At 38.2% G+C, this 144,179-nt stretch overlaps 2 protein-coding genes across 4 annotated transcripts; one reads left to right on the top strand and one right to left on the bottom strand.

Moving 5' to 3' along the window:
* Positions 1-24,032: 24,032 nt before the first annotated feature.
* PFKP (phosphofructokinase, platelet) lies at positions 24,033-66,420 on the top strand. 3 transcript variants are annotated; one of them, XM_058830637.1, is made up of 23 exons: positions 24,033-24,398; positions 32,161-32,234; positions 39,017-39,094; positions 41,353-41,542; positions 44,001-44,166; positions 44,822-44,866; positions 44,961-45,069; positions 45,544-45,639; positions 46,389-46,481; positions 46,847-46,972; positions 47,545-47,609; positions 48,294-48,363; positions 50,601-50,747; positions 51,535-51,605; positions 52,020-52,107; positions 53,024-53,176; positions 58,301-58,453; positions 61,988-62,152; positions 63,159-63,220; positions 63,714-63,825; positions 64,572-64,671; positions 65,301-65,406; positions 65,885-66,420. In XM_058830637.1, the coding sequence occupies exons 1-23, from the start codon at positions 24,314-24,316 to the stop codon at positions 66,033-66,035; spliced, it is 2,505 nt and encodes an 834-aa protein (XP_058686620.1). In that variant the 5' UTR covers positions 24,033-24,313; the 3' UTR covers positions 66,036-66,420. The 3 variants fall into 3 exon arrangements, with proteins under 3 accessions (XP_058686620.1, XP_058686617.1, XP_058686619.1); XM_058830634.1 differs by lacking the exon at positions 58,301-58,453; XM_058830636.1 differs by lacking the exon at positions 53,024-53,176.
* Positions 66,421-67,040: 620 nt separating this feature from the next.
* On the bottom strand, positions 67,041-94,424 carry PITRM1 (pitrilysin metallopeptidase 1). The gene is made up of 27 exons (XM_058830633.1): positions 94,300-94,424; positions 94,007-94,109; positions 93,065-93,171; positions 92,396-92,547; positions 91,865-91,979; positions 91,664-91,760; positions 91,115-91,275; positions 89,757-89,883; positions 88,983-89,071; positions 88,296-88,424; positions 86,441-86,554; positions 85,951-86,047; positions 81,878-82,012; positions 79,767-79,905; positions 78,247-78,363; positions 77,004-77,136; positions 76,173-76,293; positions 75,322-75,398; positions 74,856-75,021; positions 74,632-74,732; positions 73,525-73,645; positions 72,674-72,745; positions 71,514-71,626; positions 70,927-71,052; positions 69,681-69,826; positions 68,005-68,107; positions 67,041-67,522 (listed from the first exon to the last, which is right to left on the bottom strand). The coding sequence occupies exons 1-27, from the start codon at positions 94,335-94,337 to the stop codon at positions 67,429-67,431; spliced, it is 3,093 nt and encodes a 1,030-aa protein (XP_058686616.1). The 5' UTR covers positions 94,338-94,424; the 3' UTR covers positions 67,041-67,428.
* Between the last annotated feature and the right edge of the window lie 49,755 nt (positions 94,425-144,179).

The following is a 144,179-nucleotide window of genomic DNA, read 5'->3' on the forward strand; positions in this document are numbered from 1 at the left end:
GTTTCCTTTGTGCCTAGCTCAGGAACCCAGAGTCCACATTATTAAATTTGTAAAGACAAAGAATGTGATAAGGCTTAAGAAGTTTCTAGAGAGTTGAAAATTGGTAGAGTTTTGCTATAATTAGGTTTCCTGTTTGTTTCACTTTCCTTTCAGTTATTGGCTTTTTTACTCCTTCATTAATTCTTTCCCAAAATAGGAATTTCATCTGCCAATCAAAAAGCATAAGGTTTTCTGATGAGAATTTAGTGAGTTTCCACCATTTTTATACTCAGTACAGGGTTTTGTGCATCTTTTCATAAATATTCTTCTGTGTTAAAAGCATAAATGACTGCTTTTAATTTATACTTTTAACACAGGAGTACATTTTTAAAATTGCATTGACTTTTAAGTAACTGAGAAATCCTATGGAATTTAATGGAAATTAAACAGTGAATTTTGAGGTTTTTAATTTTAAATTTTGAATGAGAAACTGTCACACTTCAGGGAACAGCTGGACTATATAGTTAATTAACAGACTTTTTAGAAATATTTTTGCATTATTTTCTGACAGAATTGGGTTAATTAATAAAAATTAAATGCCAGCAAGTCCTACATTCATGCACACAAAACCAGGGTAAATTTAGAGAGAGTTTTAACAAAAGACAACCTTTAAAAGATTAATGCAAGGTTAAAAGATGAGTGGCCATGATTTTGAAAATAATTGATGATTTTTTTATGTCACAATTATTAAAAGTATGATTTTCAGGGAGTGGATGATCATTACTTCCAGTAAGCCTTTGGATAGTGCCTTGGTCTGGATGCCAAAAAAATGACATCTATAATGCTTCATATTACAATACTGGTGAAAGAGATTATAAAAACCACAAAGTACTTCCAAGCATGAGCTCAGGAATATCTGTCACATAGAGCTCAGTCGTTGCATGAGAAATTGTACACAGAAAGAAATTAATGAGAATTTTAAAACAGATGCAAAAACCTCAGGAATAGAAAGCAGGGATTATTAAATCCTATGGAAGGAAATGATACCAAAAGTAGTAAGGATTAATCATTTTCAAATTAATTCAGGCCTTACCACATGTTTAAACAATCTGATCATTATTACAATTATTTTAATTAGGCAGTGATGTGGTTGTAAGAACTTCTGAAAATGATGCAGCTCCTTTTTACTGTAATTTTCTGGCTTTCAAACCAGAAGTCAATCTGGTGGAGTTAAAACTTTCTGAAGAATGTTTACTCTAGCTCACAAAAGTGTGGAAAAAAATATGCAGGAATTTCTACCAGCTTCCAGCTCTGGCACACATTGGATTTCATTGTACTTTTCATCAATTTATAAAGGTCATATGTAATGCAAAGTATAATTTACCACTACTCCAATTAGAAAATTGTTTCAGAATTCAAGAGGTTGTAAAATAACAATTAAATATTGATATGTTTAAAATTGTCCCTATATAGTATAGTGTTTTCAGTGTCTCTCAAAACAGCTGTGCTAAATACTTGGTTTTTTTAAGCAATTTCAATTTCTTATCCATGAAGCTCGGGTACCTATGGCAGTGAAAAAACACTAGCATTCTCTCCCCTTCCTGGTAAATATTTTAGTTTTAGGATTCTTCATTCTAAGCTATGATGAATTTGTAAGACAACTGCCTTGTGAAAACCAAAAATGGAAATGAATATTGTATAAATATGGTTTAGATCATGCTAAATCATTCTCCACTAGGAAGGTTAGGAATGATTACAGGTTGATATAATAGGAAAGATATGATTATGGTAGGAAAGAGTCTGTCCATGCTCACATTGAGGAGTCTCCAGAGACTTTGCTGCTCCTGGCTCTGCTAACACAAGTCCTCACTTAGGCTTTTCTGTTTTGCTCTCTAACAGTATTTAGGTTGCTCTCTGCAGACAGAAAGCCTTCTGTTGAATTTCACAGTGGACACTCTCCTAGAGATAAGAATTAAAGTAATAAAGAAAAAGTGATTGCATGAAGGTTACCAAAACACACAGTCTGAACGTCCAGATCTTCCAAGTTCCACTTCGGTGCCTTAAAGACAATTTAAAACCTACATTTTTATGAGGCCTCATTATCCATCTTCTTGAACTAGTGAAAGTAAATTTTTTTCTTGAGAGCTGTGATGCTATCGTTTCAGTTGCAGGTCTTTACTTTGAAGTTTCAAGTGGTAAAGTCAGATGGGTAATTTCCAAGCTGGGGCTACTTTTTCAGAAGAGCAGGAAACTACTTTCTTTCAGATGTCACTTTCACTTTCTGCAGTCATGTTTCACACAGCAAGGTGTGCCTTTTCAAAAAAAGCTAAAAATATAAAAAAAAAGGTGGGGCACAGTAGGAACACCCCTCCCACACACATTAATCCCAAACAGAATGGGATCTCCCAGCATAAGAAATTTCTATACTTCCATAGTGACACTGACACTATTCCATTACCTGGTTTTTGGAAAACTATTGAGCTGTTGTTTCTTCATCAAACCAGCAGAAAGGGGCCAAAACACAATAAAGACCTTGGTTCTTATCAATAAATTTTCTATGAAATATTTTTCGTTATTTAATTATTTTACAAGTCTTTTGTTTGTTTTCAAATGTTTTAAAGAGAAACACAGCAAAGCAAAATTTTACCACATCAGTGCTGAGAACATTATAAAAGGAAAACCACAATACAGGAACAAAATATTAAAGTAAAAAAGCTACAAGTATCTCAGGTGCCAGCCCCAGCCACTAATGGAGTTCCAGTGCACAAAAGGAAATTATATTATACTGAAATGTGAAACCTAATGCTGAAAGTCAAGCTGGGTGGAAAAAATGAAGTAGCAAACTTTCAAACATTTTCAAACATTTGTCAGTCATCTTTCAGACCAAGCAAAGTCTGTCATTTTAGCAACACACAAGTAGTATTTATGCTGTTAAGATAGTCTAATTTTAAAGGTAAATATATTTTAAAAAAAATCTTACTGAAAGATTTGTAGGTTCAAATGAGGTTATTTACATTGCTACAAAATATATATTGTCTCCTCTCTTCATTTTTTGTGCTTTTTATCCTTCAAGAGAACATATTTGAATCCCAGCATTAACAGATGATTACAGACACTCACCAAGGTGAACTGGAGGCTCACAATATGGTTATTTCATCAGTTGCCTGAAAAAGAACCTCTACTAGCACACACAGCATAAAGAAAAACCTTTTGAAAGTTGATGTGTTTTAGCTGCAGCCCCACCACACTCCTTTCCTGAACACATTCTCCAAAGTGGTTGAACCAAATTTTATTGGAGGTACAATAAAATTCTAGAAAGAACAGTTATGATTTTGTCACAAGATACTACACAACAATCCTGACTATAAATGAATCCCTATAAATGAATGCCTGCACATCTGCAGCATCGAGTTAGGCAGTCAGGGGGCTCACACTGAAAGGTGAGATCACATTGAAGTGGCAGTCAAGTCTGAAAATGTTCCAGGCTCCAGCACTGATGCCCACTTTGCCCTGTTACCACTGCTCTACATTCAACATGGCACTATGCTAAGACAGCAGAATCCTCAATTTTACCCTTACCTGGTGGCTTGCAGGTGTCTTATGGAAAATATTCAAGTCCTGTATCCAGAATCTACTCCTGAAAAGATGTTCATGAGACATCTCCAAGACAAGATAAAATGAGGCCTGTTTTACCACACACATTAGCTACTTGTTCACAGGAAAGTAGCAGAAGTTGCCCTTTATTCCAGCTGTTAGGTTCGTTACAGTTCCTGATGATTTATGAATGGCATATAGAGAACTGACATCCACTAACATTATTATAGTAAAATTTTTAAAGATGGACAGATATTCTGTAAAGGGGAAAACTGACAAAATATTACAGGTGGATGTAATAAATATGATCTTTATGCGATTTCCAGAAGCTGGATATTAGGTATCTAAGGACATGAAAAACACAAGCAAATCCATCCAGAAGGGGCTTCAAAAACCTGATGCAATCCCCTTTCTGTCAGCAAGTGATGCCAAACTGTCACAGAGAAAAATCAGGCAATAAGATGAAGGAGCTCAGACAGGTATGAAATCACAAGAACTCTCCAGTTGGATGCTACACCTGCTTTGAGTGTTAATGGGATTTCAAACCCCCAGGGAGAAAATGTAATGAAATTTTATTGTTCATACTATTATTCTTACTACTACTACTACTACTACTACATTTTCTGATTTTGTAGGGATTAGTTCTCTTGGAAGTTACTTTTCTTCAGTATCTCCAATCTACAGTAAAACAAAAACTTCTGCAGATAACTTGATAGTACTTGGTGCAACTTCTGGAATTAACATGTCTATATATACATACATGTGACATGTAATATGTGTATGTATATGAGTTTGTATTTTATATTTGAAGATAAATGTAAGAGTTATAGAACTATAAACTAAGAAGTTCACAAAGAAAGACTACAGATAAACTTTTTTACTGTCCAATTACTACAAGTATAAACCATAAGGAGTAATTTATATGAAATTCTACATTCATACTGTACATACAGAAGACAACACTATTCATATAAAATAACAGTGAGCTCTGTATTTTATCACTTGCATGTAAATATTTACAGACTATTAACAATAAAGTTGTAAAATCAAGTAAGATAAAAATTAACGTTTCACTCTACAGACTTCAGGTTTTTTTCTGTTTAAATAAAACCTTCAGTACATGCCACCCACATACAGCCTCACTGTTACCTGGAAATCAACACACCTGAAAGGATGGAATACTGAAAGAAGATAGTTTCACTCTGCATCATCTACTGAGAGTAGGTGGTCAGAAATTATTAGGAGTGGAAGAAGACTATTTAAAAGGGACTCAGCTGACAGAATGGTACCCCAGGGGCCCTACGGAAGTGCACAATCAGGAGCTGAGTATTATCCACAAGGTAGGCTTCTTTGATTTTATTACTGCTTTTTCTAGATGAGATTTATTTATTGATTTCATTTCTTCCTTTTTACTTAACTACTGTAATGCAAAATGAGTTTATGAAAAAAGTCTGATTAAAATACAACTTTATATTTAGAAGAAACTGCTCTAAATCATGTTATGAGTTACAGGTAGCAAAGTTACAGGTTAATATGAATTACAGTAAACTGCTGGAAAACTGGAAAAAGTAATTTTTAATTCATTGATTAGAGGAAATAGTTTCTATTTAGTTGAATTTACTAGAGCAAATAATGCCAGTTTTCTAGATACTGTTTGTTTTTATGAAAATGAGTATTTCAGAGAAACAGAAATGGATTAAAAAAAAAAAAACCCACACATGCAACCCTTAACATACTACATAAATATAATTATATATAATATATATAATTAGAAATAAATATAGATAATTATACATGTAGTATTTAAAAAAAGGTTTCCTCATACAATTTTTTTCTATTTATTCATTGGATAAGTGTATTTAACTTTCAAATGTCCCACCATAAGATCTGAGCTCATTAGGTCTTTCACAGAACATCTGTAAATACAGAGCACCATGAACAAGCAGGAGCTATCAATGACGTTTGTGTGAATTAAAACTGCAAAACCTTCCCGATTTTACTAAGCCTTCTGTGTTCTTCTCCTAGTTCCAGAACTTGACAATGCATTGCCCTGGGAGCTGCATCTTCCTCTCAGCTGCCTGCCTTATTGCTGCATCCCTTGGTAACCCCCAACGCGGCAGCCACCAGTGCTTCCAAGGCGTGCCGTGGAGTGAGCTTTTGCAGGAGATTGAGCAACTGGTAAGTCAAAGTGTAAAACACTGCCACAATCTATAGATGTCATTTTCCACCTTTTTTCAGTTTAGGTGCAAGGAATTCTCCAATGTGTAACTGACAGATTATGACTTTTTTTATTTTTCCCACATAATTAAAAAGCTATGAGTCAGATGTTCCTTCTCTACAAAACTAAAAATCTTAAATTTAGATGTTTTGGTTCGCACTCATCCTGTTGAATATATGACATTTGTGTGCCTTCCCAAGAAGAGTACAGTCATCTGGGAGTCCTTCTAGTTGGCAACAGCTGAAACTGTAACAACATAATGTACTTTACCCTGACATAATCTCACTGAAAGAAAAAGACATCCACAGTCACAAAGTTTTTCATACAAATGCTCTCTGGAGCTGTTTTTTAAATCAGCTCTATGGAGAGTTTCCTTTCCCACTTTGGCTTCTTTTGTGGCCTGCCCTTGCCTCAACTCTATACATGTTGATATTCCCGGAAAATTTGAAAAAATTTGAAACAAGCAGCTATTTTTCCCACTTCAGACAGGCTTGGGAAGCAAATGAATCTTCTTCAAACTCACGAGATATAACGCCAGTGTTGTCACTTCTACACTTCATTGTTAAAAAACCAACTGAGAAGTGACTTCCATTAACTTTTTACACAATAAACTTGGTTTAGCACATGCTTATAGCTTCTACATTATGTTTTCTTTAAGAACAAAAGAGGCTTTTCCTTGGAGTGTGAGGAAGTGAGAAGTGAAGATTTGTGTTTCCCTGAGCAGATGCTGAAAGCAGTAAGTAGAAAAATACATGTACTTGACATTATCTCACTGTAGCAGCTCTACCTCACACAGCCTGTGCATCTTGTCATGAGATTTCTACACCAGAACTGTGCCACGCTATATTACAGGCTTAAATGATAACTCTGACTGTTGACTTTTCAGTCTAAATTATTTCCTGGAGAGCCTATTTACGGAAATCACCATTTTCTTCCTTCTCCTACCATTTAAGTCACGATGCCACTTTTACAAGAAAAGGGCTAGATTTTTCTTGTTAGTCCTGCTGTTTAAAGGGGAAAAATTAGTTGGAATCAATCTGGTATCCTGGAAACTACCAGACCAGCATGCTGGCCTCAGTTTCAGTCAGAAGCAGATCCCATAAAGGCAGTGCAGGGGTAATTCCAAGCACTGCTCAGCACATTCACCACTTCACGTGCACAGCTCACTTTCCATCCAGATCTGCAATGCCACACGAAAAGGTACTGGTTGAGAACGTGGTACTGCACCCCAGCAATTCATTCTGCCTGTTTCCAGCTCATCTCTTCAAGGAATCTTCTAAAATGTACCCAGGGAACAAAAAGGATGGGTGGCAATGCTGGCCTCTCCTGCATTTCATCTTCTCCGAGGTAGAGGGAGCTGCCCTTCATCAGAGAGGGACTGTGCTTGGGAGGAAAGCCCTGCACAGTCTGATGTCTTGGGCCTGAATTCAAAAGATCTGCTTTTGCCTCTTGCCCTTATATTGACTATTGCTTATGCATTGTAACTGTCAAAACATATAAATGCAGCCCAAAAAAAAGCAAGATATACTAATTTTAAAAAATAGGGGTCCTCCTTATGAAAGGAACTTATGAATTGCAACTGGAAGTTGAACATACAATTCCTGATTTTCAAATAAATGCCATCTTTGCAATGTGTATTTCTAGCAAGAATTTTTGTACTAAGAAATTTAGAAAAGCACAGGAAAGTGGTGAAAATTGCTTAACAATTTATGATAATTGGACTCAGTTGAAAAATTAATGATATTTAAGTGCAGACTTCAGAAACCAAATTTTTCCTCTTTTTTTTTTTTTTGTCATCACAGGTAAAATATGATAATGCAGCCATTGTTAATATAGTGCACGAAATTGCCGAGTTTTTCAAGAGAGCAGACACTCCTTTTCAAAATAAGAGCACTTTTCTAAGAGGAATGTATGAGGCCCACGCTCAGCTCAAGACATGTGTAAGTACAATTTATTCATTTATATGGCATGATGTTCAAGTCAGGTATTCATGGTGAATAAAACTGATAATTTGAATGCTGAAAATGCAAGAGAAAACTGAAAAGACTACGTTTTCAAATAATTATACCTAAATCGTATGTCTGAAAGTAAGGACAGGCATCTTTCAACTTTTTCACTGGCCTGTATGATACAGGCAATTTTAAATTCACACATTTTATTTATCAGCTTATTTGAAGATATGAAACCTAAAAACCAGTATTTCTTCTCCTTAAAGACTGCATTAGTTCTAAACAGAAATACTTACTATTTTAACTAAATATCAATTTCATGTGTTTTTCTTCAAGTACTTATGACTTCTGTCAAGACAAGCTAACATAAAGAATTACATGCAGGTTGTAGGCAAAAAAAATCTTAGGTCTGCATTCAGCCTGTTTCGGCTGAGTGAACTACTTAAACATATGCACAAATAGTTAACTCAGTTGGGGTCAGCTTAAGAACTATTTACAGAGGACAAAGCCTCAGATTTACTGTAGCTTCACTTGCAACTAATGCCTGTGCCAGGCACCAGATTTGCCAGCAAACCTGCAGGAGAGCCAAGGTGGGCATTTGAGCACACAGCCTGCCCATCTGTGCTGCAGGGGAGGGATGGCACTGCACAGCACACGGGGCACAGAGCTTCCCATGGATGGACATTGGCCTGAGCAGGGGCACAGGAGCACTGAGCTCCAAACCCACACTGCTGCTCCTGAGCAGGCCCCAGGAATAAGTGTGTACAGCTATGGACAATAACTGACTAATGAATATATATATACACACATACACATCAATAATTATTTTGTGTTACTGATCGAACATAATCACATTTGTACATCTGTAACACTGAATGCCAATTCACCGGTTACTCTAAAATGTTTCCTTCAGACACACACACCGACAAGACCAGTATTGTCGCAAAACAAAAAGATTACAGACCCTTGGCTTGCCCTGAACACTGATATATTCATTTCCTCATCTGTCTGCAGACACAGTGTGTACTGCACTACCTTTAGCATTAACCCGTGCAGCAGGCTCGCACATGGCAGCAGAATTACAGAATTACAGAGCTCACAGTCGATGACCATGTCCATCAGAGGGCACTGTTTGAACTTTTATTTACTAGTCATTGCTCAAACTAACAGTTTCCTTTATTTTCCTTTAAAAACAACAGCTAAAGCCCAGACGTAACATCAGCCATGAGTCTATAGTGAAAGACTGCTTCAAAAAAATGGATGAATTTGTGGCCAGGGTAAGTAGGCTGTTTCTTTCCAGCTTAATTTAAGGAAGTCTAAAGTTAAAATGCAGCTTCTTAAACAGTAAGTCCCGCTGCTGATCAAAGCATACCTGTGAAATTGTGCTCCACTTCCATGCACAATGGATTTTCACTCACTGAAAATATTTTGGTCCACACTCATGTCAAGGCCAATGTATTGTCATGGGCTTTTAAAAAACATTTAATTTTAATTCAGCACCAAAACCCATGGCAGTCTGTGCCTTCTTAGAAAAACATTACATCTCATGCATCAAGATTGGCCATGTGTTTGTTGGTGGAAAAGAATTGGTCATCAGATATACTGAAGAATATTTGTACTTTAGATAACTTCCTAAAATTAACTTTTTCTTAAATTTCTTTTAAATCATTATATGTTTCATCTCCACTCACATTTTGCTTGCCATAATATTGGATGTAATTTTTTACAAACTGGCTAATAGACACTTCTTAATAACCTTCTTTTTCACAGTCAAGTGACCACTGCATTTGGCAAGAGATCCATGCAAATTCCAGAGAGATACTCCAAAGAATTGAAAACTACTCCTTCAAGAGAAGAGCAACACATTAGCAAAGTCACTTTCCATCACATACTTCAGGGATCTACTATCATGTCAAGATGTAAAAATTAAAGGAAGAAGAAAACTGTGTTTGCATTTAAGACTATAAACAGATTAACTTATTTTTGTCAAGATATTTTTCTAAACTACTATAAAACTTAAGCCTTAATAAAAAGGATGCAAAAACCCCTATGTAAATATCTTTGTATTTATTTGTTTTACAAAAACAAAGGTGACATTTTCCATAAAATAGGTATCACAGATAAGGCCCTCCAAAACTTGTTTTAGAGCTAAAAAGTGAGCGTATCAGTTACACTATTTGATTTCACAGTACATCCATCAAGCTATGGAAGTACAAACCTCTGACAGCCTAATGCTTTTCCAATGCACATCTCACATTTGCACTCTTGCACTTTTACCACTGCAGTCACAAGGCTCCCTAACCATTCATGTATGAAAAGATCAGCCTCTTTCCACAGCACTGTGCTGCCAGGCTTCCACAGCCACTCAGGAATTATGAGATTGCAGTTTGATCATCCAGATGTAAATTTTATATATGTATAGATAGTTTAAAAAACAAATACAATGAAACAAACAAAATCTCTATGTCCTATTGTAAAGACTAGGCCCCTCAGCAGCAAAACACCTTTAAATACTCACATGGTATCTAATAGGCACTGGCAGCACTGCAGACTGGCACATATTTCCAAACAGCTCACTGATTATTTGAGAGCCTGTAGAACATAACATCTATGAAACTGACAGTTTTGAAGGAGAGAAAGGAGGGGTATAGTGAATGAACAGTGTTTCATAACATCTTTTAGCAGTGAGATATCCTTATTCCTGTGGTTTTTGATTTCTAGAACTGTTTGTCTCTTCAGACAAACAAAGATGTTAAAACAAATCAGGAGTCTGCAAAAGATTCTAATATTTACACTTAGATTGCACAAAGATGAAAAGAGCAAAAATATTTGTAATACCCAATATGTGTAATTTTCTTATCATTCTTGGATATTGGTTTTGTTGGTTGGTTGGTTGGTTTTAAATCTGGTTCGAGTCTTTACAGTCAGCCTAGCACCTCACTTCAGTGTGACTTTCCAAATTCATAAGACCACTTCATCTCTCCTTTCAAAAAATGGCTTCAGAAAAAAAGCTCAGAACTCCAAGATTTTATGTTTTACAAAGAAATATAAGAGTAGCCAGTTAATCAACCCCGTTAGACCATCACTTTGCCACCAAGTTTAACACCAAACACGGCTGTGTTCTTTCATGACATATGCATTATACTATCCTCTTCATCCATCACCTGAATTGGAAAGCGTTTACTCAGCTGAGACTTGATCAGTGTGCAGATACTGTTCCAGCTGAAAAAAAACCCCAAAACCCTGAAGTCACACAGAAATCAGTACAGGAATAAAAATTCTTCAATTAATAAATTCCACCAAGCCAAATAATACATTAAAATAATGAACAGAATTTCCACTTCTTTGAACTGAGGGAGTGTTTTGCATTCATTACCTTCTAAGGCAGATATTAATATATATTAGTGTTGTTTTGATACAAATCTGGTCTTTCCATCATAAATGGTACAGTGCCAGTGTAAGTATATTATATATACTGATAGCATTAAATACTTACAAAGAAAATTACAGTAATATAATAAAAAATCTTACTGTCACATTCCAATGTGTTCCCTTGATTATAGATCAGTTTGAAAAAAATACATATTCCTTAACATTTGTAAACTGGGTATGCTTATTATTCTAATGCATATGTGTAAATGTTTATTTTGATAATGGTCATAACCTGTTTTAATCAGATTGGACAAAAAGTGTTTAAAATATTTAAATATTTTAAATATTTAATGCAGAAAGAAAAAGGAGACAAAAATAACTTTGGAAAAATAAAGGAGTGAAGAGATGCACTGGGCTTTCAAGTTTCTCAAGTTTCAGCTAATGAATTATTTGCTGAATGCATCATTTTTACACTCTCTATCCCAATCTTCTGCCACAGAGTGACTAGTATTTGGAAATGTTTAGGCATCTGGCACTGTGCATTTCAAATAGTCAAAGGCAGACACTTTTGTTTCTGGTGGAAAAGTTGGCAATTTCTAACTTTCTTTGGTCTTCAGTGAATAAACCGACCCATACTCTCTTCATAGGAACACATTTTTTCTGTGTATTCGCAGATTTGCCTGCAAGTTAGAGCAATACATGAAACTAAGATATCTGTTATCTTCTGTCTGGGGACATCAATCACAAGTCATGGCCACAAGCTGCTCTGAATGCCAGTGACAGAAAGTTTGGAGCAGGAGGATAAGGCCTCCATTAGGGACAATTCTGAGGAAAACTCTCTACAGCACAAGGAAGTCCAGAAATACTTGAGCTAACTTTAAAACACTTGGCCCCAGCATGATCAAAACACAGGCTAGAGCTCATAGCATCAGTACTTCACTTAGGCTGTGAAGAGCAGAACAGCAATCTTGGGTTTATACAACGAAAATTTAACATGACTCAAAAAATACCAATGCATAACTCACTATTCATGAGTGGTTTATTCAAATTTTTATTTTTCCTGAAAAGCAGCATTAGAATTGCTAAAGGTTTTTGTGCTTTGGGAAAAAAAAATAAAAAAGACAGAAGCTGTTTAGCATCTTCTAAAACACTAATTTTGTAGTGAGAGAGAAAAGGGAAGGCTGGAGGAAAAAAAAAACTTAAAAGGAAGAGAAATAAAAATGTGCAAGAATAATATTAAACAGCCTACATTTTTTCCTGGAGAGATGTAGACACAGGATTAAATATATGCTATCTTATTTAGCATATGTTTATGAAGTATTTCAACATGAAAGTATTTCAGAATATAAATAAAGCAGATTGCACACGCTATGAAACATCTTTAGAATAAACTAGATTTATTTTTTTTCTTCTATTTGAAGTCACTAGCATGCACAAATTTAAAAGTACTCTTTTCTATCACAATTACTTATATCCAGCAAATATGATTTTATCTGCCTAGAGGAATTTGTAACATCAAAATTTAACCATAGTTTGTTTTACCAGTTGAGTATTTACACTAAAAATTTCATCTTAAAAGCATCTTTGGAAAACCTTATTCTTCAGTAGCAGCCTTGATAATTACAAGTGTGTATATCCTCAGATGTAGCAAGTACAATCTTCTAAGTAAAGAACATATTTTAAGGTACAATACTAGAAACTGACCAGCAACACTGTATTACATTAAACACCATTTTTTACAGAGATCAAGCTAATGACTCTCTAATTCCAACCTGTGAAAGCCATGATAGTGGTCAATCTTTCCAGCACACATGCAGATCCAGGGAAAAAATTCCATAAGTAAAAAAGAAAGAAACCCAAACCCCCAACAATTCATGATGACTTTGAAGGTTTTCACACCTGCATTCTTATTTCCATAGGTTTTTCCCAATATCATGCAATATAATTTGATTTTAAACGCTTCCCTTATCTGTATCAGATAGCCAACATCATTAAAAGTCTAATGGTACCCTCCTCATAGTCTGAACTAATTAATTTAATGAAGAACGTAACACAGTTTGATTTGTCACACAGATTCAGCGTGAATATTTTAGTGTACCAGATATGGTAAGCGCCTGTAGCTGTCCTTGACCCAGCTATCACTCAGGAGAAATGAACCTGGTGGCATACAGGAATGGCAAGAATAGCAAGAACGAGCTCAAATGGACATATTTATGCTATTAGCATATGACAACCCAAATATACACTAGTTATTTGATGTTTGAAGTTTGAATCCACTCCATTTGCATCTCTTGAGGCATCTCAAGAGGGACAAGGAAGAGCAGCACGAGGCAAAGCCACAAATGGGAAAATTCTGCTTACTAGTGATTTTACTCAGTTACAGCAACTGAGCTGTTTGGGCAACAACAGTGGTGTATCAGCATTTTAACATGAACTCACAGCTGAAACAAGAAGAAATGAGTGCCATAAACCAGCTTCTAGAACTTAATGAGAATACATGGCTTTCAGTTTAATCCAGGCTAACCACAACATCAGAAGAAAGTAGCCCCACATTGCCTTTTTATGTGATCTTCACTCAGACATCCCAGAGGAAAAAACCCTGCTCCAGCAAGTCCTGTCACAGGCTTGGGAAGCTATCTGTAGTTAATAAGAAAAAAATAGCTGCTCTGAATTGTACTCCAGAGAGCTCTCCTTCGTCCCTGATCATAGCAGAGAGTTCCCATTTAGCTTAAGCTTGTATGAGTCAGAGTCCACACTGCATATCAAAACACTAATTGTTTATGGTGCTTTGTTGAAGGGATAATTTTATATTGTTTTACTGGACTTTGTTAGCAACACACTCTTCACATGCTAACCTTATTTCTGTAATGATGTAATCATACTAAGTCTAATTGGCTTTAGATAATTCTGAAATACTTAGAGAAAAAGATGTTAAGGACTTTATAATAACCATGTTGTTCTTTCCAATTTACTTTTACTGTGATACTACAGCATTACTAATTTCCACTTCTTGAAACCATTCAAGTCCAGTACAAGTTAATAGTCCCATTGTCTCTAGCTAGCTTGGAATACCAAAATGGTTTTATCTAATGGAAATTGTTCACAGACAACAGTCTTTCTGACAAATGGAACAGCAGCTCTGCAATAAAGCAGCCATACTTTATAGCTAGAACTCTTTCATTTCCCTGTTTTTATATTCTCACCCCATCTTTTTTACTGCTTCACTTGCATTTTGCCTGAATATACCCCAACTGCACATCAGAAAAACCTAGCAAAGCCTAGCTGAGATACCAAGCTGCTTTCCAGGTAAGGCTTTTCTTGCAGCATGGAGTCCTGAAAATAATTCTGAGTTGGTAAGACAGTGTCACCAGAAATACAGAGTTTACCTAGAACCCCAGCTTCCCCTCTAGAAGGGCAGGTCTAGCACAGAACAAGTCTAGCCTTTGTCCAGCTCAGCAGATTCACAATTCTTTCCAGACCCAGCCTTGACACTTCAGTGGACCCATGGCTCCCAATGTCTATACTGCTAAACTTGCATAGGGGAAACTTCAAAATCCATCTAGATGCAAAATCCTGTGCAACATTTTCTAGGATGACCCTGCTTGAGCAGAGAGATTGGAGCAGATAACCTTGAAGCCTTACCCATTCTGTGATCTGTGACTTTCCTCTCTTTTGTCACAGAACTGTTAATGTTGTTGGCTAGAGTGAACTAATGCTCTTGTTGACGACAATGAACATTCTGCTCCTGCTGTTTAACCACTGTCCATCTTTTTGTTTTGTGGATAACTTCTGCCTCTTAAGAAATATGGATAATATAGTAAAATTGTTAGTGAATATTAAACATTACAGAAAAAATAATGAAAATACTAATTGTCGTATGGTACTCATATCTGAATTCTTTATTTCTGGTCAAATATTTTTTTTATTAAACTGTCATGTCCTGAAAGATGTAACTAGATTCAGTCTTCATTTTTAAGTACAATATCTAGGTGGCAAAATTATTTAAAATTAATTTGGAAACTACTTCATGACTGTTATCTCATGTTATCTCATGAGGTGTAACCCAGAGCAGAGAGGATACTGTGCTGCAAACCTGATGATGTGAACTCATTACAGGCTGAAAAGGTTGTAAAACTGAATTAGCTCCATGATAAGGGAAAAGGGTACAAATCTCCCATTTGCCTTCCTCGTGTGATCTGTGTGTTGGACCCGTGCTCAGCAGCCTGCTCCTCCAACACCCACACTACACCTTTCCTTTTAAGGGTGGTTGTTGCTCTTTGTCCAAGTGTTTGCTGACTGGCATTGCACCAGGGTGCCATGGAAGTGATTGCTGCTCCAGAGTTGGCTGCCAGACCTACTCCACAAGTTGTGCTCACCTTCATTTTCAGTACTGGCCTAACCCTGGAGCAAAATCCCATCCTGTAATGACATCATCTACAGCAGCACACACTGTGGCTGGCCTCGTGGCAGGGTGCGTGGCTTTTGGGACATTGTGGCCCTAACTCCTGCAAAGAAAATGCCTGTAATTTCAGTAATTTTGGCATCCTCATGCTTCTAACAATTATTTTTCCTGAACAAGGAGGTACCCCTTGGGTATGAATCTGCCAGCTATGAAATCCTTCCTCTTTTCTCATTAATCACAATCCTGCACTGACTCACCCAGACAGCTTCACACTAAGAATTTCCTCACAGGAGCCCAAGTTTCTAAAACTACACTGATTCTTTCTTAAAACAAAATTATTTTCAGGCCAGCTGCAACTCGCTTGGCAGTGGAACCATGCAGTGCCTGATGTTTTTAGCCTGTAATTGACATTCTTCCCTTCCGTGGGAGATGCTATACCATACTCCAAAGTACTCCTATCTGGACACAGGGGATGAGATAAGTCACATGGACCTTCTGATTCCCTGGATGAAAAATGTTGAAGAGAACTACACCATAACACTTGTGATAGCAATGGGATACCTGTGCCAACCTTCCTACAACTCCAAGATTCAAAAGACAAGATGCTGCGTGAGGCATTTGGCCTCAGCAGCAAATGGAGACACTCAATGTCAAAGAAATTCTGCCTTCCTGGAAGGGAAATGATCAGCCTAAGAAAACTGACTGTAAACATTAAACATTAAATGTGCTTCTTCTGTGCCTGGTCCAAACAATCACCATTCAATTTACTCACAATATGCAGCCTACTTTCACATAATGATACTAATGGTATTACTCAGATGTATTTTAAAAGAACTTTGGTCATTTGCAAAAACAATCAAATAAATCAATTTTTCTTCATTAAAATTCTAAGGGGATTCAAGAAAATGTTATGCAAGTAAAGAAAGAAGAAAAACAAAAAGGCAAGAAACCAGATATTTAATGTGTTTGTATATGGATATTTAATATGTTTGAGCATGGGCTCAAACTCTAAAATTCTTCAATTCTACACTCCACAGAAGTTTACAACATTAATTCTGTAAATAAAAGCAAAACCAGTCTGGTTTGTTCTTTTTACTCAGCTCTGTTCCATAGTTTAAATATGTCACTTAAATTCTCAGTTATTCCTGTCAAACTATTTCTAAACTGTGGGTTCTGGCATAAGCAATATGTTTGGGTTTTTTGGTTTGTTTTTTGGGTGTTTTTTTGGTGTTTGTTTGCTTGTTAGTTTTGTTTGTTATTTTTTGCAGGGGGAGGGTGGGGGTTGTGCTACAGCATGTGAGATTAGACTTTTTCTGGTGTTGCTCTGTGCAAAGGATGCATACAAATGCATTTTCCAAGGAATTCAATATTAAATACATCTTTGCTAATTTTTTAATTTTCACAGACAAAGATAAATGAGATGTTATTAATTCCCCTCAGAGGATGAAAACAAATTATGTTGCATAAAGTATTCAGATTGGCTCCTTGCAAATCAAGAAATTGAAATTGAAATCAAAAAATTGATATTGGCTCTGCCAGTTATTAAAGGCTATTTTTTTTTTAATTCTGTAAGGAAGGCTTTACATATTTTTCATCAACTGTTATGATGCTGAATCAATGTCATAAAATATTTAGAAGCAAGAGTATGAAAATTGTAGCAATTAACTACTATACTCAAACCAAGTATGGGAGTGAAAAAAACTCCTGTCATTCTTATCTTCAATTTAAGAAGGAAGAAGGAAAGAGGTGGGAAGAAAGTTGAAAATAGTGAAAGCAAAGAGAAAAGGAAAATGGATAATAAGAAGGAAGGCAAAGACTGCTCTTGAAATGCTAATTATTTGGATGGAATCCCTTACTTGATTGCATTCTCTAGGTTCTTGTAATCTCTCTCAGAATTTACCAGCTGCTAACACACATGTAATGATGATCCCACTCTCAGCTCTGGTACCAAAACTGCTTTTCTTGTCTCCTCAGTCCTGCAGACACAACTCTGTGGCACCATACTCCCCAGACAGTTTTTGGAAGAGACAAAAATATTCTGTACACTCTGGAACACATTCCATTTAGAGCAGTTATGCTCTCCCTCCACCTCACTGCCACCCAAATCAATGTCTCCATTAGGCTCAGGCAATTTTTAATCCTCTTTATCCAAAGACACCACACTGAACAAGAGCCTTTGAAGGACCAGGGTCACAGCACGTACACTAAAATCTGCAGCCATGTAGCATCCTGTCCATCTGAGCAGTCCATCACTAATGGCTGCCTGAGGTCTCCACAACCATCTAAGTTATTTTAAGCATCGCTGGAGCTGTCATTTTCAGGCAAGGCACAAAACTGCAAAGAAAACATGCACAGTCTCTATTGCAAAGAGTGAAATCTATCCTCAAAGGTAAAATAATCCAACGAGAAATATATATCAAATCCATTGCTTAACAGTACAAATAAAAGCAATATAAATTCCTAAAATTCAGCAATTCAGCAAAACCATTCGGTAAGTAGGAAGCTGAGTATTTACACTGCAATGGACAATAAGGTCATCTATTTAACTCTCATGTATTACAAAACTCAAAGACTGCAAATTATAAACCACAATCAGTTTAATTTTAGATAAACCAAAATTCACCAGTATCATGGGAACTGTTGAATATTTGGGGGAACTGCTGCACAAGCAAGTATTTGAGCAGACTGCATTCTTAATTCATCATATCAGCAACCATGTAACTATATTTATATTACTTCAACTATACTGCCACGTTAACTATGCAAAATTCTATTCTTTGTGGAAGGGAACAACCAATGTGATGTTTATAAAACATCAGAGCTTACATTTAGGAATGAAGTTACCCTCACCCACCAAATTAACTAGGTCAGATCAATACTAATGGTAGCATTTCTTGAAATATAGTTATAAGTACATAATTCTAGGTAAAAAAAAAAAAATTCTGTGATTTTTTTGTTTGTTTTTCTTTTACGCATAAAAATGATCCCCAAGGTCATAAAAAAGTGGAAGAGACTACTGTCTCCTTGAGCAGCCCTAAACTGCATAAATCATCTATAGTTCTTTCAGACTTTTCCCCTTGCAGTTATTTCCATCAATTTGACAAAGGAAAGAAACAGAGAAAGCTTCAAGCCAAATTATCCATTTGGCCCCAATCCACATGAGCACTTAGTTGATGTATTCATGTCTTTTTCGAAACAAGTGGCTAAACCAAGCTCTGTCAAGGAATACAGTATAAGATACCTTCAGAGAACTCCAATATCCTTCACTCTTCAATGGAAGTGACCTCCATGTAAAATTCCACAGTGCATACCACACACACATACACACACACACACACATATATATATATATATATATATATATAGCCTAACAATTCAGCGCATGACAAGAAAGCAATGCTTAATGAGATAAGTCTTGCCCAAGTACATTGAAAGCCTTCCCCCACAATCTACCCATCAATCAGGAGGACGTTTTCTGGACGGGCACACTCCAACACTCCCGGTGAAGCTGTTCCAAGGATTCACTAATTCAGAAGTACTGTACAAAAAGATAATATCACCTATAATCAATTAGGACATTCATCTAAAATCAAGTTCTGCATTTTAGACAATGTTCTAAGGTTATTGTTCACAATTTTGCACTGAGCATCACAGTAAACAGACACAATTTGAGAATTATCTCACAAATAGTAAGAATTCTCGTTGATATTTCCAATTCTTTTGTAATACTTAAGAGAAAGCTGCAGAACTACCACATTCTGAGACTACACGAGTAGTCTATATCCTTTTAATGCAGACTGTGAACGTGCATATATGGCTTTACCCATTTCCCAATGAGACATACACCTTTTGTGCTTATAGCAGAGCAAGTTTGCAAATTACCCTGTGGCACCAAATGATGCCTCACTGTGGAATTTTTCTAGGTGAGAAAGGCTTTCATATTCTTCTCCCCAAACTGGAGAAATAGCTTAGTCAATTGTATGACTGATTAATTGCCTAATTAGCACAATGTTTCCTTTTATTGAAGTGTTAGGCAGGTTTTTTCCTGTTTCTGATGATTTTTTAAACCTCTGAGCAATTATGATACATGTGACTAGCATGTCTATCTATCTAGAGTCTATCTTACACAATATATCTTTCACAGTAACACAGATCCTCTTTGGTGTGCAATAATTTTGGGTGGTACTTAGCTCAGTTGTGAATTTTCCTACCCAATAAAACACAAAGAAGAATGCACTTTTCAATTAAGAAGTGGAGTCCAGGTCACATCAAACCACAGACATATGAGTTTTTTAGGGGTTTAGAACTTGGCTTGTTTTTTTCTCAATAGTCAAAGTTGGAAAGTTAGATAACCTAGACATTCATAGCATGTTGTTTGATGGTAATTCTAAGCAGTAAATTTAGGAGCTGGCAGCAGGAGGAAGGAAAAACAGTGACACATAATGAACCTGTTGAGCACAAATTAATAATTTGTATGTGTCATTTAAGAAATCATACATGAATTTACCAGAGAAGAAATAATATCAAGCCTGAAGACCACACTGACATATTTTCCATATAACTACTTATAGAACATTTTCCATAAAACCCTGAGGGCTTCAAAACTACTACAGCTGAACAATAGTTTTTGGTTTTAAAGCTATGTAACAACATTCCCATTCAAAATGTTTTGGCTATGAATTAATTTGCAACTGATTTATCATGTTTTACATTTAGATTCCAATATAAAAACTAAGTAGAAGAAATGACTTCTACAAAATATTGTTCAATCATTGTCTTTTTTACTTTAATTAGGAACAATTTTAATTAAGTAAACATAGGAACAAAATTTGTGTTTTTCAACTAAAGAAGGCCAGATTCAAGTACCATTTAAAACTCTTGTAGTTTTATTACAGGTGGAATTTACTCAATGCCCTAAAGTTGTACCTAATCTTTCAACTGAAGAATCAGTTACAGCAAATTCAAAACAGCCATTTGACACTCAGGAAAAGGTTATAGCTCATGCACAATCCATGATTTTCCTTCATGATGAATATATGGTGATGGTTTACCATTCCTCACTGAAAACAGTAAAAAATCCTCTAAAGTTGACATGTAGGACCAGGAAATATTGTAGTATGGGAAATAGGGGAGTCTTATGAAAGAAAGTAGTCAGCTCTCTTGAAGAAATCACTGACACCATCTGCTCAGAAATGATATCTAAATGATTTATTAGTTCTTTCTTTTCATGCTTATCTGTGCATTCCATGACTAGCCTGCATAATTTTAAAATGCCAGAATTTCTGTAAATCCTTTCATCTGTTCTCTGCCTGGTTTTTAATAATACTAAAAGGTATTATTAAAAGGTTATTTTTAAGTTTTAAAAATAATTTTAATAATATTAATATTATTAATATTTTTAATAATATTAAAATGTATTATTAAGGTATAAATCCAGAATTTGTATTTATGATTCATAAGTCTCATGAAAAAAGACAGTAGAGAAGAAGAGATGACTCCTCCAAGCGCCTCAGACAAACTTGGAAGTGTGGGCTCCTGTATCATAGATGCCAGAGAATCCACACCCAAGAAAGGTCTAGCTGTAGAAAACTGTTTCAGTTGGCTGGAAATCCATTTGTTCAGTTCTGGTATTCATGCTGTTATCTCGTTCTCTTTGGGCATAACTTGTTCTTCCCAGCTGAACCTGATTTCAATGGAAAATGCTGTGCCAAATGTAGTACTGGATCCATCTGTGGTATTACACCAGGAGATGAACTGCTGCATATTCTGATACCTGTAATGATGCAGGTGTAGTAGGGGAGGTTTGGTGGCAATCCAAAGTATCTCAAAAGGTCAATCACGACTTTTTAGGTAGTGATAAGATTCAAAGATGGGCAGATAGGCTTGACCTATATGGCACAAGGGAAAAACAGGCAATGTGAAAAGGATGCACCAGACCACCTGCAGTGGTCAGTATCAACGAAAAGTCAAACCCACCTGTCCTCTCCCTATTCCATGTAAACTGGTTCAATTTAGTATTACAGTAATGGGACAATTATAGCACCTAATGTAGTGTGCAAATGATCTGCTGAGGCTTTATTCAGATAACCAGCTTCTGTTTATCAGTTTGCATATCTTAAAAGAGCCTATTCTCTTAGTGTCAGTATGATTTATACATGTGTACCTAGCTGCATTAACAATATCCCACAAGGCTAACACTGTTTTCCCCAACAATATTCAACACTTAAGACAGGCAGACACTCACTCCTTTTAAGATTATAGGCAATTGTTTTGCTGGAAGATATTTTACTATATCAAGACAGACTCAAGAACAAACAGTTCCACATCCTTTCCTCTCCTCCCATTTCTAAAAACATGACACAGCCAAAACACAATTCTTCCTGGACAGCTCTGCTGAAGGACAAGGAGTAGTTATAATGATGAAAAAAGTGAAATCATTGACATAGTCCTAGTTACATGAGGGGGGAAAAATTAATCACTTATATGTTTATGGTGTACAATAGAGCAATTGAAGAAAATAATACTTTCAGAAAATAGGAGCTCCTTGGCATTGAGGTTGTATCAGGAAGCAAGAGAGACAAGTCTACTTCCAGACAAAGTGAGAATGCTTTAGCTACAGCAAATAGCTATTTTTAAGAAATGTCTGCACCAAACCAAACACAAGCAACAAGAAGTTGTTGTCATTCTCAAAGTTCTCCTGAGATGACAATGGTCCTTGATCCATGATGCTAGAATAGTCATATTTTCTACTAGTAAAAGATCTTCCCGATTTTACAGGTTTTGGATCAAGCCCCGAATCACTCAAAGACTTTAATTTAGCTTTTACAGAGCTATTCTCAAATAAGCTAATGTGATTTCAAAGCAAACCAGAACCTTTTGAACACAGTGTGACTTTATTGACGTTTACATATTTCTGTTATAGAAGTTTGCCTTCATTATAATCTGTGACTCAAGACTTCTCTTCAGATTCAGGAAAAAAAAATACTAAATTCCCTGCAGAGTCATTAATGCTCATTGTATACAATCTATTTGTCAATGGATCGCTTTTGATATCAAATCACACTCATTTTAGTCTCAGTGTAAATTTGCAAATGTGAGCTGCCCACATGCTAGGTATAAATATCCATTTTCAGGTATGGCTTCAAACACTTATCTATGAGTAATTTTGACTGAACTACTCGAATGACTGTACTTCCACATGTGTCTGTGCGAAAGCTGACAGGATGAGCACGTGTATTTTTACGATGTGAGTTGTCTGTGATGAAGACGTTGAATAAAACCAGTAATTAATACAGCAATTAAAATGTAAAACTCGAGTCAGCATTTTGATGCTGTTCCTGACTCTCTCCCTGACTTGCATTATTATTTTGTGCAATAAGTTGGCACGATTCCGCAAATACTTTTACTTATGCAAACTACCACAAACAACTGTGTACAGGGTAATACAGCTTTATTTGCTTAAATTACTAAAACCCGACGCTTTTACTGTTTCTGTGACTACACACGCTGCTATGACCAACAGAATTACTCTGCCAGCGTGCTGTTACAATACAGGCGTTTAAGAGCGCACTTAGCGCTAACCACTCCCCAAGCAAAAGCATCTGTGCGTTAACAGGGGAACGAAAAGGAAGGCAGAGAGACTGCGATTCCTGCCCAGAGCAATTCCTCCCAACTGCTTTGCCTCTGCGGCTCTCCTTGACTCAAACTCTGTCTCTCAGCCGCTAATACTCACACAACAACCTCCTTTTCCTACCCGCGCCTGACCACCCACTGCGGTGGGTGACCACCCTCAGCGGGAAGACACACCTGAGGAAGGATGAGAGGCAAGAAGGGAAAGAACAGAGCTCGGGGCCTCTGGGTGGCCCTGCCCGCGCCCATGACAGACGCCGGCAGGAGCCGACTGTCCGTCTGTTCTGCATTCCCAGCGGGAGCCGCGCTCTCCGCTCCCTGCCGGAGCCTTCCGAGCAGCAGCCGGGCGGGACGGCGAGCCCGAGCCGCCCCAGAAGCACCGGCCTGCGAGGAACCGACACGCTGGAGGCGGATTCCCCCGTCGGGCCTCCGGCAGAGCCGGGAGGGCGCCGGGAAGCCGCGGGAGAGCCCCCGCTAAAGGGGCTGCCCAGGGAAGCCGCAGGCGCGACGGAGACACGTGGCGCTCCTCAGCCGCTACTGCGGGGAGGATGAGCCAGCTCTAGCCGACACAACTCCCTCCCCCGCGCTGCCGCCGCGCCAAGGCGCCAGCCATGTTCCCGCATCGCCCCCACCTCAGGCGGCAGGGCAGGCGAGGGGGAAGGGGAGGGCAGGCGGGGGGCGGTGCCGGGACTCCCGCCCCGCCGGCACCGCGCCGCCGCCCCCTCCCACCTGCCCGCGCCCCGCGAGCGCCCCCGCCCCGCCCGCAGCGCTCGCGGCGCCAGCTCGGCCGCTCATTGGCCGCGCCGCCCGCCCGTCACCGCCGCTCCCGCAGGGCTGAGGGGGCGGGGCCGCGCCGCGCTCTTAGCGGCGCGCGGGGAGGGCGCGGCGGCGGGGCAGAGCGGGGGGTGGCGGGGTACGGGAGCGTCGGTGCTGCTGGTTTTTCTTACTCCGTTTTTTTTCCCGGGCTTTTTGCACACAGTCGCTCCCTTTCCTCAGGTTTTCTGCAGAGATTTACCTGTCGGTAGCCACACTCCTGCACCGGGCTGCTTGGGCTCTTTTCCCGCAGAGGCCGAGCGCTCGGTCCAGCGGAGCGGGGGCAGACCCCGGCGGCCAGGGGCTCCCTCAGCCACCGCGCTCCGCCTCGCCCGCCGGTGCCGCTCCCGCAGAGCCATGGATCACCAGCCCAAGTTCTTCGAGAACCTCTCGGGTGCCGGGAAGGCCATCGCGGTGCTGACCAGCGGCGGCGATGCCCAAGGTAGCGGCTCACACCGTTTACTCCGGGAGCGCGGGGACGACGAGGGAAGGAGCCGAGGGGAAAGGAAAACGTGGGGGAGCTGCGGACACTGTGGGGAGTGGGGCAGCAGCAGGAGAGGGCGAGGAGCCCCTCGAGGGCGGTGTGAGGGGCAGGAAAGAAGGGCCTCCCCGCCTGGCTGGGCGCCCATGCGGGAGGCCGGGGAAACAGCGTGGGCTGCTTCAGGGCTGGTGTTGGGAAGCCACGGTGCGGCACATGGAGGGAGTGGAGAGAGGGCTCTGGGAGCGATTCACAGGGGATTGCAGTGGTGCTCGGGTTCCTCTTTCTGTGCTGGCCTTCGACCCGGCTTTCCTACTAAGCGCATTTAAAAGATAAATAATTTCTGTGCAGCTTGGGCGCTTGAGGTTCAAACATCCCCTCACCCCTTCCTTCCCCTCTCCTTTCCTTGCCACGTTTGCTGTGCCCCAGGCTGAGCAAGGGAGAGGGTAGAAACACTGCAGTAACTTTTACTACCAAGATGTCTCGTTCCCTCGAGAGATGGTGGGGTGAGGAGGGATGGCTGATGCGGGAGGGGGAGGAGGAGGTCGTGCTGCCCGGCACGGCGGGCGGGAGGCTTGGCTGCACTGCTGGGGCTCTGCCAGCCCTCGCCTCATCTGCTTTTCACTTCGTTTTGGCACCAGCAACACGTTTACGCTCCTACCCGTGGTTTAGAACGCTCAGATGGTGGTTTACTCTTCCCCCGTAGGAGTATATTAAAAACGTGTCTTGCCTTCTTAAATCTCTTCAGTGTAGAGGAAGTCGTAGCTGCTACAGGACAGGGCGAACAAAAGACCTAGAGACATTAAGAGGGATGGCAAAGAAAAGAAGCTTGATCACAATATACCTAGTCAAGAATCCATTTTTTTCTACATTTTAGTTTCCCCTTTCCTTCCAGAAAATCATGATGGGTCCTTTCCAACTCGGCATGTTCTGTGATTCTATGGTGATAGTTTGAAGTTTCAGTTAATTAAGATTTCAAACCCGCAATGCTCCCTGCAGTTCGGGAGGACTCTTGCTCTGCTTATACCAGGAGAGTTATTCAGTGATAATTGCTTTTAGCACCTTCTCTTAATTTACGATTATTTTTTTATTTTTCCCCGTGAGTGTCTCCAGAGTACTTTCATTTAAAGAAGCAGCGGCACTCATTCGCGTTTGTGAGCAGAATGGGAGGTGGGAGCCTCTCCTTCCTTTCTGCGTGCGCTCTGTGGTTTAGGGACCAGTCTCTCCCCAGATTTTACACGGGGAGCTGCCAGGACAGCCTCCCCTTTTCCTGCCCGGGTTCCCCGGTGCGTCCATGCGGTGGTAGCTTGCATGGACCAGTGTCTTCGCTCTGCCTCCCTCCCTCCGCCGGTGTGTACGTGATCCGCTGCGAGTCGCTGCAGATTCCGCCTCTTTGCGTCATATGGGCTGGGAGAAGCATCCTCCCTCCCCCTACCCGCAGGAATAACGGGGAGCCCCCGGGTTTACCTAGGATTATCCGAAACTCTAATCGGGATGAAAGGGATTTGTTGCCATCGAGGAGAAAAATGTTGCAGTTCTTAAGAAAAAAAAAAAAAAAAAAAAATCGATGCGTTTAAATGTCTTCTCTTTTACCCCTCGGTGGGGCTACACTTCAAGTTTTATCCAGTTTGCCCTCAGTGACATCAATTCCACTGCTATATGATTCTAGGAGGAACTGAGAATCAGAACATCTGTCTTAATGGTCTGGTGGCGAGATCGCCATTTTAATTTAAAAGTGTGGCAGGGCACTGCCTGAAGCAGCAGTAGCGTGCTCAGCAAGAGGCTGAGCCCTGCAACTTGCTTCCGTGTGGCTGGAGATTATATAATGCAGCAGCAGATGCATCTCCTTTTATAAAGTATTAATCTGCACTTGCCAGTGTGTGAATTAAGGCATTTGAAGGACTTGTAGAATCCATGGGTAACATCTAGACTTTGCATCTGGCAGATTGCCACAGAAGCACGGAGGGTTCCAAAGTAACAGCCTGTGAAAGTTGCTGTCTAAGGAGTGGGGCTGTCACAAAGACCAAAAAAAGTAAACTGGATGCCTTCCAAGCTGTTTCATTGGCAGCATTGTTGTCCCAGCTTTGAAGAACAAGGAAATAAAACCCCCAGCATTTTAAACTTGATCATTTCATCTGAATCACACAACACAGTGTGTGACCATATCCCCTTACTATCTTGGTAAGAGCAGAGATGTTTAAAATAATCTGCCTCAAGTCAGTTTGAAGGTTAGGAGTTAAACAAGGGACAGAATGAGTCATGCCCTGTCAAGGTCATTTGCCCTTTGGAGGACAAAGTGCAAATGTGTGAGAGAAGTGAAGTCCTGAAGTAACGCAGAAGGAAATAACGCTGCTGTTACTACTATTTAAAAACAAGCTATTCAAGCAAAGTGTAGGTGAAGCAAAGCTGCTGACTCAGAAGTAGGCAAAAAAATTGTAGCATTAGGAAAAAAATTCCAGTCTTCTGTTTTGTTTTGTTTTACATTTGTCAGACACTAAAAGTCTTCAAAGTATCTGTAATCCAAACTGAACTCACAAACAACTGAGTAGAAAAAACACCTGTTAAACATAAAATCTTAATAGGTGCCAGTATTTAGATTGGTCTGTAAGTCTGAGCATAGAATGAAATATATGTGAAATTATTTTAAAGTGGAGTTACTCCCTTTGCTGTTATTTTTACTTCTAATAATTTAAAAGTAGTTTTATGTAAATTACACAAGGCTTTCTATTTATAGGGAATGTTAACTTTTCAGTTACTTCCCTGCATTGGTGCTACTTCCTTGGAAGTTTCATTTTTCTTTTTTGTTTTTCTACCTGTGGAATTTCAGAAACTATAGAATATATATGTGTCATACTGAACTTTTTTTTTTTTTGTGGAGTTAAAAGAATTTATCAGTGATCTGTTTCACAGGAAAAAAAGTTCTCTATTTAGTACACTTAATATGTATTAGTACTGAATTTGACAGTCTATCATTTCAGCTAGCCAGGTGTTAAATTGTGAACTAAAAATGTACTTTCCATCACAAGTACCTTGAGAGGCAAAAGAAGTTCTGACAATCAATTCTCAATATTTATGGGTTGGTTCAGTTTCTGGACTATTTCTAAATTGTACTGGTTGGTGTACTCAGGAAGGTGGTTTAATAAATGGCGTTTAATAAGTCACTCGTCTCACTTTGTGGCATTCTCTTGCCATTCTGCTTCAGGTCATGAAGTACACTGGTTGAATTTTCTGTGGGTTGCCAGTGGCTGCCACAGACAGTTTTGGCCACCATAGGTCACTGACGTTCACACAGCCTCCAAACAACCTATTCCGAGAGTGTGGTAGGTACGGCTCCGCGGCAGGAAGAGTCATCGGGAAGCCTCTGACAGGTGGTTGTGCGCTCCTGGGGAAGGATGTGTTTGTGGCTACAGAGCCACTGCCCAGACGACTGACTCAAGATCGTTGACTTTGAATAGGACCATGTTGTTTTTCAGATAAACTCAAAGATCTGGTGTTGAGGAGGACAGCATAAGTAAGGGATGTAATGGCCTGGAATATCATAGCCCATCCTGCTTAAGTTAGCGGCTTCAAAGCATTCTAGGCTTCGCAAAGTTCCAAGGCTTAGTTAGTAGTATAGATATACCACTCTTGTCCCGGTGACATGGATTGGAAGAAGAAATTTTGGTGCTGAACAAATGAAAAAGCTCAACTCCTTCAGCAAATGCTGGGTTTAAAAACAGCTTGAAAAGAACCCTAAAGAAACCTTTTGGATTCCAGTGTTTTGGAATATCACAGACCATGACTGTGGAAGCAAAGATTTACATATTTATCCTCCTGAAGCAATAATGGCTGAGGAACATCATAAGGCATATTTAATATAGTACTGCGAGTGTATGTGATCTTGTCCTGGTATCAAAGTTTCTTTTTCCACCATAAGCTTCTAAACTAATACAGTAAATAAAATAAATATTTTTTTTAAAAAAAGTCACAAAATAAAACAACCACACTCTTATGTCATCCGCAATGGAGTTTACTTGTTAACACTCAGGTAATTTGAACATAGTCACAAGGAATTTTTGAGTTCTAGCCTCCTGCAAAGGGCACCTTTTCTAGCTAAGAACAGTGACTGCAAATAGACATGTATAAGAAATACATTTGTGTGTGTCTATAGATACAATGTTATAAGTACTATTTGTATGTAAAATTAAGGAATGTAGTTATTAATGGATTAGTGTGACTATTTCAATGCATTAAATATTTTTGAGACACTGCTTCTATAATTATTCAATCATTGAAACTGGTCTCTTAAGATTTTTATTTTAATTTTTAAGAAGGAGGTATGTTTACCATCTAGGTGTTCTGCTACTGAATATATTTGTGCAGTAGAATGTTCTGATCTAATACAGTTAGTGTTTAGAAAAATTGTGTAATGTTTTCTTCAGGTATCTAGAATAATTACTGTGATTATATGCAATAAAATGTGATGTAATTAAAAGTAAATGGAACAAATTCAAGTTGTATTTTTAATTACTTGTTCAGTTCTTGTATTTGACTGCTTCTCTTTTGATGATTATAGGCTCTCACTGACATAACCATTTACATGTTTGAATAAAGTCTTCCTGTTTGGTGATGTTTAGACATTTCCCTTACTGATGTTTGCTATATAGTCTTTTAAGTCTGAATCTTTATTCAGTGTAGCACTGAAACATATGTGCTAAGTCATTATGCCTGTGTTAAAGCCAATGTTTATCTTTAAAATTGGTGGTACTTAAGTATTTCTTGATGCTTGTCCAAGATGCATAGTTTTGATTTTGCTTTTGAATGGTTTATGTTACAGTTATTTATTTAAAGGCATGTCTAGCTGGCTAAAGCAAGGCAAACTTGGCTTAAACCCAAACTCATGTAGAACCTCCTCTATTGTAGTGGTACATAAGTATGTGGACCAGGATGTAGGCACAAGAGAGGGCTACTCTTTCAGAGGCAGAGTCTCTGAAATAATTGAAAGATCTCTGCAGTATTGTTTGTAACCCTGTTACGAAAACCAAGTGATTCTTTTAAGGACAATTGAATAAACAAGATCAAGGACAATAAATTATCAGCTTTTAAGTTAATTCAGATGTTATGTAAAGCCCTAAAAGTAGTTGTATTTCCCTTAATCTTTGCTGACTCCGAAAGAGCAAAATAAATATTTCCGTCTTTCCAAGTCTTTAATGCAAAAACAACTTGTAATTCAGAAACATTTTAAGTAATTCTTAAATTATTTTTTTAAAAATACTGGTTTTACTTGTGGCTTTCTTTTGAAGCTGTTATTCTAATCCTGTATGTTTATCAAACTGCATTTATTATTCAGGCCTAAATCTGCAGTTGACCTGGTAAATCTCTTTTAAAGCAATAAGCACGAGTAATAGCATTTCATGGTTATTGTGGTAATTCACAAATACTTCTGTAAGACTCCACAAATAATGAAATTTTATTAGACAGTCCTACAGAGGCTTAGTGAAATTTTTGTGTGTTTTTTCTTGAATTACTGCAGTTTAGACAGCCACATTGTAGAAGTCTAAAGCTGCAAAGTGCTAGTTGTATTTTTTAAGTGTCAAATTCTAACATCCTTTTGTCCTCAGCCCTTCTGAAACGTAAACCAGGAGCCTGGCAGTAGTCCTTTTTCTGTATAAGGACATAAAATATACAGCACAAAATAACAATAAAATGTAGGTTATGCAAACTTACAAAGCTGCAGTGGTAGTATTGGGAAGATGCTGTCTGTCTGTACTCCGTTGGACTTTTTTTCCTGGGTTTTTGCCTTTTCATGGAGCAGGCAAATAGTGAATTTTACCTATTTTTCATGCAAGAAACATGGAAACTGGAAGGTATTCACTAAGAAAGTATGTGGCTGTCTTAAGAATATATATTCAAACTTTCCTCAAACAAACCAAACCAGACAACAGCAGCTCCCCTCCAAAAAAACCCCAAAAGCCAGGACAGAACTGCCAAAAAACCTCCGTACCAAGCAACAACAACAAAAAAGCCTCCCACACAGCATGTGCTTTAATAGAAGCAAGCTGTGGGCTTTGGTGAAAGGAGTACCTTGTTCTGAGTGTTCCTGTTTGTGGAAAATGGCAGTGCTGTGATGAACTGTCAGCTTGGTAAAATTAAAGGTCTTTGTCTCTGAGGGTGTTAATTTTTGTTATGAAAACTGTTTCACTGGGGAGATAACTTTGCTCTGTTTATTCTGAGATTTATCATGCTAACTTTCTTTTCATTACAGGCTGTCAGATGAGATTCTCTGTTTTTCTTTGGCATCACCCAGTTCTTTGTATAAAGCTGTGCCTTTAGCTGTTTTGGCATTTGAAAACTTTTCCCAGCTATGCCACAAGGCTGACTCTGGCTGAAAGAATTATTGCTACAATTTCCTAAAACAGAACTTGGGTGAAAACACTGTTACCTGTGTTTCTTGTTTTTTAAGTGTAAGTGACATTGACACAAACACCAAAAGCAACTTCTTAATTTTGGCAAACTTAATTTTTTTTGTTTCATGTTAAGCAACATCAGGGACTTTCTGGTGTGTTCATAAGTAATGCATCTTTGAGAAAACCTCAGCCTGATTCTTCAGAGAGGCTGACCTTTACAGCTCAGTATTTTTTGCAGTTAAGGTAGATACTGTAGGATTACATCTTTGTGACTTGCTGTGTTGTTTATATATCCTAGTTATCAGCTTTTTATATCTGCAGAGAGGTGAACACTTAACACCCATGTCAAGCAGCAGAGCTTACCTACTACTTGTCTGTTTTGATACTAAATGCACCAGATTTGGAGAATTTGTGCATAGTACTTGGACTTGTCCATCCTTCTTGCATCCAGTTTTTACTGATGTGCCAAGATTATCAGTGTAGCCTAACTGCTTCTCTCATCATGCTTTGTGTGATCTCTTATGTTTGTTTTAGTGGTATGGAAGCAATTAGTTGATTAGTTTTGGAAAGTTCCTGAATAATGGGTAAGGTAATGCAGTATCTGAAAGGATGAGTTATAACAAATTCCTTTGCCCTGTGTAGAAGGACCAGTGGAACTTCCACTGTGGCTCAGGAGGTTAAGTGTTTGTGGGATTTAAATGGAAGATTTTACAGCAGTATAATTTGTCAGAGGTCTGTGAGCAGGGAATTCCAATCAGAGCTTGCATTTTTGGGACTAAAGTGGTGTTCAGATGTTTTTCTGTCAAATGAGTCAATGTAGCATTATTTATGTTCATTTACTGCTACTTTTGTCTTTTTAAATAAGCATCTGTCTAGGTCAACTTCAGCTCTTGCTCCCCTCAAAATTCTGTATATACCTGTGTTACTCTGGAAATCCCAGAAAAACTGTTATAATTTCTCATCTGAAGAAGCTACATTTTAACTTTCTGAATGTTTTGCATTTCAGACTGAAAGCTAACCATTACTGCAAAATTAATTTACTTTGTTGTTCAGTAGCTGTAACTTCTACAATGTTATTTTGCAGTCAGCAGCAATTTAATCTCTGATTAACACACACACTGGCATTCACATAATTATTGTAACAAAGAATAGTTCTGAACCCTTCATGCTCATGGGCTCTTCTCACTGTCATTAAGCAAATTTCTGTTTTAATGGATGCTGGTCATTGTCTTTCTTTAGGAATGAATTAATGTTCCCTTTATTTTCAAGACACTGAAAATTTTTGGTATACATAAAATGCTGGATGACTATAACAATGTGATTTTGCTTTTTCTTCCCAGGTATGAATGCTGCTGTGCGCGCAGTAGTACGCATGGGAATCTATGTAAATGCCAAAGTCTATTTTATTTATGAGGTTAGTTTTTGTTTCATTCATTCTGTATTTTGTCTTCTAACTAAACTTGAGTTTTTGTGGAAACACCATGGAGAGTAAATAGTATGAATTAAAAAATGCTGTAGGTGCCATCCCTTTTCATTGTGTTTTATTTAGTACTTTTCATTTTTATGGAAATTTGCATGTTACAAGTATATTCTAAAACTATGTAATTTAAAAGTAATTTCTTAAATATATGGAATTCTTTATGTGCCACCAAAGACTTGAAAGCAGAGAAAACCAGAGGTGGTTGTCACCCTACAGTGAGCTACAGATCTGTGCACTTATTGGATGTTTGGCCCCACTTATTGTACTTCTTAAATGTTTTCCTAAACCTGGTAACTACTGATTCTTAATCCTTTACTCCATTTTCCTAGAGTATGATAAGGATGTATCCTCACTCTCATTTCACAGCTTGATTTTGATCAAGAGTGCAGTGGCACTGCTGCCATCTTGCCTTGGCTTATAGGTAGAAAGTTGCAACTGAAGAAACTCAACCAACAAAGAAAAGAAAAGCCACATCAAAAACTTGACCATCGTTGGTCTGTCCTGACATCAGAATTTTGTGGCTGAAATTTGTAACTGTATGTGCAGAAAGATTGTAAGCTTCTGTAGCAGTTATACAATAAGAAAAAATGATGGGACAAGTTTAATGTCAATGCTGTGGTGATGCTCCATGTACTTGACTTCCTTCAAGAAGCAGTTTGACGTCCTTATAAAGGATGCTTTCAGTTTTTATACAGTTTCTGTACATTGAACAATACAGTAAATATATTGATTCCATTCCCACTGGAACTCCTGTACAGCTCATTAGTAGTTTGAGACTATTACAAATCATAATAAAAAATTGATGTGGGGGAAAGCTTGGTAGGTACCAAGTAAAGTCTAACTTTAATATAAAAATATGGAGTACTAGAATTCATAGCGGTGCTCAGAAAATACTTTAGTTTTGTGCAAGGCAAATACAGAATTTATCTTTAAAAAGTGGCTGTTTATCCATTTTTTTTCCCTGTCTGCTTGTTCCGATAGCTCATTTACTAATGAGATGCAGAGTATATTGAAATGCAAATAAGCAGAGGACTGTGCTCCAAAATTCTTTCCTACTACTGTGCTAACAGCAAGTTGTTCTGAATACTTAGTGTGTGCTAATTACATGGCCAATCTCTGGAATTCCTTCAGTGTTCAGCTGTTTTGCAGGCTCACTGAAATGGGTCAGACACTTCTCTGGAAGTAAGAAGGGAGCCTTGGACATCTTTAAGGCCAAAAATTTGATTTGAATTTATTTTTTAATTAAGCTTAAGTCAAAAATTGCCATATTTTTTCACCTTTTAAACATATTTGGTATCACAGAGTGATAAATTTTGAAAGAAATTTGAATATTTTATTTTTCTGAACTTATGAAAATAGCACTATTTAAGTTAGCATGTGTTCCTGTGTTTGGTAGAGCTGGCCAGTGTGAAGTCACAGGTATTTCTGAAAGAAAAGTGATTGTAAAAAATAAGTCAATGTTGGGAATTTTGAGTTTACCCATATATATTGTCCTTCTGTCTTCAATGTAACAGTAGGGTGTGGGGAGAAATGCACATTTCACTGCAAGTATGGGCTCTGAAAAAGATCTTTGCTTCTAGATTAGGCCGTTCAGTTCTGTGTTTTGTAAAGGATCGAACGCTTAGCTTCTTCTTTGACTGGTGATAATTGAAATAAGGAGTCACTTTTCTTTCACAATGCCTACAAGTACTTTAGAGAAACAGGGTTGCAAGCATTGAAATGAAACAGCTGTTTAATTTTACCCCTTTGAAATGGGAAACAGATGAAGGTGACAAGTGTAATTAAGGTAAAATCTTCTTCTGAGACTCGTCACTAGTGTTCCCTGTTAAAAACCTTTGCGTGATGTATAAAGATGTGTAAGGAGGAGATGTATTTTTGGGTATAGCTTGAGTTATTTAATAAGGTGTTCCTTCTGAGTTACAGTTTATTGAATGTAACTTGAGTGTGTTAAGCAAAGAGAAGAGTGTATCTTAAGCCTACTTTTTGAGCATTTTAACATGTAGGTCAGGATAAAATTATATTTGTATTGAAGTTGCTCTGAAAAAGTGAAGGAAAAACCTGAAGTGACAATATCCAAAAGAGGAAAAAAAACTGTTCTTGTTTGGTTCCAAAAAATCGAGTTAAAGGTCTCAGCCTTTTCAAGCTTGCTTTTCTGAAGTCATCATACGCTCTGTTTCTCCTGTAGCTATGTCTGTCGTATGAACTTTTTTGCACTGCAAAACCATCTGTCTTCTACAACTGTGGCCAGCACTAGTTTCATATTCTAAGATAGTGACTCTGTTTTCTTAACTCCATTTTTCTTCATCTTGTGATGAGAGATTATCAAGATAAATGAATTAAAATTGATAATGAATTAGATCCAAGTAATTTTCTAGCCTTTTTTAAATTGGTTTTGTGAAAACCCAAAGGAAGAAACAGTTAGATACTGGAATTCATGGCCTGTTTACACTTCAAGTCCCAAAAAAAAAAAGAGTAAACTCATGTAAAAATGAAAACTAGAAGATATTTTATATAAAAGGTATAATTAGTTATATATCTTTTTTTATAGTTTATATAAAACCTGTGAATTTATAGCTATAAATTGAAAATCCTATAAAATTAATACCCCTTGTGTATCTTAATTCACTAAAGTCAGCGCATTTCAAAATTTTACTATTAATTGCTAATCTATACAGTTGTGCTAGCTTCACAGTTTTATATTTTATATTTTATTTTAGTCTGTAATTACCCTTCTTGGCTATCATCTCATTCCTCAAATGTAGTCTAGTCTGAATTAAAATTTAAATACCCATGGATTAATTTCACTCATGGTATGAAAATGTAGGGGCTGGAAGTATGTGTAGAGTATCAGGCTGCTCTAGGGGGTTAGTTAAATTTTTTTTCACTAATCAGAAGCTATTAAAGTCAGGTTGATTTTTGTTTTGTCTTTTTCCTTTTTAATTGAGAGTGGGAAGAAAAAGTGATGACTCTCATATTTGGCAACTCATTTTAGAAACTTGGTCTTAAATATTTATACAAATAACGTGTGGTTTTTCCAGGATTGAAGGATATAGTTCCCAGTGAATGCGTGCTCTTGCTACTAAGCTATGGAGCTTTTAGATTCTTCATCTTGATTAAGAGTCTTTCTCAAGAGGCCATCATTGGGAATGCAATGGTATGGCAGTCATGGATTTCTGTGAGGAAAACTTCGTGTCTTTTCTGTAGTGGTTTGTGCTCTCAGTGGCAATAGTATTTTATATTGTTGAGCAATGGCTAAGACATCTCAGTAAGTAAATTCATGTAACTGTTAAAGCCCCAAATGTCTCGCATGTAACACATCAGAAGTTGGCTTGTTCTTTTTCCAAGGCTTTTGTCTTCAGAGTTCAGGCTGGAAGCCACATTTGCTCCTGGAGTTGCAGTGTCTGTGAATGTATCCTGTGAGCATTGGACCCACAGATATTTATTCTTATTCTTTGGATATTTAGATTTTTGGGTGCATGAGGACTAAACATAAAATGGAGCTGATCTTAACAAACTGTGCTTGCTGTTTTTTTGACAGCTTATTTTTTCCATTCTTGCCCCACATTTACAGTATCTCAGTACCCAAGCTCCTATATTTCTAGGATCTAAGTAAGAATTTACTTTTTTAATTAACAGATTCCCACTCTCATATTGAGGTCAGTAGTCACATCTGCCAGTGATTTTCAGTAACCATACAGTTGGAACAGTGGTGAACCTTCAAACATACATTGTCCAGTCCTCATCAGTGTTTACAAAACTAAAGCAATAAATGGAAATCATTGTCATTAATACTTCAGTTGTAATTAGTAATTCATTTTTTTCCCCAACAGTTTTTCTAGAAAGCTGTTTTAATTCTATAGCTTGTATCTTTTAATGGTGTGGAAAACAACGTGACAATTCTACCTTATTCAGAGATAGCGTACGCATACTTGGCAGACAACTGAATTAGGAAAGGTTAATATAATAGTTCAGACAGATCATGATTCCAAAGGTTCCCTGCACTTACCTTGTAGTGGAAGGAATTGTTAATACATCCCCTGTTCTTGCTTGTCTGCACAGGTACAGAATCCTGACCAAAATGCACAAGTTCTTTCTACTTCACAGAAACATGGTGAAGGAATGGGTCATAGCTTATCCTTAGCCTAGCTGTGAGATGTTTCATGTCTTACAGACAACTTAAGCTAATCTTTTACTTATTTGGTTTTTTCTGTGTTTTAGATTTGTTAATCTGGTAATTGGGAATTTTATTCCATCAGTCTTATTTATGTATATATTTCCTATATATAATACTTCTTTGGATGCACTTTTGGTTTTCCTCTGAAGTTAAAATGGAAGGTGAATGACTTGAGCACACATGAACTGTATATATTGTATATATTTTTGTCAGCTCTCAGTGCAGCTTACTGTAGTTACAAACTGAATTAAGATGCAACATTACACTGCTTTCAGGATTTAGTGCCAGTGGATCTCTTGAGTTATTATAGTTGTCAATAGAAATACTTTCAGGAAAAGCTATCGCTCCATTACTGACTAATATAAGGGACATAGAATTCTATGTTTAAAAAAAATCAAACCAGCAAAGCTGGTGATGAATGAATTTAGTAATTTATTAGCCATCATCAAGCTTAGTTGTATCCTCTGTAATGTTTCTTTCTGAGGATCTTTGCAATTTATCTGAGGGAGAAATTTTTCCTAAAGTTGCTATGTGGATTTAACGTTATTCCTTTTCCACTTTGCTCTAATTGTGAGCAAACGGTGTAAATAATGGCATAACTCTTGAAGTCATTGTGTGTATACATTAGCATACAAAGAGTGTATCCTATATGTAGGGGCCCACAAGGGAACTGGGAAGATAGTTCACCAGGAGCTGTAGTGATGGGACAAGGAGTAATGGGGTCAAACTGAAAGAGTGGAAATGTAGGTTAAATATAGAGGAAATTCTTTACTGTGAGAATGGTGAGTCACTGGAACAGGTTTCCCAGAGAAGATGTGGATGCCCCAACCCTGGCAGTGTTCCAGGCCAGGTTGGATGGGGCATTGAGCAACCTGTTCTAGTGGGAGATGTCCCTGCTGATGGCTGGGGAGTCAGAAGTTGATGATCTTTTAAGGTCCCATTGAACCCACGCCATTCTATGTCTATACATTAGATACATGTCAAAGTTATTTAGAGAGTATATAAAGTATTGAAAAGGTCTGTTGGATGGCAGAAATTAGAGATGTAAGTAGTTTTCCATATGGATGTTTTTTGCTGTTGCTTGATCATATTATCTCTAAATTAATCAGTCAAGTCTCACTGAGCAGAAATTTTCATGCTTTCCCCTTGGAATCCTAAAACACCTAATTGAGTAACTTGTACTTTTGCTGTGTCCAGGTTATCTTTACATTCGTATTTTCTCATGCTGGTGGGGACTCAAAGTTTGACATAAAAAACCCCATATGTATTATATGAATAGCAAACCACTTTAGGCTTTGTATATTTCCAGTTTACTGCTTATTGAGTAAATTCTGCAATGTACTGTGAATCATGCCAAATTAAATTTCTCCAATTTATAATGTCAGTTTTGCTGTTCTCTGAACTCCCTTCTTTTTCTAGTTCCTGACTTATTCTTGAAAAAATTGCACAGAGAAAAATGTTAACTAATTGTTCCTTGGCATGGGGAATATGTACACATAATCTAAAAATGGAGACATAAACATTGTCATGGTTATTCTTTAGTAGTTTTTTTTTTTTAATTTTCTTTAACATGTTATGATTTTCCCTGTGGATTTAAATAAATGTCAAAAAGTTGAATGGTAGTTCTAGTTTTATTCTGGTGTGTCAGTTAGGGTTTTCCAAACTTAGGACTCGACTGCTTTTCCTTTTCTTTTCTTCTTGTTTCTTTTCATTTATTTGTTTCCTTGTTTATTTTTAATCAATGCTGACAATATCACCTAATGGAAAAGAATCTAATTGCCATTCAGATAGTATTTTTGTAGAGAGGTAATAAAGCAAAGCCAGGTGGGTTTTTTTTTTGTTTTTTAGATGCTTGCAGAATAGTTTTCCTTCTTTCAGATAAGTGTAGTTCTTACATTACAGCATGCAGTGGTTTTAGAAGACCATTTAAGTTAAGCTATTAGGAATTTCTTAAATTCATAACTAAACATATTTTTTCTTATTAAATACCTTTTATTTATTGTGTGACTGCTTAAAAAAAAAAAGGTTGTGTCGCCTGATTTCTTGTACTTTCATGAAAAAATTTTGGTTATTACTCTTTATCTTGGTTTGCTTATTACCAGCACAGGTAGGGGGGACGTACAATGTGCTGTAAAGATTTCCTAAGTTCATGGCCCCAGGCTGAGGTTATGTTTTTAAGGAACATATTTTATAATGTCTTTCAAAGTTCTTTGTAGTCTTTAAAAAAAAAAAAACAACTTGACTATTTATTCTTAAAGAAAAAGCACATTACCGTTCTAGTTTAGTAGCTCTGTAATCTTAATTATTGTCTTATCTTGAAGTTGTTTTTGCAATTGATCCTTTTGGAGGAGGGTTTGTTTTGCTTTATTCCCCCCTTAAAAGAAGCAGTGATACCTGCTTGAATATTGTTTCATTTGAGTAGTTTTTTTTATTCAGTGTTTATAATTAAAGTTGCATTAAAGTGCACAAGGTAACTACTATTGTAGTGGAAATTTGATGTAGTTTTTAAAATCAGACTTATGAAATACCTTCCCTTTTACAGGGGTACCAGGGAATGGTTGATGGAGGTGACAATATTGTAGAAGTTTCATGGGAAAGTGTTTCAAGTATCCTGCAAGTGGTAAGTGCTAAGGGGTGAGAGTGGGACCGAAAACCTTTTTATTCAAACAAAAGAAACGAAATTCTAAATCCAGGCAACCGCTGTAATTATGTATTTGAACTGTGTGATGACTGAGTGACCAGCATGTACCACTTCCAGCAGACAGTGATTTCTACAGTGTGGATGGCTGACACTTGCTAAAGATCTTGCTGTGGTCTTGAATTTGGAACCCAGAAGTAATCTTGAAAACCTTTGTTCTAGATTTGCAACATCACATGTCATTAGCTTCCTAAAGCCATATTGACAAGTCTATATTTAATAAAAAAGGCATTATAGGGCCAAAACATGAACCAGCTCTGTTTTGTAAGGCAAATAATTTCTTACGAAACCCTGTTGGCTTTCTGTGTAAGTGGATGTAGAATTACAGTAACGGGTGTAATTACAGTGCAGTTCTGCAGAGCTCAGATACTGCCAGTGACTTAGTACATTTTATTACAACATTCTGCAGTGTGGCCATTTGGATCTCCTCAGCTTTTGCTCAGCATGGTAATGTTGTTACCTCTTCCAGAGCAGGTGCTATGTTTGGTGAAGAGGCCTTACTGCTTGCCAAGCTTTCTGAAAACTACCTCCAGGTGAAGCATGGGTTTCTTTGGAGTTTTTTGTAAAGTTAATGAACATAAAGCAGTTAGCAGAGACAATTTTTTTTTTTTTTTAACCAATGCCCTGGAGTATTGTGAGGTATTATGTCGCCTGTGTTTGGTTGTTTTTATTTTCTTCTTTTTTCCCCCATGTCTATCTTGAAGAATCTGTAAATAGAGTCATAGAATATATCAAGTTGACAGGGACTCGTAGGGTTCCTTGAGTCCTAAAAATAAGCAATATGACTAAGAGCATCATCCAGATGCACCTTACGATGATGAGAAGATGGAGTTCTCTTGGCCAAGCCACACAAGAGCATAGGCTGGAGCAGGATGTAGGGTTCTATGTGTGTGCAGTGTAAAAGAAAAACATCTTTCTGAGCTTAATAGCTGGTAATTCAACAGACCAACAGTGAACCTCAGCATGTATCTTACAGAATGTGTTTAGTTGATTTGATGAGAAAGGTTTTTCAGCTCATTGTATAGTTTTCTTTATTCAGAACAAGTAGCACTTTGTTTCAAATACAGTTTCTTTTCCTCTTACAGCTGTTCTTTCTAAGTATGAAAATACCTAGTTTTAGGGACATTTTTTAGTCCTGATTTTTGTTCTTTTGAGCATCTCTGTGGGTACACATCTACCTTTTTGTCTGGAGACAACTGAATTCTGTTCCATTTTCTTTTTCCTTTCCACTAGCAACTATGCAACACAGATAACAAACTGGCCCAAGAGCTGAAACATCTATTGACAGGATAAATCATGTCAGTACAGCCACTGCAGATTTGAAATTCAAATTTAGATGGAAGTCACAGATTTACTACAAGTTGAAGTGAGGGGAATGTTTATGCAAAAGTAATGATGTAATCATCTCCAGATTTGTTTGCAGGGAAAAAAAATAATTTTTTTCAGTCTTAATTAATACTATTTTTTACTGTGACAATAAATAAGGGAAAAATTAAACTTCTTGAGTGAATGAACAACATAAACACAGAACACGTGTAAATTATATGTGTCCAGCAAGACACCCAGCAGTTCTCAGTGATGGGGAAGTTCAATTATTTATAAAAATGACCACCACCATTTCCAAAAGAAGCTTTTTAATTCATATTAATAAATGCAACAGATAATAAAACAGAAAGTGTTGCATTAATCTGATCTGTAAGAAATTAAAGGCAGTTATTTCCATAATTCTGTGGAATGACAATGCTAATTTTGAATTTCAGGGATGCATTTTTTCTCTTATTGTTTATGTATGTCTTGATAATCGGGGGAAAAATACCACACAGAGGCAAATAATTCAAAATGCTTTAGTAGCTATTACATCACTTTTCCTTTTGCCATTAAAGTAACAATGTGTTTATTGTAATACTGCTAAAATTAATCCCATGTAATTTAACATTTTCCTTCCAGAGTGGCTCTTTATCAGTCATTTCTCAGTGTTTTTTTTGTTTTTCCCTTGTGTGTGTATCTGCTCTCGAATATAAATACCCACGGGTTTGATAATATTTTGTTTATCATTACTTTATCTCACTCTAAAATTAAAATACAGAGGTTATGCTACAAAATTCATCGTTAATCCATCTCAGAAATACACAGTATTGTATCAGATCATTAACTAAAAGTGCTGTTCTTGCCTTTCCTAGGGAGGCACGGTGATCGGCAGCGCGCGCTGCAAATCCTTCCGCACGCGCGAGGGCCGGCTGCAGGCCGCCTTCAACCTGGTGCAGAGAGGGATCACCAACCTGTGCGTGATCGGCGGTGACGGCAGCCTGACCGGCGCCAACCTCTTCAGGGAGGAGTGGAGCGGGCTGCTGGAAGAGCTGGCACAGAAAGGTGAGTGTGCCTTCAGGGCCCCTAGACTTCACCTCCAGTGTGCAGGGAAGTTATGAACCCTAACTGTAGCTGTGCAGACTGTATCCAGAGGGTATCTCTGAAGTTTAAAAATCAATTGCGTTCATTCTAGGAAATCCTGTGGTTCTTCATCAAATAATAGCTTTTGGTTTCTGTACATCTGCTCATGCGTATCATAAAGGTCCAAAAAAGGCCAAATAAGTTGGGGGCAACAGTCTGTGTGATTTTTTTCTCTATTGTGAATAATTTTCAGGATCTGAACTTTTTACCTTTTGCTTGAAAAGCCCAATGCCCTCATATCCAATCTGAGGTGGTAATTCCTTTCCTACAACAAGCTACACATGTGTATGTTATTAAGTCATGATGCTTTCCTGCCTGTGTCACTCTTTGTTTAAGATCAGAACATTATGTGGATATTGATAGAAGTACAGCCAGCCCAGTAGTTGTCTTTGATAGCATCCAGGAGAATGTACAGGGGAGAGTAAAGAGTAATATAATGCTGTGCTGATGCTATGTGTTACTCATAATACATAAATGCTCTGATAGCTTCCATCCATTTCTGTCTTCGGGGCTTCGTGAACCAGATGCTGTTAGCAGTCCTTAATGAATTTCTCTTCCATGAATGTATACAGTCTACTTGAAAGCATACAGAGTTTTGCTGAAAACATTGTGTAGCAAGGAGTTCTGCAGCTTCATTGAATATTGAAGATTGTGAAGAATCTTCTGTTTGTTTTGATCCTGCTGGCTTCTAGATCATTTGATGTCCATAGTTTCTGTGTTAGAGTAAACCATGATCAGTCCTGCTTCCTCTCTGCATGCCACTTGAGATTTTACAGCTGTCTTATTTTCCCTTCATCATCTCTTTTTCTAGATGGATGAATCCTAGTTTGCTTAGTTGTTCCTTATATGTAAGTTCTATATCTTTGATCATCTTTGTTGCCCTTCTCTGAACCTTTTCCAGTTCTGCCCTGTTTTGAGGTGGGGAGGACCACAACTGCACCCAGTATTCAAGATGAGGGCAAACCATGGATCTACACAGTAGTATAATGATCTTTGTTTTGTTCTCTATTCCTAATATTTTCTAATATTTTTTTTTTACTGCTGTTGGGCATTGAAGCTGATTTATTAATGAAAACAGCATTATTATATTATGCTGGAAATAGTGTTATTTTGTTTGTGGTATTAGGGTACATTTTTTTTCATGTGTCTTAGTTTACATTTATCTGCAATGAATTCCATCTGATACTTTACTGCTCACTGTGTCTTGTTAGTCTTCATTTCTTCTCAGACACTCCATGCGTTTAGATCCCAAATCAGTTTGATCAGTAAACTTTGGCACTTTGCTGCTCATTCCCTTTTCTAGGTTATTACTGAGTGTGTTGAACAGCGCAGATCCCTGTAGAACTCCATTGGTTACCTTCCTAATACACAAGAATTTGTGTTTACCACTGCCCTCTGCCTTGTATTTTTTACCCTCTGTTTCACATAATTTATTCTATGAAAAGACTTCTGTCTTATACGGTGACTGCTTAGTTTCCTCAAAATCCTTTGGCAAAAGACTTTGTCAATGGCTTTTTAGAAATCTAAGTAGATTATGTCAACCAGATATTAAGTTACATTTGGAGCTCTAGAAGAGGTTTGTAATGCATGGTATACATTCATAGAAAACATTTTGATTCTTCTTCACAATGTTATATATATCTTCATGGACATTAGTTATATTTTTCATTATGGTTTCTGCTGCTTTTCTGTAACGTAGACATTAAACACACTGATACATAGTTCTTGAATCTCATATTAAAAATTTGACATTATATTTACTACCATCCCATCCACAGATACTAAGGTAGTTTTAAGTGCTTAAGCAGCTGAGTTATTCCATCCTTGAGGTCCTTTGGAACTCTTGGATGATGCAGCATTTTCATTGCTGTCTTGGGAGACTCTGCTAAGACTTAGAATAGGAGCTTTTCTGTTCTGTTTGCTTATTAATCATGAAATCAGAGCCTTTCAGTGTTGCAAAAGAGAAGTCTTCAAAAGTTGAATGTTGGTTTCTAAGCGTTTACATATGCCCATAATCGCATCCAGTTTGCATCCTTTTGCTTCTTCATTGCACGTTATACACTGAGACTACAATTTGAATGATACTGTTTTAATTTGAAACCATCAATTTTAAGGTTGGTTACAAAACTTGGTAATTATTTGACACTTTGAGATGGACTGAAAAGCTCTTATTTCCTTCCTTACTCTAAGGAGTTCCGTGCAGGATTCTTTTGTTTGGATGTTTGATTGGCTTTTGTTTGTAGTTTTGACTAACCTTGTTACCTAAAATATCTAAACATAATTTAATGTTTGGATATGTTTAGTAGAGCACCCAAGCAGTATGTCTATTTTATTTTTTTTTAATAGTCTTACAGTTCTTTCTCCAAATACTTCTTTACAGGAAAGATTGATGCAGAGGCTGTTAAGAAATATGCTTACCTTAACATTGTGGGAATGGTTGGATCCATAGACAATGACTTCTGTGGCACTGATATGACCATAGGTACTGACTCAGCTCTGCACAGGATAATTGAAGTTGTGGATGCCATCATGACCACTGCTCAGAGGTAAATTGAGTATATTATAGAGACTGATAACAAATGCACAGATGTTTATGCTTTTGTTTAAGGTGATTTTAAATAGAGGTTAGGTAGATGGGGAAATAAAAGTTCTTTTTGACTGCATCTTTCAAGTGTCTTTGTTCCTTTTTTTCTTAGTAACTGCTTTTTCATCATTCCTGTGGTGGCAGCACTTCCAGTGTGTGATTATAGAGACTGCATCAGCCTTAGGGGCAGACTTGGTTTTTAATGTTTTTAGTCTTTCTCAGACATAGTCTGTTAGAGGAGATCCAGACACACTGTGAATAGTACAAAAATAGCATCTGTCTTATATAAGCTTTATGTCAGTAAAAATTAGGCAATTATTTTTTTTTTAAATACAGCTATATCATTACAGTTCTTAACTATGGGTCTACATCATTTACATTTCCAGTAAAGGTTCACTTCTTGTCTCATAGCTGCCCATACGTGTTTTGCAAGAAAGTGGTGAAAATTAATTATGTATTGGAAGATACTTGATTTTAAATATGTTGCTTAATGTGATAATAATTTTGTTTTCTTAATGTTTCCTGTTTTGCTAAGGAATTGTGAGTTTAGTAACCATAGTAAACACAAGCTGTTTTTTGATACTAGGTTCAGTTAATTTGCATTCTTGTTTTTACAGCCATCAGAGGACATTTGTTCTGGAGGTTATGGGGCGACACTGTGGGTATGTATTGTTTTCAGCATTTTGTGTCTTGTACAGGTATAATTATGAAAGAAATCTGAACCATAAAAGTTTAATGATTTGTTCTGTTTATTAGGTATCTAGCTCTGGTTAGTGCCTTAGCCTGTGGTGCAGACTGGGTGTTTATTCCTGAATACCCACCAGAGGAAGGCTGGGAAGATTCAATGTGTGTTAAGCTTTCAGAGGTAATTTATCAATATGTTTGACTTTCTCTGATGTTTTTGTGGATGTTTATTTGAAAGCAGTGGTTAAAAAGTGTTGATCAGGACTTTAAGCAAGTCTTTGGTTTTGGTGTCACAAAGTTCTCTGTGATCTTGAACATTTCTTTTCTTGCACTCTGTGATTGTTTTGAGGAAACATATGACCCACGCTGGGAATTGCATAAAATTATACCTATATAAACAATATGTTCATTTCCTCAGTAATTTGATCTTAGACATTTTACTTCAGCGATGAAAAGATTTGTATCAAGATAAAAGGTGTGCGAATGCGTCACATATGAGTGATCAAGTACAAGAAATGTTTCCTCAAATCCTATCATTTTTTAAATGTTTCCTATAATCCTATCCTTAATGTAGACCAAATGATTATAAAATTAGGCTGTAGATTCCTTGGGGTTTTTTTTTAACTACACAAGTGTGCTTTTATTTTTATTACAGAACCGTGCACGAAAGAAAAGGCTGAATATTATTATTGTAGCTGAAGGAGCTATTGACTGTCACAACAAACCTATAACCTCAGAGAAGGTTAAGGATGTGAGTATCAGCATCCCTATGATACAAGATTTCTGTTCATAAGATGGGGCTTATTGTTAACAGTAACATTCCTGTAGAGTAAATCTGTTCCTGTAAGGTAGCTTATCACACAGTTGTATTTTATGCTTGTGCTTTATTATCTGAAATTCCATAGTCAAATTAAAGGGCCATGTTTTCAGTGGCAATTAATTAGAACCTTTCCTCTTTGTGATATAACACAGCGGTTCAGAAGCATCTGCTTCATGGGTGTCTTAATTGATAAACTGATAGTTTGAAATCAGCTCAAATCTGTATAATCTTATTTTACTTTGTATGTCTTGTAAAATTTTTAATACTGGTCTGTCTCACAGTGAAGTAATACTGTGTGCTTTGGACAAAATCTTGTCCAACTGGTTGCTTTGCCAAAAATTTCATTGGTGTCTAAGATTAAGAAAACTTTTAAGCTTAATTGTTCTGCTCTTTTTTCTTTTTTTTTTTTTTTTTTTTTTTAAGGGGTCATTAAGAAAACGAATTGGGAAATAGTCATTGCTAGAAAGGAGCTATTAAACTTTGCCTTTACCTGGGGTTTATCTGTCCTGTGACTGTGAGGTTCTCTTTTCCATAGCTGTCAGTTTTAGAGAAACCTTTGACTTCATTCAGAATTGCAGTTTTATGAAGTAACATTTAGCACTAAGTGGTGTTAAGTGTACATGATGCTACCATATATATATAATAATAATAATGATTCTGTATTCTGAAATTCTATGCAGCTTGTGGTTCAGCGGCTTGGTTTTGACACCCGAGTAACCATCCTGGGTCATGTGCAAAGAGGTGGAACCCCTTCAGCTTTTGACAGAATTCTTGTGAGTATTCCCAAAATAACTGCTCATGGCACCACATAGAACAACTGCTTTCTGATTATTTATTTGGGGGTGGGATTGTTTTCTACCTGATGAACTTGACAATCAAACTGTTATATCACATTAATTGTCTGAATAGCTCAAATTCAGAGTAATGAAGCAATTTGTGTGAAGGAACCTATGTTTAAGATCAAAATGCGAAGCTTAATTGTCCATACTTACAGGTAGAAGCAGCCCACAATTTTTGCACCTTACCAAGGAGTGATTTGTGTCAGCTTGAGTTACAGAGAAATCAGGACCATTTCTGTGATTGGAAGCCTTGTGCTTTAAAGGGCTTGCTTGAGCACTCAAACATTCTCTACTTGCAGGCGAGTCGCATGGGTGTGGAAGCCGTGCTTGCCCTTTTAGAAGCCACTCCAGATACCCCTGCCTGTGTTGTGTCCCTGTCTGGAAACCAGGCTGTCCGTCTGCCTCTGATGGAGTGTGTGCAGATGGTGAGGCTCTGGCAAAAAGCCAATTTATGTTATTTATTTACTACAAAGGACTACTATGTATTGCCTGTTCTCATTAGGATATTGATGGAATGTGTACAGCACTTTTCCATATATGGGAATGAATAATGAAGTTCATGTATGTTCTCTATGTGTTAAATATTCATTTGCAAACTATCCAGGAATAAGAAATACACATCTTCTTAATTTGTTCTAAAATTTCATTTCAGATCTTCATTTTTTGTTACAACAAATTCTTCAGATGCTTGCATCCATTTATGTGTCATAGACAAATCAGGTTTCTGCATTAAAACTGCTCAGATTAAACTGAAAAAAAGAAAATGCATAATAGATACATTGATTTATTTGTCCCATGAGGGCTTTAGGTATTTGTTTCTACTTCATTCTTCTTCCGTACCCTGAAATTTGTGCTGTGAGAGGAGGTAGCTCATAAACTGAGGAATTGTCAGTATTTCTTTTTTCACTGTGGAAATATATTAATACATGGAATATATTAAATAATCCACCTCCTGCATTTTTTTAAACATATTGAATAATCAACTTGTTTTTTCAAGACTCAAGAAGTTCAGAAAGCCATGGATGAGGGAAGATTCCTTGAGGCTGTGAGGCTTCGTGGAAGGTATGGCCAATAGCTCATATCAGTTTACTTGCTGTAGAAAAGCTGAGTTGCCTTGTTGTTATGCTGGCACATGACATTTTATTTGAAATATTTAACTAACAGTATGTTCTTATGGGTTTGAGAATGAGAGGAGACAAAAGATTTGCCTAAACAGAATAATTTATGCACCAAAACATGCAAAACAAAGCAAACTGTAATTCACTGCTGTGTCAGACTAGTGACTGTTCCTAAGCTAACCGGTCACAAAGCAAAAAGCTTCTGTGCTGTATGACCTGACTGGTAGCAGCCATAAGTTTGTTTGTTCTTGAATTTGAGGCCAGTCCTGTGAGCTTGTTTGTAAGTTGGTAGTTTTCCAGCAGTAATGTAGGAGAAGGTATTCTTTTCCTGTCAGGAGAGTGATTTCTGTTTCAAGTCATTTGAGAATAAAATACTTTCTCCCCAGTCCAGAAAACTAATTTGTTAGCTACATAGTTGTTTTATATTTTATGACTCTTAGCTTAAAGAATTGAATGTTTTTCATTCTTCTTGCATTTCCAGTTTTTGCCATGTTTTGCATTTGCAATAACAGTGGTGATGATATTACATACCAGTTTTTTAAAGTTTCTGAAAAATTCAAATGTTCCTTTAAAATGAGTTTAAAATTTTACTATTTTATTTGCTTATCTTACTTACTCGTTTGTTTAGGAGCTTTGAAAACAATCTTAACACGTACAAATTACTGTCGCACAAAAAGCCAGATGCCGAGCTCCCAAAGGTAAGGGGGTTTGTTCAGTGTGCAGTGCATGTCTGCTTTTGGGATCTATTAATAACGCCCTTCAAACCTCTATTACATTATAATTTATAAATTAAATATTATAAAGATGTTTGAAGAACCCTAGTTTATTCTAATAAATAACATTTTTTAAAGTGAAATACCATTGTAACTAGAAAATTGCTGTACACCATTTCTTTCTGTCTTCGATGGATGTACATCTGGTCTCAGTTGTTATCATGTTGTCTGGTCCTAATAGTTGCTGTTTTGCCCCTCTGTTTCTTACCATGGAGAGAAGGAGGGGTGATGTTTAAGATAAGACTCTGAAAATCTTGAGATAAAGGAAGAGTCTATATTAAAAGAATTCTAAACCTCCTTTTGAAGGGTAAGACCACTCAAGAGCAATGGCAAATCCAGGAATTCATGGGAAGCAGTACTGAGGATAGATGCATCACCTTTATGTGAAGTAATAACTTGCTGTGCATAGTACAGTAACAGACATTTAGTTTCTTTGTAGTTCCTAAGATTTGTATGGGAGGAAATTTGGATTTATACAGGAAGCAGACACTAAATTTTGTGTGCAAATAAATCTTAGACAGTATTTTTTTTTTGTTGTTTTTATTAGAAGTTTACTGAACAGGTCTGTGTTTGATCATAGTTGGTGACTATGTCATCTTGTTCCTCCCTCTTGATTTTGTTTTGTGACCATTTGTTACCTTATTTTTGCATAATGATGTTACTGTTGCACTTTCTAGAAATCTTTTTCCCAAATAAGTATTTGCGTAATGATTACTGGTGTTAGCTTCTCAATATTATTAAGGAGCAAAATTTCATTGAAAATACAGTAAGGTCCTAAGACTGACCTTCAAGAGATCAAGGAATTCAGGATTTTTTAGGTGGTTATTTAATATTTTCTTTGGTGGATCAGGTTTTTGGGTGGTGGGGTTTTTTAATACAGTAATGCAAATTCAGGACTGTTAGCAGTGGGCTTTTTTTATTTTTTTTTTTAATATTTTTTCATATCTCCTGTGACAAATGGCATTAGAAGGAAATGTCCACATGTAATTACTAACTACTCGGATTTGACCATACTAACAAAATCTGTGCCTTCAGTAAAAGAGGTTGAATAGGAGTTAAAAAGTAGATGAAATATGCATGTCACAGGAACTGAGGAAAAAGCTAAGCTGATCAGATCAGGAGAGCCAGCTGAATGCTCTGCTTCAGCAGTGCTTCTGCACACATTATATTTTGCTGTTTGTGATTACATTGCATTTTTCTACAATCCTTTGATTGTACCAGAACCAAAGAAAAAAAAAACAAAACGAACTACATATACTTTGGTTCATGTCTCTTTTATTGTGTTTTTTTTGGGGGGTTGTTGTTGGTTTGGATATTTTTGGTTTTGTTTGCTTGTTTTGTTTTTTAATCAGATGAGATTCCATGATCATTACTTAACAATTGTTCTTCTTTTTTTTTTTGTTTGGTTTTTTTCTCATCTTTCAGAATACAACTAAATAACTTCTACCTCTTCTGCAGGAGCAAATTGTTATAATTGTCATTAAGAAATGTTTTAAAAACTTCCATAATCTGAAAATGTATGGTGTTGGGAAAGATGCTGAATGTTCCTGTTTGCCAGCATATTGTCAGCTGCTTGAAAAACCTGGCCTAATTAACCTAGCTTAATTTTAAATCTTGTCTGTTCCACTCTGCATTGTACTGATGATACACACATAAATGCTGTGGTGCTAGAATTCTTTCTTTTGCTATTATTGGTGTGTTTGCAAAAAAAAATTCCTGCTTTAGTAACATGAAGCTGGTTGAATAGCAATGGCCAGCTTGGGTGGAGCTCTGAGCAGCCTGGCCTAGTGAAAGGTGTCCCTGGCCATGTCAGGGGGTTGGAATGAGATGACCTTTATGGTCCTACCCAAAACATTCTGTGATTCTATTTTATGTTTCTTGAACCTGGGCTAGAATATAAAAACCTGAATAACTGAACTTGTAAACTAAATGGAATTATGACGAAGTCCTACTTAAATTTTTATTTTGGTTGTTTGTCTCTTTGATATTCTACAAGTGGGGAAATGTGTCTGTACTTTCCAGCTAACTTCAAATTTTCAACATGTTTAAGGGCTTTAAACTTTCCTTTCCTGCATTCCAGTATTTAGCAACTGCATATGATGTACAAATTAACCATGGTGTAGAAATCAAAGTCCTTACTAAATATAATTTTTATCTTGCAGACTAATTTTAATGTGGCAGTTTTAAATGTTGGTGCCCCTGCAGCTGGAATGAATGCCGCAGTGAGGGCTGCAGTGAGAGTTGGAATGACTGAAGGTCACAAAATTTTTGCTGTCATTGATGGTTTTGAAGGGTTCGCTAGAGGGAAGGTCAGTGTCACGTGTGTGCATTACCAAGTGCATTGTACCCCATCCCACACCACCACCCTTGTTCATGTTCTTGGAAGGCATACTACTGTTCTGTCATAACTGCTGGGGGAACTGGTTCTCTGAGTGCTTTTATTTCATAAAGATCTATAAAACCTAGATTGTAACTGTGTTTCCCAACTATTCAAGTCTGTAGAGTCATTTATGCTGAGTGTTACTAATTACATGCTGCAGAGCTACAAAATTAGTTCAGATGAATCCTTCCTTTGAATTTGAGTTCAGCACATGCATTCCTTTGTAATGGTGCTTATTGAGAGAGGAATATTTTTTTTACTTACGTAAGTTAAATTCTTCTATTTCCCTGTTTTTAAATGTTACACATCAGTTGGTGTACTAAAGAGAAACTGAATGCAAGACTTATGATTTCTGTGCCTGGCTGGAGCCACAGATCCCAAAACTTGTATCAAAGTCCTAGCTTTAGATTTTTTGCTTCACATTCAGTAGGAGAGGATGTGGAAATACCGAGATACGAAACACAGAGACAGGGTTAATCTTGGTCTGGAAGCAGAAAGAGCAAATGGAATGGAAAGGGATTGTAGTAATTCAAGAGAAATTATGTTAAACTCTTGGTACTGTTTTCTTTCTTGGCCTCATCTAGTTTTAGTGATGTCAGTGCCCAACAACTTGTTCCAACAGCTTTTCATGAAGTAGTACCTGGTGTTTGCTGCAGCTCAAAAGAAGTAAGTGGATAATTATTTAACAAAATCTCCTTTTCTGCTTTTATTCAAAGATAAAGGAAATTTCCTGGGGAGATGTTGGAGGCTGGACGGGTCAAGGAGGATCAATTCTTGGTACAAAACGGTAACATAAATATTTTTGTCAATTGATATGATGAACTGTAGTGCTTTATATGACCACTGTATGATTCCATGCTCTTTTCTTTGCACAGAGTGTTTTTAAGTCCTCAGTATTTGTACACTGGGGTTTTTTTGACTTGTTTTTTGTTCAATTCCTTGTGCTCCAACTTAGATATCTTTACAGTACTGAGCCAGCTCTGAAGAGTGGGAGTTAGGACCTCAACTTAAAAATTTCATGGGGTCCTTATACTTTAAATGATTGCAAACCTGCTGTTTCTGGAAGAGTTACTCGATAAATATGTAAAACAAAAAACATTGTGTTGCCGTCTCACTTTATGGTTTCAGCTTGGTAATGAGTTCTTAGTGCTTCAGAGTCTGTAAATTGTTTCTATTTTTCTTTTGGTTTAATGATTTCTAGTACTCTTCCTGCAAAATACTTGGAGAAGATTGCTGACCAGATGCGCACTAACAACATTAACGCCCTTATGGTTATTGGTGGATTTGAGGTACACTGAAATATCTAATTATGTCTAAGTAGAGTAGAATTCCTAACAAAATTAATAGTCTGTTTTGATTTTTACCCAATCTTCATGTAAGGTGCATTTGGCTCTATCTGTATTTGATACATGACATAGATGGTGTTTAGAATCAAAAGTGTTGTCAATCAGTGGTTGTCTGGAAAGCTGGCATTCAAGACAGTGAGTAGAACTGCTAAACAGATGTGCTAAATGGATAAATGAGATGAGATAGTGTTACAGTTTTTTGTACTAAAATTAATAACTTCTGTAGTGCAAGTTTCAGTCCATACTGTATCAATACTTGGAACATCCTTGCAGAAGTTCTTGATTCTTAGTAGAATTTGCACTGTGTTTCCTTATTTAAGCTGCTCTTCTCACATAGTGCATGTCAAAAATCTGTAATGGATCTAGAGAAATATTTTTTTTCCCCTGTATTTCATGTTTGCTTTGTTTTAAAAAAAATTTTGAAATTTTGATTCAGGAAAGTATTTTGCCTAGTCTTTGCAGAGAAGAATGTGTTCATTGCTTCTTGATAAAGAATGTATCTTCCTTTATTTGTCCACGCTGTTAGCTGTGACCCTAATTCAGAATATTAAGATTTTTAAATCAGGAGTAACAGTACCTGAAGATTGGGCAACTAGTTTGTTTTGTTGAAAACCGATCTTTTCTGTCTAAATTAATAGTTTTCAAGAGAACATATGTTCCATTTACTGTTTTCAAATGTATGCTTGTTTCTAATGCTTGTTTTTTTTGTCTGTGTTAGATTTTAGTGGTTCCTTAGTGCTCTGACTTGCTGAAGTGTGCTGTGGTAGAAATGGCTCCCCCTGTGGCCCTTCTCATTTTGTCACTCCCAACTCTGCCCTTTATTCATCCTAATTTTTCACCCGATGCCTGTGCCCAACAGGCTTACCTTGGACTTCTGGAATTGTCAGCTGCCCGGGAGAAATATGACGAATTCTGTGTTCCAATGGTTATGGTTCCTGCAACTGTATCCAATAATGTACCGGGTTCAGATTTCAGCATTGGTGCAGATACTGCTCTGAACACTATAACTGATGTAAGTCTGCTCTGGTGTGTGCACATGCTAACAAAACAGTTATTTAAATTTACTCAATTGGCTACAACTGGATATTTTTGTAGACCAGAACTTCGGAAATGTGATCTGGGAAATTATAATTACTTGATATAGCCACTTTAGAAAAAAAAAGCCTAGGATCCCAAGTGCTTCCATTTAATTTCTGGTGAAAGTAAAATGACCTCTAAATTGTTTAAAGTGCAGAATAAGATGGCATCTGTTGTTGTATAAAAAAGAAAGAAACCTGAAAAGCTGAGACTTGATCATCATTTGCACTGTAGAGGGGAAAAAATCCCTGTTCATAATATGTAGAGTTGTGTTATACCCAGCTGCAACAAACACTGTAGGAAAGTTGCTCTGTTGTGAAGAAGATTCTTAGTTATGTAACATCTTTACTCCTGTAAGACAATATGTAAAATCCATATATCTCTAATTATAGGCATTACATTTATTTAGCTAATAGCAGATTTAATAAAAATAATTGAGACATGTTAAGAAGTATTTTTTAAAAAATCAAATCCTGTCATACAATATAAAGTAAAAATTGAATATTTAATCTCTTATGTGGAAAAACTTCTCTACTCTGAGTGTGATAGAGCACTGGAGAAAGCTGCCCAGAGAGGTCGTGCAGTCTCCTGTGGAGATAATCCAAACCCACCTGGATTGTTCCTGTGTCACTTGCTCAGGTGATCCTGCCTTGGCAGGGGATTGAACTACATGATCTCCAGAGGTCCCTCCCAACCCTGGCCATTCCTCAGTTCTCTCATACTAATCTCAGTGGAACAGAAAGCATAGTCAATTGAAAAAGAGAGTTTCAAGTTGCTTTTGAAAATGAAATGACAATTCTCTTATCACTTAAATGTATTTGAAAATTTTAATCATGATAGCTTTTTCATTTCAAGGATTCTTCAGATGCCACCAACTTTGAATGCACTACCATAATTTCCTTTTGTTGTTTTTTGGTTTGTTTTACCATTGCAAGAGAAATAATTTTATCAAAAGAAACCCTTCAGTTAGGAAATATCAGTTTCTTGAAGTATTGCCTTGAATAAGACTAAAAGCCAACTAAAATTCATTGAATGAATTCTTTATAGACAACTTGGGTTATAAATGTTGATGTTGTTTCCAGTTCTGGTAAATAAAAATATCCCTCCAAAATGACTGATCATGAACTAAGGTGAGTAAAATGATTGTGCATAACATCTGCTTTCCTTCTTCTCTTATCTTCATAAGCTTTGTTAACCAAACTGACTTCTTTTTATAGGTTATTTCATAGAAAGGGGGTATATCATAGTCAGTCCTTGTTGCTGTGATTTGCTATCTATTTAGGTTTGTAGGTATCATTTGCCTTCATTAGATAAAATGTTCTTCTCTCCATATTTTCAATGTGATAGTTGAAAACTTTTTATAAGCACCTTTTTTTCTTATTTTTTTGCTAATGGCTTTCTTCTGGTTGTTTTGTATTTAATTTTGCCTAGATCTTTCTCTGGATTAAATATGAAAAGTAATGGCTTTTCAAGATTTCTATTCAGTTGAGTGGAAAATGAAATTTGAGTTGATTTTTTTTTTTTTTTTTGGAAGGAGCAGACTTTTGCATTCAGAAAATATTTCTGCTTGGTGTCTTTACAGTTTTTTGCTCTGATTGTTTGAACGTGATTCACCAAAACTGTCAGTTTTGTCAGAAAAACACGTCCTTTCATTCTTGTGCCATGCTCAGCTCAGGTGCAGTAGCAACTGTGCTCCGTGTTAAATGTGACCAAATAAGCTCGATACACGTCATACAATTGACTGTGGTAAACAAAAGTAGGAGGTGGACATGAATATCCATTTTATCTAGTTTATATATAGTTTTTCACCCCTGTTACCACAGTTAGGTCAATAAATACATCCTAGTTTACAGTGCTCTCAGAGCTGTAGAACCTCTTCTGAACACCAAAGTGTCATTACACTTAGATTTTCTCTGGTATGGTTCTTACTTGAATGTTCTTGCCTACCTCTAGTAAGGTAAGTACAATTGTGCTGGTAATGAGGGATTGTTGCTGTTTGGCACCAACAGACACTTGCCAGTTGTTTAAACTTGTCAAGCCATTTAAATAGTACCCTGAAACATTTGCTAATAAAATGTGTTAAAATTCTGCATTTAAAAAGAAAAATAATTTAAAACCAGCCTTAACAGATACATAACTTCTGAATGAGAGATTAGTAAAGAGTGTGCTCCTCACAAAGGCATAAACAGTGGATACATTTATCAATAACTAATTTAGATTCTGTAACAGATCATGGGACCCTTTAAAAATATTCTATTTTTCCACTTCTGTTTTAAAATCTTGGCTTCAAATTTGATTTATCTTTTAAATAGTGTTTTAAACTTATGATAAACTGTATTTTTCACTTCACTTTTCAGAATATTAGAAAAACTGCTAATGACAACATAATTATAAAATACCTGGGAAAAGCTGGATGTTTCTTCCTGAGGAGGATATGTTTAAGACTGATATATATAGGCATACAAAGTAAACTTTTTAGGATTGCAGGATAAGAACATGAACTTCGTATTTTCTATTAAATGAAGCATCACTAAAATAACTACCATAATAAATATATCTATATTCTCAAGCATGTTGTCAATTTAATGAAATGAATAGGATGTTATTTTGGATATCAGACCTCAGGAATGTGACAACCATGAAAGGAAAAGGTATCAGCTAGATAAGAATGATGGAACCTGAAAAATGGAGAGGCTAAAACTTTCTATTGTGTTTCTTTGACAATCCTTTTCAGAAAAGGAAAAGGAGGTACAGACTGATGATTTGGTTTTGTGGGAAAAAAAATAAAATCAAACATCCCCTGAGGAACAAAGAAAGCTACAGTGTGCTTTAAGGCAGTCTCCACACATTTCCTGTGGAAAACAGATGCCTGTACCCTCCCAGAAGCATATATGGCTCCACATTATGCTGAACTAGGAAGCTGCAAATTAGCCTTGGCCGCTAGTTAACCTGTTAATTTTTCATCTCCTTCAGTCCTAGTAACAGCTGGAGTAAGGGCAGTAACTCCATCCCCATCCCCTTCAGTGGCCATTTGTATTTAGATCAACTTAAAGTCAACAAACAGTAGTCAGTGCTGGACTGCATGAATTTTTATAAAGCATCCTTGGTTCTAATAACCTTTTTAGTAACACAAATCCAATAAAAGGGTAGGAAATTATTAAACCATTTTATTAACATAGTGCAGTATCTCTCTATGACTGTATTGTAGTAATTTAAAAACAAATACTAGCATAGCAGTTATTAAAATCATTGATCACATTTTTACCCTTTATAATTAAGTGACCATATATTAAAATGATTTTCCTATTTTGCCACAGTGATGCAGAGATGTTGCATATAATCATCTAATGCTCATGCTTGGTGAAGGTACAGTCATTGGATATGTTGGCTGAAATCACTTGCATCAAATAAAATGGCAATATTTAATGCAAGTAAAACATATCTTAACTGCATCTTAACATAGCATAAATGCAGACTAACCAGTTACGTTAGTTACTGCTCTACATCTCCCTTTGACTTGGTTTTCCAGAAGTCTTAATATAAAAAACCTTTTGGAGAAAGTCATGTTCTGCTGATCTCCAGGAAGCTGTATGGTTCTACCAAACCACTGTTACTTTGTATGTCTTTATTCTTTTAGAAGAAATAAAAGTTCAAAGCAGCCTGAGTAGGGCAATTACTGAAATTTCCTAAGTGAAGTCTCAGCCATCCAAAAAAACAAATCCCAAATAAGCCACTCCTGTTTCTTGCTCTCTTGGCTGTACTGCTTCTCAGCTCTTTGGGTCTGAAAGTGCCGACTTCTAGGCTGTGTTTCAGCCTTAAACTGAAAGTGTAACACTGAGCTGTTTCATTTACAAAACACATGAGAAGAGAGAGGTTTTTAGAAAGTCAGTTTGCATTTATGCACCTACAGCCATAAATATCCTGTCTTCTCACTGAACAGGATCTGCTCTGTCTAGGACAAAAAGCCCAGAAGGAGAACTCTCACAGGCAGGGGATTTTCCCATGATTTTCTTCTAAGTTGTTCCTTAAATCAGTCACTGTACAGATATGCCTGGAGATACCTCAGTAAGTATCTAATTTTGATCTGCAATAATTTGCTTCTCTGAACCGATTTGAGAAATCAAGAACATGAGACTTCTGTGAACATCAGTTTCTGGGAGAAAGAGATGGAAAAGTAATGTACTATGTAATCAGACTTTCTGGTGGAGAGCCATTACATAGGCAGTTCAAAAAATTGCCACACTTCATGAGAGATGCTAATTAGTTTAGATTAGAAATAATTGGAATAATGTAATGTGTGTTTACTTGAAACAGCTGCAAAATTTTAACATTTATTTTGACATCCACTAGGAACACCTAATCCTTTTGACATGATTATATATTTTGTAGAGTTTGGAGTCTTTCCAAGGACCTAAAACTGCTTTTCAAACAATCCTTGAACTATACTTGCAGACTTTATTAACTCATCCATGTACACATGTTCCTGATGTTTCTAGGCCTACATCCAGTCTGTGTGCACAGAGGCAGAGGCGTGATGTTGATAAAAACTTTGACGGCATGGGTGAACTTTATTTTTTCCTTTCTCTTGGTGGAAATAGATGTGTGTCTTTACTTTTTAGGATAACATAGTTTTTTTAAAATATTTCTTTCTTTAAGCATTTTCTTCAAGTTGCAAGGGTTTTACTAGTTAACTTTCTAAGCTCCTTGGCATGTATCAAACTTCGTTCTTGAAGTCCTCTCTTGTGGAATGATTTCTACTCCAGCTTTTTGCCATCATTTCCTACCTGTCTGCTTCAGACCTCTCTGCTGTGCACACTTTACCTTCCATCTGTACTAACTTGTACTAATCCTCTGCATTTCTTCAAAGAGCATTGTGCCAATGCAACCCCAGTGCACTGTTGTGGTGTGTACAGGATGTTTTCCACCCCCCAAATAATCTCACCAATTGTATTTACTTGGGCCAATGGGCAGCCACATTTACCATTCACATGCCAGGAGTCATTAGCAGAACGGTGCAAAGACAAGGAATGTTTCACTCACACTTGTACCACTGCTTCAGGCCTTTGAAAGTTGTCTGCAGCTCCACGAGGCACGTGCCAGCTTTGAGGAGTTTAGAGTTCCTATGTGTGTGTTGCCTGCTACTATTAGCAACAATGTGCCAGGCACAGACTATTGCCTTGGTACTGACACTGCCTTGAATGCTATTGTGGAGGTAAGACTGCATATCTTTTAAAAGTTTAGATGATTAAATGCGTAAGAGGAGGATACCTAAAGACCTTGAAATGTCTGGTTTTCTTAAATAACTCAGTTGCTGTGTTTTTTTAATGGTTAATAGTTTAGTTTTTCAAGACTGATTAAAGATTAACCTTAGAAAAAAATATATGCTTAATTTCTGGGCAGTCTCTTTTGTTCTTCAAGACTCCTGCATTAGTGCTTAGGGTATTTGCTTTTACTTGTATTTTGCTTTCTTCAATTTAATTTTTATCTTACCTATTACTTAGGTAAAAGAAGAAAGCACATATTTTATAAATAAATGCCCCATTTGTTGGATGAACTATTGACAGCTCAGTGCAGTAGAGCATTTTAAATACATGAGTAACACTAAACACATGAATAATCCCATAGACTCAATTAGGCTTAATATACATTAAGTGCATATAAATGCATGGATAGTATAAGCAGTAAAGTCTGTCACTGATGTTCAGCTAAACAGTGCAGGGTCAGAACAATCAGTGTTCTATTTTTAGTCTACCAGAGTTTTTCCCTTTATGAGCTTTCAGTCCTATTTACTCTGCTTAAGGCACAGCAAAGGGAACTTAGCTGAGATCTAATGCCAACAAATGAGTATATCTTTCCAGCTCTGAGTTTTATCAAACCCATCATTAGCAAGCCATATAACTAATCCTGAAGTAATTTGCCAAGGAAGTCAAGTCAGGACTACAGATCCAGGGGGTTGGGAAAACCAGGTTTGTTTTCTTGCTTTATACAGTGTTCTTATGTAGTAAGTGAAAAACCTCCAGTAGATACCTGGAAGAGCTGTGTCAGAAAACAGGGTGGCCTGGCCTTTGGGAGCAGCAGTGCGGCATCCCTGGGGTGAGATGTCTTAAGGTATTGTGTGGGCTCATCATGTAGCAATGTTCATAAGCAGGACACGGATACTTTACCTCCTTCAGCCTTTTCCCCCTTGGTCTGACATTTATAGAAGTAGCTAAGTTTGCTAATTGTGACTGATGCACCTTCAAAAGTGGTAACTTCAAAAACACAGTGAGGCAACAAATGATGACATACAGTGCTGCTTACTCTTATTTAATTTGTTTTGGTATTAGTTTAATTACAGTTTGTATAGATTTCGGTAATGCTTTCAGTAAAAAAAATGGTTGCATCATTTGAATTTTACTGTCATTAGGATGTTTAGTTAATGCTAATAGCAGAACACTTGACTTGGTGTTTAAACATTAGGATTTCTCTTTAAGGTGGGTCAGTTCATACGAAAGGTCAACTAGCAATAGAATTCCAAAATGATGTCTGAAACCTGCACCAAGCATTTGAGGTTTGGCTTTTCCAGCCTGTAATGTAGTGTATGAATTAATAATTCATTAAAGTCCATCTGTGCCAATTTTGTATTTGTATATTTCTGTCACAGTCATTCTGAGAAAGCAAGAACAGTATAAAGTTTCTACTCCATCTCTTGTACAGTCAGGGATAGAAACCCTTGTAAGTAGACTTCAAGTTATTAGTCCCGTAGGCAATGCTGATTTACCTCCTTGCTTAGTACTTGGAGATTCTCAGAAGGCAGAAAGTTTCATTCTATCAGCAGATGGAAAATCTTTTTAGAAGTCTTGGGGTTTACAAATATTTTAAGTCTCTCAAAATGGTGGAAATCTTCATAAGTGTATTTATTGTCTAAAGACAAGATTGTTTTACAACGTAAGTTAAACACATACTACCTATCCAGTTTCAGGCAGCTTTTTAAAAAATGAGGTAAATTGCTCCAGTGTATTCTGCAGTGAATACAGTGTTTGGAAGGAGAAGGTAAAGTGCTTGGGGACATTGTAAAACCCAAGACAGGTAAAAGTGTCACTTTGAAAAACTGATAGAAAGTAAACATAGACTTTTGTGATGTATCTTGTTATGGAGATACTTTTCTGCTTAGGATAACAGAATATCCATATTCTGAATAAATTCATGTGAATGCTGCACTTTTGTATGTAAGCACATAGTATGCATATATGCAAATACATAAATAAAATATGTATAAATTAAATTACATCTATCTTTTTGCTAGCTTGACCTAAATGCATGCATACACCAGTCTTGGTCTTAGACTTTAAATGCATTAAACTGTATTATGCAAGAAGTTCTAGAGTTTTTATATTAAGTTTTCTCATGTATCAGTTAATGATTTGTTCTGTGATGTGTTAGGTATGATTTTAAGGATCGCATTGCTCACAACCTGAATTTCAGCCTGAAGTAGTATTTTCAGTTAACTGAATGAAGTTTTGGTTTTAAAAAACTCTGAAATAGAAATACCTCATATATTACAGCACCTACAGTTACTCATTCAAAAAAAACAGTAAGGCCATGGTGATTTTTTAATGATACCATAATTCAGGCTGCAAGATGACAAACTTGCCAGGTACTTCCATTTCCATTTTTATGAAACAGAACTGGTGTTGGGACACTACATCAGTTTCACAAAAATTCTTCCTGTCACAAAGTGTGGTATATCCTATTTATTTGCTTGTTTCTAAGACAAAGAAGAAAATAGGATCTTCTTACTTCTCTTACTTGCTTTCTGAAAGGAAATTACATTAATCAACCTTAAAATAACTTCGAATGGTAGAAAAATTGATTTCAGGAGGTGAGCTTCTCAAATAGATTGAGTATTATTAAAACTAAAGCTGGATAGTAAACTAGTTCCTAGGTTTCTGTATTTTCCTGAGTTACAATGTTTTCCTAAGATTCCTAGGTATTGCCACACTGGAGATTGCCTCTGTCTTTGTTACTTTCCATATCTTTTAGGCAGCTCTACCAAATATTGGTGTTAATTGGTTTCATGTAAGTAACAGATCTCCTTGTAGAGAACGTTCTTTATGCTGGTCAGTTTAAGGTGGACATTTCAGTCTTGCAGTATGTACCTGTTAAAAAACCCAAAGCATTTTAAAACATGCACCAGTAGTGCTTGAAAGAATTATATTTGTGTAGAAATCATTACTGGAAGGTAATTGGGCAATATCTGCTCAGGACTTACGAAGTTCAGTATAGATGGGAATGCAGTGAATTTTAATATCAATACTAAGAAGTGAGCTTAAGTAATGAATAGTTAAAGAAGAGAAGTTTATTCATACCACAATTCCTTAAAAAAGTTTATTAGATCTACTTGTATCTGTGTTAGCAAATGCCGGTGTACAACTGGTTAATGCCATTACAAACCAAAATGAATTCTTGTTTCAGTATTTGCATGAAGCGAATACATGTTCCGAATACATGTTCAGAGTTGCTAGTAGAAAAACATTTTATTTCTACCCTGGTGTTCAGTATATGATTTATAAGAAATCCTTTACTGGATAATTATTATAGTTACATAAGTTATACTGTTTTGGAATTCTTTAAAGATTTATTTTTTTTAAATGCTGTATTTTTAATTTTTTGTTACCAGTAGGTGACACAAATGTATGCATGACATAGAAAAAGGTAAAACGTGAGGGGTTTTAGTGCATACTCAGGCTGTCGTGTCTCTGAGCAGACGTGTGACCGCATCAAGCAGTCGGCCAGCGGCACCAAACGCCGCGTGTTCATCATCGAGACCATGGGCGGCTACTGCGGCTACCTGGCCAACATGGGGGCCCTGGCAGCAGGAGCTGATGCTGCCTACATCTTCGAAGAGCAGTTTGATATCAGAGAGCTCCAGGTACTCAGCACCTTTTGCTCATTTTTAAGTAGATCTAAAGCTGTTGTATGTGTGTATCACAACATGTATTCTTGAAGTAGATGGCTTATGAAAGAAAAAACCTGGTCCAACCAGCTGAGTTTGGACCTAGAATCTGTGCTTGTCATGCCAATTCCTGTGCCATAACTTTATATAAAGGAACGTAGACACAATCACTGTTGGCACCCAAGTTAGTAAAATGACAAAAATAATTGTATTGGCCATTAAGCACTGCTAGATTAATTATTTCTAAAAATTGATGAATTTTTAGTCTTCTAATTGAAATTCAAATTAAGTGAACAGACCTGGGTAGTTTTAAAATAAAGCAAAAAACAAAAGAACTGTATTTTTCCATTATGGTAGAGTTGTGTTTAAAGGCTTTTCAGGACAGGAACTGACCCGTATGTCAGGTTTATTAGACACTGACTGTTACCACAGCTATTCAGAGCATGTCTGGGGGTGTTGGTAAAATAAAGCCCTCGGGCTTTAAGGATTAGGTATTACAGTGTAATACATACACAAGATGATGTGGAACTTGTTTGCTGTGAGGACTTTTACACTTCTGAGATAGTGCTAGCTGCAGTCATGGACAAACACAAAGCTAAAAGGTTAGAAATTTCCTGAGAAGCAGAGATGTGAAATGAACCAGAACTTATCCCCACACAGTTGTTGGGCAGGACTGGAAGTAAGCACAAGCTGTAAACTTCAGTGGCAATTTCTGTATTTTTATGTGTATCAAGCTGGATGTTGTACCAGTGTAGTTAATAAAATCTGCTACTTCTGATACAGAGAAAGATGTTAGTTTTAACCCCAGATGAATAGCCATACATAGTATGTTATCCTGAATCTCCAAAAATCTTGCTAATTTGAATTTGCACATAGTGCTTTATGTGGAATATTTGACATGAGTTCTCAGGAAATGTAGGCTCATTAAAGTTGTTTCAGATACCAAGTTCTGTATGATCTTTAAAAATACTTCTGTTTCTAGGCTAATGTGGAACACTTGACTGAAAAAATGAAAACCAGTATCCAGCGTGGTTTAGTGCTAAGGTAGGTAAAAGTAGTTGTAATAGATGGCATCAGTGATACTGAGCATTCCCAGCCACTTGGAATGACACTCCAAGTATATATTCTGTGATTATTCCTTTAACTTGAGATTTTTGGAAATGCTGTTGCTTCAGAAGGCAATTCTGGGACCTGTCTGGAAGTTCAAGTCCAAAACTTACTTCTTTCTATGTAAATTTATTTGCTCTGTAATCTAATACTTCATCCTATTTTCAGTCTATTTTCTCATTGGGTTTGTCTTTCATTCTAGATTCTTCCTTACTAAAGGTAGTGTGTCACATGCACTATGGCCTTTACTATAAAAACCCTGAAAATCATCAGCCTGTTACATGGAAGTGAGGGTTATGTGATCAGATGAAAATGTCCAAGGCAGGATTATTGCTATCAAGAAAAGGGAAAAGACTTGTCATTCAGTAGCTGTAAAGACATCTATTGCTTTAGAGTAAATTTGCTAACTTTTGGGCCTTAATTGTTACAGAAATGAGAACTGCAATGAGAACTACACAACTGATTTCATTTATCAGCTGTATTCTGAAGAAGGAAAAGGAGTTTTTGACTGTCGAAAAAATGTATTGGGCCATATGCAGCAGGTAACTAAAACCCTAGAAGTTACAGACAAGACTAACTTGGTATGCACAAAGTATATACACTACACTATTCAAGCATTCCAAACAAGTCTGACTCAAGATGAAGGAAAACAAGTGTGGATTTTTGTTTGTAGGCAACTCAGAAAGTTTTTTTAGCATCAGGTTTTATTGCATACCCTTTTTAAAAACCTAGGAAAAATGCATTAGATTATTTTATGAATTTTGATTCCTCTCCTGTCTGTATTAATAAATAATTCCACTTTTTGTCTTCTAATTAATTGTAATACCTTCTTCATAATAAAATTATCTGCCCATCCGTAATGTATCTGCCTCTTGAAGAGCAGATTTCATTAAGAAAATCTGTACAGATGGGTGTTTATGTGGAAGAGACAAAAGTGAGCTTCTCCTTTGGCCTGTGTTACCTGCATTGCTTTATCTCACTGTGCAGCTGGATGGTGGGCAAAGGGAGTTCCCAATTTGGCTACACTCATCACCGAGGCTGAGGAAACTGCACAGTCCCCTCCATTCTTCTGTGTGAGAACTAGTATTGATTCTGTGAGAATTCCCCACAGGTGCTGAACACAAATTTTAAACACCTTAGGTGGATTTATGGGGTGAGGCTTTTGGTTTGTTTTTATAAGTGGGGGAAATGGAAATAAGAGGTAGAGCAGGCCATTATCAGAGATAACTGATGAAACAGACGCCAATCCTAGTTTGATAATCTAACCAAGAATTCAATTTTCGCACAGGGTGGAGCACCTTCACCATTTGATAGAAATTTCGGGACAAAAATTTCAGCAAAAGCTATGCAGTGGATCTCCAAAAAACTGAAAGAAACCTACCGGAAAGGTGCAGAAATGTTTGGTGCAGTCTCTTCTTACTGTCTTTGTCTGTCACTATGTAAGATTCCTCCACTTTGAAAACATATGAATGTTTGTTAGTCAACATACTCTTTCCCGTCTTACTGTTTTTATTATTCAGTAGTGCCTTGTTGTGCTTCCTGCTGTATGAGCATTTCCACTTGAGTGAGGTCAATAACTCAGTTATCTGTTTCATCATCCTCTTGAACAGCCAGTGTGATTGCAGGTTTTCATGTATGCTGGAATTGATGTTTGAATAGTTACATGTGTTCTTTTTTGTTTCATGCTGCCTTCATGGGAGACAGAAGGAGGTAATATGTCATCTTTGGGAATTTTTGTAAAGCACTACTTCCTAAAATTTGATCTAAAACTGGATGCTAAAATTCAATCCTTTTGTTGTTTAATTGCACTGTTATTTCATTGCTAATCACAAAAAGTTAAGCTAAAAAGTGAAGTTCTAACCCTATTAAAGCACTAACTTGATGTTTTATCACTCTTTTAAATAATCAGTAGCTGAAATTAGGCTACTGTAAGTTTTTTGTTCAGTTTAATCACAGAAAAAATCCTATTTGCCCATACACATGTAGGAAAGATGCTGAATTATTTCATTCTTTTTAGGAAAAGTATTTGCCAATACCGATGACTCAGTTTGTTTGCTGGGAATGCGGAGACGCAACCTTGTTTTCCAACCTGTGGCTGAGCTCAAGAGTGAAACAGACTTTGTGTACGTATGCAGTGCCTGTGGTAAACACCTCACTACAACCTGCCTTGCACCACTTCAAACAAACACTTCCAAACACCTTACTGCTTTTGCCTTAGGCCTGAATTCTGCCAGATCCATTTGGATTGTTTGCTTCTCTCTTGCCTTTGTGCTTTTACTTCATCTTCCTTACACTCGAGTCTCATGAAGTCTGGGACTCTGCTGTCCTGTGAAGTAACTTTCGTGTGACTGCCTTTACCTTAATGACCAGAATTACTTTACTTCCGTTTCAGTTCAGTGGGGCAGTATTTTTGTTCTGAATTTGGTATTATGCTTAACATCTTCCTGTAAAACCTGTTCATTTCTTTGGGATTTTGTCCTTGATTCTCCTCATTTTGGGTCAGTGTTTTACATCCCCCCATGATGGTCAATGCTTGGTTCCATTTATAAGGAAGGTGTTTGCCCTACCCCCATGTATTTCACCTGCCTGTTTACCCCCCAGACACAGGATTCCCAAGGAGCAGTGGTGGCTGAAGCTGAGACCCCTGATGAAGATCCTGGCCAAGTACAAGACCAGCTATGATGTGTCAGACTCAGGCCAGCTGGAACACGTGGCCATGCTCCCAAAGGAAGCTGAGACCGGAGCCATCTAAACACACCACATTTAGATTGTTGTCATAGATGCACATTGTGAGTAACAATGCTTTAGAATCGTTAAAGCTTTGTTTTGTAACATTTAAATTATTGTTCCAGCACTTTATGTGAAACAAGACGTTCAGCTGTCACACAGATTTTGTCCTGTTTGTGTGTTACGTTTGAAACAAACCCTTGCATCTAATGGAAAACACCAGTTACTGATACTGCCCTTTAACAAGCAAGTGCAACACCGTTCTATGCACTCCGTAAGTTACTCATCTACTGCACTTTGTTTCAGAGTACTTACACCCCAAAAATAAGTGTAGATGGCTAGTTCTTGTGTTGAGTTACAGGATGTGCTTAATGTTTCTGAAGTGAAATAAAATACTGTTGCAAACATCACATGTATGTTCACTTGCTTTTGAACAACCGGGGGAATAGCACTTGAAGGATTCTCTATAGACTCCAGTCAAGAAAAAAGAAACTCCCCGTTTCCTTTCTCAACTCTGCAAGCATCAGTCACACCAGGGCACGTGTTTCCACTGTTGCTTCAGGATCAGGCTAGGAGTTGGAATCCTTTCCCCTTGTAAGAAATGATAAAACTAGTTCTTGGGGTTGCAAGTGGGGAGGAGCAGCTTTAGCAACCTGAGATTCATAAGGGTGTAACCTGGCCCTTGCTTCATATTTCCTTTTTCTCAGAGCTTCTTTAAGATTATTAACACCCCCTACTGATGAAAAAAGGTAATGAGGCTGACAAACAGCCAAAAATGTTTTCTCCTGCCACTTGATGTTAACTGGACCTTCACAACAAGGTAAATACTAAATCATGGCAGACTGAAATCCAACTGAATGTTGCCCAAACTGTCAAGCTAAACTGAACTTTTTATATAAAACAGACTCCCCTGATTGATTTGGGATACACCCACTGTACTGCACATTCAGGTTGGTGGAATGTACTGTCACAGACTGCTCAGGCTGGAGGTGGCTTATGCAAAGACAGCTGGAATTACCACACCACAGAATGAAATCTGTCAGTATGAGAGACAGCTCTTTATATATCCAACAGCAGACATGACTTCAACCAAAACACCATTTAAACCTAGAGTTTTACATATACAAAAATATTTCATTTATATAGTATTCATATGTGATTGGAGGAGTGAATCTTCAGTAAAAGATTAAGATCTTTGCCATGCAGAGCATGTAATTCTTGCTCTCAAATACTGTATGGTTAGAAAATTTTTCACATAGTTATTTTGAGAAGAGAAGCATCTAACTGATTTGGTGAACACTGTTAAAAAACAGCAGTGAATAATTCAGTTGGACCATAGCACTGCTAAAAGTTACTAAAAAATCCCTAATGCTGTAATCACACATTGGCTTGTTTTCTGTGGATGTTCAGCTGCAGAGTCATCGTTTGACCCATGAGGGATCTTTGGTGATATCTGCATTTTCTGGGCCAAGTACAGCTTGACCACGAGTGCTCTTCCCAACTGCAAGGTACCTTGAAAAAAAGAAAAATAACCCATGAACAAGTTAGAAGCTGCCACATCCAGTTAACCATAGCTCTGCTATACAAGTTAAAAATACTTCCATCTCAGGAAGCATGTCCTTTGTTACATACAACTTGTGTTTTGCCCAGTCATCACAACAGTCTATCCTCAACTCTGCATGGCTGTAGTGGAATTCTTACATTACAGTGGAATGCAAATGTCAGATACAAAATGCTGTAAGTGTAGAACCAACTCATAATAGTCTGCTCATACTCCACATACTTTCTGGGCCTTTTGAAAGTGAATCAAACCCAATCTCACACAAATTCAGAGTGCAGGATGGAGTTACATCTGCTAAACATGCAGTTGTTTATAAAATAAGCAGGATATAATTAACATGTCCTTTTCTAGGTTACAGAAGAAAAGAAAGTAGTATGGAAGACCAAGGGAAGAAATCCGGCCACTTAAATATGACAACTGAACACAGGCTTACTTGTTTGATACATCAACCAGGTTATCACTGCTGACAGCAAAAAGTTGTTCTCTGTGCAACTGCTTCATTTCATCAGAAATCCCATATAAGAAATGACCCATTCCTAGGGAAAAGAAAACAAAACCACACAATGCTCTGGTGCACTGGAATCTGTCACAGCCACATGCAGGAATGAGAGCAAACTACGACAGGAATGTGTGCTGGAAAGGAATAGAGACTCCCATCAAGCCACTGTTCTGAGAGGATATCTAACTGAATCAAGCATCACAAGTTAAAAACTGGGTGAGGTAGTAAGTTTCCTATTCAGGAAAAAACAACTCTTATTTTGGCAAATGATTTAGTTTGTCAAAAATCTGAACATAATGGTGGCCCAGGCAACTTAAGACATAATTCATTCTGAAGAGTGACAGTTCTTTCAAACAGTTTTTAAACAAACTGCATTTCATGAAGCATATTTTTAGAACTTTTTTTAAATTTTCAGTCAATCGTGATGTATCTGTAATGTGAAGGTTTACTCACATTTTTGTATTAAACACAGAAATCTGCATACAAATACTTTTAATGTTTTGTTGGAGTACTTGCCTGCAGCATTTTAATACTGAATATTATCACTCCTTGAACAGCCAAAGAACTCCAAAATAATTACAGAAAAGCTTTTTGTCAGGCAAATAACCATAGGTAAATAAAGGTGGCTGGGAGGATTTGAGTCACCTAGTCCAACCTCCTGCCCAAGGCAGGGCTGACGTCCCAGCCAGGTAAGGTTTTCACATGCATCTGCAGGGCCCAGTGACTCAAAAGCATGAAGGGACAGGCATTCCTTGCACCAGTTCCCAGGCCTCTGGAACAGCTCTCCTATTCAGTGCTCTGTTAAGATCTGTGTTCAAATGCCAAAGAATGTTCGTCATCCCTCGCTGACACCAACACCCAGTGTGCAGACACTGCACTCGTGTGCACCTCGCAGAGATTGCTTTTTAATTGCCCAGACCAAATCCAGATTCTGACAGGTAAAAAGTTTAATTTAAGTGTTCTTGTTTAAAAAGTTAGTGTTAATACAAGCACATATTAAAATAATACTAATTTTAACCTTATAATTCCTTTGTGTATAGGAAGGAAACGTTATTGCAACTGGGCAAGTTTTGGATTGAAATTCAGCTGAGAGCAAGGGAGAGAAAACTACATGTCAGTAAACTGAAAAGATAACTACCAATGCATCCTGAGTGTGCAGATCTGCAAAGAAGCTAACATGCTGTATCCCAGCAGACAGCCTTCTGTGCTTTAATTTCTTCAGAGAATATATGCACAAAGGGCTAGTGACATTCACAATCAGTATGCCTGCTTGAGTCAGGAAAATAATCCTTCACCTCTTTCTGAATCAGAGAACCAGTATTTCTTTTCATTTGTCTGCATATAATGCTCTCCAAACCTAAAATAATTTCCTCAATCTACCTCCATCTGATGCAGAGGAGGAGTATGAACACAGAACTCCAGCAGAGCTGAGTGCATGAGGGGTTTCTGAAAGGGAGCAACAGGAACCAATGGGTTCATTTAAACTGCTATTATCTTTCATCTGCCAAACACAAATTTTATCATCTGACACAGTTTAGAAAACTATTTTCTTCACTTAAATTAAAAAACAGATAAACACTGACAGCCCTGGGAGGATGATGAGAATGTACCTTTGTCTGAGGGAGCTATTGGTGCATCCACAGCAGCAAACACTGCTAGTTTAGCTTCATCAATATCTTGCTGTGTGAATTCTCCAGATTTGGCCCATTCAACTGCCTTTTCAAATGTTTTCAAGGTGGCTAATGAATTTGGGTCCCTTAGAAGAAAAATAAAAAAATTACTTCAATGAAAAACTGAAAATTCATTTTTTCTCAATTAATTCATAATTTACTTATGCATCACACAAACATACATGGGGAAAAATAAATTATAAACTTCCATTTTTTCATACAAAAAGAGGTCTATGTGATTTGGTTTTGTGTTTCTTTTCCAGAAGCAGTGTTACTAGCCAAGCAGATTTGGAATTTTAGATACACAGGTACAGAAATTCAGCTGTCTAAAAGTAGTTCCAAGATGGTGTAGAGAGAAGTGGTGTAATAAAAGCAGGTCAGGTAAGCCAGCGCTGTTCAGTGGGCTCCAAAAGCACCACTGCCATTACTGCCCACACCAGGAATATTTATGATATGCCCTATCTTCTCTCAGTTGCTTTTCTTGCCACACCTGTTTTTACTCTCTGTAAAACAGGTGCCACAGGTTAACTGCTACTGGCAAGTTAAGGATTACTGCCTGGACAAGTCCTACCTTGCTGAAGCTTCACACAAAGGCCAGGCTGCTCAAACCTCACTTAGGAACCCTGGCCAAGCTCTGTGCCAGGCTGCCTTTGGGCTAGGAAAACAGCTGAAGCCAGGACTCCATCCACACATTTCTAGTGGGGATTACAACTATAATACATACCTCCAGTTCAAATTTCACCTGAAAATGCCTTGGTAAATCAGATACAAGGTAACTGTTCAGGACTGGCAAGAGAGGAATAGAAAAGAAGGAGCAAGCAGTTCTAGCTCATCACCAGCAGCTTTCTGCTGTATCTTTGATGATTTCAGCCAGTCACTTTAAGGAAGCTGCATATTTTCAACTCAGGATCTTACGGAACATCACCATTCTACTTCATGATCTCAAATTTAGAGTAATCTTAAATTTCCTTTTTTAGGGCCTCCTTAACCCAGAAAAAAAAAAGTGAACGCCAGTTAGTGAGACAGTAAACACCAAAGTGCAGAGCTGCAGCAGCACTGAATCACTCAATTTCATCCCTTTTATTTCACTTCTTCATGAAAGACTGCTACAATTAAACCAAAAACAAGACACAGCCAAATGCACCAGTGGTCCCCTCAGCCATCACAAGGAAAGAAGCACAGTTACCTGTAGGAGTAGAATGTGAATATGCCATTAGGACCAAGTTTAGCACCTCCACCATAAGCCCCTCCTTTCTCTCTGATTTCTGTGTGTAGGAATTTAGCTGTCATCAACCGCGCGAGAATTCGAAGGCTGAAATGAGAGCAATAGAAGCACAAAGATGTGAACAAAGCAACAACACCAGTCTCAACTGCCTCTAAAGCTCATCCAGATCCCCATTTACAGTGCACTGCTTCTTGTAAACTATGACAATCACAACAGCAATACTCAGTATTTAGTAATAGCTGAATGATGTCCCATCACTGTAAGAGGGGCACTGAACTTCGTTGCATGCAGTAGGACTGTCAACTCAGGACATATCCAAGTAGGCAGGGCTGTTTATTCCAAGGTAGGGGATAGCAGCCCCTCAGTACTTAATCAGCATTTACAGGGCTGCTCGGAGCCCAGCCATGCAACAGTTGCTTCGTGAAGATTTTGTGACAAATGCATTGCAAATAATTTTCTACCAACACTCCATTTTCTGCAGTCAGTCCAACCCAACCCTTTCCATTTTGTTTTGTGCTGTGCAAGCTCCCTGATGTTCTGCTTCATACCTGGCATAGTCTGCAGCCGTGTAGGGAACTGTTCGAATGCATTCCCCAATGTAGTTCACTGGGAAGGGAAGTACAAAGTGGGTCTTCATCTGGCATGGCTTGAAAGTAGGATCCTAGGAGAAGAACACATTATTGTCACGGTTAGCAGCAGAGACAATTTATCCATCTGAGAACTCTCATTTTTTTGAGAGATAGGAAATTCTGCCAAGCACACAGACACACACAAATGCTACCCCTGCCCTGCAACCAGGGACATTTTGCTTGTGCTTGTATCAGCAAACCAGTACAAAAAACTGCCTTGGAAAACTAAAGGAGAGGGACACCACACAGCAGCTACCCATCTTTGCATCCCCACTTCTCAGTTCTGCAGATTTGAAATCATTACGAAGGATTTTGGGTTTAGGCATGGATGTACTCAGATTGAAACAGGTGTTCATAATTCTCCACTTGTAACACATGTGCATGTACATTGTATCCCAATCCATTCATTCTAGACATTGAAAACAGAGTCAAACTGGGTGCCCATAAAAAAAGTAAACTATTTATGACAGTAGCTGTAATATAAATACCTGCTCAAATATCTCCTGCAACAGACTCAATTCTTCCTTACAAACTCAATTCCAAATTTCCAGTCCTCTTCATGTCTCTGGGTCTGCAGAGCTCTCTCCTTTGCCTCTTTCACACATCTGCTTGTGTGCTCACTTAAGCACAAGCAGATCCTTACACACCTCCAGTGCTGCTATTTCAGAACTCCCCATCCTTTCTTAAATTCAGAAATCCCATTCCCAGACCCTCACACAACTGGCTGGGCCAAGCAGAGCCTATTTACAGCCAGCCAGCACTGGGCTGAGCTGTCTCCTCTGGAAGGGGAGTTCAGGGTATGCTTTTCATTCCTGTAGCCAAATACAGACCTTCATTTTAACCTAATTCACTGATTCACACATGCTCTTCTGTCAGTGTCATTCACATTCAGAATAATTTAGGGAGGAGACCAAGGAAAGGAAGGGACTAGCTGGAAGTGATTAAGTTTGATGGTTAGCTGTGGAACTGAAGGGTATGAATTATGTTTCAGTGCTGTGATTCTGTAACAGCTGAAGATGAACCATTACTATCAGGAACAGCCCTGTAATACCAATATCCCCCATCAATAATGTACTTACATTAACTAATTTCCTTGTGATCTGCAAGCCACTAACCATTTCACTCCCCACAGGTTTCACTTCTGAAGATTTCTGCAAGAGAGCCAGTCCTCATATTAAAAGACGATTTAACAATTTAGACCAAGACTACCACAAATGCAACCCCTTCCACTCAAACCTATTTAAGGCAATCATCAAACCATGCCTTCACAAACATAAGTAAGGAACTCAATTGCTTCTTTAGATTTCCTAAACAAATGCAAAATTAATTTTCTTCCAAGGGTAATCTGGCATTGAGAGACACCAAGACCCAGATTAAATTAGGCCCATAAAGTTAGAAACTATCATTTCACTCATGGGTAAGGAACCAGGACCTTATTCCAGTTTAATCAGAAATTAAGACCTCTGACTAGTGACAGAACAGATCCTTTGTCAACTCCACTGAATCAAGCATATTTTGTGCCAAATGTCCCAAACACCCTGATAACAAAACAAACTCATATGCAACTGAGGAACTGCACATCATGCCCTATTTGCTTTTGGCCAACATTTCAAGTGAAGCTCAGCTAAAAAAGAATTACAGTTTTATGCAACAGGGAAAGGAAGAAATTCTTTTTCCCCATCCCACGCCACAGAAGTAACCCCAGGGTAAAGCCTAACAGCCGATCTGCATTTTTTGTGTCCACTGTGCTGCAGTGATGACACTCCATGGAAAAACAGAGCAGCTGATCATGGAGATGTCTGGCAGATTTCTTCAGACATCCTTACATGGACACAATATCAAAGTTCAAACCTTTCCTGATTGCACAGTGGTACTGACACGATCAAGTCAACTGTATTTGATGCCCTAATCACAAATGACAATTCCTCACCTCAATCACATGTGGACGAACAGGTTTTCTCTCTTTTTTGCTTCTGGCTATGCCCTTTAGAAATTTCTCTACTTCTTTAGATGCTTCTGGTATCTGCTGAGGTGCTGCATTCACAGAACATCTATCAAAAATACATATCAAGTTTTTAAATATGGTTTTGTGTTCTCAGAGGGTCTTTTATAATTTGTACCACTTTGTCTTTCTAAACATTTTCTATTAAATCATCAGAATGTTAGGTGAGTGACCTCAGGTAATAATTAACAAAGAGAAAGGCAAGATACTCAATCTAACATCTAATGTGAAAAAATAAAATAAAATACAGTCCAACTGCTGTTCTTTAGCTTGACCTAGAACACTTTCAGACCAAAACAGTAGCTTGTGTTTGAGCAGCAGCTGTGAAACCACTTCTGTGCACAAGACAGGAGTAGCTCAGTTTTGCAAATAAAAGCATCTCTCCAGGCAAATAATGCTCTCTGTATCCTCTCTTTACAGACTGCCCTAACATGGTCTTGAATTGTACAGATATTTGCATAGTTTCATTTGTCATTTCATGCTTTAAAAAACAAAACTTTGCAACTTACAACACTTCAAACAGACCCATTTTTGGAACTAATGCATCTGACATTAAACACCTTAATGTGCTCTCTTTTACTTTTTCCAATATATGCACAAAGCAAGTTTCAGAATGTCATTGCTTTCCTTTTAAGAGCAAAACAAAATCCAAACCAAATTATATTCAACTGTTACAAAACAATGTAACAGTATTTGTCTAATGGGCACCTTGAAGGGAAAAATAAAAGGCAGATTTTTGACTATTTTGATTTTTTCTGTAAAATTGCACAGGTCACTTACAATCTTTGGGTACAACTGTTACCTGTAAAATTTGCTGTAAGTTTCTCATACCACTTAAAGACTGAACAAAATGAGCTACCATAGCTACTGCACTGTAAGCAAGGGAATTTAAATTAACATTTCTGTAGATTTTCCACAGATGTCCCATTTCTTAAAGCCCCATAACACTCAGTGCACTTTTCTCAGTGCACTGAGAGAAGCATATCCACAGGCCATGCCTCTCTAACTAAAACGCTCCTTTTCTTTTTAGCTCACCTGATGTTGTCACTGTTTAATAAATACTTCTTAATGCGTGGTAGTTTGCGTAGTATTGGTTTAATATCAGACATTTCTGCTATTCTCTTCATCAACTTCACCTGTGCAGGAAGGGAAGACAGAAATACCACAGATTAAATCAACAGGAAGAATTAACAAAAACCAGCCTGTAATTCCACAGTCTAGGATTTGGGCCTTGCAGAAGGGCATTATTAACTTCTCACCTGATCCATCCCGCTGAACATTTCCTGCAGCTCTCCAGAAGGTGTAAGGTTTTTGCTGGCTCTTATAGAGGCATATAAATGCCCACAATCTGGAATGCCATTTGACAGCTCCTGGGCAGTTTTCTTAACCAGGACTCTGAAATGTTCTTCCTCCTCAAATCTTGGGCTGAAAAAAAGAGTACAAGCAGGTCTCATGCAAAAGGACACCAATGAAATTTATTTTACTGAATCATTCATCATCCCAAGTTCAACAAAGTGCTTTTAAACTGTTGGTTGTCCATTTAATCCACTCTACAGTCATGCTTTTGATGCAATACATATGTTTAGAATGACATTAGAGATAGAATTATGAAAATAAATCCCAAAGTAGGATCACTAAGAAGAGGAGAATGGTTGGGGAAGAGTGAAAAAGAGAACCCCAAAACACATGCAAACCCACAAACAAACAAAACCCAATGTACTGTACTTGTTAAATATTTCACTCCATATATTCATCATGTCTGGCAGATTTCTATCCAAGCACAGAGATGAAAAAAGCACACCCTGAAGGAAAAAAATAAACAAAACACAAAAAACCCTTCACAAAAGACAACCACAGCAATGGCCCAAGAAATGCACAGTAATTTTTCATGGAAGTGATGTAATGATGCCAACCTAATGCTACACATCACAAAATCACTCTAATGCAGGCTGTGCTACTGAAGTCAGAGCAGACATGAAATGAGATTGCTCTTCTTACAAAGCAAGCCTGGCAATTTCTCAGTTTCTTCTCCTCAACAGCAAGCAGCAGTTCAGACACAAAATTTCATATTTTTTTTCCCATAAAATACAAGTTCTGCTCTGGGGTGCAACTTCCTCCAAGGGAATTCTATTAATTTAACTCCAGGATCCAGAGGGAGCAGACCCCCAGCAAGTTTGCAGAAATCTCAAGAAATATTGCCAGAGCTGTCATGCCCAACACACAGATCTATGATGCTGCCAACAGTGACATGTTAACAGAAGTCCCTGTGTGTAACACCACACTGTTCCATCCCCTACCCTTTGTTTCCAAACTATTTTGGAGCACTCAAAAACATGGTGAGAGATGCTAGCAAAGCACTGCCTTAGCCAGAACACCCACATCAAGCACTCCCCAAACAGAAAATACTAAGTTACTGTAATTATCTAATTTATATCTTACAAAAGAGGCAGGGGTCCTTTCATACACAAAGTTTTCAATGCACATTAGCTTGACCCTCTACCTAGAAGCCCTGACTGACCCATAACTACAGAACTGTTACTGCAAGTGTAACATCTGCAATGTTATGATTAATTTACCTGTTCATAGACATCCAGGTGTGAATCATCTGGAATGATATGTGGGCTGACAGACATACCACCTGTTTTTAGTTCTATTTTCTGGGCTTGTTCCCTGTAATCAAGGGCTCCACATCCCATCCTGTGAAAAGCAAGAGAGATTTGTTTCCCTTTTCAGTGTATGTCAAAACCAAAATCCATGTAGCATTTGCAAAGTAGTCTGTTTAGGACAATACAAATTTAGCAACTAAACAATTTGGGGCATTATCAAGCAAACCTAATACTTCATGCTTTATAAAAGCTTCTCACCAAGCTTTTCAACTAAAACATCCTTCTAATTTAAAATTCAGTATTAAAAAGCATGCTTTATGTGCAGGCTTGCTACAAACATCCATTAACATCCATATCAACATTAACAAAATCATATAAATTTTTTTCATCAACAAAAACATATTCCTCCCAGCCCAGGTCACTTGTTCTGCTCTGTGCTCCTCTTTCCCCTGTGATGGGATCACTCTTTGTCCCCACAAGGAAAAAGTGCACCAGAAGTCTACTCAAGCAAAAAATTTAATCTCTGTTAGGCTATTTCTCATTTATAGATATTTTCCAATCTGTTGAGGGAATGCTTGTGTTGATGCTGGGAAAAAAGGCAATGTAGAGACTGGTGGAGAAGGGGAAACAATTTAGCAACACTGAGGAATAAAGAAGACAATTTTCTGCAGGAAACCAACTTATCAGCCTTTCCTTTTTATAGTAATAACAGATGCTGGAATTATTAAAGGCAGTGCTAGCATTTTGGCAAGTTGTATTACGTGGCTGTTGCTTCAGCTTCCAAGAAAGCAAACCTCTCACTTGGTAATGACGTTGCAGAAGAGTGGCACATATGGCTTGAGCTCCTCAGGAAGTGTGTTCAAGCTGGAAACAGCTCGGAAATAAACCACCCCATTGGTTGGCTGAGCACAGTACTGGACAGGAATTTCATCAGCTAGAGATAAGAAAAAAGCAAAGAATAACCAGCAACTTCCTACTACAAACACACAAAAGCAAAACGATTTCTTACAAGAACATCTCATTAAGAATAATTTTCTGTTGGTGTTTCAGAGCCACTTGATGATTAAATTTTGCACATTATACTGAATGCTAGACCTGAGGCGTTTTTCTGTATCTGTCCGTGGTAAGGTAATGGGCACCTGGATAATTTGAAAAGAGAATTCTTCTAACAGAGGTCATATTTTAGAGAGAACATTAAAATAAAAAGTAGTAACTTGTTCCTGAACAAGTCAAAAAGCTTTTCTTCCTTATTTTTGCCTTCATCCATTCAAAAATTGAGGAAAGCAGTTTCTTGTACTGTACACTCTTCCTAAGCCAGGCCATTAGAATATAGATATTGAATATAGAATATAGATATAGATATTGGAATTTTCATGAAATCAGGTCATTTTTTGCATCAAAATTAAAGTCTTGACACTTGCTGGTAGATTTTGAAGAAAAAGGTCTGTTAGAAATATATTACAGAACAATATTTCCCTGCAAAATTTTGACAGAACTGTAACAGATCAGATCTACTATCTCCTATCAGTTCCTGGGGAAACCACTACCAAAGCAGGGAAAAACCTGCACCTAAGTTATGAGGAATGACAGTAACTCATTTTTTCCCATGGCTCCTTGTATGTTGTATTCTGTATAAAGCAGGTGGGGAGGGACTGCAGCAAGGAAGGCTTGCTGCCCTAGCTGCCCAGAGTTCTGCAACCTGGGTAAGCCTTTGGAAAGTGGGGAGATTGCTCAAGAGCACTGAATGTGCCAGGCAGAGACCGCTCTGACTGCAGGGCAAGGTGGGAACATGCCTGGAGCAGGGAGTTGCCGTCAGGAGCTCCTGCCAGCCCTGGGAAACCAGGAGGCTGCTCCATGCTGCCCCTCAGAGGCGACGGCTCAGCGGATCCACTGCCACGGCTGCCCAGAGGTGCCGGGCTGGAGAGGAAAAAGAGCACAACTGTGGGCCACAGAGCCAGGCCTTGTGCTGGGCAAGGGGCCACAGCTGGGCCAGCAGCCAGGGAATAACCCAACAGCTAGGACATGAGACAGTGGTGACACTAACCTGTGAGTGCTGTCTCCAGCACAGTAAAGGGGATTTTGGGCTCAATGTCGGACACTTTTAAAGCTGGGAGACAAGAGGTATCCTGAGGTTTGCTTTGAAGAGCAATTAATTCCAAACCTAGTAAGGACAGAATACCAAATTGTTATTTTCAGCTTGTAATGAAAGTGCTGTCAAGACCTAGAACCTGCTGAGATGATGCGGGCCAGAAAATCCCAAGAGTCAAGTTTGGAGTCTTCTATCAGCAATTTTGCAAATATTTTACTAAAGCAAATTCTGAAGATTATCATTTAACAACAGCAAAGAAAACATTCTTGTTAGATTCTTTTTTCAATCCCATCTTCACGACCTGTTTACAGTAACATGAAATTTAATCTTTAAGTGACACCTGCCAGTCTGTCCTGTCACTCAGTTCCGCAAGCATCGACCCAGACCTGGCAGATAAGAAGCTTCTTTCTATCCCAATCCGCTCCAGTTCTTACTCAAGTGCTCTGTCAGAACACTGATGCAGCTAAATTGTTGTGATTACTTTCACATTTCAGACTTTCAGATACTAGCTGGTCACCTCTGAGTACTCTCCAATTTATCTCTGTAAGTAGAAAGCCTCCTCTGATTTTGTGCTCCCCTATCTCCTGTCACACACCAAAGCTTCAGAAGATTAATGCCACATTTTTGGAGGATTTCTGTGACTAGACACCGCTTTAACAAAATTAGATGACTGCCCACGGTTTTCAAGCGTTAAGTTATTCTCCAGAATAAGTAAAACCCAGCATTACTTTTATAGTTTGACTTTTTAACCAGAAAATATAAGAAATATAATTTCAAATGTAAGTTTTACAGGAACATGAAACAGACCTCACACTCATAAAGAGCTTCAAGGTACAAGATATCTAAATATCTCAAGAAAGGCTGCCAAGAGGATGGAGCCAGGCTCTGCTTGGTGGTGCTGAGCAAAAGGACAGGAGGCAACAGGCAGAAAGTCATGCATCAAAAAGTTCCAACTGAACATGAGGAAGAGCTTCTTTACTGTGAAGTGACCAAGCCTGGAACAGATTGCCCACAGAGGGTGTGGATCTCCCTCACTGGAGATATTCCAGAACCCCCTGGATGCACTGCTGTGTTCTAGGATGTGTCTGCCTGAGCAGGGAGGCTGGCCCAGATGACCCAACTGTGGTCTCTTCCAACCTGACCCATTCTGGGATTCTGTGAACTCATCTTCCACTCAGTGCAAGTTAATGTGGGAAAGAATAAACAGACTGGTATTTTAAAACAATTTCCTTTATTCTGCCCTAATGAAGACATTCATCATTCTATTTTTGTGTGTTAAAACTACTGGAATAAACCAACCATACACTAGAGTGTAAGCACTGCACAGCCCTGTAACACATAAACACAAATTTGCAACAAAAAAAACCTATCCCTTTCAGAGCAAATGCTGGAGAGTGCCTTAGAATTTAAGGAATTCTACAGAACAACAGCTAAGAAACGATTATACAAATAAAAATGGGAAAAAGCAAGCTAACCTTTTTCAAAGATTTGTGTTTTTTCTTCTTCAGAAAGTGCCTTGACCTTTTTTTCCAGCTTTTCTGCTTCCATTTTTGCTTGTTTATCATGGTAGTCCTCCTCTGGACTCATCGAGAGAGTTAATTTGTGTGGATTATCCTGCAGAAATATATCCCAAAACAAAGCATTAATTCTGAAGGCAACTTCCCTGCCTCAGATTATTGCTCCATCAGCAGCAAACAGCCTGTGCATCGTTTGGCTTGCATGCTATCAAAAGTATCACAGCCACACAGACTGAACCCTTGGTTTCATACAGAACAAGCTGCTGTGGGGAAGAGGCTGCTCACCACAAGAACAAGCACCAACAGCCTTCTGCTAAGTTTCAGTCTGGAGTCAGAATCCTTCAACAGCACACAGTACTCATTAGTTTAATTAAATCCAGGTTAAACAACTGTGTGTAACGCTACAGAGCTACATGCTCAAAGTTTTATCTGGAGGGTGTTCTAAGATGGGGCAATTCTGTTAAATGCAGGAGGGTTTGATTAAACACCTCTTTCAACCTGCCCAAGCTTGAGTGCACAGAGATCCCATATGATGTAGAATATGCATGCCTTATCCTGCTCAGAAATGTTTTACACATCAGCCTTGTGTAAAGAACTCCAGGCATTATGCAAGTGTCATAACTGCTGCTGAATTCTTCTTTGTTTATACCAGACTGTGGAATTTTAATATCAAAATTACTCAAGCAGCTCCCATTTTCCATAATAGGAAAGGAAGGCCAGTCAAAAGAGAGTGACCTCAAAAAATGCCCACTTCAATGTAGGAGTCAAACAGCAACATCTGGCACTGACAGACACCGATAATTTGGGACACTGAAACTCATAAAACAGAATCTGATTAATCTTCCCCATGCCTGTGTGAAAAGACTACAGAAACCTGACTACAGAGTTAAAGAGGGAAACACAAAATTAATCAGCCATAGTAAAATGGACAGGATGAATGGCATTCTCTCCCTTGCTGCCTGTCTGCTTTAATAATTTTCCAGCACAAGGTACAACAGTGCAAAATCTTCTGATGTGAGAACACCCAACTATTCTTTTCATTTCCTACCAAGATGTGCCTTTGCCTCAGCCCCCTCGACAGAACTGTACAGTAAAGGACATTCACAAAAATACTGCACCTGTATTTCTTCCCTACAGAAGGCAAAGCTTTAACAGCTCCCTATTACCACCAGACACTAGTCAATGATCTTAGGAAAACTGACTTCAACTGATGTCACTGTCTCTTGTTGCTTTTGAGTATATTAGAATCAAGATTTACTCCAATCAGGATGACAGTTACTTATAATAAATCTGCCCTTCAAAACAAACAAGTTGACTAGGGAAAAAAGAAAAATCCAAACAAAAACCTACCAAAAAAAAGAAAACAAACAAAACAAAGCCAATGAAACAAACAAACCCCACAAAAAAAACCACACCACTTTTGTATTGCTATCACTGGATTTTTTATTTTTTTTTTATTTTTGTTTTTTTTTCTGGAATTTTTCTGGAACTAATTCAGGTCTTCAGAACTAATTCAGCATTATAATGTCTTTACTGCTTATTTTTTATTTCTGAAAAAACTCCAGAAGAACATATGGAAAGGAAAATAAGAGAAAGAGCAGAAAGTAATTGGCACTGACAGCAAAATTCAGACAGCAGTTAAATGAACATGAGGAACACCAAGACAATCTTACTTGTAACCAAATCCTTTGCAAGGAAAAGGAGATACACCTTGCTATGTCAATTCTAAGGAACACATAACTAGGTCCAAAATTTTCTGTTTATATCTGAACTTCTCATCAGGAAAGAGATGTGCCCTTCTACATGAATCACAGTTTGGTAAAACACTAGCATTTGATCAGTGTTCTATTAAATGTAGTTCCAAAAAAACAGCCAGATAATTTTTTTTTTCACTTTGGAAAGTGAAAACTGAAACCATTAAAATGAATGTTTCATTTGAATATGTTGCCGTTCAATCTACACCTAGAAATAGGCAATATGGTGGTATAAAATTAGCCTTCAGTTAAACTTCATATACAAAACTGTGATTTAAAAATTAATGCAAGATAACTTTCTGTAAGTTTGCCTACCTTGAAGTATTTTTTAACTTTTTCCTGAAGAAATCTGGGATTTTCTTTAAGACACTGCCTGAACTGAGAGACTTTATCTGCAATCTTCAGAAGCTCCACCGGATCCCCATCTTGATTCCAGCAGGAGGCTATGTACTGAATGGGAAAAGAATAATTAGGTGAGCAGGACAACCCAGCTACATTTCTCTAACTGACAGCATCCATGCTCCAAAACCACCTTAACACTTATACTTGAATAGCAGACACAGAATGAGTTGCCTTAATGTAGCTGTAGGGGCAAAATATTGTTCAGATAAAGGTTCTATTCCATCATCACCCATCTCCTGTTCTCTCCATTCTTGCCTTTAATTTCACCAAACCACGATTTTTTAAATTACTTTTTTTTTGCACAGCTGTGCATATCTGGAAATATACTGTGATATTCTTTAGTCCTTCACATTAAAATTAATTTTCCAGCTCAAAAAAGAAGGAAAACAGAAACTGGCAGTAGAGACAAATTAGTACAAACTTACTACAGTTTTGTATCAGCTAGCTGAAATGATTTACAGGAAGGTGACTCAAACATGTGTAGTATGTAAATCAGATGAAACTTTGGAGAAAGAAAATACTAAATAACCAGAAATATCCCCAGGATATTTCTTTCATTTTCTAATTTGAGTTTGCTTAAGTTGCTATTTAAAGTTCTCCGAAACACCACAAATGCAAGATACTAAAAGTTTCTCCATTTCTACTCTGTGAGAATAGGCAGAAAAACAAAGCAAAGTATAAAAATCCCAAGACATATATAATAAAAAAACCAAACTTTAAAAGGCTTTATATAGAGAAATAATGCATCGTAACTGTCAAATCCACTTTCTCTTTTCTCACGTCTTTAACTACAAGCAGGTCCATAAACCTTCAGCACTTTTTGGTATGAACTGTTTTTATCTATTCTGTGGAAATTTCCTAATATGATACAAAGTTTAGTATTCTTTTAGACCATGCTTGATCTAATTCTTTTGAAATAAATGTAGTCACTCCTTATTTGATGCTGCTGTGAACATTACAACAGTTCAGGCCTGGTTCCCAGTAGGCAGCATAAAAGTTTAACCACGTATCTAAGAGCATTGTCCCAGGAGTTTTTGAACACTGACTAGGCTTGAACACGTGGCTTGGGGCCAGGACCACTTCTCTGGTGTCACAGTTCAGTCCTGGCTGGCAGCTCAGCTCCACACAACCACTCACTCTCTGCCCCTCTGCAGGATGTGGGGAGGGATTAAAAGGGTGAAAGTAAAGGGAAGTAAAGGAACTCCTGTGTTAACAGGTAAAGCAAAAGCTGTGTACAACCAGAGCAAGCCAAGGAGTTCATTCCTTGCTTTCCACAGACAGACAGATGTTCATCATCCTCAGGACAGCAGGGCTCCATCACATATACTGGTGACTTGGGAAGACAAACACCATCACTCCAAACACCCCCTTCTTTTTTTTTTCTTCCCTCAGCTCTTACTGCTGAGCATGGTGTGAGATAACCCTTGGGTCATTTGGGTGTCCCCTCCCAGCTCCTTGCCCCTCCTGGCTGGTGGGGTGGGGGGACAAGCAGAGAAAGCCTTGACACTGTGCCAACACTGAGCAATAATGAAAACACCGCTGTGTTATCAGCAAACCCAGAACAAAGCCCCCTTCCAACCACTGGGAAGAGATTTAACTCTATCCCAGCCACATGGGAGAGCTTGTTCCAATGTCTGACCACCCTCTTGTGAACAGCTTTTTCCTAATATCAAAACTCATGTCACCTATCTTGGCTTTCACAGGATTTATGACAGTCCCACACAACATCCTTCACTGTTAGACTGGAAAGATATGGATTTGATGGATGGACTATTGGATGGATAAGGAATTGGCTGGATGGTGACATGCAAGCAGTTGCATTCCAATGGCCAGCATCCAAAGGGAGATCAGTAACAAGCACTGCCTGTCCCTCAGGGGTCTGTACTGGGTCCAATACTATTCAACACCTTTATCAATGACACAGCCAGCGGCACTGAGGGCACTCACAGCAGGTCTGCATATGACACCAAACTGAGAGGTATGGTGAACACTCTGGAGGGAAGGGATGACATCCAGAGGCTTGAGGAATGCACCTACATGAATCTCACAAAGTTCAAACAAGGACAAGTGCAAGTTCCTGGATTGGGGCTGGGGCAATGACCAATAATCAGTACAAGTTTAATGATTCAAGGTTTGAAAGCAGACATGTAGAGAAGGGCTTGGGGATATTGGTAGATGAGAAATTGGAAATGAGACCACAATGTGTGGTCCCTGCACAGGAAGCCAATTGTACCCTGGGATGCACCAAAAGACTCAAGGCCAGCAAGGCTGCCCCTCTACCCAGTCCCATTAGAGCCCACCTGAAGTACGACATCCAGCCCTGGGACCTGCAGTGCAAGACACACATTGACCTGCTAGAGGAGATCACAGGAGGACCACAAAAATAAACAAAGTGCTGAACACCTGTCCTACAAACACAGGCTGAAAGACTCAAGGCTGTTCAGCCTGGAGAAGGAAGGGGCTTTGGAGAGACCTTACTGTGACCTTTCAATATATGAAGGGGGCTTATAACAAGAGACTTTTTACACATCCTGTACAGACAGGACAAGCAGCAATGGTTTTAAACTGAAAGAAGGAAGATTTAGATTGGACATAAAGACGAAATTCTTTACTATGAGGGTGGTGAGAGAGTGGAACAGAAGCTGTGGGTGCCCCATTCCCTGGAAGTGTTTGAAGACGTATCAAAAGTGCTCTGAGTAACTGGATATATGAATCATCATATGAATGATGGCCCTGCTTATGGAAGGGAGGTAGGAAGTGGATGATCTTCAAAGGTCCCTTCCAACCCAAATCATTCTATAATTCTAAGATCACTTTAGTTATAATTACGTCTCTGTAACTAGGCCCTCATCAAAGCGTGCTTCTAAAATGTGACTTCAGGGAAACAAACTGAAACATAACTCTCCTCTACAGGAGTACTAACACTACATGCTGCAAGACTGATATTTAAAAGCAATAAAAATTCTAGAGCTTTCTTTTCTAGAATGAAGGCATAGCAGTTGAATCAATTTCAAGACTTAAAAATGTTGAGTGAAAAAGTTATATGCATAATTATTTCATCAAATAGAATTACAACATCTGAAGATGTGCCAGAAAGAACTGACTATTAAGGTCAGGCATATTTTGCCAGATTTACCATGAAACATGACAGGCACTTAAATATCCACAATTTGCCTATTTGGCTGCATGGCAATCTGATTTGAAACAGCTTTTCTTTGTGCTCTCCCATTTACAAATCTCTTGTTAATACAGGGCTCTGTTTCTTTGCCTAACTGTATATATCTAGGAATTAAATCCTGCTCACGCAAAGAATATACATCACCTGAGAGACAGAAAGGAAAAGAGCTACTGAGGAACTGAAGCTGCTGCAGAGTGGAAAGGAACAGAGGAAAATAAAGAAAGAATGGGTGCAGGAGACCCTGATTTCCACAGTGACAACAAATACCACACCTCACTCATTCCAAATATAAGATGACTTGCAGACTTCTTCAAGACACAACATTCTGCTGTGGAATGGATTTTCCTTAACAGTTTGGTATTAAAATCTGAGGCCAAGAATTGCATTTGTGTACATTTTCCCTTGTGAAGCAAGAAATTAACTTGCAGCAATACAATCCTAAAGTCCTCAGAGAAATACAGTCCTTCTATTTGGCTTTTAGAAACCACACAGCCATCTAGCCAGAACATACAGCTCCCAGAGCCAGTATGATATGCCCCTCACAGAAGTACCCAGTGCTACTACAATCAAAGCTGCTGTTCAAAGCAAAGACAGCTCACTGCCTGATTAACTCATACAGTGGGAAGTCCGCAGACAGTCTGACAGCTACAGAAAAGGAAGAAAGATGTACACAATATGACAAAGGAAGAGCCCTTAAGTGGAAAATTTTACATATCAGTAGCCAACAAAATAACCCTGTATTTTATAAAGACATAGGTAGTAGATTATTTTTAACTGTTCTTAAAAAAAAACACACACACAGACTTACAGATGTCAGGGCAAGTCCAAAACTTGTAGACTGATGCTTCAATTGTATTTCAATTTTGTGAAGTAGAGCTTCAATCCTATCTTCCTCAAATCCTTTCCTTTGGGAAGGGGTGATGAGAGAAGGAAATCATACCCATTAACACTAAGTGAAGTTATGAAAATGAATTATTAGATTGATAAAGGAAGCATTACAACATAACATCTTTCACACTGAATTAAAATTGATATGAAATAATCTAATCATGCTGTCATTGAGAGAAACTGAACTAACATGAGTAAACCCCTGAAGGTTATGCTGATGAGAGCAAGCTACAATACAGGAAGTAGACACAAGTTTTAAGAGTATTGAACAATATTACTTCTGCCTTAGTGCCTTTATTGTAATGTAACTAGATTTTTAAGGCATGTGATTATATACAAGTCTGTGTCATTACGTGCCCATATATTATTATTTTAACTATGAGTATTCTTAAAAATTTAGCATTACTCACGCAATAACTTCATCGACTGTTCTATCAATTATCTGCTTCACAGTAACAATGTCTCTTTCAGCAATACCCTGTAGACCCACACTGAAATAAGCCTCTCTTGTTGAGCCATTAAACCTAGAATAAAACACAACCAACTCAGTGACAAGTACTAGAACTTAAGCATTAAAGCTGCCAACAAAGGCGGGAGAAGGGAAAAATAAGCCATTTTTTCCACATATACAAACATACAAGACTTTAAAAGCTAGATAGAAAGTAAAATAATTACCAAAGAGGCAAGAAATGGAACTTAAAAGCATTTTTTGTTCAAATTCAGTAGTAGTAGCCACTGTTAAGAAAAACTACAGCAAAGGGTTTTAGAGAAAGAAAAACAGCTACAGAAGTAAAGCTTTTTTTTCTCTTCATCTTCCCATTCATCTGTAATTTCTTTCAGGTAAAAAGAAAATTTCTCTTTTTAAGGTGAAAATTTTAGCATGTTACATGAAACACACACATTCTACTTAAGCAGATGAGTGGGACAGTACTTCTAAAGCAGTGTTTGCAAAGTGGTTATGGTGATGTTTTCAATGTTTGCTGCAATTATTATCAACTGTATTAAAAAAAATTATAACAGTAAAGAGATCTTTTTCCAAGCTATCACGCAGGGCTAATCACAGAGCTCATCTTTAGAGAGACAAATTGGCACTAGCAGAAATACAAAACACCTAGCAGTTGAAACCAAAACCAGTAAATGAAAAACAATAGGTGCTCATGCACTTGTAAACAACCACTGCTACACATCTAAAAACCACAGAAGGAATTCAATGGCAGGTTCAGGCACTGGATTCTGCAATACTCATCTCTGGACTCAAAGTTCTTCTTGTAGATTCAACACTACAGTCACTGAGGCAAATTAAAGCCAGCTCACCGAACAGTTCAACTATGTATCAATCCAGCCAACCTGGAAAAGGACGAGCTGACAAAAAATACAACATAATCCCTACTTCAGCGTCTAAAGATGGATTTCTACTGCCAAGCCCTGGAATATTAAGATGTCTACATGGCACAGGACTTGCACAAAGCCAATTACTTCATGTAGAGACAGGTCAAGCCAGGCAGAGTAAGACATTAAAATCATGGGTGAGCATAATAAGGTTTCCCACTCAAACACCTGAGAGAGTCACTGGAGAAAAAGGCACTATTTTTGTCATCCTCAAGTCTAGAAATCAGTCAGATGAATCATGTCTGGAAAGCACATCTGCCTTTGTGGTGACAAAAAAAGGCAAAATGTGATGAGCAGCTGAGGCCAAGTTCAGTGCAGATAACATGCCCACCCTGAGCCTGCAGCACACACACAGCGTGCTCAGGAGATGGGCTGGGAGCTGCAGCAAGTGTCAGCTGAAATACCCTTTTGTACTGAGCTGATGGCAAGTTAACAGCACCTCACTGTACAAAGGGCCACTTGTGACAAACCTACCTACCATTAAACCATAGAATTAAAGCAACAAAAGCAATAAAAGTGTTCACAAACACTTCTGAGTAATACTTAAATGTCCAGAATGAAAAACACAGGTAAATCAAGGCACTGAAGGTATTCTATATTTTATTCCATCTATCCACTTTTATGGTTCATCAGCTGTAAACAATACAACTTTGATTAAACCAACTTAGCTTCTTTCCAAGTACTTCGATGGGCCAAAAGTTACATATGGGAATGCTTTACAGTTCACCAGGAGAAACTCTCACAATGTTTTAATATTAAAATAAGAGTACTCTGGTGTAAATTGCCTGTATAAGAGATGAGTTCTTCCAACTTAAAATTACTTTTTAGTTTTTCTAACATTGCTTATAGTGAAGAAATGTAAATTGCAACACTTACCCAACATCAGGAGAAAAATCTGTACCAACACCAGACTCAATTAAGGCTTTGTAAAAAGGAGAATTCGGCCCATCAACCAACAGCGAAGACAACAGGCTTAGGGTGAACGTTTCAAAAGTATCTGTAATACTGAAGAAGAACTATTAGTTCTTAAAAACCACATGTGATTCCCAGTATCACTGAGTCCATTTCAAAAGAACTAGAAAACAGAGGTAGAGGGAGCAAGAGAGAAATAACTGTCAGCTGTGAACCTCGCATCAGATCATCATCTAATTTCCCTAATATTTTCTATTAGGAAAATAGGAGGGCTCTGCATCTTTCACTTGTGGTAACTACAAGGAAAGCAATTTAAATTAGGCTGCAAGGGGAGACAAGTTAGTAGCAGAGTCATACAGAAGAGCTTGCACATGGCAAGGAATTGAAAGGAAGACAATGTTTTCAAATGTCTCATCCACTGAACAGTTCTGGAAAGCAACACTTGATTTTTCTTGTGTCCATCAGCTAAAGCAAACTATCCAGCACTTAAACTTTTATTTACTAAAGCAGGATTGATCTATTTTCCCATGGCATCATTTTCTTTAGAGATGACATTTGTTAAGAGGGACTAGGGACAAGAAACATGCCTGCACCTTCCTTAAAAGATCTAAAATTAACCTTTTATTCAGAATTTCATTTTTATATACTTACTCTGTCAACAAGTAGCTGACGCTGACAGTGGTCTGCTTGGAAGGATCAGCAGCAAAGGAGTCTAAGCCACATGTTACCCTGTGCTCTCTCTATAAAGTACAATAAATGACACACTATAAACTCAGAGCAGAAGTTAGAAACAAAAAACTACTTGCATCTTCATAGCATCATCTTTCCAATTATTGAAATAATTTTACAGATGCTCATGAAAAAAATCAAGATCCATGAACAAATACACAAACACACATTATCTTGAAAAATGCGAGTAGCATCTCAATTTTTAAAAGTGGACAATATAGGAGAGGTTGAAGAAAGACTGGCCATAAATAACATTCTGAGCTGCTTCTGATAAAAATGTTTACACTTCTGGACAAGCCAGGGAAGAAAATGAGGAGGGGGGATGAAGAGAATGGGAAAATTACTTTTGATACCAATGTTTAGAAGATTAGATACCATTAGAAAGCTTATTTCCTGACACTAAGTATCAGTACTTCGTTCATTAGGCCTGAATGCTTTCCAATAAGTGCTTGCTTCAGTGCTCCAAGAGACATGGGACTTGAAAATTGGAAATAAGAAAAACAAACAACTGCAGGCAATCATTACATTACTGAAACTCAAAAGTAAACTGTAGTTTGTCCCTCATGTAAGCAAAAATAAAAATACTTCAGCTCATTCACACTATTCTAAAAAAAGAGTAACTCCAGCAGATTAGGTTAAAATATTAAGCTGGGGGTTTTTTTTAGTGGTTTTTATTTGTTTGTTGGTTTTACTTACAGGCTTTTCCCAGAGTTTCTGTTTTGGGATGTCAGTATTTGATTCAATTCTTTCAAATTTTACCAATGCTTCCTCGTGTATTTGCTTCAGATGTTGCTCCAGTGGAAAGTTACCATATGTTAAAAACCTGCCATTTCAAATAAAATATTGTGATTAAGCATTTGATTTAATATAAATTTTACTGTAGCTACTTGTATACTATGAATTTCATGTGCTTTCCAGTAATTCTGTTACATCTGGAGTGGAAAATAGTTTGGTGGAGTCTTCAACTTATGCAACATATATAAAACTCATAGATTTCTTGATAAAAATCCACATTTCTCAGCTTGTGGGGCACAAAACACTATGATTTTCATTACGTTAAGTTTTATTCCATTCATATTTGTTCAGCTGCAGGAATATACAATGTTCCAGGAAAAAAAATTAGTAATTGAAGCCAGAAACCCAGTGCTCCTATGTTTCAGAAAACAAAATTCTTATGGTCTCACAATTTATGTATAAAATACAATGATTCATGTCCTAGGTTTTGTCTGTCTATAAAACATGGCTGGGTTCCATGGGTCACTTCACCAAACACGTTCCCTTACCTAAAAGTCTTCCACTGGACCAAATAAGAGCAAAAGCTATGCCTTAGGTAAATCTCATCCCTTCATTAAAATCTCAACACCAGTACAGTAAAATACTTGGGATGATGAGAAAAATCAAGAAATTATGAATTCACTGTCATGCCATAAACTGATGTTCCACAAGTGAATTAATCAGAATAACAGACTGGCCACAAAACTAGCACAGAAGAAAGTATTATTTTCCCATATGTAACTTTCAAACTGACTTCCAGTTTAAATACCTTATTAGTCACCAACCAAATCAGTACCTGAATCCAAAAACTATCCATTATTTAGAACACACTACAGTAATATGTGACACAAGAGGAAATTAAACCATTAATTTGTAACTTCTAACTTAATCTGTGTTACTTCAAAGTGGACAGGAACCCTTAAATTAATCTATGCTACTTGTATCTTAACTCTCTAACACTATTGCTGAACACTTACTAGTATGCACCCTTTTTCCCCCAGCTCATATGAGGTCAATCAAACCCCAAAACACATCCTCATGATCAAACACACACACCTAAGAAAATCATCCACCTTTCTTTCCCACTTTCAATTCATTCTTCACTGCTCTTTCTAGAAAAAAATTCCTTGCTTCCACACTGGTCCAGTGCTGCTGTAGGGCAAAGGTTATCTCCGTTACTGCTATGTACATAAAAACACTGCTTCTGGTTTTTTCCCCACAAAAATACAAACAAAGCACTAACCCAATAACCTAGGAAATTAGTCACCAATCTCACATACCTGGAATTGCTTGGATGATAATGTGTGGCATGGAACTGCTTAAGCTGCTCCCATGTAAGATCAGGAATACATAATGGATCTCCACCAGAAATTACACCATAAGTGTGATCAGGAAGGATTTTGTTCTGCAGGTGCTGTGCAAATATCCTCTCATTATCTGTCTTAATAGGAAAATACTGCATTTCAGTGAAAGCCATCGAAACACATTTTAAAGAAAAAAGGTGCTCAGAGTTCTAACTTACACAACCCCCTCACATAAACATGCAGTCTCATGAACTTTAATAGAGCTAGCTACATTTCCATGCTAATGTAAGAGAGTATTTTACAATAAAAACCATTAACAAAGTACCCTTCTATAAGTTAAAGAGCTTTTGACAGGCTAACTTTCAAAAAAAAAAAAAAAAATCTATGCAAGTGTTCACTTTACTGAGGACCTAAATTCTCAAAAGGAAGAATGTGAATCTCTGGTGTAATGATGTCACTGATAACCTTCAGCTGAAGCTACTTCACCATCTGCAAGAACTTAAACCAAACATCCACAAAACTTACAAACGCCCCTTTCATTTCATTAAAAACAACTCCTTTGAAGACCAGCGGTGTCTGAGGATCAGCTGGGTTCTCATGTTCTAACCTCCAACCTTCTTGCCTGAAAAATTAATAGTAGCAAGTGTTAAGAGTTCAAAGGTTTTGTTGATTTGGGGTGTTGTTTTTTTTTAATTTAAGGTTTGCATACATCTCAAACTGTCTTACCAGAAATCTAGCTGACGTAAACATGGAAAGAAAGCTGCATCCAAGTACACTGACAGGAGATTCTGGAAGTCCTTGGGATTTTGTGTTGAAAATGGATAGAGTGTGTAATCACTAGCTGCATATAAATGTAAAAATAATCAGAATTTTTGAAAGTCTAAGACGTATTTTGCCCTTGTTTTTTTAATTTCTCATGCATATAAATAACTGGAAGAGGAGAAATATACTAAATGAAATGTATTTTTGCTGAGGAATACATCTATTTAACACTGCAGCTATTTTACCATGGAAACTTTGCTTCAGCCATATATCCATATAAATAATTAAATGTATTTTGGTATACTATAGAGTTCCAGCTCTACTGGGACTTTGTAACTGACAAATGAACTGGACTTGTCTTGCCTTGTTAGTTTTTCACAACATTCACACCCAATAATAATGGTTCCCCAAAGCCAAATTAAGGAGAGCAAACAGACAGCTCTACTGCAATAAAATCTCTTGCATTTTAACTGGTGTTATTTCCTTTGGGCTTACCTGTGAATGCATTCATAAAAGTAGACAGTGACCTGTTTAACATTTTAAAGAAGGGATCCCTGCAGGGATACTTTTGGGAGCCACACAGCACCGTGTGCTCCAGAATATGTGGGACCCCGGTGCTGTCCATCGGAGTGGTTCGGAATTGGATACTGCAAGAGAGAGCACAGAGAGGGACACAGTCATACAGGACAAGTCCACCCACCCCTACCTGCACCTGTGATTTATGGGAGCATCATCACTGCCCAAGAGCTACCATGGCACAAGCCAGGTGCAGAGAGTGCTCAGCCATCTCTTTCAGAGGGTGTACGGCCTCTGCACTCCTATTTCTGGAGTTAGTACAGGAGTGCTCAGCACATGAGTAAACACACTTCTTTATACCTAAAAGGCTCAAATAACAAACTTCATGGAAGGTTATGGCTGCTTAACCTGCCTTTGAAAGTTTTCAAGGCAGGGACTGGAACTCAATTAAACACTGACACTGTTTTGAGCAGCAGACCAAACAACACATTGTATCTGATCCAACCTGAAAAATTCTAAGAAGCCCTACAAAGGAAGTACTGTCCTCCCTGTTATCACAGAATAATCCAGCCATGATGCCAGATTACAACTGAAAAAACACAAGGTGATGTGGAGATTGAATGTGTAATACCTATATTAATGTCTTACCTGAACAGATTATTGGAGTCCTCCCGAGCCACATGTAGATACCTGGCTCCTGTACCATCGTGACTAAGCTTCACTGCAGTCAGGAACAGCTCAGGAACAGCTGTCACCTGCATTGGAAGAAAACATCTTTATTGCTGTGACTTCAACTACATCAAATAAATTGTGTGTGATATAAGAATTACAGTTTGTTGGTCCTATATACAATACTGGCTTATACAGTATTAAATAAATTTTTGCTTCCGTGGGTTGAGAGGAAAAAAATAATTGCACAAATTAAAAATAAAATTTTAATGAAATTTATAACCTGATAAAAAGCATACTACCACCAAAGAACCACAGTCTTACGGTACAGATAAAAATTCAATCATAAATACAAGAAGGAAAGGCATATATTCAAATATCAATGACTAGGGAAGATATAGAAAAAGTAAGGACCCTGTTCTACCGCTAGCTCTGTCACTAGCAATCACTTCTCACAAATAACCTTTACTCTCTACTTTGTGTTTTTCCTTTAAAAAAAGGAGAAAGAAATTCAACATATTTCCATGGGAGCCTTCCAACCGAGGTATTAAAAGCCTCTTAGGAAATAAAGTGTTACCTGAATGCGTTCATCAAAGCACATTCACACAAGTTAAGTTCCGTTATCTGTCAGGACTTTTAGAAGGCCACACTGCAAGATCACATGCGCAGCAGACACACAAGCTCGTGGGGGGCATAATTTACTCTAGAATTAGCTCCCTATAAGAATATGTATTAACGGCACCTAAACTATTTGTTTGCAGAGAAGTAACTACAAGGAACTCCTGAATAATTTTATGACTGACCACCCAAAGCAAAGCAAGTATTTAAGGTGCAGACGGCTGGCTTCACCCAGGTGCCTTCCAGCCACGGGTTAGTTTATGTGCACAATCAGAGGAAACGCCAGCGGCAGGCGCCGCTCACCTGCTCCACGGTGAAGCCGTGGATCTGCTCGCCCACCCGGTACAGCAGCGCTCTCTCATGCGCGGCAACGCTCTTCCACCTCCACGCCCTCCGACTCAGGGACCTGAAACGACACAATTTCCTCTAAACAAACGCGCTCCTGCCCGCGGTGCCACAGCCGCTACCGGCCCGGGCTTCCGCGGGGAGCAGGGCCCTGTGCCCGGCCTGGGGCTCAGAGCTCCGCGGCGCTCAGCTGAGCGCCAGGGGCCGGGGCAGCGTAGGGCGAGGGTCCCCGGCCGCTCCCGCTCGCTCACCGGCCGCGGCCCAGCAGCCCCCGGTAGCGGCTCCACATGGCTGCGGGGCCAGGCGGGCCGGGCCGCACGGCGGAGCGCAGCGGGACCGGCGCAGGCGCCGCCGCCCCGCCCGCATTGGCGGCGACCCCGCGGCTCCGCCCGCCCCGGCCTGAGCCGCCCCGGCCGCGCGGAGCCGCCCCGGCCGCGCGGAGCCGCCCCGGCCGCGCGGAGCCGCCCCGGCCGCGCGGAGCCGCCCCGGCCGCGCGGAGCCGCCCCGGCCGCGCGGAGCCGCCCCGCGCCGAGACCCAGCGCCGGGAGCCAGCGCGGCTGCTGAGGGGCCTGGCCTGAGGGGCCTGGGCGAGTTCGGCCGCGCTCTGCTTGCCGTTTTGGGGAGGGTTGGCCTGGGATGGCAGGGAAATCTCTTAGAAATGACTCTGCGTTGTTCATGAAGTTCTCAGGAAAATCGGAAGCTCCGTTGGTTGTGACAGGAGCGACCTTTGAGCAGAGTTTATTGTTTGCTTTTCCAAATTAAAGAAAACAACAAAATAAAGCACAATGCCCGAGATCAATGTGTTCCAGGGGCTGCTCCCCCGTACCTTGCCAGTTGATCCGTATGTTAATGCTTGGTGAGGGAAATGGGCGAGCCCTGTGTATGTGCGAGCAGCAAACAGTAAGGGAACTGAGGCCGCTTTAATGACCTGCGGCTGTGCCTGGGGGTGCAGAGCCCTGAGTGTGTGCAGAGCCCTGTGTGTGTGTGCACAGTCCTTGTGTGTGTGTGCACAGCCCTGTGTGTGTGTGTGTGCACAGCCCTGAGTGTGTGCACAGCCCTGTGTGTGTGTGCACAGTCCTTGTGTGTGTGTGTGTGTGTGTGTGTGCACAGCCCTGTGTGTGTGTGTGCACAGCCCTGTGTGTGTGTGCACAGCCCTGTGTGTGTGTGCACAGCCCTTGCAGCTGCACAAAGCTTCTGCATAGTCCAGATAAGCTTGGAAACACCCAGCTTGTACTGGGACCTCACTGCGGCTTCACAGCGTGTTGTACCCACCAGGAAAGTGCTTGTACATGCCTGGGCATTTTTTTCCTTCGGTTTTGTAAATGAATAGGATTTTGAGATAAATAAGTTGAAATTTGATTCCATACTGCGTTTTCCTGAGGCTGCCCAGAAGAGCAGCACCTGAGAAGTTTGGCCATCAAATTGCCAATCCCTTGGTCCTGGATATAAGAGCCTGGTTACGTGATTTACACGTAAGAAGCCTGGTGCCAAATGAGAATACATGAGATTTTAAATGTAGGAAAGGGCAGGCGCTTGGCACATCTCACTCCACTTGTTCTCAATTCTTTGGCTATGATGTTAGCCAAATAACATGTTAACAAAAATAAATGAAAAAAAAAAAAAAAAGATAAGAAAAGGCATTTAAAGTATGCTGGGAATTTTTGTGTCCACCGTCTCTGATCTCTTCCTCCTCGTCTCTGGCAGGAGTTGCCTGCCTCCAGCTGCTGCTGCGGTCAGTCGCTGTAGGGATTTTATCAGCCTCTCTGGATGCTCTTTAGCCCTCCTGCCTTAGGGCACACCCACCGCCTCCCCAGTGACCACATGGCTCCTGATTGCTCCAAAACCCTTTTCTCTGGTTGTCTCATTTGTGTTTTCCACATAATTTTCCCATTTCATTAATTTTTAAATTAAATAAAAATCCAATAATTTGCCCTAGTTAAAGTCTGGATGTTGTGCCTTAACCCATAAAAACCTGTCATCTATCTTAATTACTTATCTTTCTCATTCTTTTTTAAGGTTAGTGAAAAGATCCAGTAGCTTATGTAAAGCTTAGATCCTGGATACTAGCAAATGCAATCTATTTTCATTACACCCGATTTCTTCCCTGCCTTCTACCAACTCGGCTCCTCTCTTTGTCCTATTTTTCTGTATTTGTTTCAGATTAGATTCAAATCACACCCCTTTCATAGGATCTGCTTCCAGTATGTGTTTCTTTTCAGTATATATTTTAGCATATATTTCCAGATATTATTTCTAACATTATGAGGAACCAGTCATGATAGGAACTTCTATATTTTCTCAAATTACAGCCAAATAATGATGTAAACACATAATGAACAATGTTCTCAAAAGAATGAGCATATTGAAAAAGGTATTTCTGAGCCTTGCGTAGAACCATGAGTCTACACTGCATTGTTCAGTTTTCAAATATTTCTAAATGTTTTCATATGCTTTATGTTATATGCTAAATGTTTTCATATGGTTTATTATTGGTCACAACAAGGTTAATTTCTAGCAATTTTTGTATCCAAGGGTATACTGTTGTTTCTGTTGACTGTTCAGTTCCTTTGTTTTGCTAACAGTTTTCTAATCTGACCATAAGCTACTGTCTCTCTTTACAGATTTCTTGTCATCAATATTTAGTTTTCTTCATGGCTTATAACATTCATCTTAATGGAACATCAGGCTGGCATTCTGCTGCAGACATTTATTTACTTTTAGTTGATGTTTATATTGGAAGGATGATTTTCTGGCTGTCTGTTTTCATATCACTGACATAGCGTTTGACAGGCAACCTTTCACAAACTTAACCAGTCTGAGCAAGCAGAGTTTCAAAATACATCAAACATCATTCCTAAACTTAATCAAAAGATGGAAGTCTTTTATACAATCCCTCAGACAACTTTGTTTTTTCTTTTTTCTGCTATTGTCTCTGATATGTTTTATACATCAAGGCTTTTTTTCCTGTGAAACAAACCAGAAACTGGTATGTTACACTACTTTCTTTTTTTATTTTAATTTTCTTGCTGTGTAAGATTTCTGCTACACTGATAGTTTAAGAGTAGTACATTATATTCTTTGTGAAGTATAGTCACACACACACAAATATATATATTTGTAACATGACTTTTGCATCTTAAGAAAAGAGTAATTCAGGCAAACCACCATCATGTGAAAATATAACATCTAAAATTAGTTTTGTTGACTTGTCTCAGTGAATGGCATAAAACCATTTTGATTACTATGACCAGATTTTGCTTTCAGTTATTTAGTGAAAAATTCTGTGTAACTGCAATTGTGGCAAATGAGCTTTTCCAATGGTGAGAATGAGATGATAATTTAATTCTCAGTGTTTAAGTAGAGATACTTTGTGTTATTTTCCTTCAAAAGATTTTGTTTTCGTTCACATGTTTATCTAGATATTTGCTCTAAAAAGTCCCATGCCTATACAAGCTGTTTCTTTCAAAAAATTTCAACATAATCTGTTCAGGAATGGAAATGCTATTTTGTGTTTAACTAAGAAGTTCTTTATTCTTTACCCTCTGCAGCAGAGGTTGGTCCCTCCCACTTGACAAATGCATCTTATATTCATAAAACAATGAGGCCCAAAGCTTGTTGAGTTAAAATATCTGAAAAAGAGAAAGACTCTGCCTACCAGTCCTTTCCTGAAGGACATGAGGAAAGGCTGTCTTCATGAGTGAAGGAGGTTCATGGCAATGGTGTTAGCTGGTGGGTTGAGAATGAACTTTAGCATCCCAGATGCCAGCCCTTCTCTACCCAGTGCCCTGCAATCACCACCCATCGCCTTCTTGAGAGAAGATGAGAGGATGAGAGCACGATCCTGGCTTCAGCTGTGCCTGGAGCAAGATGGAACCCTACTAGTACCCTTTGCTTATGTATCAATTTTGTTTCTGGAATTTATCACAGAATCAGAGAACAGTTTGTGTTGGAAGGGACTTCAATGATCATCTAATTCCAGCACCCCCTGCCAAGGGCAGGGAGACCTTCCACTATGCCCAAAGCCCCGTCCAACCTAACCTTTGAACACTTTCAGGGATGGAGCTTCCACAGCTGCACCAGGCAATCCGCATCAGTGCCTCACCACCATCACAGTGAAGAACTTATTCCTAAAATCTAGTCTAAACTTGCCCTCTTTCAGTTTAAGGCCATTACCTCTTGTCCTACCCCTAACATGCCTTTATAAAAAGCCCCTCTCTAGCTTTCTTGTAGACTCCTTTTAGAAATGTTTATTTCTATCTTTAAGTGCATTCTCTTCAATAACAAAACCTCAGCAAGGCAAGGATTTTGTATCACATTAACATTCAGTGGGGCACTGAAATCTGTATTTTACAAACCACATGGAGAAGAACATCCCCATACCTCATCACACCTTCTCATTTACCTTGTCTATATTTTTTTCCAGACAAGTTTTCAAGAGGCAGAGACAGAAGCTGATCTTTGTACTGCTGATGCTTTTCTTCTTCCTTCCTAATTTCACAAGTGTGTCTTTATCCTGAAATTTAGGATTTGGGGCTTTCCCAGGGGTTGTCTGCACGCTAGCAGCTTCCTGCCTGTAGCATTTGGAAGATTATGAAACAAATATGTGTTGAAGAGAGGGGAATGTTCCCCACAAAAATTTTCCAGTAGAAATCAGAATGAAAACAAAGCCCACCCTTTAGGTGGCTTTTGAACAATTTATTTCAAGAGATCCAATTAGGTGGAAATAGGCTTTGCACTGGGCTAGGTGACCCCATGCAGGACTGGCATGTGCAGACCCTGCTTTGTCCTGTCCTGAGAACAGGAGACTGCCATTGCTGCATTGCCAGGAGTAGCTTTGTTCCCAAACAATGATTTGAAAGAAAGAAAAAAGGAAACTCATCTGCTTTGCTAAAAGCCTGGATGATGTAGTGTATCAGATGTGCTTCTGTGTTTTTGGGTTATTGTAAGCAGACCAGAATACTTGGTTAGGGTCAAAACAAAAATCTTACTTAATAGTTTCCATTTCAAATAATTTTACTACCCTCTGAAAATCACAAAATATAAACATTTTGATCACTTATTCTGCTAATAAATAGTGTGACAGTGAGGAATTCAGGGACAGGAAGATAAAGGGGAAATAAGGGTTTGGGTCAAGGTTGGCAAAAATTATGTGGTCCTATAATTTTATGCATACATATAAGTGAGGTCACATAAATGAGTGACTTATGTGTATGCATACACGTAAGTGAGGTCATATCAATGTTATTTGCACAAAACAGAATGCTATGCAGGAATAAATGAAAAACATTGCTACAGAATATCACAAATGTAGAAGTGGAAAGTTGCTCAACACCTCAGTTTCTCAGGAGTTAAGCAGAACTTTGTGCACAACTTGTATGTTGCCTCCAAATTGCAGTCTAGTGCTGTATTCAAATTCTGTATGAGTCACTTGTTAATAATGGCAGCTGAAGGAACATTATTCTGTTTGGAAGGACCTTTATTGAGTGGTTGCTTTTAATACCCAGAAATATTCTGCTATGTGGCTTACCTATTCTTACCAGACATTTCATTCATCCTTTTAGAAACATTTTGTAAATATCTCCACTTAATATTAGTAATGTTACTTGCTGTAGGGAAATATATCTAATATAGATTATCATGAGTTACATCAAAATCCATTTTTTTCAATGGAAAAAAACCCAAAAGCCTCACTGATGAGAAATTTCACTGTTGTTGTCACAGACCTGTTCATGAACTATAGTCCACAACACCAAGAAGAGGATAAACACATTCTTGATACTGCAGAGCAATCTAGATTTTATGAATTTTCTTTTAACCTTTGTTTGCTGATCTTAGTTGGATTATATTTAATTTCTCAGCTTCCTTGTTGAAGCACAATGAGGCACGCCAGGGTAGAGATTAATGCTGTGCATTTGTGGTCTCTCACATAACTCTAACAAGGTTCATCAGTCTTACTCCTGTCACCCTGCTGACAGAGAGCCTTTATTAAGTCCTTAGCAGTGCAGATACACAAATAGCACAGCTACAGGCCAAAGCAAACTCTTTGTGTGTGGTAGGAACCATGTCAGCATAAAGGAGTTGTGGAGTTCATGCTAAAAGTTTCATTTTCAAAGGGAGCTCTCTGCCTATATCTGCCAAACCACATTCTAGATCTTGTGGAGGTGTAGTAATGGAAAAGAATGTGAAATACTTGCCTAGGTTTACTATAAGTGAAACATGTACTGAGGATAGGTGAGATCTAGTCCATATCTGATGCTGTCCAGAGTAGATGGAAAATTGCTCTGCATGTATTTATGTTTCAACTACCACACTCTGGAAATATTTTTTTTATGTTATCTCTTACCTTTCATTTTGGGAGGAGGACTGAGAGGAGAGAAAAAGTATTTAACCCTCCCATTTCTTGCAACTTTTGCATACTTAAGTGTCAGTGTTACACGGCATCCCCATAATGAAATGCATCTTCAGCTGCAAAGCCAGAGAAGGTTGTGTAAATTAAGGCACTTGGCCCTTGGTCTCACATCCCTATGTGGCCCTACAGTATAACTGAGGAGAAGGAATTTCAGTTTAAATTACCTGAAATAGTGAGAGAACTGTAATACTACTTACTGGGGCAGTGTTTTTATAATATGAAACTGTGCTGCATTCCTCTGTGTGTGGAAAATGGGCCTTGAAGGAAGAATCTGAAATGCAAAGCCTTAGCTTAAGTTGATGGGTTGTGTAAGGTGATGGCAGCCTAACCCAGTAAAGTCCTCTTCCAGTTGCTGTTTATAAAAGGTTCTTGAGTAACTTATCTCCTTAATTTTACCAGGTTTTATTTCAGGACTAGGCTATTTACTTCAAAAGCCTGAGAGTGAATTAATGTATGATCTGAACCACCAGGGGATGATATTGCCAGAGTCTCTACACCAATAGCCAGAGGAGCAAATTTTTACTGATCTTCAACTTTCCTTATTATGTTTGAACACATAGTGTACTCATCTGGGTGAATTCTGACATGCTGAAGTAGCAGTGACAGTAAAAATGCCATATTTACATCTGTGAGTACTTAAGTATCAGAAGGTTGTTACGTGAAGAAACAGGTGCTTACATAAGTTGTGTACATTACATTGAAGTAAAGCCGTTCCCCATTATCTGTCCCCATATTGCAGTGTTGTCAAAGCCTCTCATCCCTCCTCTGACTTTTCATTACCTGAGCTAGCAGTGTAAAATCATAGTCATTTAGTTTGGAAAAAACCTTTAAGATTGTCGAGTCCAACCATTACCATCACACTGCCAAGGCCACTAAACTATGTCCCAAAGCAGCACATCTGCGTGTCTTTTAAATTCCTCCAGGATTGGTGACTCAAACCATTTCTCTGTTCCAGTGACTGACAACAGTTTCCATTAAGATGTTTTTCCTAATACCCAATCTAAACTCCCCCAGGTGCAACTTAAGATGATTTCCTCTTGCCTCTTGTTGTGTGGGAGGAGAGGCTGAGCCCCACCTGGCTGCAGCCTCCTGTCAGGGAGTTGTAGAGAGCAGTAAGGTCCCACCTGAGCCTTCTGTTCTCCAGGCTAAACACCCCCAGCTCCTCAGCTGTGCTCATGTAACTTGTGCTCCAGACCCTGTCTCAACTCCATTGCCCTTCTCTGGACACAATTCAGCACCTCAGTGTCTTCCTTGTCAGGAGAGGCCCAAACTAAACACAGGATTTGAGATGTGGCCTCACTGGTGTGGAGTGCAGGGGAATGATAACTTCCTCAGTCTTGCTGGCCACACGTTGTGCTGGGTTTGGCTGAGGTAGAATTAGTTGTCTTCATAGGGGAGGGTATGGGGTTGTATTTTGGATTTTGCTGAACACAGGGTTCATCATTTAGCAACTGATGTTGAGCAGGGCTCACAGCCAAAGCCCTTTCTGCTTTTTGCATGGCCCCAGTGGCCAGGAGCCTGGGGGTGCCTGGGAGGCTGGGAGGAAACACAGCCAGGACAGGTGACCCAAAGTGACCAAAGGGATATTCCAGACCATGTGCCATCATGCTCAGTATATGAACTGGGGGGAAGAAGGAGGAAAGGGGGAGGTTTGGAGCGATGGGGTTTGTCTTCCCCAGTCACTGTTAGGTGTGATGGAGCCCTGCCCTCCTGGGAATGGCTGAACACCTGCCTGCCCTTGGGAAGAACTAAATTAATTGTTTTATTTTCCTTTGTTTTTGCTTTCCCTGGGTCTGTATCTCAGCCCACAAGTTTTACCCTTTTGATTTTCTCCCCCATCCCACTGGTGGGACAGTGAGCAAGAGGCTGTGTCGGGTTTGGTTGTTGGCTGGGGTAAAACCACAACACAAACTGTGATGCCATTGGCCCTCTTGGCTACCTGAGCACCATGTGGGCCACCTGGGCAATCATTGCTGTCGCTGATTTGGAGTGGTGCATGGGCAGATCGCTCAGCAAAATGAGCATATAAGGGATAGCCTCTTCCTGCTTTTCTCTCATCTGAGCATTCATCTTTTCTGTTGCTCATCTTGTCTCTTTAAAGAAAACATGGAATCTAATATCCCTGGGACTTCTGCTCTCATCAGGTTCCTTTGCAACTAGCTCGGAAAGGAGAGGGGAACTCAGTGACAGGCAGAAAAGCATGAGCTGCAAGTCTAATTTTCTTAGCAAACCGAGATGTACAAAGGATATCCAGTTAAAGTAATCAAAACATTCTCCAGTTCACTGACTCTTTCTGAAAAGCAAGGCATATTATATTCTAAGTAGTACTTGGTTTTAGATTTTGTACTGGGTCTTAAACAGCTGTTTAAAATGCAGCACAAAATGCAAGTTGACTTACACTTTATTATTGTAAACAAATGCTAAGCAGAAACCATCTGTATCTTCTACTGTTAATGTCTACATGGTTCTGCAGTTGGCCAGCTCTTATAAACACATTGTAGACACAAGACACAATTTCAAGTCTCGTTAAATGTCTTTTTTGTGTCATCATTTTGTACCATTGAAATTAAACTTTAAAATGTGGGTCATTGTTCTGAAGATTTGGAGTCAAAACACTTCAGAAATGTTGACAACTGTGCAAATTTTTTTTTTTTTTAAATTTGCTCAAAACCCTTGTTTTCAGTTAATCTTCAAGTCTCATGGCTCAAACAATTTCTGCTAATTTACATATGCCTTAGTAAGTCATATACTGAAATAAATAGCATTTCATGATGCACAAAACAGTGCAATATTGTCTCATGGCTTTTGTTCTTCATGGTGCTTTCTCCATAGCTGTAGTTACAGTGGCAACTGAGTGGAGAGGTGCACAAGAACTGCTACTACCAGAAAAGCATCCTTCTGACAGACAACTGCAGCTTCTGCAATCCTTGAGTTCCAGGCAGGGTACAGGCATTCCTGTAAATCTCCTGGGAGCTACACCTAAGTAAGGTTGCAGAACTGGGGCAGAATTTTTATCACGCACATTTCACTTCTACTTACAGCTTTCAGGACTTGTAAGTCTCTCTCCTTTGAATAATCCATAAAGTCTTCAAATAGGCAGTGTGACCTAATCTGCTGAATGATCCCATGCTTTGTCAGATGTAAAATATTATCCAAAGTGAACGAAATGAGATGATTTGAAATTTTGAAAAGATGTCTCTGAAATGCATCAACATATTTGTTTCATCTTCCACGTGTAACCCAAATAAAGAGGGCATTATGATGTACTCCACATAGTATACAGTTCATTATGTTCAGCAACATGTCTCTCCCTTCGTGTATTAAAGCAAAGTATTCTCTTTCATCTCTGTTCCTGAAAAAGACCTGCCACCTTTTACTGCTTAATTATTGAAGGCAGCCTACTACAGAAGCTTAGTGTTGGATGACTGCCTGCAACAATAATATGAAAATTGAGTTAGTATTTTCGATGGCTTTAGTAGTTATTAAAACTGAAGATTGTATGTCATGACTCCAGGAATCTTTTAACTTTGCCACTGACTTACAAAAAGAAACCCTGACCTTGCTAAGGTTAATGGTGACTTCTGCATCACTATAATCTCTACTTCAGTCATCAAGTCTCTGAGTCTCACTATATCTCATAGGAATAATGAGTTAAGGTTGCTATTCTTGTCTGTTTTATATATAATAGGATTACATTAATTGATAGTAGAACAATATTAATTTCTTTATAAGAATCATATAACACCTATGTGTTGACATATATAGGCAAAACTTCTGGAGTTCCAGGAAAGTTGGCACACTTTTTGCAGAAATGCAAATTCATTTGTATATATTTGAAATTCAAATATATGTTGCTCTTAATCTTTCATTATGACTTTCAAAACAAGGCAATTTTCTGAAATATTTATTTTGCATAAATGGATTTCCTAAACAAATGGATCTAGTTTGAACACAGACTTCTAAGTCACCTCTGTGGTGATCTAATACATTTTGAAAACTTTGGGGGTTTTTTTGTGTTAGTTTTCTTGCAACATGAAAAATAATTCAGCAGTGAATCTTTCTCAAGAGCAGCAAAACCTCTAAAGCTTGCTTTTTGCTCATTTTGACCAAAATCATAACAAAACCAGTATTAAAAGAAATCATGATGTTAGCTTTGTAGCTACAGCCTCCTGCATTGTTAAAACAAACAAACTAATGAGGAGCATTTCAGTGTGGATTTCATCTGTCTGTGTGTGGAACGTACATGTCATTCAGCTTTCTATTTGTTTGCAATGTCTCATGTCTTTCACAAACAAATGGAAAATGAAGAGGATGTGAAAAAATGCTGATCAAATCAAGGACCGCTCTGGTAAAATAGGGTCAGCGCAACAAGGTTTCAGTTCCAGGGTTGTCCTTTCATTTTATCAGGAGAAGCTGGACTGAACTATGACTAATGGGGGTATGTAGTTGCAAACAGAAAAATTCCAGCATGAATTTGTGAGCCTATGACAAAATGGAACTAAAAAGAGATTGGAAGACTCTAATTAAAATATGTGTAGCTAGAAATATGGAATCCTTGGAGCCTCCAAATCTTACTGTCAATAAAATATAGATAATATTTTTCACTTTACCCATTCTATGTATTTCACATTTCTGTACTTAGCAAGTCAGAAAAAGGCACTCTGTTTCTGGAGCAACAAATATAATTTTTTAATTTTCCCTATAAGATGAATGCCCAATGAAAACATAAAGGCCAGGCAGCATGTGTCAATAGATTGTCTCTAGAATGACAACTGAGCACAAACATGATAATAGCTTTGACTTATTCAACTCTTAAACATAACTTAGGGTGCAATTGAATCCAGATGAGGCAATGTCTCATACAGTGCTGCTATGGGCCAAAGCTTTTGCCCTCTTGCAGTTTGTGTGCCATTATTGTGATGAGCTTTTCTATTGTGGTTAACTCAAGCACATAGAGTTTGCCATTCAAAACAGAACCAAGAGAGCTTCCAATAAATGGAATAATGTACATCGTGAGTGTCAGATACAACATCAACCATTAGAAAAATCACCATACATGGAAAAATCATTGAAGATACATCCCCCAGGCCTGCTTACACATATGCTTCTTTCAGTAATTTATCTATTAAAAATAGAGCTCAACAAACTCATATTTTGCCTTCAGATAACAGTGTTTGGCTAGAATAAATTATTTAACTGTGTGCTATGTAATGTATCAAGCACCCATGTATATGTCATATGTGCAAACTATTTAAATAAATTAGCAAACATGCCAAGAATACATCCAGTTTGAGATTATAGATTATAGATTATAGATTATAGATTATAGATTATAGATTATAGATTATAGATTATAGATTATAGATTATAGATTATAGATTATAGATTATAGATTATAGATTATAGATTATAGATCTATATGTTGCCCCCAAACCTTCTTCTGGTACATCAACACTTTCCAGAGGGAGGGTTGATGTAATTAAATTATGAGAAGGGCTGCGTTTATTTGCAAAACTGAACAGTTACAGTTTCTGATCCTGCTTAACACATTGCTCAAAAATAGAAGATATTAAGTCCAGCTAGGAATTCAAATACATTTTCATTTTCAAAAATAACAATTTTGCACAAATAGGCTTTGAAATAATATCTCATGGGTAAGCTTGTTTTGAGAGAAGATTAATTGGAGAATTGCATAATGTTGTTAGTAAGCAATTAAAATTCAACAGAGCCTTAAAATTTACACCTTAGGGAACACTAGTCATATTTACACATCTTTCAAAAATAAAAGTACAAACTGCTTCCAAAGTGCTATTATATGCCATGCATATTTAAGAGTTTTCTGCTAAATGATCCGTTTAGCATTGCTTAAATTATCTTGGGAATACTCTTAGTTTGGTAACTTTGGAACTGTCAAAAAATTATTTGTCCTCCACAACCAAAAAGGTTTTGTTAAACTCAGTCCATTCCTTGGATGACAATTTTGCTTTCTTCACTCATATTAATGGTTCATTTTTAAGGAATCAATACCTACAGTGGAGAATTTTAGGTTGGTATGGTAGGAGGTGCTGGATTAGGGAAAAGTTAAAAAACTCCCCCATCTTCCACACCTTTGGAGACTGTGGAGAATATAGAAAGAAAACTAATAGAATGCAAGACCAAGCTGGTGGGTACTTGTGCCACACAGGGAGATTAAAGCTGGCCAGAGAACAGGGAAAGAGAGAAAAACTAAATTATGCCTTGGGAAGGGTTGATATCAGTTTCAGGTGAGATTGAGGATCATGGCAGACTTAATGCCCAAGAAATGGTATTGGAAAATAAAACCTGCTGTGATTTGTTCCAGGAATGTCACAATTTGCAAGTTTGTAGCTCCAGAAACTCCTAATCATTTTACAGATAGCTTTAGTGTACAGACTGATAGCTTTAGTGTTCAGTTTTTGCAGTGAGTTTCATGGTTTAACCTCAGACAGTAACTGAACCCCACACAACTGCTCACACACCTTGAGAGAGTTGGGAGGGTAAAAGTGAGGAAACTCATGGGTTAAGATAAAGGCAGTTTAATAGGGGTGCAAAAGCTGCATGTGCAAGCAAAGGAAAACAAGGAATTCATTCCCTGCTTCCTGTGTGCAGCAGGTGTTCAGCCATGCCCAGGAAAGCGGGGTTCCATCATGTGTGGTGGTGACTTGGTATGACAAACTCCACCACTCTGAATGTCCCCCCCCATGGCCTTCCTCCCCCAGCTTTGTAACTGAGCATGGTGCCACATGGTGTGGGACATCCCTTGGGCCAGCTGGGGACAGCTCTCCCCCCAGCTGTCCCCTTTCTCTTGCCCCCCCATGCTCCTCGCTGGTGGGGCAGCGTGGGAAGCAGAAAAGGCTTCGCCTGTAAGCACTGCTGGGCAATAGCTAGAGCATCCCTGTGTTAGCAGCACTGCTTCCAGCTTAAAGGCAGCTACATACCAGCTATTGGGATGAATATTAACTCTGTCCCAGCCAAAACCAGCATGGACAGCTCCCAGGACTGCACACAGCCCTGTCCTGCCAGCATCCCTGCAGCCCAGGAATTTCCATGACCTGAGTCTTTTCACACATGGGCTGCAGAGAAGGATTTGTGAGCCCAAGAGAGCCAGGTTGGTTGTTGGTCACCAAGACTTTGGAGAATGAGGGCTCCCCCTAATTTCTTAAAACCTTCTGGATATAGAATTGAGTGCTGTTTTGCAGAGTTACTTCTACCCCAGTCTTATTTAAAGCTGATGTTATCACCCTTTTTTATGGCAAAGCCTTGGCTTAACCTCCACTTTCCTGTCAGTCACCCTGCTGGTTTTAGCTTCCCTCCTTTTGCTGCTCCAATTGCATTATCGATTGGGCTGCCTCCAGGAAGAGCTTTTGTTTGACACAGTTGGCAGAGAGACAAGCCGAGCACTTAGAGCTCATTAGGTGGGTGGGATTAGATTCTAAAGCTAAAATCGGACACTGCAGCAAAGTGATAAAACTCCAATGCTAGTCACAACCTCCTCTGAAAACTGAAGGCAGCTTTTGCATGTGCAATTTATGATTTGCTGTCTTAAAAGATCTCAGTAGAGATGTGGATTTCCACTGAAATGATGCGAAAATTTTAGTATGCGGTCTAGGCTGGGTTTTCGTTGTTTATCTTTCTAGAAAACGTTCCATGTCATGACAGAGCTTTGCAATGTGATTATTTTAACTTGAAACTGAAAGCAAAATCTAGGTTTGCAAATGGAGCTAAAAAGAAGTGTATTTTAAAATGCCATGGAAGTGCTGCCATCACTGAAAAACCAAACTGAAGGTATTCTGTAACAGGAGCAAAACCAGATAGTATTTTTCCTCAACCGAGAAGAACAATACCTCCTTTTCCACAGCATAGTGGAGATAAGGCCACGTTTGTGTGCTACAAGGCAACGCTGTGTTGCAGATCCCTCTGCCAGCTCCAAGTTGTTTGGCATGGCTGAAGGACAGAGCACATTCCCATGCACAGATACTTGTCTGAGTTACAGAAACTGTGATTCCATGGCAAAAACATCTCCTTAAGACAAGGTGCAGTGTGACACTGGCACATATGTAATGGTTTTAGTTTTGTGGCTGACCTGTCCATCCCTCCACTCTTTGGTGCACACATACCTGGAATTAATGGATACTTGGGGAAAATGGAGCTATGATATAGAATGAAAAGTCTATAAGGAGATGAAACATCCTATGTGCATCCTATTTGGCTTTAAACAGCACATGGTAAATAAAATCCCAATGCTGAGAGTTACCAGGAATATCAGTTTATGGTGTACTAGCTATTATCAGCACTAAATAACATTGTGGAAAAAACAGTGTGTAATCAAAGACAGTATTCAGTAATTAACAATTAGTTAACGATCTTCAGTCATATTTTCTGTACACAATGTTTTGTATACCAGTTAAAGTTTCTAAACTTAGTTTTGTGAAATAAAATGCAAAGATTGGTATCTAATGAATATTTCTCTAAAGCAGACAGGCCTATGGGAAATGCCCCACTCAGCAGTCTGGGCAGGAGTAATCTAGAAGGAAGATAACTGAATTTTGAAGAAACAACCTGAAGAGTCAAAGCCAAGACTGCAGAGTCTCTGTAAAAGTTCCTGGCTGTTACAGCTCCAAAGGGAACCACAAACAAGAAAAGAGTGGAGGTCTCTCAGCTTCAAATGTAAGAAAACAAAGTTTGAGCACTCACTGATGGGTGAATACTGCCCTGTTCAAAACATCATTCTTTAATTACAACTCTTCCTGTCTGCCAAGGGAGAGGACACCATGTGGTTTTGCTGGCAGCTGACTTTAACAAATAGATTGTAGGTTTCTCTATATACAATATTTTCTTTAAGAGCCGGAAGATTGTGGTTGAAAGGAATGAATGTTTCTGCCCTTTGCACCCTTGAACAGAGGGAAACACTAATTGTCCATGAGGAAACAGCCAGCTTGGTTTTCCCATGGCCACTCAAGCTGTTGCACATCTGCACAGAATTAAAAGTTATAATTTCCAACTGAATATACATATGTATGTAAACTGTGCATTTATTAATTGTAGTTGTGTTTAAAAGCCACGATTAAAGATTGCAATCTTCTTGCCTAAAGGACTTCACACAAAAAATGAAAGGACAGTTTTTGTCCCCAGACTGGTTGATGGAAATCCAGTTAAAATATTTCCCCATTATGAACTATGATTAAACAATGCCTTGAAAAAAATTTAATGAAAACATTCTCCATAATTTTTAATTGCAGCTTTCTAATTAAATCAGAGCATAACCTATCTGACAATTAGCACACAATGATGTCTGTCCCTAGTGGTAAAAATATATTGGTTTGACTTTGCTATGGTGAAAGCTTTTACTTTTCAAGGGTTGAAGCATGCACGTGTTTGGAACTAGGCTGATATCAAATATGTCCAACTGGAATATACATCCCACTCCCTGATGGAATCTAGTGAGGGGTGTTTTCTGTGGGCGAAGTTCAAGAGAAAGGAAATGGAAAAAGGGCCAATATTGTAAGGGATTTCAAGCTGCACAGAGAATACTCCATATGTCAGCAACTGAAATCACCAGGCAGAGTGCTGAATGACACAGGGTGGCAGCACAGATCAACAATACTGCATTCTGCCCGTAGAAAGCATAATAAATCCCTGTGTCCTTGCAGAAATTTGTGATTTTTATTGGGGCAATTTTGTTCATGGCTTATTGTCACTGTGTGATAGTTTTCCTTAAAGATTGTTCACCTCAAGTTGGATTGAAGTCAAGGTAGTTACTCTGGCTTGTCCTAGTGCTCAATGAAGTCATTCCTGGGTAAAGAAACAAGCTCCTAGGGTGGGTCAAGCTGGACATTCCCGGTGAAATCCTGGAATATTGTTGAAATCAAATGAGTGTGTTTTTATGGACTTTAACGGGACCTGGATTTTAATGCTAGACCAGGAGTTTCAGCAGATCAAAGGAAAGGACAATTAGATGCAGGCATTTAAGTAATTTACGTCACTTGGGTTTGAGGACAATGTTGCAGAGGAAGGATATGACTTGTTTGAAAATTCTAATCCCAAATCCACGTTCAGTCACTTGCCTCCCTGACCTGATTCCTAGGAGTTTTGTATGTTTGGACTCCCTATTGTCTGAATGCAAATATGTTGAGAAAGCGTGTGAAGTTACCTTTAGGCAGCACTATTCCTGGAATTCTGTACTTTAAAAGGTTCAGTTTGAAAATTCAATATATTGTTTTAATCTCCATGTATTCCTGTTGTGTAACAATATCCAAAAGGCAAAATTAACCTATAACTTTCAGCAGAAGTAAACTTAAGATCTATTTCTCCATGTCTAGGATGCAGAACTTTGGGTTAATTTTTGTACTCATATCAGCTGCCTTCTCCATCTGGGTTTCCAGCCCACAAAGACATATGCAGCTTCTTAACTTTAAGCAGAATAGTTTTGCCATTGCAATCACGTGACATTACTCCCATGTTTTAAGTGCTTGTTAGCAGAATCAAGGACCTTAAGTACACTGTGAGGTAGTGCTCACTCTCTAAATTCTGTGACTCAGTGGGAAGTAATAAATGAAAAATGCCCTTGCATTTTCCAGCCACAATGTCAGCACTGCTTTAATTTAATCCATTGTGTTTATTTTCTCAGGAACAAAAGTCGCATTTATTAGTAATTTTGAAAAAGAAAAAGAAAGGGTTTTCTTCCATTTGCTTTGTCATTTATTATTCTTTAATGTGCTTTCAGCTCTTGTCCATCATTGAAAACACTATAGTAACCTGAGATAAAATGAAAGTATGACATCTCAAGAGAAAAGAGACTGAAATCTGTGCAAATGAGAGAAGAAAGTGTTTTTAGCCACTGTTCATAACTCTTTTCATTCATTTTGGGTGGTATCTACTGAGCAGCTCTGTCTACTAAACATTATATGAGAAAATAGGTTTTACTTTTTTGCATAGCTAACACTGAAAATAGGTGTTTTTCCTTCAGATTTGATTTCTTGTCTTTTGAATTAAAAACCAAAACACTTCACTCGTCCTTTAAATGCTGCAGTGAAGATAAAGGTCAAGTGCTTTATCTTCATATAAAGATGATTACAATAATCTCCTTACACATTCCCTTCAAAAAGCTGACTTTTCGGTGCCCTCCATATCTTTCATGCAGTCCTTCTTTGCTTCTGGACATCCTTGTTTCATTCCCATTTACTGGGCATGAATAGAACTCTGCTTTGGTCCAAATGACTGCACATTGCACCCACTATCATTAGATACAGGAAAGGTAATGAATGAAAAAGAAGTTAGCTATGAGAGGGAAGAATTCTGCCACAAGTTGAGGCAATCTGTGTCAATGTCAAAAGGAGGAAGGACATTTTCACAGCATATATTATGCAGCTCTAAACACTTCCTTGAATATACATTCTGAGCACATAATCCCTATGATAGAGGTTGTAAGGAGATTTTTAACTTTTATTCCTCAGGGCTTCATCCTGCAATGTGGTGTTGAAAGGCTGCAACTCCTTCTGAAATCATGAAAGTGGTGGCAAAACATCAGCTGATTTAAATACTTGTAGATCCATTGAAATCTTTCTCCTTGTTTCAGTAACAGTTTATCCCAGCAAAAATCCTAGTCCTTAGAAAAAGGAATTTGACAGTTCCAGAAGCTGTTCATTTGTTACAGGATCAGATCAGCAAGCATCAGCAGCACCATGAAGCATATTCCCAAGGGACAGCTGGGATTTCATACATCTTGGGTATCTGTCAGAATTCTGGTGCTAAGAAAGTAAGCACAATTCAAAGAGGCATGAAAATCTGAGCAGTAATTACTTTGTTACTAATATTAAGGTGGCATCTGATATCTGAAGGTCTAATCCTGTCATATTCTGATATACTCAGATTAGACAGTAAATGAATTTTTTTAATAGCCAAAATGGCTTGGGATAATTACAACCAAATTGTCCTCAGTATTTTTTAAAGAATCGTTAAGATAATAAAGATCATTAAAAAATGGCCCAAAATAGCCCCTGCTATATTATCTCACCTCCAAGTAAAAGTACCCAAGATGATTCCATCAGCACATCAGAGCACTGAGAATTTCTATGGAGATGTGAGGTGTAATGGATAATCTGACAAATGTAACTATTACGGTTTGAGCACATCACCAAAATAGCTCCCTGCCTTCTGGAAAGTAACAGTACATTTTAGAATAGCTCAGACTCAATTCATATTGAGCCACATAAAGAATAATGACCAACCACACTGTTTCAGTAGAATTAATCCAATCTCTTTCCCTACTTCTCTCGTTGAAGCCTCAAGAGAGAATTATTGATTTCTTATACTGTTATGCTCATTCACTTACTATGTGGCAATGACCTACTTTCTGTTTAACACAGTAAACGCAGAACTCTGACTGCACGAACATACAGCATTAGGCTTATGCATATAGAGTTGTGATTGTCAGAGATAAAATCTGACATCCAGTAAGTCTTTGATCTTGAAAGGAAATTGTGCTTATTTGCATCTAAGTGCTTGCAAGCAATTGCAGGTAATCCAAATGGAGAATCAAAGCCAGAGAAGCTTTTTGTGAGTAATTCACATTTTAAAATTCTAGGCAAAAAGCGGCTTGGTTTTGATTTGTTCAGAGGAGCATGGGTACTAAATTTGTTGGAGTTTATAAAAGCACCTCCTTTCCAAGTCCCTGTGACCTTGCCTTTGGCCATTGCAAAAGAAATGCTAATTAATGGAGCATAAAGTGATATTTATTTGTTCCTTGGAAGTCTCTTACTTGAGAAGGATGCAACCTGGAGGGGATGTAGATATTGATTATTATAAAATGAAAATAGCATGTTTCCTCAGATGCAACAGTCTTGCACATGTACTGGGGAGAGTGGAAAGCCAGGTAAAGAATAACAGAAAGGTTTGGCTCAAAGGCTTGTGAAGTGCACATCAGCATAGCTCAGGATTGTGGGCAATAAGCAGCGTGAGTGACACGTGGCTTTATGGCAGAACTGCTTTGGTGCTGGGCAAAGCTGCCATAATCCTGCATGTTTTGTGCCAAGGAGAAAATTGATTTGCTTGAAATGTGGAAAATTGGATGATCCCACTGTCAGTGAATGATGTTCTCCATGTGAAGGCAGGAAGAAGGTTTTAAAAGTCAAAAAAGAATCAGGAGATTTGAAAATTTGGGTTGAGTAGAACAAAATTTCCACTGCAAAAATCTGTAAATGGAATTTTCATTGGTGATTTTTGTTTTGTCTTGTTTTTTTTTTTTGGTTTTTTTTTTTACTGATGTTTTGAGCTGGGGTTATTTTATTTTATTTTTTACAGAAAGGATATTTAAAAATAAAAGGCAGCATTTTGCTCAGAGGCATTGGGCAATACTTTGTGACATGAATAAGACTTTCAGTTTTCATCTAAGTTTGATTCCTCAAAATGAATGCAGGCTGTGGTGCACACAAGTTTTGATTGAATTCATATTGCAAGGCAGATTTTCATATTTTTCTTTTCAGTCAGCATTCCTCCAGCGTCTTCTTAAAATTCTTGGTGAAGCTGGGTGTTGCTCACGCTAGATAAAGTTATCAAGCAAGCTCTAAGTGAGTAATTAGGACTTATCTACATGAGATCCTTTAGCCAAAGACAGAGTTTAGCTCCTTGTGTGCATGTCCTAGTTTTCTACTTTTATAAGCATGTGAATCATGGCTACATGGATAATATATAAATGTATATGTCAAAAGTTTCTTTATTTTTCTACTGCATTTGTTTGAGAAAAGTAACATTTTCATCTACTCAGAAATAAAACAACTATGAAAAAAGAAATAAAATTGTTTTTATATATAGTCTAGGGAAAAATATTAACAAAAAATTACATTTTTTCAGTTTCTGTAATCTCTTAAAAATTAATTCTATTTCCTTTAAATTGCTCTCCTTCTTGTGTTTCACAAAAATGAAGCCTTCTCCTGAAAATGAAAAAAACCCTCCATAATAAAAGAAAAGCAATATTGCTACAAGACATTTCCAGTGACAGATCCTTAAATTTACTTTTAATGTGCATATATGAAAACGTATTTTTAGAAGTTCAGAGCTGTGCCTGTGTAGCTTCTAGCTGGCCTGTGTTGCTTGATAACCAAATTTTTTACAGTGAATCAAACAACAGGATCACTAGCCATTTTTCACATTCCAAGTTTCAAATACAAGTTTATCTGTTTTTTGAGTGATCTTTCTGAGGGCAAAAGTGCTCATATCACTTTTTTCACAGTTCAGAAGCAGCAAGGCTTTTCACCTTCTCATAATTCAAAATACTTTACCAACTTTACTCATGCTGTAGAAGTTAATTAGCAGCATTATAATACTCCTTTCACTTTCTGACAAGACATATAGGTGTGTATATATACACATACATAATTGTAGTTTTACATCCTTCCATTCAGTGCGTTGCATCGTCTGAACCTGCATGGTAAATGAGAATTATTGTCTCTGTGTTTTCTAGTGGTATTAATGTTCAAAGTCACAGTGAAGTGTCCTTCCTATAAAGAAGTTTAATCCTAGAGTAATTAGTCTCTTCTTTCATCTTCTCTCACAAGATGGGAAAGGGGAAAAAAAATCCAAACCACAAAGAACATGCAGTCGTTGAATCAGTCTTTCTATGATGACTGTAAGCGAATGGATAGACCAAAACTTTCTGAACAGTCAGAAGAAACCCTTTCATGTGGTCTGGATCTCAGAAACCTGTTTGCAAATGTCATGTATGAAAGGGATTACGCTGGAAGTGAGGCTGCTCCGCTGCAGCAGCTTCGTTCAGGGGTGCTTTCCAGGCTGATTGAAAACAATCAGCTGGAAGGACCAGCCTACACAGGGAAAGGGCACAAGTGGCCCTTGCTAAGATATGTAATTTCCCTCTTATTATGCTAATTAAAGAAAATTGCCTTCAATAGTATGAAATGATATATCTGTATTGGTTCAATTTAACTAATGTTCCATAGCTGCATAGGCAGTCCACAAAAGCAAATAAAAAGATATTCAGGTAGAATTTATGGAGAGTGTTCAAGCAATTCTCCAAAAGGGAGGAGGGCTGGAGTTTACTGTTTCCACACTACAGATCCTGCTTTATGCTGTTCAAGGGATTTTCTACACTGTTTTTCTGATTTTATAACAGTTGCTGACTCTCCTGATAAATCCAATTCAATGAAGACAGTATTACAAAGTGAAAAATGCTGTCTCCTATGACAAAAGAGAAAGCACATATTTTTGTCAGAATTATGTAATTTCACTTCCCAAGAACAGAACAAATAAAATAAAAATCTTTTTTAGGTTTGTCCCAGGCTACTGAAGATTCAGTGGGCATCTTTTAAGTTAACATTAATAAAACTTCCATCTAAGCTGCCTTAACTCTGATTTAAAGGGAGAAAAACAAGTTATGCAGCCACTACATTACACAATGTGGAAAATATGAAGGCTGTTGTCAGAACCATAGTTTTGTATGCCCTGATTAATTTCCAAACTATCATTGTATCTTTGGGATACACTTTCATGTAATTTCCATTTGTTTTAGGAGACTAGAAACCAGAGCAAAATTTATGGTTATTGGAATGTTCTAATTTATTTTGAGAAAAAAATCATTGTAGAAATAAAATGTAACTTGATTGACTGCAATAATCACAGTTTATATTCCAGCAGCAACCATGAGAAATCAACCTTTTCTGGATGCTACTGTAAAACACTATCCTTTTTTCTCTAAATATCATGAACTTATATAAAATGGTGTGCAGTACTTTATTGTAGCTCTGTGGTGACTTGGTGACTATTGGGGTACAATTTAATTGTCCATGGGTGTGTTGAGTATAGGTGTTAGGTTTGGCAGCCATAAAGTACATGGCATTTGTGGGAGGATCAGTTCCTTTACATCCTGTTAGTGTTTCCCCAGCACTATGGGCAGGAGCCTAAAAACACACCTGCCAGCAGCAAATGAGCCACAGTGATAAAGTAATGACACTGACATTGCTGACAGCCCTAGAGAAAGTGCCAAGAAAAGTTAAAGTTGGGCTTTAACCTCTGAACTTAAGCCCATGTGGGAAGTGGAAGGACTGCCAGCAATTCCAGCTTGGGAGCACACCCCATCACCTACAGCAGCAGCAGGACCTTGCACACACTTCAGCTCTTGGAAAAAGATTCAATTTCAAAATCTCTTAAATCTTAAAACTTGTTCTGCTTGGATGGCCAACAAGTCACCCAGTAAGTGCCAGTTACAAAGTGATTTCCTGTTCAAAAAATGAGGTGCAAGGTGTCAATGAATTTCATAACCAGCCCCTGAGAGGTTACACTTTGATTAGGTTTTAATTTGTAATCAAAGTAGAAAGATTCTGCCCAGTTGCTGGTTTCTGAAATCATTAAAACTCCCACCTCCGGTCAAACTTATCATCTTCAGCTCATATTTTAAGTTAAATGAATATTTGGAAATCTCATTTAAAGCAAAGTGACAGCAGGATAGAGGAATTAATTTATTTTGTAGAATTGGCAGAAAAAAAGGAAATGGACAAAGTAAAATATTACAGCTGAGCTGGCAAGAGGTGTATGAAGAAGACCAATAGCTTGGCTTTTAAATAATGTGTGTAAACTCTACATTGGGTTCCATTCAGATCACCTAATTTTTCAGGTAACAGTTTGTGTTTTTTTAAGGTCTCCTCTTTCTCAAAAGTAGCTGGAATTCACACTTTGTTTTCTGTCTGTGCTCTCACTGAAGTTTTATCTGTCTGCATTTTTTGTGTGTTTCTTTTAAATTTGTGTTTTGTTGTTTTTTGGATTTTGTACTGTTTGATTTGGGATTTTTGTGGCTGTGCTATCTAAGCACCTCACAAGATTAGTTTTTTACACTTAGAGCACTCATGTTAGGAGTTTTTTGAGTAATTTTGCAAATAAATTATCGCAACACAAAATGGAAATTCTCCAAGATCCCCCTTGAAGAACTATAAATTTGGAAAAGATTATATCACCTGCCACTTCCTGCCTAAGTCATTCCTATGCCAAATCATTTATATATTGGGGTTATTCTTTTCTGCACCAATGGCAGCCTCTGCTCTGCTGTGTAGCTCTCTTGGAGAGCAAGCTAAGCACTGGGGACTGGTGGAACATGCACAGTCCTGCAAAAGGGATTTTTGGGGCAAGTCTTGGTCTCTGCACATGGTCACCACTGTAAGGCACAAACAGAGCTGGGGATCTGAACCACACCATGCAGCATCCCCTGCTACAAACTGGAGGGAATCTGTTAGGAACAAAAGAGATATATCATAGTAATACCATTTATCCATTAGCTGTCCAGTTGATTTCTTCTCCTCATATTGTAAATTTTGGCAAAAATCAAACTGCTTTGATGAGAGAAAAGAAAATGAAGTATATAGAAACTGAAAACAAGGCATCACAGATTTGCAAGAGGTTGTTTTGTGCTGACAGAAGTAAATGATCTTAGAGTGACTTCTAGGTAAAATTGTGTAAATTTACAGATGTTTCCCTTGGAAGAGAACTACCTAATTTCTTAGAAAATCTATTTTTAAGATTTCTTATGTTACCTTTTTTGAACTTTGTTTGGTGTAAAAACTAGTTCTAATCATACCATGAAGACAAAGAGATATCAAGAGAGACAAACCTGAGCTCTTTAGTGAGATGATAGAAATTTATTATTCACAGCTGCATACACACGATTTTGAGTTCTAACAGCCAGCAATTAGTTTAAACAGTAATACCACCAAGGGAAGCATAACTTAGTTAAAATTTACATTTAAATGAGATCATTTGGAGAAATCAAATGCAGAACAATCTGTTATTTTTATATAACATTTCATAGTAGATTTTCTTAGCAAGGTATTCCTCACAATATAGTTTTATTACTTGCTGGTTAGAAATTACTGTGATTCATTTGTACATGTAGTGGAAAAAAAAGTCTTACTTACCATTTGTTCATTAACAACCTCATGCAGAAAATTATCTCTGTTCAGGAAAGCATATTAACCACGTTTAACTTAACTTTAGCTTGGCCCTGCTGAAAGCTAAGCACATACTTAAGTGTTTTTCTGAACATGAATTGAAATTCCAAATGCATTTTCTTGCTCTCTTCAATCACATTCTCAGCTTACATTGATAGAAACTCTGTTATGAAGCTTTTTGAATTTGTCAGCTAATTTGAATACTTGTAACCGGTTAAAAACAATGACACATCATCCTTCATTAAGACTTTGTGGGGACTTTTATGTCAGATACGAGTCTCTTGGGATTTAATTGTGACTTTTAGAATTAGAACAAAATAAAAATTGAGTCTTCCATATTCTGGGAAGCCCCTCCATTTCAGAGTCCTTTTTTTAAAAATCTGGATTTTTGGTCATTATTATAATTAAAATGATCCACAGGATAAAAAGTTTCTAAAGAAAGATTATTGGCATTCCCAAGTATATATACCTTTATAGGGGTTCAGGAATCTGTTTTCCAATTTCCCTGCAAAGCTGGACTTTCTGTCTGGACTTGTAACATAGAACATGTAATTTTTAAAGGACTCTGGAGAGTAACTGTCTTTCCTCTGTTACAAAACAAAATTTCCAGCTATTAGCTTAAACAGGATCCAGGCAGGGAACAGGGGGAAGCTTTTGGGGCAGAGCACTCTGGAAAAACGCTTTGCAGAGAGATTGGTGGAGTGGGACCCTTAACCCCGAGCTCCCCGGGGAGCACTGCCCAGCCCGGGGAAATACCCAGGGGTCTCTACTGGGAACTGATTCCTGCAGGATTCCTTTGCCTGAGCTGGCAGGTAGCAGGCCTGCAGGCAGCATGCAAAGGCTCCTGCTGGAACGTGGCTTGTGGAGTTTATCCACAAAAATACTGTCAGCCAGGACTGTATCTCCTGCTGGAAGGACTGCAAGAGAGTGCCTGTATCCATGAGACACTTCTCTGCTGAATAAACTGAGTATGACAGAGTAGACCAGAGCCTTTAATGGATGACTTCATTATCCATTCTGCACCTAGAATGAGCAAATGTTTCCTAGAGGACAGACTAAGATGGGTTCATGACAGAAAGCATTTATATAAAGACTTGATGGAACAGCTAATAATGAAAAACAGTTACATACACAGAATAAGAAGGTCCAGGACACAAAGGTAGCTGAATTGTTTTTATATTAATAATGAAGAGCTCTGTGATCTATTAATTATGGAAGAATCTACTCTTTCATTTCTTATTTTTATCACTATTATTTCTTATTTTTCTCCCTTTTTCCTTCCTCTGATTTACTGCAGCGGTTTTTAATACATCAGTGGTGTGGCATTTTCTGACTAAAAGCTAAACTGGGCTCTTTGAGCTTTCCACTCACCACTAGACAATGCTAATAAAACCGCCTTGAAAAGCATGAGGTAAACCTATTTTGAGATGGGTGGTTGGATGGGATCAATAAGGCGTGTGCCAGCAAAAAAGTTTAAAAACATAAAAGCAAATGGTCAAGGCCAAAAATGATGTAACTTAATGAAAACTTGGCCATCCTCAAACCCGAAACCCAGACTCATCAGTCATTCCTGATCCCTGCTGCAAGCTCCAGCGTAATAAAACAGAGTTTTAAACAGTCTCGTTTTGACATGTTTATGCATTTGTGATGCTCTCTTGTCTCTAGCTGAAAACGACCCTCTGGCAATGTCAGCAGACAGAGAGACCAGGATGGGACAGGCTTGGAGGCACTCATTTCTAATGGTCAGCTGTCTGCCTGGTCAAGAGGGAGCAGGGCACTAGGGGCAGCCGGCTCCCATATCCCCTGTGCTGGCCTCGTGCCTTGGTCTTCGGTGTACCCAGCTGCCACTTACAGAAAACACTAAAATTCGTGGTTAAAAACGTCCCTCTGAGGAATTTTAATAGCAGGCAACAAAGCTCTAAGTGGTATAATTTGTTCAATTGAAAAGTTTCTTTTAATTATCAAGTCAGTTTTCATTGCAACCTCTTAAATGTGTGGTTTCAATGTTTGTTTTCCTTCATTTGGACAGGTCCTTGTGTAAAGCCACAGCTTTTCTCTCTTCACTGTAGGCAGAGTGACAGCTTGTCAGGTTTTATTACAACAGTTGCCAGCAGTTTTCATTCAGAGTTAGCGGAGCCCTGAATTGGAATAACTTCTCAGGCTTTAGCATTTCCTTTGTGCAGCACAGACATGTTATGCAACCAGGCGGTCAGGCTGGGTGGACTGGGGTGTGATAAATATTTGGCTACCTGACTTGATCAGCTGATAGCAGCTGGGCAAACTCCTAAGTGTGAAAATGCTGCAGGATGGATGATTCATTCTGGTTTGGGGCAGCAACCTCCTGGCTTTGGTGGGCCTTGGCTCAGACCCTGAGCTCTCAGCAGACTTTCAGATATTCCATCTGCTGAGCGTCTGGAGAAGGGAGTGGATTAAATTATAAATCCTAATTAAATTAGGATTAACTCCTTTCTATGAGAGAATTTTACTGCAGGTTGTTCACATGAAAGAAAAAATTATTTGCAATGGTTACACCAGTAATGGCTCTTTAGAGTCAAGATTTCTTCCTTATGTCATATATGCAAGGAAAGGCTTTCTGCTAGCTGCTGTTGCTGGCAAGCCCCTTGCCAGTGGATCCAAACAGGACTTGAATTTGCCATTCCCAAATCCGCAAGCAAGGGACACATCTGCCTGTCTTCAACTTTTCCCGTGCTGAAGTATATTGACAGAATGTTGCTTTGAGAGAAAACTATCTTTATACGATGTTTCCTTGCACACAAGCCTGCCTCCCTTACAGGAGCAGAAGTAGTTTTTTATAAGAACTGGGGGTGAGGTAAATATACACTAGACCTGTAATTTCAAGAATTCATACCCATAAAAGCTGCTGTGATACAAAGGTGTATTTGAAACATTGAACTTGATGTCAATAGCATGGCCATTGTTGTCTCTAAGGAATATTCAGTCTGCACACCTCCAGAACTAGACTTGAATTTTTCATTATTTAAAAAAAAAAATTAAATGGACTCATTCTTAGGGTATATGTCATTTTGAAGAACTTTCATAAATGAAAGTATCCTGTTGTGAATATTGATAAACCAAAATGAAAAAACTGTCTCCAGATTTTTAAGTGGGGAATAAAAATTGTGCAGCTGCTTGACCTTAAAACTTGCCAACATTTTGCTTTCTGTTCTGTAATAGAAAGAAAAAAAAAAAAATCAGGTCTCATTTGGAAATCTTTAGAATTCATATAGTATTGACTTATTATTTTCCTTTCAGCATTCTCTCTTCTTAGAAATTCTATAATGATGGAGTGAAACTCAGCATGCATTCCATTAAACCAGCTGAAACCAGGAAAATCTGTGTCAAGGAGGTGCCTCTGCAGTACAGAGGGATATCAGTTTTCCACTGTTGTTTGCTTGCACTTTTAAAGAATTGGTCCTATCTCCACTGCGTGAAGAGATTATGTTTGTCTTTTCTCAGTCAAAGATATTGTGCTGCAGAGGCTGGATAGACACTGCTGACTAATCCAACTGTGCTGACTGTGCTGCAAGTGAGCAGAGCAGGAGAGAAAAGATTTTTCCTTCTCTGGGAAATCATGTCCTGACTCCAGCAGATTCCACCGATATTGATGCCCAGGTGGAGGTGGGGATGCCCAACGATTCAAAAGTGAGCAGGGACAGCAGAAGCCATTGATCCATGGTTTAGACAGGATGGTGAATAAATGCAAATACAGTCTTCACTTGTCTTAAAGGAGCTTTTTTTCCTCCTCCTGAACTCTCAGAGGGTAGTGTGGAAGAAACAGAATCAATGCCAGGCTGTGTACTCAGGGTGGTTCCCAAGCTCATTTCTGCTTCAGCAAATATGAACCTGGTGCACAGACTGACACGGAGTGCGCTGCTGAGTGGTGACGGGAACGGAGATTAAATCACATGAGATTATGTTCCTCATTCCTGGTTTTGCTTCTATCTATTTGAACTGCAAAATAAACTGGACATGTTCATAAAAAGTTTCAGAAAATGCTTGTTATACCTTGGCTCTCATTTTCTGTGTGTTGATCAAATAGAGACAGATGGATTCTGGTGGTGATTTAATGTGGCCATGGATTGTGCTGTAAACTATATTATAATCCATGTTTCATATGGAAGCTGAAATTCTAGACTGAATAACGGTTTTACTGTTCAAATACAGTGCATTCACTGTCATTTATAACATAAAAGGACAACTGCAGAGTAAGAAAATAAATAAATATATGGGGTAACTCGTAGAAAGGCAGAATATTTATCTATTTGAGCTTGAAAAGGTGTCTCAGGCTGTGATTTAAGAGGGTAATGATTGCAATAAATCAAATGAAGCAGAGGCCTAGATTAAAGATGTGAAAGCTAACATGGCCAAGATAAATGCATTTGAGTAAAGTTACTTATTTGTGATGATTGCAAGATTGGGTTCAGCAGCTGGTATAAGACCCATCCTTAATTTTCCTGCTAACAGAACAGGTTTATTGGTACCGTGTTACTTGCTTTATAACACCATGAATATTGTATTTTAACTAGAATTCTGTCATATTAATGTCTGTTCTATTAAAACAGTCTGGCAAATAAATTTTGGTGTCTGGAACATGCTGAGATGTATCATGAACTGTCAAATCTTTGTACCCACAATTTTCATTGACCTGTAGTCATAAGACTCGTATTACCTGGAGGTAAATCAAACATATTGTATGGACATGTGTACATATATGCATTTAGATCTCTGTATATGAATAAGTAGGTTTGTATATTTATCTGTATTTTTTATACATAATAACAACAAGATTAATTTTCCTTATAGAAGCTGATTTTGTCTGAAACAAAATATTTTGTTACTAATAATTTCCGTCCTTGGTATCATTGGAGACTTTTTTTAAAATAAAAACATGAACACAAATGTTTATAATTTTATCATTTTGTATGCTTCAGCCATTTTATCTGATTTAAGTATTTTAAAATTATTTCATTTTTAATCTTTATTTATACAATGAATAGAGCAGTGGAGAAACTCATAACAGAAATTGAAAGCACTGGGATATAAAAGGCGAATAAGGGAATGTGATAAAAAAATGCAAAATAATAAAAAGTATAGAAGAACTAGATCAGGAGCATCTGTTCTCCCTGTCTCATAACACAAGAATATGGGGGCTTTTATGAAATTAAAAGGTGGTAAATTCAAAACAGATAAAATGAAATATATTGTTGCACAGAGCTGGTAAATATTAAAATTTCTTGGAAAAAATGCTTTTAAGGCTGAAGACTTAGTAAGATTAAAAGGTGTCTGAAGGTTTATATAGTTCCCAGGAATGTCCTCATCAACAATAGTGAAAGATAATATAAATTCTGAAAGATTTAATAAGCTTCATGCCGCAGGTTTGTTACAATCTTTATCTGTCATAGCTCTGGGTCCTGTCTGGCAGGCATTGTGTTTCTTGTGTTATGTGATCCCCTGCTTCTGGTGATTCCCTGGGAAAGGGCTGCAGGCGAGACTGATGTTCCTATGAGAAGTGGTCTTTTTGTGTAATACCATATTCAAGGAGTTTCCTTGTGTTGCTTAGAGGCTCTTACTATAAAAATGTAAGGTTTTATACAGAGTTAAAGGAGTAAACTCAAAGTAAAGAACTCATTGGCTGAGGCTACAGGCAGCTACAGAGTCTGAGGTACCTCTGTGCCCAGTGTTTGCTCCTCACCACGGAGGAGCTGGGTGGGTGATGGATTAGAGCTTGCAAGGACTGAGTCTTCACTCATCCCTCTTCCCAGGGAGGTGATTATAACCCCTGACTCATGGTCATGAGCCTTGAGGTGCAGCTGGGATCATGAGGACTTGTGGGCTGCAGAAGCATAGATTTATTTAGGCATCTTTGAGGGAGAAAGACTGAAATGTAGAGTAAGTTGGGGTAAGACATAGGAATATTCTGAAATACACAGATTATGAATCACGCATTTTCAAGGATATGACCAAATTTTAAAAATCCAGCCTCTGTGGGTTTAAATTTAAAAAAAAATATAAATATATTCAAGGATCACTGTTTATAGATTTATGAAATTGTGAACATTTGAAAGTGGGGGAAGTGGGGTGCTGGATTTACAAAGAAGTACAGAGGGATTAGTCAGGTCCTGTTAATTTTAATTAACAGGTGAATTATTTCACTCTCTCAAGAGCACTAAAACTTAGATGACATTTTAAATGGACAGTTTGTATTATTCCAGCCCTGGCAGTGTTCCCTTTGCCTCTGGGCACTTGACTGACTGCTGTGCTTGGGCCTCACATGGAGCAAGTGCCTTGGATGGGATTCATGAGTAGATGTAAGCATCTACCTTGGACATGAACAGTCTGCATAGTGACAAGCAGATGACATAAGGCATAACTCCTCAGAGTCTGCTCCTGTACTTGTTGGCCTTTTTGAGAGACAGCTTTGGCAAGTGCTCATTGTCTTCTAATTCTCCACTAGGAACAAACACCATTCCCAGTCATTCATAACTTTTACTCAGAGCAATGAAACACTTAAATCATTTTCTTGCCTTATTACTCTGAATTTTCTTTAAGCTTTTGAACAATAGCTAGAGACCTTCAGGAGCTCAGGAATTACTCCAAGGTATGCCTCTTCAAAATTTTGTCTCCCCTTTGTCCCTTCCTCTTTGCTACAAACTGAACTGCAAACTTCCATTCCACGATGTTTCACTGGTTTTGTTCCAGTGAATTCCTAGGCAGCTCTTCCCACCACTTGTTCATCTTAGCCAAGTCTTCAGGCTTGAAATAATGGCACATCCTGGTCTTTAAGCACTGCCTTGTCCCAGAGCATTTATTATAAACAGATGATAATTAAGATTCAGATGATAATTAAGGTTTAATGACCATTCATTATAATCCATGTGCCAGATGCAAATTTACTTCCAGTGGAGTGAAGTCAATATAGAGTGAAAGGAAGCAGTGATGGTAAACAAGCATCACATTTATCATGGCATAGTGAAAAATTCCCAGTATCAAGTCGTACATAGTGAGGTTCTTCAAACACACAGTTGGTCACAGTTCACTTTATAGGTATGGATTAATTGTCATTTATTACTCCTTTGTTTGACTTCCCTGCAAGCAAATGAATTCAGGTGTGATGTTATACATAGAATAATTATTATTTAAAACCTTTCATCAGTTCTCTGTGTTCATGATTTTTCCCACATTTTCTTGATTTTCAAAAGCTGTTGATGTTTGCCAGACAGATGCAATTCAAACATTCAACTTGAGAACCTAGCAAAAGCTTTCTTCACTTTCAGCATGATGGTCATCCTACAGAAGGACATACATCTCACAAATAGCAAAATTAGTCTTCAAGCATTTCATTTCTCCCATGCTAATATGTGGAATGCTAAGCATATACAGAATCCTTGCTGAGCCTCTCAGTTCAGTTTCTGGTATTTAAATGGAGAAATTCCCTTAATTATTCCAACAAATTAACTCCTTTAATCAATTCTTGGAGATCAGATTTCCAGATAGAATTCCAACTGTGGAGTTTTGGGTACTCCAGTAGATTATGTCCTTTAAGACTGGGGGGAATTCTGTACTAGAGACAATGAAATAAGCCTATTTCAGAGTACATTTTGTGAAATTTAAATGCAAGAATGATACCCCAAGTGCTAAGAGCGTTTGTCCTACAAATCAAATGAAAGTGCTGACTGCAATAAAAAGTGACTGCAGCCTTTGAGAAAATGGGAAAAATCGTGTGGGACTGAATAGCTAGCACCAAGGAACATAAAAGCGATGGAAATGTTTGCAAAAAAGTAGCATCACACTTTGTAGAAGGATAAATGTTTACATGGGTGCTGGGTGCTTGCTTAAATCACTGCAAGAATTCTTTTCCCATAGCATCTAGAATCAACAACCTGAATGAAAAGAAAAATTTAAAAGGGCCTTTGGTTTCAGAAGATATGTCTGGGAAAATTTACCATATCTACAAATGCATTTGAAGTAAAATGGCAATAAGCATAATTCTGCTCTAGTGGATGACTTCCTCATTTTTAACCCTGCATGTACTGCTAGATTTAGTTGCAGTCTACTTCCTGACAGATATAGATGTCAGAAGTTTATATGTACTTAGAAGCAGATTAGTAAAATGATATTTATGGTTTTTCTAACATGAAACAATTTTCTATCATAATGAGGTTGAAGGGCTTTGGAGTGGAAGAATTCAGCCTTTTTTCTCTGACTGAGGAGCTAAGAACACAACTATGACTTTAATAGAATATGAATCTTCAGCAAGGGAATGTTTTCAATATAACCATCACATGCCTTCTGGTTTACTCCAGTCTGTCTTGTACAGTTTCATTGAAAGGAGTTAATTCCAACTTCCTGTAGTTTTTCCTCAGGTATTTTGCAGCAATGGGGTTATTTCTTCCAAAGAGACTATTTCTTGCTCATTAGCATGCAATTGCTATGTTATGAATGATGATAAAAGTACTAAAATAATTATTCCATTTTACAAGCTTGGGTTCGTGTTAATGAATATTTTAAAATAGTCAGAGAATGAGATAACATTTGGTTTCCATCCAGACACTCTCTTGCCCTTCAGAATATAGCCACATGTTGTATACTGAGTCATGAGTCAGAAACAAAAGGTATTTTTATAGCTAATGTGAAAGGCCATAATCTTTACACAGTATTTCTCTTTTTAAAGCAATCTTTATATATTTGGTTTGATTTTACAGGTAAACATGTATTTCTGAGTAATAATTGTAAAAAACCCACAAAGACATTCCCTTTCTTCTTTGTAAGTAGAAGGTGGGTGAGGGTTTCACCTCAGAAGAGCTGATCTAGGAAATGGTGACTTACTGGGCTGTGCAATCATGCTTATGGAAAAATTCCAAGTTTGAGGAAATCTGGCAGTAGGAAGCAGACAGAGTTTTATGCTGGTGATCAAACATGGCAAAGGCTCTGGTGCTTGTAAATTCCAGTCACATCTCTTCCTGAAAAATGATGACTTGTTTTGACAGTGTGTCGCTAAATACATGCCTCCTAAATTAGGAGCCTGGGCTCTGGGGGAATGAATGTGGGAGGGAGGTTTGAGAAATGGTAAAATCTAACCTCTACTCCACTACTGACCTGTTCTGTGTCCAGAAGCAAGGCCATCAACTCTCAGTCTCAGTTTCCTCCTTGCAAATATTCTCTGCTCATCCAAACTAAACATTTATTACAGGTAATTAAAATTGTCTCATTGCAGGGCTTTGTGAGAATTTTTTTGATGTTCTTTTACTGTTCAAAAAGTAACATTTTGTTTCAAATATTCATTTACTCCTGGCTTCTTGGAGTTCAAGGAGTCTCAATTTCTGTTCATTTATGTATTTACATCAAACTAAAGGCATCTTTTTTTTTTTTTTTTTTTTTTTTTTTTTTTTTTTTTTTTTTTTTTGTATTTGCATTCCAAATCTTTAACTGCAGGTAAATAGTTTAAGAGCCTGTTGAATGCATAAAGTACGCAACTATGATTTTTGATATATCAGTCATTCTTGTATGAAATTCTAGCTGCTTCTGTATTTTTCAAAGGTTTTAGGAGATTACTGGGTCAGATCCTCAGCTGGTTTCAACTGGCATAGCTCCAGCAAAGTCAGTGACAGTGTCTTTTAAACCAGACCTGCAGGACTCAAGCATGACAGCAGCCAACTGCATCAAACTGTCATATTTCACATCATTCTGTATCAAAGCTAAATGCAAATGCTGCATTGCACATGATACGTTGCTCAGGAGTCAGTCAAATCCAGCCAATTTACATCAGCAGATTAGCTTGCTCAATTCATATAACCAAACATCCAGCACTCACAAAAACCTTCAAGAAATTAAAAAAAAAAAAGTGTGGGACAAAGAAACCGCATAACAGAGGCACAGGCTGCCCCTCCATGTGGCTGCAGTGGGGAGACAGGGATGCCTGGGGTTTAGCTCTGTTGCTGTCACTGATTTATTGAGTGACCTTGGAAATGTCTTTGTGCCTTAGTGACCATCTGTAGCACCACTTAAATACCTTGCCAGCTTAATTGCTGCTTCTAAAGCATTGTAAGACCCTTTGGTAAAAGACATCATGTCTGTTTAATGTCACACTGTTTTATTTGAAACCCAGAAATGTTCAGAATATGCAATGCCGAATGTAACACTGTTCAAAACCATATGTCTTATTTCAATAATTCACTGTAAGTACCTAGGGAAAATGCTGTGCAATAAAATCCCATGTTACTCTTCCTCAGATACAGTAATTGTAAGTTATCTCAGATGTCTGTAGATTTCAGTCCAAGGGCTTGTCTCAAATTCCAGCTGCATTAGTAATTTTTAAATTACAGATTTCATCCAGCTCCCACTGAAATCAAAGGAAGGACTTCCACTGATTTTGCAGGATGCTGGAACTGACCTAAAAAGAATATTTGAGAACCACAGCCATTAGGAGAAATTCACACAGCACCATCATGTTTCATAAAAAAGCAGAGATACACAACCAGTGCTGAGATGGTGACAACTCAGTTTTTAATGGCAATTAAAAGGTTTTTGTGTAGGTGGGCTAAAGGTAGAGTGAAATAAAATTACCTACACTATGTTGTATGAGAGGAATTATTAATTTTCATATGGAATGATGCATATGATAGTGTAATTCAGCTGGTTATGATAGAAAACCTTCAGGTTTCAGTGATGAATTTGTTACAGCAAGTCTGTATTAGTGTGGATCCAAATTTTAGTTTAACTCAAAGAAACCTAGTAAGTCTTTCACAAAATGCCCCTGTCAAATCTCAGAGAGAAATTCTGCTTTTTACAGTGTGTTTTATTTGCACTTGGGGGCATGTTCCTAATTACAGTTGTGGGAGTAATTTGTAGAGGGTATGCAATTTGAAAAATAGAGCTTTTCTTTCTGCTGACAGAAATGTTTGCAAGTGGATGATGATGTCCTCCAGTGTCTTCTCTGAGGTTCACTTGGTGAATCTTTTTTCCAGGCACTTCACAGAAAGCAATTTTAAACACCAGAATAAAAGGCATCTTTGCCTCACGGCCCCCCATTAGGCTCTTGTTACCTACTGAAAGAATGAGAAGAAGAGTTGGCTGTGGCACAAACCAAGCTGAATTTTTTTCAAGATGGCATCATTGGAAGACTTTTAAATTTATAGTACTTGTCCCTTTGTATCTCTTCATTTAGTCTAGTTTCATTCTTCTGGAAAAATGATATGTTCTGTTTCTCCTTCTATGGCTGAGCTGCTGCAAAGAGTTCTGTCACATTTGCCTAAACAATCACAATAAACATCACTATTAATCACTACATTATAAACCATTTCTAAAACATGAAAGAGTCTATAAAACTATACTTTGTTTTGTTTGCAATATATTGTCCTTCCTCAGTGCCTGAAGTTCTTTGCTGTATAGGAATTGTACCTACCAGACTCCAGAAAACACAGTGGCCCAGTGCTCTTCTGTTGGGGTCACTACCAAAGGACCTCAGCCTAGACTGACAAAGAACAGATAATCTGTCATAATAGTGCTTATCTTTGTCATCCTTAAGGTATAAAAGGGCTAAAAAAAAAAAAAAGACAAAAGTGGTCTCCAGAGGATACTTTATGAGAGCTTGGATACAAACAGTCTTACAGCCTGGCTGAACACTAGTGGACATTTTAGGGTTTTTTGGGAACATTCTGAACACTGAATAATGCAACTCTTCTGTGCCCTTTGGGCACCAAGGAAAGCAAATCTGTCTTCTGCTAGGAGCTGGAAGGATTCTTGTACAGCCCTGCCTTTGAGTAACGAGAATAAAGCTGCAGTCTGTTCCTGTGCTCTCCCCTTGCCAAAAATTGCACAGATTAATATCAAGAAATATTTGACCAGATCCTTAGACAAAGGAATCTCATGTACCCATTGGCAGCACTGGATCTAGCCAGGTATTGGACAGCCTGGTCCAAAGTACAGTGTCCTAATGTCCTAATTTTGCTGCTGATTATTCTTGTTGCTGATTTATTAAATCAGAGGTTATTTTAGGCAAATCCATCTTGTAATCCGAGGTCTGTCAGGAGGCTCCTGTCTGGAAGAAGCAGAGGCTAGAAGTAAGTGCTACTTAAGACTACTTGTAGGAGTAATTTCCCTTTTAATATCATATTATAAATCAGGTGCCTGCTATGCGTCAGCAATATAAAAGCTGGAGTAATCGAATTTAAAATAGGATGAAAGCAAAGCATGTTACTTAGCTCTGTCACATGCTTTTTCTATACTGTGTACAATGGAACCAGGCACTGAAAGTAGAAGTACATGACATTAAATTTTATTTAGCATTTTCCTGCAGTGGATTTTCATTTAGCGATGTAGGGAGAGACTCCTACCCATTCATGCATATAGCTCTTATTTACAGTGCTGTGAATGACACGAGTCCATGTGTAAGAGAACATATTTTTTTCTAAACAGAACCATACAAGTGATGCTTTTGGTTGCTTAGAGATAACAACAGTAACAGACAGTTCCAGACTTTGCCTACTGGCTTTCTTCAGCTTGTCTGTGTTTTTATTTATTTATTTAACCAATTGTTTATTTGTATTTGGTTTGGGGGTGTTTTTTTGCATAAACGGAGGCCAGCACAGCACAGCAGGAGGGACTTGAGCTCCCGGGCACCCCGTCAGTGCCGGGCTGGCTGCAGGAGCATTCCACTAGGTGACAGTGTGGTCCTCGGAATCCACACCGCCAAGTGACGGGAGGTATTGGACCTTGTTAGGGCTGTAATCATCGTTTGGAGAAAAATGTCCCCCAGAATAATCACCAGGAAAACTGCATACAAATTACATTGTCTCTCCAGGAAAAAAAAAAAAAAAAAAAAAAAAAAAAAAAAAAAAAAAATCCCCCATGAGTTTAAAATGTGTTAAAAATGGAACTCCAGTACATACAAGTAACATGAAGATTATTACATCTCACCTCAAGAGAACCAAGCATTTAACTGAGGTTACGACCTGAATTAATCTAAAAGAATATTAAAAAATACCCCCCCTAGCCCCCCTGGCAGTATTTTTATTTATTTATTTAATTAATTAATTAATCTATCTATTTATTTATCTATTCATTTATTTTTTAAGTAGGCGATGTTTGAGATTAATAGGGAAGGGTAGCAGAGAAAATGGGGAAAATCCTTCCATCTCTCCTGATGGAAGAAACAGAGGGTTTCTTCAAACAAAGTATATATATATATGTCTTTTGAGGGGGAATATCACAGGATGACTACAGGAGACATGCACCTGAGTGCTGTCCTGCAAAATAGGTCAGCCAGACTGGAATGTGAGAAGGATTACTGGGGAGACACAGGTTCTTGGAGATTTCCCTTCCATCCAGAGAAATGAGATGTGAAATTAGCCCGTCATTCAGCAGGGTTCTCTAGCCTTCTTCTGCAAATCAGAAGGAAGCTGAGATTCAAAATGAGCAAGCTGATCATGCAAACCCACTTAGGAGGAAGCAGTATGATGTGCTTGAGGATCAAGGTATAGGAAAATAAAACACTGTGACTCCAAATCCGGAAGGCATTTTCACACTGACGAGTTGGTGGAGATGAGTTTTGCTCTTGCTTTCAGCAAGACCACATGGTGTGTTTCCACTACATGCACTGAAATACCTGACTGAATTAGAGTGACTGACAGAAGTAAGGTAACAGGATTGAGAGGAGTGTGAGATCCCGCAGCCTCCTGAAACTCGTGGATCCTCTGGAAAATATTCATCACCTGAATGAAACACTCTGTGCTGTAAAACAGCCTTTCTTTACATTAGTCTGCAGAGGATTTCCTCTAAGGTGACTTAATAGCATTACTAACATTTCAAGCCATCCTGTGACTTCACCAACATCAGCATTTTCTCATCAGTAAATTTAGTCATAGCTTTTTATGCTGGTGGTGTTGTTGTTTTTTCTCCCCCTTTTTTGGCTGCTGCTATGAGTATTCTGGGTATGGATGTGATATTCGGGAAGTTGTGCATGTGCAGTGTGATTGCTGATATCAAGTGTGCTTCCCAAAAGCACCAGATGCGGTTCTAAATCAAGCTGAGCCTCCAGGCTTTGGGAAGTGGTTGATATCACAGAGCCTCAGGAAGACTGTAAAGAAGGATGTTGCCAAATGGCACACATCCAATTAGCTTCCTCTGTGGCATATATAGGAGAATTAGGGGAGACTTGTGGATATGGGGGACTTGTGGATATGGATTCTTTGGAGGTTGTTTTTTTTTTTTCTTTTTTGGTTTTTTTTTGGGTTTTATTTGTATCTAAGAAAGTGTACAACAAGCTATATGTTCTGGTTAAGTTATATGTTCTGATAGCCATTGTGCCTCAAAGGTCCTGCTGTTGACTCTAGGCAATAATGGTGTTACATTCTTAAGAATCAAAGACACAATATAATTAGGAGAGGTATTATTTTGTGTTTAGCAGAGCACTAAATTAATGATATATGGGCATGATTCCGCTGGTGCACATCCCTGTTACTATGGAAACAATATTATGTCATGTGAGTCTGTCCTTGGTGTTACTTAGAGCAGCAAGGTTTCAGCAAGCTCCTCATTTATTTCAGAGACCTAAATAGCCGCTTTCTCTGTGTGTGGAATGAAATCGGTTTTATTAAAGCTACAAATGTTATATATTCCATTAATTGCTTCTTTTATGTTATCGTGTTAATTTACTTTACTTACATGGAGCATTAGCATTAACATAAAACAGATAATTAGTGAACTGCAAATGACTAATGCACCCATATTGTGCAAATTCCTCTTTTCATATTCAAAGCACTACCATGTGCTTCAACTTCTTCAACCCCAACCATTAACCTCAAGCGTTTGCAGACCAAAAAAGGAGATGGAGTCAGTCCAAAAGGAAACATTCCCAGCCCCAGAAGCACTATCTGCTGATTCACAAAGAAAGAATTTCAGAAATGCAGCCTCTCTCCTTCCCCCATCACTTCTCCTCCCAGCTTCTAAATAAAATAAAAAAAAAAGAAACAGTTTTCAGAAAGATTCCTGCTTGAGGCACATGGTGTCAGGTTCGGTTCTCTGTTTTTCTGCTTGGAAACCAAAGTTCTTTGATCAGGATCACTGTGATTACTGTCAGTCTGACAGGGAATTGCCATTTGAATGGGGGTGTGTCCTAAAGACTGTTACCAGATTAGATTCTGATAATTTTGATTTATTGTTCTGTTTTTCCAAATGTACTTTGATTTGCAATAGTAATCTCTGAAATGTCTGGATCAATGTCAGCGCACAGCCCCCTCTCCCAGGTTGAGGAATTGCCGGCAGATGGCAGCTGCCCGCTGCTGCTCCTCATCATGCATTTTTCATAAAATATGCGAAAGTGAACCAAAGGTACATCTACTGTGTGAGTGCTGGGGGGAGGAGGAGAGGAAATGTTTTGCAAGTCAGAATATACAATTAAAGGAAAATGCTTTTTTTTTTTTCTTTCTTCATAACCTAGATGTGTTAATCAGATTTGTTCTGTTAGTCCTGTTTGTATGAAGAAATGCCGAGTCCCAGTTAAAACAAAATTAATCCCTTCCCCCACTTCAAGCTTTGGCTACTTTGGAGAAATACTGCATTTCCAAACTACCAGCTGGTCAATCAATTTATCTTGTCACTTACAGCTGGGAAGTTCATCTATTAATAAGAGAGGTATCATGTACCAAAAGACGATTAATGATAGCCATGGATCAACATAGATACTGTACATAAAACCATCCTCCTCCTTTTCCTAAGAAAATAGAATAGAGTTATAGAATAAGAATATAATACAAATTCTTGAATCATCCACTGTTTGCTAATTCCTGGAAATACAGGGCAAGGTTCTCAGCCTGCGTAAATCAGTGTATCTCTAATGAAGACAGCTGGAATGGCAGTGATTTAGATCAACAGAAAATGTGACTCACAGGCTAATCTGCAGTTTTTCTTATTGTTACATCTCCCTCCCTGGAGTCCTTTGCTTTCCAAAAAATTCAATATCACCCACTGCTAAAATGGATCATGAAAGGCAAAATAAGGTAAAGAAAGAGATTCTTTATGTGCAATAAAGAGTGACATTTATAATTTCTGAGAAGATCTGTTGCCTTTCTTAGTAATTTCCCCATTTTGGGTCACTGCAAAAGGTTAACACCTTCTGTGCAGGGAGCTTTCTGCATGCCACAGAGCTGTTCTTTGTCACAGGAAAAGGAAGATAGAGTATCATTGTGAATAAATTCTTGTTTTACCCGTGTCCTTTCACTTTGCTCCAGTTCGGTGCAATAATGATGGTCAAAAACCTCATGTACAGAAATGAACATTATTCTGAGAAAGAGGCCCACTTACCCCTCCCCTGTCTCTCCTCATCCTTCAGTCCTCCTTCAGCCTGATTTGATGCTGAGGTCAATGGGAAAAGACCATTGTCTTGTGACTGAAAATTGGGATCTAAAAGAATGTTCTTTCCCATCTTTTTCCTTCTTCTTTCTTTTCTACTACCACATCCTCTGTTTTTTGTGATAATAGCCACTATCTCCATTTTGCTAGTGACTGAGTATCCCTGATTCCTCAGACGTTAATTTAAACCAAGGAAGAAGATTGTTTACATGAAGAATGTACAGCTGTGTACAGTAGTTGTGCCACATAATGTAAGTTTAATTTATACAAATGGTCCTATTGATTTTATTTTGGTTGTTCAAGCTTTTGTAGTGCAGGCTTTCCAGTGTTAATGTAATAGGGGCTGTATGGCAAATAAACCTTTCTGCTTTTTCCTCTCTAGTTCTTTTCTTCTTATAAATATCTCCTTAAAAGTTTTCTTAGCCTGATGTCCATTAAATGACCCTGACAGAAACTAATGTCACAAAGGTTCCATCTTTCCGTTCCCATTTGCCTGATAGATAGTGAAATATCTGTTCTGGCTGCATACACAGCACAAGAGGACCATGGTTTTACTAAGCAAATAGAAAAAGTAAGGAGGTCCATATTCCTACCCCACATTTATTTCTTTCCCCCTCCAACAAAATAGTTTAAGTAAAAGTGTTAAAGGCCAAATTACCAATCCCATAGGTATTTCTAGGAATAAAAAATAAATACCAATAATTATGTTCCCTTGAGCAAGCTTCCTAAAATTAAATTCCTTAGTATGCCTGCTTTTCTTCTTTCCTTTTCTCACTGAGGAAAGTTAAACATTGTATTATTTAGTTAAATCATTTTAGTTAGGTCATTACTTCAGGCTACGTAGGTTAGATGGTTATGAGTTTCCTTTTGTAGATTTGCTGTTCCTTTTTAGTTACTACTGACAGTTTCCTCATTACCACGGGGCACATTCTCATTGGAAGGTTGGTTGTGCAGTGGGTTTTATTAATGGTCTTAATCTGCTGTCGTGTCAGTCAGTGCATTTGCCAAGTGCTGTTACAAGGGTTGACTGAATCTTGCAGGGAAGAGTGAGAAATGTGAGTGAGGGAAACACTTCCTATAAAAACTGGGGTTTTTGACAGAGGACGGCACAAAAAATAGACAGCAATCCTGTGTAAATTCCCCTTAACTTTTTGAATCTGTGAACTTTGAGAGACTCTTTCGGTCTTTGTTAGTAAGCCATTATCCATTTTATTTTCCTTATTTTTAATATAACTTAAGACAGACAAAGCCTAATACGGTAGAGCAGGTACTTTGGTAAAAAGTTAACAGGAGAGATACTTTAAAAATTAATGAGATACCTAACTTGGCATTAGTTGACTAATGCCTCTTAAAATACTCACCTTTTATACAACTTACCAGAGAGTTCATGTGAAATAAAAATATCTGGACTTTGAATTTCTAAAGGCCAAGGCAGTTCTTTACTTTGGAGATCTTCCTGTGCTGATTTTTATATTTAAATAAAACATAAATCCTGACTGTTAAGAGGTAAAGTGCTAGTCAGATTATATTACTGTGCCTCAGAAACACTGTATGCAGCCTGATCTTCTCATGTATATAATTCCATTGACTTCAAAGTTTCAAAGGCCAAAAAGAGCTGCCTCTTTTAGAGGGTAGGAAGCCAACATGAAGAATGTTTGAGCCTATAAAGCAAATTCTGAACTGGAAGCTGTCTACCTCTGCAGAGCTATGCTTGAGAAGAAAGTTTCTAACATGCATTCTCATGAAGTTTTGCTACAAAAGATTCATTGCCTCAATTTCCTCAAAGGAATCATATTTTACCAAAATATCATCAACATTTTTGGTAAAAAGAGGGAGTGTTCCTTATGTAACTCCAAACAAAGCAGCGGGTCACAAATTAATCACAGCATTTTAGACTGAAGCTGTGAACTCTTTATGTGTCTTTTACTGTAGAAGGGGCTAGATATAAATTAAAAAAAAAAAAAAAAGTTAATTGGAATTGGAGTAGGGAATAATACCAATCCTCCTATTGTGAAAACAGAACACAAGTGTCTGAAAGCAAGATCATGATTTCTTGAAGCCTAGAAAATTCCTGATTTGGAGGACTGGGACCTTTCTCATCTAAATGAAGTACATTTATTTTATGTTCAGTCGGTTGTTGACATCTGCTGAAACATCAAAAAAGAGGATGCAATATAACTGTAAACACAGTTGTTTCAGTAGAGATACCTGGTTTTGTATGAACTGATCCCCAAATTCACCTCTGGCTGGCCACCCTGGCAATAATAAAAATACTTTGTTAACAAGCACTAACTCCCACTGCTGGATGTGTCAGGGTCTTTGAGATATTTTTAAGCAAGCAAGTAACTTGGTTTTTTATTGTTCTTCATAATAATTTAAATTCCATTGGTCTGGAGTCCTTATTCCTTTTCTAGACAGTCTCCCTTGCTGCTCAGCAAAGACTCAAGAGGTTTCTGGGCTGTTGTACAGTAGGCATGACAGAAGGTTAATAATAAAAATAACCCACCTTGTCAAATTATCAAATTAGATTAAAGGAACTGCCTAATTCAATGCATTCGCCAAGCAACCTGGCGCAAAACCAGGATGAATGGTTATGTGTTTCTTGAAAAAAATATCTCAGGTGAGATCTGGGACACTGTTTATCAAATCCTTCCCCCTTGCATCAAATACACCACAAGATGTTGTGACTGCTCACGTAGATATTCCTCCACCACCCCTTTCAAAGCCTAGGACAAAGGGAAAGTGTTCTTTGCCTCCTGTTGGCACTGGTGTTAGCAGCCACAGGGCAATGCTAGTATTAGAGAAATCTGGACCAGAGCCTGAGTCTCCAATACCTCTCACAGCTGACAGCATTCACAATTGGACTTGATCATCCTTGTGGGTGCCTTCCAACTCTGAACATTCTGTGGCTCTGATTATTTATTATTATTATTATTGTATTTATTTATTTATTTCCTCCAGAGGGTGGTTGGGCACTGGAACAGGCTCCCCAGGGCAGTGGTGACAGCACCAGCCTGACAGAGCTCAAGAAGCATTTGGACAATGCTCTCAGGCACGTGGTGTGATTCTTCAGGGTGTCCCATGCAGAGACCGGGGCAGATTGTGCTGTGATGATCCTTGGGCCCCTTTCAACTCAGGATATTTGATGATTTTCTGTTGGACCTTGCTTTTCCTTAGAAAATAGAGAATGATCAATCTGCAAGGTTTCCAGGTTCAAGCTCCCCCAGCACTTCTTAGAGAAGTCCTGAGTAGAAATAGTGGCCACATCTTACAACATCATTATTTGTGTAAATTACTGCAACCTCTGCAGGTTATCAGTGGATTATTATGCTGCCCATCACCAAAATAATCCTTCTTATATTGCTCTACACAGGGGTTTGTAAAGACAGCATTTCCTGGAAGTCATAGGGTTTTCACTAAACACTGTCTTGGAGAAGGAAGAGGGGAGTTCAGATATTGTGTGTTTGGCATTGCTCTGTGGGCAACAAGTTGAGGACGGTACTTCTTCCCCTCTATCCTGCTCTGGTGAGCTCCATCTGCAGTGCTGTTTACAGTTCTGGTGTTCCCAACATAAGGAAGGTCATGGATATGTTAGAGGAAATCCAGAGGAGGCCACAAAAACGATCAGAGGATGGTAGCACCTCTCCCGTGAAGACAGGCTGAGACAGATGGGATTGTTCAGGCTGGAGAAGGCTCCAGGAAGACATGATAGATAGGTCTTCCAGTACCTAAAGATACCAAAAGGGCATTTAGTGATTGGACAAGGGGGGGATCTCTTCAAAATAAAGAGAATAGGGTTGGGTTAGATATATGGAAGAAATTCTTTACTGTGAGGGTGGTGGGCAGAAGTTGCCCAGAGACAGTGTGGATGCCCGTTCCTGGAAGTGATCAGTCAGGCTGGATAGGGATCTGAGTAACCTGGTATAGTGGAAGATGTTCCTGCACATGGAAGGCAGTTTGGAACTAGAGGATCTTTAAGGTTCCTTCCCATCCAGACTGTTCTATGATTCCCTGCTCTTTCTAGGAAAGTATCACTTTCCTTTGTGCCACATAGCACATAGCACATGGTTTGAGAGAAGATCAAATGGACCGAGTTCATCACCATCCTGATACTGCAAACTCATTTATTGCACTTTACAATTTTCAGTTTTTCTCTAAAAGCTGCCTGTTTTTGCCGATTGTTCACCAGCATGGGGCAGTGTGTATGTTCTGTGTCACGTGACTATTTTGAACTAATGAAAAAATCTAGAACCTTTTTCCTGAATATGATATGGCCCATTAAGCATGAGGCAACATTCTATTTTTATATCAGTGACACTATTCAGTAAGTATTAAATTTGTTTTACCACTTAACACATGGTCTGTATTTATGAATTTAACCTCCTTTTAAGGACAACTTGTTTTTCTGGCTGAGCTCCTCTCCTTCTATTATTATTACTGGCTTTACAGTTTCACCTACATCTTTTGCTGTTAGGAACACTGTACAAAAACACAGTAAGAAATTAAAAATCAAGTTGTGAAAAGCTGTATCCCCACCTATTTAATATTGACTTTGGGTTGTCCTTTTTTGGCTGAGCTATCTCACTTATATTTGTTTTTTCCATAGCATAGTTCACATGGTGCTGCTCACATGTAAAATGGGGAGATTTTGTAGTTTCTACTGCCAATTACTTTTTTCTTTTTTTCTCTGTGACAGACTGTGTGAGGGCAGTTAGGAGTGGAGGTGAGGCAGAGTCTGGACAAGAAAATTGTGATATATTCCCTGCAGCACATAGCACTGTTCAACATTTTTACCAATGGCCTGGACAATGGGACAAAGCATAACCCAAACAAAGTTTTCAATTGGCATCAAAATGGGGAGACAACTTGATAGTACAGAAAAGGGATATCAGCCAGCAGGAGAATTAGAAAATTCATAAAGGCCAACAAAGAACAATGCAAAACCCTGAACCTGGAATGGAACAACTCCATACAGCAGTCCAGGCTGGGAAACAACTGTTCAGGTGGCAGATCTGCCAAAAAGGCCTGAAAATCCTCATAAATAAACACCTGAACATGAATTAGTAGTGAGTCCTTGCAGCCATGAAGGCTAAGAGTAAGGATAACAGTCTTGACAAAAGACCAACCATCAGGGTGAAGGAAAATGTTTTATTTCTTCTACACAACTCTTGGAAGGGCACCTCAGGAGCAGAGTGTTCCTGTAGGAGTGAGCCCAGCAGAGAGTCCCCACAATGAACCTGGGCTGGAGAATTTACTGTGTGCCTAACTGGATACAGCCTTGAGAAATCCAGGTTAATTTTTAAGTTACCTCTGCTTTGAGTCCGAGTCGGGATGAGGTGACCTTCTGAGGTCTTGGCCAACATAAATGATTCTGTTCTTTATGACTTTAAGTTATTACATAAAATTAAGGAAGAGTCTCATTCAGTCTAGTACATTAGTGTCAAAAAGACCAATCCTCTTCTGAAAAGACGATATTCATCTATTATTAACAGACACTGCTATTTCAGTATTAATGACTGATAGAGCAGGCGTTTCCTAGCATTTGATGACCTGTTTGGTGCCTGAGAAGTAGCTGAGAGTCCTTTGCTTGGCTTGTCACTTGTTGACATCAAATGACCAACTTGAAAAGCACAGGTGCTTTTGGAAACACAAAGAATGTTTAAAGGAAAAAAATGCATTAACTGGGCTAAATTCTGTTACGAGTTTGATAATGTCAAGAGAGTTGAATATGTGTTACCAAAAGCGGATTTGGGGCCACAAACCTTTTTCAAATAAGTTTTATTTGTTGAATAGCTGAAAGTAGAGCCTCACATTGCTAAGGCTATTGTGTTTATAATAGAATGTCACATACCTTCCTGACAATTGAAAATCTATTGAAAATCTATTGAATTTGTCCTATAGCTGCAAAGGACTGATGCTTTAAAGAGCAGGATAGCATGATTCTATTTGCATTATCATACCTCTTGTACAACATCTTACTTTCCCTTCAGCCACTCATTGCTTTCCATTCTACGTATGAAAGATGTAGCTATTCCATAACATATACCAGCTAGGGGAAAAGCTGACTGAGTGAGCTATACTATGGCTGTTGGCCCATTGGAGGGGTTTGTCCTGGGATTTATTTCACAGTTCTGCCTGTGACCTGAAGGTGGCAACTCGTGTTGGCAGATGACACCAAACTGAGACAACATGCCTGAGAAGAGAGCAGCCACCCAGAGAGACCTGCAGAGGCTGGAGGAGTGGGTCGACAGGAGCTGTGTGAAATCCAGACAGATAGGGAGCATTATCAGAATGCCATTGCCTCTGTCTTTATCTGTGTGTTTGGATAACTGTGCAGGTATATTGGGCTGGGTCAGAATTCCTGTGACATTAAAGCACATGACTTGAGCTAAGCCACATGCCAGGGCAGATTTTATCTACAAGGGTATTATATTCAGTGGTAAGGTGCATATTCTGGTGGTTAGCTCAGAGCCATCCCAGCAATGCAATGAACCAGCACTTAGTCTAACCACAGGTACTTCAGCGTGCTGGCAAAACATGCCACTGTGGGAATCCATCTATGTCTGGAACAAAACATGCAGGATGTGAAAAAGTCTGTAGGAGGACTTCAGAAAGGGCTGCACACCCCATTGAAGGTGTGAAATGGCTTCCCAATGAGATGTGGCAATATAGGCTATGACTCTTCAAAAACTCTTCTGCAAAAGAGGCAACCGGTGTGGGTGTGATAAAGGACTGTGATACAGCATGGACAGGACAGAGACCAGTTGTTTACTCTTTCTTTAAAGAGCTGAGTGGCACGTAGTGAAACCAGCACATATAAGGTTCAAAACAAGGCAGATTGCTCTTCCTGCAGATGCAATTAAGCTGTGACATTCTTGATAACAGAATGATGCAAATGCTAAAAGTTTCCGTAGGTTAAAAGGGTAAATTGATCCAGGACTATTGGACACAAAACTGAAGAGTTCCATGATCTGTGCTCAGCTGGTGGCCAGAAGAGCCTTCCAGGGAAGTGAGCAGTCTGCACTCCCTCTAGGACTTGCAGGGTTGTGTGGATATCTGCTTCTGACCACCAACAGAGAAAACTGGAATCAGTGTAGCTTTTGTGTGCCCACTCGTGTATAGCTGTGTGCTGGAAGCAGGATCTTGCATTTAAAAGGGAAGACTGTTTACTTAGAAGGTTTATCTGAGTCATGTCAGATTAATAGCATGTGTTTGGAAACAATTCAAAAGAGAGAAATCTCAGTCAGAACTGTGAAGGAGCAGATCTCATTCTGGAGAAGTGGTATGGCCTGTGGTAAAAGTAAACAAAAGGCTGTATTCAGCTGTGACACTCATGCAGCATTCTCTCTGAAGTCCCAGGATACAGGCATGCATCAAATCCAAGGCAAAAATAGATAGGCAGCAAAAATAGATCCAAAGGTACCTTTGTGAGAAGAATAATCTTATTCACAGGAAAAGCCGCAGTGTTTGTTGCCTGTATAATCCTTTTTTCACAGAATCCTGAAAGATAGATTATACAACCCTAATCTAATTAGTAATGAAGGGTAATAATGGGTACTTTTCTCTTTAGATGTGATTTTTTCAGATAATTTGCTGTCAGAATTATTAAAAAAAATTACTTCTCTGAAGATGACTTGTTGAAAATGGTCGCAACCAGGGGTGAAGAGATGGACTGATAACTTCTATTTCAGTTCAAGGGAATGCCTTGATTTCCATGCCAGCTTGACAAACAAGAAGCTCAATAGAAGCTCAAATATTTAATGACATTTTAGGCTTTTCAGAGTAATTTGAGGAAAAGTTTGATTATGTATCCACTTGGAAGGATCATATTTATATTTAACTAGGTCTGAGAATGGAAAAGATATTTAATTGGGATGTAACGATAAATTGAGGTTGAAGCTCTAAATAGCAAATGGTGCAAACACAAATCAGACTGAGTCTTCTGCCTCCTAGAGAGGTGTGTTAAACTAGTGTGTAGATTAAAGAGCAGCTCCTTACTTCTCATCTGCCAATTATGTACAGAATTCATCTGCAACTGATGTTGAAAATGTCTGATATATAGCATAAATTATTGCAATATTCAGAATTTTCTGAAGTGAATTTTACGGATAAAGGTGCATGGTGGAAAGAATGCAGCTGTGGTAATTTTTACTTGAGATATTTCTTTCCAAAGTACAGGTAGTTCTGTGTTAAAGTTTCAAAGCATGTTTCCAGCCATGGCACAGCATTCTTTATAAGAGTTTTTGCAGATGAATTCCTTGTCCTTGTGGCAGTCCACTGTATAATCCCTGTGCTCCCGTTCCTGCCCTAATGTGCAATTTTTTCTGACTTCCATTACCAGGAAGGAATTGTGATATAAAAATTAATTCCTAGGCCCCTGACAGGGAAAGGCCCAAAGGCATTACACTCCAAAACAACTCATCAAGGTAATTTATTTCCACATTTTTTTTTAAGAGTGAGTGGATACCAGCAGGTAACTTAACTTTTGGTGGATTATAGGACTTCTATTTTGTAGCTGGTGGTGCTAATGATTTATGTGCTGTGTTTGTGGATGAGTTTTATCAGGCTGAGTTTATATAGGAATTGCATTAGACACTCTGGAAGTGTCACAAAGAAGTACAAAATTCTGGAAGGCCATGGGGGAAAAAATATACAGGCAGATGAAACAGAAAATATCAAATATCAAATATTGATATTTGACTTTTTTTTTTCTTTATATTTGTCTATTACATTGTTAATAACATCTGTAAATGAATCTAGTTAAAGAAAACTTAAAAGTTGCTGTGTACAGGAATTTGAAGATCATTATTTTCAACAGTACATTGTTTCTCAGATGCAGTTTCTGATATTATACATCACTCAAATCCCTAAATCATCATAATCTTTAACTCAATTTCCATTTATACCTAAAAAGCTTCTGACACCTGTTTAAACACCAGTATCTTCACAAATACATAGAAATTTTACTCCTGCTAGGTATCAAGTGAAAGAATCTGAAGTCTAAAATGACACTGAGCTTAACAAGCAGCTCCTAGTGATTTAAGAATCATTGAATCATAGAACCATTTAAGCTGGAAAAGAACTTTAACATCATCAAGTCCAACCATTTACCCAGGACTGCCAAGTCCACTATTAAACCACATCCCAAAGCAGCACATTAGACATCTTTTAAATAACTCCAGGACCAGTGACCCAACCACTTTCTTGGGCACCCTGTGCCAGTGCTTGACAACCCTCTTAGGAATTTTTTTTTTTTTTTTACAATTTCCAATCTAGGTATCTCCTGTCACAACTTGAGGCCATTTCCCCTTGTCTTATCACTTTTTACTTGGGAGAAGAGGCTGATCCCCACAGGAAGGAGGGGCAGGCACCTCAGGAAGAGTACAAAAAC

Source organism: Poecile atricapillus, chromosome 2 (genome assembly GCF_030490865.1).
Source record: "Poecile atricapillus isolate bPoeAtr1 chromosome 2, bPoeAtr1.hap1, whole genome shotgun sequence".
NCBI classification, from domain to species: domain Eukaryota; kingdom Metazoa; phylum Chordata; class Aves; order Passeriformes; family Paridae; genus Poecile; species Poecile atricapillus.

Excerpts from the sequence above, each read along its gene's own strand:
- PFKP (XM_058830637.1), top strand. The coding sequence starts at position 24,314 with ATGGATCACCAGCCCAAGTTCTTCGAGAACCTCTCGGGTGCCGGGAAG. Across the intron at positions 48,364-50,600 it reads CAGATGCCGAGCTCCCAAAG|ACTAATTTTAATGTGGCAGT; the intron begins GTAAGGGGGTTT and ends TTTATCTTGCAG. Across the intron at positions 50,748-51,534 it reads AAGGGTTCGCTAGAGGGAAG|ATAAAGGAAATTTCCTGGGG; the intron begins GTCAGTGTCACG and ends TTTTATTCAAAG.
- PITRM1 (XM_058830633.1), bottom strand. The coding sequence starts at position 94,337 with ATGTGGAGCCGCTACCGGGGGCTGCTGGGCCGCGGCCG. Across the intron at positions 82,013-85,950 it reads TTGGACTTGCCCTGACATCT|TACATAGCCTCCTGCTGGAA; the intron begins GTAAGTCTGTGT and ends TTTCCCATTCAG. Across the intron at positions 75,399-76,172 it reads ACCTGGATGTCTATGAACAG|GGTGTGCTTTTTTCATCTCT; the intron begins GTAAATTAATCA and ends TTTTTCCTTCAG.